The following is a 144179-nucleotide window of genomic DNA, read 5'->3' as shown; positions in this document are numbered from 1 at the left end:
AAGGTAGGCTGATTTCAAGCAAAAATGGGTTATAAAGTGCCTTGGATTGCAGGAGGCAGAAGTTTCACTCCTTCCTCTGCCACTTACCCCCTAGAAAACCCTGGTCAATTCACTTAAAGGATATTTATCTACCCTAAGTTTAGGCTTTGGCTGAAATGAGTTTCCCAGGCAATGGAAAGCAGCAGCTTTCTCCAAGGAGTGGTTCAGCTGATGCTAAAATGGGAGGGAGAAGAATTAATCACCCACTGGAAGAGTCTCTCTGCCTCTAATTAGCACTCACAACAAATAAAAGAAATAAGACAACCGAGCTGGGTGAGGCAGAACAGGTGGCAGAGCTGCCACTTCACTTGCTCTTCACTTCCAGAGAATTTCAGATGAGTCACAGAGTTATGAGTGAAAACCAGATTTGGTCAAGTTTTAACCATGAATTATCCTCATTCTGGGGTTTGGTTTGAACCTACTGATAACTTAGGAAAGGCAAAACCAAAAACAAACCTGAAAAAAACTCTCCAGTGTAAACTTGCTCCCAAACATCTTTGTTCCCAGCCAGATCCAGTTACAGGCTCTGAAAATAAATCTCACTGTTAGGGGATGCATGAAGGAAAATTCGGCTACACAAGCTCTGCACAAACAAATAAAGAGAAAAGATGAGATGGGAGGGAAAAGACCTTTTCAGAAAGGTTTAACAGGAAAATGTGGGAATGTGCAGCCCTGTTAAACCCTCAGTTTGGCACCTATTGTAACCTCAGGCCCTGTGGGCCCTGCCCAGCCTCAGGAGCCTCTGCTGCTTCTCCCAAATCTTGTCACCTCTCTGGTGACACCACAGGTCCCCATGGGGGGCAGAGCCACCAGATGCCTCCATTCAGGCAACCAAATCAAGCCCTGGAGTGCCCTGGAGATCACAGAATTCCACTCCTTGAGTTACACAGGGATTATTTAAGGACTGCCTGAGCATGCTGGGATATCCAGATTTCACCCAACTTCGAGCAAGTTGCAAGAGTCTGTGGGAACATGGGAAGTATTTTAAGCAGAGAAGGAATTCATGGTGCCAAAGGCAGAGGGGAAGCATCTGGGCCCCGGAGCAGATTGTGAATTTTCACTGAATCGAGGCTGAGAGTTGTGCAAATCTCACAGCATTTTGCTCCAAAACGCTGGAAATAGGCATTGCAAAGCTCTCTCTAATTGGCACGCTGATAAATTGTTAAATCTTTCCCTGAGCTCGAACGCATGCAAGTGCAGTCCAGGTGGAATAGACCAAATTAGGTCAGAGCCCTGAATTCTCTGCATCTCTCTGGCACATTTAAGACACTGATCAGACTAAGCCCAGATAAGCCTATCAGCACTAACAGAACTTGGCTAGACTTCAGCGTTTATCATATTCTCCACAGAGTGACTAATAAAATCAGATTATTCCATTATGCCATTCAAATACTGTCGTATTCACCAGGTAAACAGAGATTTTTTCTATGTAGGGCTTGCTGCAACATTCTAATTTTCATTCAGGTTATCATTAGAAAAATGAATGAGGTCGCTGAATATTAGGATTTTTTATCCTAAGGAAAACATTTTTAAATTCCTTTTCAGGCTGCACTGGTGCCAGCTCTGTCACTCTGACAAAACTGAATGTTATTGTTTGGATTTTGCTATTAGCAAGCAGGAAATGTCAGTGTCAAAGAAAAGCTACTAATTTATTTTTGGAGTGCTTCATCCGAAGAGATACATTTCTGCTGGGTACCAGAATCCACTGAATCAACATGTTTAACTAAACTGATATTGTCTCAGGTTTAAAACACACAAATTATGGGTAAGAAGGCACCTTCAGCAGAGTGAGCACACTCATCATCACCTCCTGACATCAGCCCATTAACTGTGGGCTTGCAAACAGCTGGGGTGCATTTAAATTGGGGATTTAAACTGCAGCAAGCATTCTCTTTGGTGTCACTTTGCCTTGGATCTGAATTTGGAGCTGGCAGCAAACGTTTCCTCCCGAGACAGGTGAAATTCAGCTGTTTTTTCTGAGTGGAACCAAAGCCAAATTTGCACACCGTGGCACGGGGCAGGGCAGCCCAGGTGCAGGGTGGGTTCATGGCACCTCCTTTAGGACCAAACATGGGGTATTCCTGGTAAGAACCTTATTAGAGAGAGGGTTGAGCATCTCTGGAAAGGTCATGGAGGATGACAGAGTGCAGAGATCTCCTGTGCCAGTGCCAGGTTCTCGAGGAGGAACAACCAGTGCCACTCAAAATAGCCTCAATGGCTCTCAGGACAGTGATGGTCATCATCTGCTCCTGGGCAGAACTGGGCTCTAGGAATTCTCTGCTCATCACCACCTTTGTTTTGTCCAGCTGGATGAAGCTTTTTGGGCACAGCAAGGTGTGGAGCTTGCCTTGAACTCCTCTGTTTTGGTTTGGGACAGCCCTGGAGCACCTGTGAGCACTGCCAGCACAGGGATGGCCTGACAAGGCCTCTGTGACAAACACAACAAATCCCCAAAGGACTTAGAATTTAGTAGTTTGTATCAGCATCCATAGTAAATTCATAATTCCAACAAAACCAGATTTTGATTTCTTACCCTTCTTTCCCACTCCAACACATTTGTGTTCCTAAACCAGGCGACATTCTAGACAGGGAGAAGGGGAGTCAGCTTTACTTGTATTTACAGATATATCCCAACTTTAATATTAACCACAGCAATTTCAGTTTTGATAGACTTCCTTCCAGTTCTGTCCAAGTTCCATCATTATGTATTTGTTGAGTGATTTCCTCATTGAAAGTACTTTGAGACAGAACTCACCCACATTTGTAACAAATTTGGGGTTTTTCTGTTACCAGAATCACCATGAGGCATTTTGTTCAAGCACTTTGATCTTGTGCTGGGTTTCACATCTATAAAATATGATTGTAATAAATTGACTGAAAGATGCATGTGCAAAGCACAGAACTTCAGAGAGGTCATAAAGTGAGAAAGGACCCATATGGCATCTTTTTATGCCTCTACAAGGCACAGATTTCAGGCATAATGGGTGCTGGATTAAATTAGTACTTTTTTAGTTCTTGGTCAATTCAGTGGAATAATAAGAAGAATAAGAGCAAACTGGTTCAAGTCACCACTTGGGTGTTCATTCCAGAAAGCCACAGTGGGAGGATCAGAGTGCTTGGATGCTCTAATTCCTCAAGACAATATCTTTAATTTTAGGTGCAAAGCCTTCTTTCTCTGGCATCCAATTCACAATTAACTTGTACTTACCCAGATAGGAAATTCACTTGCCATCAGCTCCCTGAAAACAACCTGACTTTTTTCTCCCAAATGTGTCTTGCAGGAAAATAAAATTTATACTCATAGATTTATCTTCATGAGCCACAGCTGAATTTCTTTTGGATTTTTTTTTTTTTTTGGCAGGACATGCCACCATCATAAGTCTATTGTGAAAACAAAGAGTGCTATTAAAAAAGGTCTGTTTCTTGGGGAGTTACTAGTGATCCAGCTTGTGTAGTGTTTTCTTATTCCTGCCTATATCCCAAAGGAGTGTTGCCCTGAGATTCCTTAACATCTGTCATATCTAAAATTGCTGGGATTAACAGAAATACCAGATCCTGATACGAGTCTCTCTCCCCATTAATGTTGTATCCATAGAGAAAAACTTCCATTCTTTCCTTTCAAGGGAAACTGACTTTCTCCTGGTTCTGTACAAACATCTCTTTCCTACAGAGTCTCACTTTAGCAAAGCTCTGGGTGTGAGGCTGATTTGCAATTTGCCTTCTTCTCCTTGCAAGGGCTGTCAGCTGCAGTGACAAACTCCTGCCAGGCTGTGGGATGATGTGACACCATTATCAGATACAATAAACTATTAAATGCCACAGGAAAACATGCAATGAGGAAAAGTCACAGGGCAAGCCCTAGGGAAATGCATAAACATGACAGCAAAAGGCATTTGTCTCTCTTGGGAAGCTGCTGACCCAAAAGAGACCTACAGATTTCAGGACTTAATTTCGGAGACCTCAACTTCCCCAATTACATCTCAATTACAAGGATTGTATTATACATTCCAATAGTATTTCTACTGCTGCTGGAATAACAAGAAACCACCAGAAACATGCAAAAGGAAGAGAATCTAAGGGAGAAAGAGCTTTTAGAGCACAAACAAAACACTGCCCAGCCCCAGCACAGCTGCAGCTGGGGACAAACCCAGAATTAGGACAGGTGGCCATTAAACAGCACGGCAAGGGGTGTTAGAGGGCTCTGCTCAGCTCCTTCCTACAGCCAGTGATTTCCCAGAGTTTTGGCACAGCAGGCAAGAGAGAGCAGAGCATCAATCTTTGTGTGCAGCGAGAGCTCAGGGAATTCAGGAGCGGCAGTGCAGACAGGAGCAAAAATCAATCCCAGAATCGAAGGCAGCTCAGCTCAGTTGCTGTTCAGATCCTTAGGTTTTCACTTGGATGAGCACAGAACTGCCTCATCCTCATCCTCCCTGTCCCCCACGAAGTGGGAGGTGATGCATGCAAATGGAAACTTGGATGAGAGCTGCACCAGAAGCACCAAGTGAGTTCAGACCTTAATTCACCAGGTGTTGACCTGCTAAGAGGGATGTGTTGAACTGCTAAAAGGCACCCTGACCCTCAAGAGGTCCTTATTCAGTCATCTGAAATCCCTGAAGGAGGTTTACTTCAGGATTAAAAGGTATTAGGAATGTAGATTAGAGAGAGGTGTTGGATCCATTTCCCCTTTATCTCCTCTCCACTCCTGAGGATCTTTCAGTGCCAGTCAGGCTGCCCTAACTTATATTTGAGCTCTGGTTGTACTAACTGTAATGGAATTGATCTCACTGCAACCTGCAGCCCTGTTCAGCTCATCCTAAACCAGATCTTTAAATCTCATCAGCTGAGCTGCCAAACCCTGGCAGGGGGGTTGGAGCTGGATGATCTTTAAGGTCCTTTCTGACCCCAAACATTCCACGGTCCTCTGCTTCTGTGACATCCTTCCCAGAGCTATTCTGGGCTCTGGAACTTCTGCTGAGTGTTCCTGGGATGGGGAAAGGCTCTGCTGCAGCCTCGAGGCTGCTGAGATCCCAGTGCAGCACTCCTGCAAGAGCCAGGGACACAGCAAAGCCCTGAGATGCTGCTGGCTTTGCTGGTGAGAAGTCAAGCACTGCACTTCTCTGCCTGCCAACCTCCAGCACTGCCTGCAGACAGGAGAGAGGACTGTGAGCCAGAGGACAAGGCTGCTGCCTCTGCCTCTGAGAGCTGAACTTGCACCTCGGAGGGAGAACAGCCAGAGCTAGGCAAGGAGCTGTTTAAAAACACAGCACAAAAGCAATTAAGGAGAAGAGTCCCAGGTGATCAGTCCTTGAAGTACCTCAGCCCTGAGAGTGCTCTGACAGCTTCGAGTGCTTTGAATTGCAGCATCCCCTGGCAATGGCTGGTGAAGCAGCAGGGAAGAGGCAGAGATGAGATGCTGAATGTGGCTGCTGTTGCCCCACCAGTGACCCCCTGGGACAGCTTGACGCCTTTGCTTCAGCAAACAAGGACACTCAAGGTTTGATGGGGCTCTGATCAAGCCCAGGTTTTGCTGGAGATGCTCTGAATTTCTTCCTGGGCTTTTTGACTGAATGGAGTGTGAGGCTTTACCACAGCTGTGGATTTGCTGATGCTCAGCTCAACCAGAAATGTTGGATCTGCCTACACCAGGTGAGAATTCAGCCCAATCCTTCCTGAAAATGTCAAACTTCCCACATTATACCCAGGAAGAACAGACCCACATGCTGGCCTGCCTACAAACACTCCAGCTGCCAGCAACCCAGGGCATTTAACACACCAGACTGGGAATTAACTCCTAAACCTAACACTGATTTTCCTGTGAAACCCTGTGAGACTTCATCTCCGTGTGCCCTCTGTCTCGACAGAGGAAATGCCACATCTGGTGCCTTGAACCATCTGGAAATAGTTGTCAGCTCTCTGTGCTGCCCAGAATATAATTTTCTTGTACTGTTAAACACATGATACTGTAGTGGGTTCATAAATAATATTGTGTAATAGTCAGAGTTCACTAGAAACTTTGGATCCCAAAGTTAAAAGCGGGAAGTCTGGAATATATAAGTTATAGTTATACTCACCTGGTTTTGGTGTTGCCGTTTTCTTTGATTTTTAGCACCAAAAAATCCCCCTATGATTTCCTTTAGAGATAGGTTTCAAAAAAGTAATGTTAATAAGAATCATGAACTTTCTGCTGAGTGGAGCTCCAGTTTCTTGCAAACCTGTTGAACAAGTCCAGGTCTGCTACAAATTGGATGCAGCTTTCTCAGGAAAGGTCATGAACCTTGGTAATACCTTTATAACCATCCCAGCTTTAGAAAGATTTCTGAGGAAAATTAAGTGCCTAAAGGCTAAACTGTATCCTGTTTCAGAGCTCCCACGTTAAGGTCATATTTATAGGGTATAAATTAGCTGTGTCTGTTAGTAGCTCTCTGACCTTAAGCCTTCAATGTAAAATCCTGTCGTTTTTGGCTTACAGTGAATTAGAAAAACACAAAGCAGGTAGTTAAGTGGATAAAATGATAGACCAGCAACGGCACACAGATGCTGTTATCTTCCTGCAAAGACTGTCCTTTGCAACCTCCAAGCTGTCTTTTCTACTCATTCTCCAAAATATGCATTATATTTAACATTAAAATGAGAGCTTGCAGCGCCGGGTATCTTTGCCCATCTGTTTCTCCTCTGAAGTGCTCAGTATTTTAGGAAACTAATAAAAATAACAGAGCGGTAAGAGCCAAGTTTTTGCTGAGGGGACTCGCTTGTTTTGGAGCTGTTCTGGGGGAACTGGCCTCTTCCCAACAAGGTGCACATAAAAGTCCACCCTGGGCTGGGTTGTAACAATACCCAGCCTTGCCTGTGAGCCTGTGGAGGCAATAAAGCTGCTGGATCACCCTGCAGAGAGCTGAGGGCCAAGGATGTGTACAGTGTGCATCTCCTAAACGCTGCTTTTGAAGCCTTTGCAGCTGATGTGTCCCCAAAGCTGCCTTTGGGAATGATCCACTGAAATCACTGAGCTTTTTCCATTTCCTCCATCCTCTTTTTTAAGCTGCAAACACACCCCAGTGTCTCCTTGGGGGATGGAGGGAAGGGTTTGGACTTTTCTGGGCTTGTAGTGTTCTCTTACCTCCACACTCAAAGGTGCCTGTGAGACAGTTCAGCTGCTGGTTGAAGTTGTTTCTTCTCCAGGGTGAAACTCTGGATCTTCCCAGCAGTGCTTCTCCTCTCTAGCTCCTCCCTGAACTCCTGATCCTGGCCCTGCTGCTCTCTTCTCACCTCCTCTCCACCCAAGTCTGTGGTGTCACCTCACTGACTTCTTGCCAACCTTTGCAAACTTGTCCTCTAAGTGTCAGGAGGGGGAGATGGGGAAGATGGAGGTGATGACAGGATGGCACCAGCTGACTCCCTGGATGCCCCTGAGGAGCATCAAGCATCATCAAGGATGTCCTGCTCACTGTCCTCTTGCAAATCTCTCCAAACCCATGTTTAAGACCTTGACCCTCACCCCTGCCTGTGATTTCCTCCTGAGGGGAAGTGCAGGGGCAGGCAGTGATCTCTTCTTTCTGGTGATGGTGACAGGAGCCAAGGAAGGGCTGGAGCTGTGCCAGGGGAGGTTTAGGCTGGATTTAAGGAAAAGGTTCTTCCCCCAGAGCATGGTGGGACACTGAACAGGGAATGGGCAGAGCCCCAAGGCTGCCAGAGCTCCAGGAGGGTTTGGAAAACACTCCAAGGGATGCACAGGGTGGGATATTGGGGTGTCTGTGCAGGGACAGGGGTTGACTCAACCTTGTGGGCCTCTTCCACCTCAGATTTCATGATTCTGTGTCATTTCCAGGATAAAGGAGCACATCCATTACCCTCCATGGCCTGGAGTGGGTGATGTTTGGGAGGTGGAATTGTTCCCAGTGCTCCTTCAGGGGAGCAGCCATGCCCTTGATGCTCTACATACCTGATTTACCTGCAGGGAAGTAGGACTCAACCTCAGCCCAAGAAAAGACCACCAGAGCCACTGAAAACTCTGATCTCAACCACAACTGTGGCAGCTTTGCCAAAAGCCAGAGCCGTGCAGCAAATAATCTCTTATGCTGATTCCTGCCATTCCCATCTCGCTGCTTCCATTACCACTATTCCCTCCCCTCCTTTCCCCGCTCCTTCCTCTCTTTTTTCAGCCCAAAAACGAGCCTGCCAGACAATGCATTCACAAGTTAACACAGTGCAACAGACTGCACTGCATTAAGAGCAGCTCACAGGCAGGTTTTACAGCCAGGCTCTGGGGAACGAGCAATGAAATAGAAGGATGGAGCTTGGCACTGCTGCGAAGCTGAGCAGCTTCAGCTATAAAAAGAAGCCTTTTGCAGGGATTTATAAAATGAAATAGCATCTGAAAGCCTCTCTGCTGCTGGAGAGTAGCATTAAGCAGCAGCACATGAGAACCAAGCTGGTGGAGGAGCACCTGGATTGGACATGTGCAGGAGAAAGGTGTCCACAGGCCAGGGCTGCAGTGTTCCTCCTCTAACCAGCCTTGCAAAGGCTGTATTCAGGCTTGATGGTGATTTATCTGAGCTGGAAGGGTCCCAGGCCAGGCCTGCTCCCTGGGGACAGCTGCTTCACCCATGGCTTTGCCCCTCTGTGGGTGTGGAAGGTGTTTTAGGATGAAATGAGATCATACAACTGTTTACTGCACTCCTCTAAGCAAATTTAATGAACAGTGGAAACTCTTCATACAGACTACAGCTACAGCAGTGGTGACATTGCCCAAAACACTCAGTTTGTCTTAGGATCCTGGGCCAGGACTTCAAGTGGAGAAGTGTGAAGAGCAGACAGGGCTTGTCACCCATCACACATCACCCATCACTCTGAGCATCTGTCAGCTCACTGTACCCTGGGTCACAGCCCAGCAACTCCTGGGAACAGCATTTCTCACACAGAGTATCTGGAGGCTGTTTTGAGGCTTCAAGGGTTCAGTCCCTCAGCTCCTTGGTTGCTTTGATAATTTCTTCTTCTGGGGTAAAAAATCAGGGGCTTTGCTGCCTGAGTTTTTCTCTGCCATCCAACACTGGTTCTTGCTGTTTTGCTGTTAGTTTAAATAATTTCCTAAATACTTTGCCCTTTCTTTGGGAACTTGTAGTTCTGGGTTGCAATCAGGTCACCTCTCAATCATCTTCCTGACAAACTGAAGAGACTGAGCTCATTAAATCACTTACCAAAAGTGCTTTCCCCAGCCCTCTAATAATTTTATGTATTGCTTCTCCTCCCTGATTAGTTTATCCACGTGCTGACACCAAAAGATAGCACGTGGGTCTGACCAGTGCTCCCAATTAAGGTGTTTTTTTCACCCAAAACACCTGAAAGGTCAATCAGACACCTCCAAACCACCTCCCTTTAAACCCCACAAACAACTCCCAGCCTGTGACTACCAGGGCAGACTGAACTGCTCAGATTTATACTCACAAGATTGTCTTCAGACTCAGTGTTTTCCAAACACTCAATCTATTCTCCAAGAATTACCTGCGTTCTTAGAGGCAGCAGATTGCATTTGTGTGCAATAAAAAGACCATTTGCACAAGGCCTGCCGACAAGCAGTCAAAATTGCCCTCTCTAAATGTCTTGTCTTCATTATTATTTATAGGTGCTCCATCATTTTGACACCCACAAATTTTATCAGCTGTGATTGCATATTTACTTTGGGATCATTAATGACACTGTTGATGGTGCTGGGCTCAGAGCCAATCTTGTAAAATGCCAGTAAAGCCTCTCAAAAAGTAATTTCATTAACTACAGGAATGCTGTCGCCCTTGTTCTTAATCACTTGGAAATGTTCCTACAGATAGGAATATCTATTCATATGATCTATTGCTCATTATTGTCCAAACTATTGCTCAATATTAATTAAAAGCGTTTGAAAGATGCTTTGGAGTATTTATGCACAAAGCCTTGATCAAGTGTCCAACAGATCTGTGTTCAATAAAGCCACGCTGGCACACTGGATAATTGCATTGTGCCTTCACTAATCAAATCCCATATCAGCTTTTCCATAATTCTGCCCAGGGCTGGAAATCCAATAAACTGGCATGTAGTTAACCGGATTATTTGATACTTAAACTTCTAAAATTAGTTCCTTGCTGAGTTCTCAAAAATGCTGCTACACATCCCATTGAATCCCCCAAAAATGAAACATTTCCAGCTGCTTGGGCTTAATCCACTCTCAGAGATGCTCTGGCACGAGGCTCTGGCAGGTTGAGCTGCTGAGATTGAATAAAAGATGCTCTCAGCTCCTCAGCCACTTGAACACCTTAACACAAACCTAACTTTGTTTATCTACCTATATAATTCCATAATCTGCTCGTCACCATAGTAACCCAAACACGAAACCCTCAGCACACGACAAGTAACTGCATTTGGAAGGAATCTTTCATCTATAAATGCCCCTGCTTAGCTTTGCATTAATCCCCACAGCCACTCACTTCACACTAATGCTGCAAGCTCAAGGAAGCACAAATGTGTGAACTCACAGTCACCAAAGAGGTTTCAAGAAATATCTGATGATTACCACTTGAATTTATGGATGAGTTAGCCTGCTTCTCTCACTGTGAACAGTTTTGTCTCACAGCTTTAGGGAGCTCTGCTCACAGCTCAGGACTTACACACTCCCTCTCAGGAGAGCAGAAACACATCTTGGGAAATTAAAAGTATTTGTGACCTCCTTTCTTGGTTGGTTTTTTGTTGATTTTTTTTTTTTAACCAGAAATAGTTTCAGGTCTGTAGATGAAGTCCAGATCTAGAGACAGTATAAAAAAAGAGTTTTACCACTATAATTGAATTGCACTCTCCATAAATCCAGGGTTTGTAGTGTCCTCCTCTTGGGGTCCTGGACTCTACTGTTTCATAGCCATTATTGCCAAAACTGTCACAGAATAGTTTGGGTTTGAAGAGACCTTAAATCTCATCCAGTTCCAACTCCCTGCCATGGGCAGGGACACCTTCCACTGTCCCAGGTTGCTCCAAGCCCTCTCCAGCCTGGCCTTGGACACTTCCAGGGATCCAGGAGCAGCCTGTGCCAGAGCCTCACCATTCTCTGGGTAATGAATTTCTTCCCAAAATCTAATTTAAACCTCTCCTCTCTTAGTATAAAACTGACCCTCCTCATCCTATCATTATCTGCCTGTGTAAAAAGCTGCTCTTCTTGGGTTTTATGAGTAATTTTTTAGTGGAAAGCCCCAGTAATCTCTCCCCAGAGCCTTCTCTTCTCCAGGCTGAACAACCCCAACTCTCTCAACCTTTCCCCAGAGCAGAGGTGCTCCAGCCCTCAGGGCATCATAAGGACTGAACATCTCCAAAAGTCATTACCCCCAAAAACCCAGGTGAAAGAGAAGGCTTAGGAAAAAGAGAAAGGGGAAAAAAAATCTTTGGAACTTTGAAAGTTTCTATACTTTCTGATTCAAACTGAAGCCAGTGGAGTTTTTAATGTGGCCTCTGGCTAATTAGAGGGAAAGTGGCAAAAATCAGCAGATAACCTTTCAGGGACTCTGAAGGGAGGCAAACAGCACACACATCACTGGAGTCACAGCAAGGATGAGAATCCAGGAAAGGCTCATTTGGGTCCTACATTCCTCTATATCAAACATTAAGAAATGCATTTTCTCCTACATAAAGAGGCAAAACTCAAAGTCATCCTCTCATCCTCCTCCAGTCTAGACACAGCTGGCACAGCCACATCCACCACGAGGAGAAGACAAATCCTCAGCTAAGCCAAAACACTGCACCAGGAGCTCTCAGTCAAGGTATTTCACGGTAGGATTTCAATTCCTGACGCCTGTAAAATATGCATAAAGAGCCTTACACAATGTGTAACAAAGCAGTGAGGATTAGGCAAGCCCTGAGCCATGCCCTTGCTCCAGAGCTCATTGTACCTAGCCTTTGATCCTGCTTTTAGTGCCTCTCCAGCAAGCAGTTATATAAATAAATGTCAGGCTACGTGACTGTATAATTATACAGAGCAGGAAGAAGGCACAAAAACTCTCAGTAAAAGGAACAGGCACTTTAAATAATTTGTATTAGCCAGAGTGCAGTGAAATATTAAACTGAAGGAAATGGCCTTCAGAAGTTTTAATCTTGCCCTTTGTGGCAGTCCCTGTGGACAAGGACATGCTGTACCTTGGTCTGGATTGTGACTTGTGGGCAAACTGCTGGTTCTTTAACCCAGCCCAGGCCATGACCTTCTCTGAAAGGTGCTACTGGAAACAGCAGGTCTTGGAAAAAGGCAGAGCTCTCTGCAGCTCAGAAATCCAGATTTATAGCTTGCTTAAATCTTGGCTCATAGAATCACAGAATAGTTTGGGTTGGAAGAGTCCTTAAAGATCATCTCCTTCCAACCCCACAAGCTGAACATGTGGAACCAACATTGGTTTGTATGTTCTGAACCACTGTAAACATGAATCAGAATTCTGAACACTGTAACCATGACATAACATCACCAAAATGAGACATCCAGTCCATCTGCCATCATTTGGTCAGATTTGGTCAGGATGGATCCTCCAGTTCCTCATTCCTGAGCTTGGAAAGAGAATTCCACACCTGCCATACTGTGATTCCCTTCTTCCAGTGTGTTTTTCCTCAACAACATCTATGATCACTCATTGGTACAACAGTCCTGCTAAAAACTAAAAAGAGCACTGCAGAGGGAAATGTGAAAATAAGAGAAGTTTAGGGAATAAAGGATTTTTAAAAGGCTTTTAAAGGACACAGGCATATCACAGGAATAATTCCAAATGAAATACGCAGAGGAAACATAGGGATAAGGTGAGGGCAGGAGGTCAGAGTGGCTGTGGGGAGAGGACACTGCCACAAGACTGACATGTGTCAGCATTAACAACCTCTTTGCAGAACAACCACCAAAGCGCATCTCCAGGGTTTTGCCCTGTTCAATCCCATCAGCAGGGCACTACTCATGTCAGTATTTCTGCCCATAATGGCCAAACCCTCCTGCTTAATTAGCTCCATGTAGCACCACCATGGACAGAGCCATCTGCCCCAGCTGGGTGTGAGCTCATTTCACTGCAGGCACATTTCCATGCCAGCACTGACATCCTCCTCCCCACACCATTTCCACCCAGCTTCTCCTGCCAGTGGCCATTCCCACCACCCTCAGCCACAAGCTGATGGCATTTTTGCTCCCTTGGGACAGAAGGTTCCATCAGAGCAGCTTGCAACCCCAAAATAAACATGGATGGAGATGCCAGGAGGTTGGCACAGAAGTTTGGTGGCTGTTCTTCAAAGCTGACAGCAACTGTCCACTGCCCCAAAGCTGTCCCTTCACACAGACACCCAGCCCAGCCTGAAGCAGCTCGGGGCTCTGTCCCCAGCAGTGTCACACAGAGCTGGGGTGGCTGAGCACCTCTTCCCCCTGTGGCAACAGCAGGGTCTATTTTGCGTTTATTTCCTGCCTCAAATCTTTCTGTTTGTGAGGTTTGGCTCGATGCCATACATAGCTGAAGAGCCAGAAAGCCAAGGGCAGAGGGCTGCTGTTTCACCTCTGATGGATGGGAGCTGAAGTTACCCTTGGCAGCTGACTTGAGGCTCTGTGAAGGAGAAACTGGGGCTTGGTCACCACAGGGCAGTGCTCTGCAGGCTCTGATAATGAGGTTAATTTGGATTACCTGAGCTGGGCTTTCAGCAGCACCAGGAACATATTGTTTTCAGGATTATTTTGCTGAAGGGTATTTAGAAATATCATGGTGGGTTTGGATTATGGTCAGAACAACTACAGCTTCCATAAATGAATAAAAAAAAAGCCAAACAACATTTAAACGATCCCTCATTTGATCTATTCAATATCATCTCAAATTAACACTGGAAGTACAGAACTACACCAAATACAGTCTGTTATGAGAAGAGTCCAACAAAGTCAGAGATATTTTAAATCTTTTGGATTTTTTGTAATTACAAAAGCTCTAGTCCCTAAAGTTGCTCAGTCTTCTGTTAGCTTTAGTACAAACTTTGGAAACACAGCAAGTGTGTAAGGTACACATATATCATTCACCAAGAGCACCGTGCTGTTTTGTAGGTGTTCACATGCTATGAGAAATAAATGATAATGCCATTTATTTTTTAATAAGCTGTCTTTTTATCAGGGCACCTCAAAGACAGCCCTCAAGCAGAGGGCATCATCTTTTGATTTGCACAGATCAGAAACTGCAGCACCATTGCTTTGGGCAGCATCTCCCACCTTGCCCTTGGAAGAGCCATGACCACCATGGGTGATTGTGGGGTTGAATTTACTGCTTTAACCATCAACCAATGGGGCCTTTCAGACACCTCCTGGCTACAAAACCTGTACCTGATTTGGATCTTAGCTGATGGAAGCAGCTCCCCAAACCCAACAGAGCCATATCTAGGTTTGCCAGCTGAATATCAGGTCCTCTATATTTCATGTTAATGTATCCCTGCAATTCACTACGCCTGTTCTAAGTGTTTCTTAATCTTTTATTATTTCTACATCAAGGACTGTAGACTTTTCTGGCTTTATATAATTTAGACGTCTGAGAACACCAAAAAACCATTCCATTTTCATTCCTCTTTCTAATGGATAAGTATTTAAAACCATTCTTAATCAGCTAGCCTTACTTTGAGGGCCAATCTCTGAACAGGAAGACTGTGACAGAAACGAGCTCCGCAATCTAAGTGCCACAGATGCCTCTGGGCAAATTTAGACTTTAATGACAGATGAACCCAGCTCCAGCCAAATCCATGGCAGCCTGTTTTCATCCCAGCAGTCAGCAGGAATGAAACCCCATTGGAATCTGGGGGGGTTTGGGACTGGATTTTTTCACTCTTGAAGAAGACTGAAGTCACTTGGGAGTCAAGGTCTACCTTTCAGCAGGTACCTTTGATGATCTTTACCCCACAAGTTTTGGGTCTAAAACTGTTGCATGGAGGTGGCAGATCTGGAACAGGTGGGAGGGATTTGTGTGAGTATGTGGAGAGATGTGGGGGGAGAATAAATGATCTGTGTTCCTCTAGCTACCTTGTTAATCCCCAACTCCACATTAATGTTGGAAATGGACTTTAAGCAGGCCCTTACATGTTAGAAAATCCTTGTGTGAACCCAAGAGCCTGAACCACCCAGGAATTCCCTTCCAGGAATCTGCTTGCCCACAGTTCCAGACTGTCCATAATTCAGGGGTTTTGTTTTCTGTATCTTCTGCAACGGTATTCAGGTATATTGGCCCAGAGGGCTGAGCTAGCATCTCCCCCATGGATACCCAGAAGGAAGCACAGTCCCGAGGGAACAGATGCAGAAAAAAGGCTTATCAATGTTATTTTCTGTGTTGGGAAGAGCCTTCAGTTTTCCCAGCAGGCATGAAGTCCCTGCATATGCTAAGTTATGCAATATTGCAGGCATTATTTACACTTCAAAATTCAAAGAATTCAATGACTTTTGAAACTGTCGACCTTCTCCTCAGAGCTTTGATTTATGATTAATGGCTTTAAAGCCCATGGTATGGGGGTTGGAACTAGATCCACCCTGGCTAATGAAAGTGTTCCATGATCCACTGGGTTTTAGCATCCTGATTTCTCTTCAGGTTGGTTTGATCACTCCACAAATTCTGTGTTCAAGTCAAAGCTCTGGGCAGCACTTTGCCAGAGGAAGCCTGTGCTTGCTGCCTCACTCCTCCAGGAGCTCAGCAGCTATTCTTTCCAGCTGGAAAAATCGGAATTGTTTTCAAACATTTTCCTTCCTGAAATACCAGAAGTGATATAAAGAGTTTACTTTGCTGGGCAAGTTTGGCTTTCTCTATCCATTTCCCTTCTGCAGGTCTTTCCTCTCTCACAGGACAAGAAAGCTTAACCCAGACAGCAGATTCACCTCAGGCAAAGTGGGCTGTGGGAGCAACTGTGAGGTGTAGTTAAAAATAATGAGTGGTTCAGGTGAGCAGAGTAACAATGAGCATTCTGACACAACCAAATAAATAACAGTAAAAGCAGAAACAACAACAACAACGAACTAACTCAATAAATTACTTTTCCTTCTCCCACAGATGTTTCCCAAATGACCTTGCCTGTAACTGGAAGCAATTTCCCTCTATCTGCAAGTCCCTGTTGGCTCCCTATGCCAACATTATATCCAAGTTTTCCGGATATATCAGATTTTTTACCAGCTGTCACAGGACAGCATCAGGATTTTGCCTTGGGCTGCACATGTGTTTTAGGTAAATCCTGCACATCCAGAGATGCCAAAGTGATTGAGGAGAAACTGGACCCAGCCCAGCATCAATTATTCCTTTGGAGATGGAGATGGAGATTAATGTCACAAGATTTGACAGATATGATGGCAGCAAGTGCCTGCTTTTGGAAGGCTGTAGAAAGTTATGACTCCTTTCCATGTGGCACAAAATATCTGGAATGTTGTGTGGCTCCTCCTGCACAAGTAAGATGCTGACAAATTTGAGTGAGGGCCATGAAGGTGGTTTGGGGACTACCAGCCTGGGGGATGTGATGCATGAGGAGAACCTGGAAGGGTTTTTTCAGCCTGGAGAAAGCCAAGGGGGATCTAAATGACTTATTTTAACTCTCACATAGGGGGAGATAGAGATGAGGAGCCAGACTGCTGAGCAGGACAGCAGATGGACATGAAACTGCAGTTACAGGGTGAAGGGATGGAAATTCCCCCCTGAAAATGAAAACTGGTTTGGCATGGCAGTGGTGGAGAATGGGAACAGAGCCTCTGAGAGGGACTTGTCAAGATTTTCTAGGCCAACCCCTTTTTTTAAGCAGCCTCAGTGACAACAGGCTGCCCAGGACCATGTCCAGATGGATTTGGAATATTTCTAAAGACAGAGAATCCGCAACTTCTCGTGGCAACTTGTTTCAACTTTCAACCACAATATTCAACCAACAACCCATGGCTGGAGATTTTCAGAACTGCACTAAAACCTTGAGCTGCCTGGTCTGGGATAGAAGCCAGCCCTGCTCAGGGCAAGATTTGGGAACAGACACTCCAAGGGTCACTTCCAACCCGAGCAGTTTCATGATTTTCCAAATGATAACCAGAGACGTGTCACGGCTCCAGCTTTATGAATGCAAAAGCCCATTAGACTCCAGCTAAAAGAAAATCTGTGCCATTTTTATTGCTCTGAAAAGCCACGGAATGCAGTTAGGGGATTCCTGCTCACTCATTCCGGGCAGCAACAGATCAAGAATTCGCTCTGTTTCCCAAATTTCACTCCAGCAACTTCCCCATCGTCACCTTGATTCCCAACTTGCCGTCCCACTTTTTGTATCAGTTTAAGTTCACGAACTCCAACTTCCCACGTGCCTTTTAGCTGTGAGTGCACAGTATTATTTTTTAAAAGCAGAAATGGATGAGAAACATGTGCAAAGTGAAAGAATAATGCAGAGCAGGCAGCTGGGGTGCTGTTTTGGAGGGGAGCATGGGTTTAAATTTGTGCACAAAATGAGGGCAAGGTTGAGTGAACACTGGATATGGACTCACTCACTCTCCTCTTTGACTTTAAAACCATTCCCTCTTGTCCCATCACTCCATCCCTTGTCCAGAATCCCTCCCCAGCTCTCTTGGAGCCCCTTTAGGCACTGGAAAGAGCTTTAAAGTCTCCCTGGAACCTTCTCTCCTCCAGGCTGAAAAACCCCAGCTCTCTCAGCCTGTCGTTGCACAAAGAAGGAGCTAATATTCCATTTTTCTGAGTAATTTTTAAATAAGGACAAGAAATTATACTGACCCCACACGTTAGAGCCACGAATGCGTTCACTCCTAAAGAATAAGCAATTTAAAAATATATATATTTAGGTACCTGCCTGGGAGAGAAAAGAAATGAAATTCAGAGAAGCTCATTATCAACAAGTCTATTGACACCAAGGCAGAATTATACACATCTCCTGCAGACAAAGCCACGGCATTGATTCTTTTTCCATTTTCTAGGTATTTAGCAGCTATTTAACCTCCCTTGCTGAGAGGATGATACCTGGAATTTGCATCATTTCTGTGTCTCTCCAGTACGGTTTGTGGTAAAAGGAGTGATTTATCAGCACCAAGAGCACTGAGGTAACACTGGTCCTTCAAAAAGTGCTTCAGCAACTGCTCTTAGAGCTACTTAGAAATGCCTGTGCGATAAATAGCACATTTTCCCTGAAAGCAAAAGCCTCCCCATTTCCATGCTCATTTAGCCTGAAGGTTTTTTACCCACGCTGGTCAGTTTTTACACCCAGCACTGCTGCCCTGAGGTACTTGGCAAAACCACTTTTGAAGTGAAAAAGTTGGTAACAACTGAAACAATTAACAAAAAAAGAACCATCACCACCACTGCCCCTTCCAAAGTGTGCTGCAAAATTAAACACTTCCAGGGAAGGATGAAAATATCCATTAATTCTCTTAATGATGTCAGCATCAGGGGTCTTGCTGAGATGGGGCTTTGTTGCTAGAGTTGCTTGTCGCTGTTGAGCCGCTAGCAGAGAAAGAAGACCCGGATTCTCAGTGTAGCATAAAAAAGAGAGCTTTTATTATTTAATTCCAATTTATATAGATTTTTCAGAGGTCACTCAGATTGGTCAGTCAGAAACCTCCCCCTAGGCCTGATTGGCCAGGCCTGAACTGTCCAAATCTCAAGACACTGTTTTTAATAACATCCAAACTTATCTTTGTTTATAAAACACAGGAAAAAATTCTCATGGGAAAGACCTGTGCTAGCCACAGTTGCTGGAGCATCCTTTGGAGAAAAGCCTGGTGCCGAAAGCTTGAAAGCTGAGGAGAAAAGAGTGAAGGAGAGCAAGACAGGGAGAGTTATTCTTGTTTGATACTGGGAGATATGAGGGGAAAAATTATTAAAAGGCTTCTGCCAAGAGTCACCAAAAAATCTTTCAGGCTGAGAACAGAGTCCAGCCTGTCTTCCATATTGGATCAGAAATAATTGGCCAGCAATTCATCCTTGCAAAAATTACTGAGTTTCGCCCCCCCCTTTTTTTTTTCTTTTAATGCAACCTGAGAGCTACCTCATCTCACAGCAGTAAAATTGTTCTGAAATTTGAATTGTAACAACATATTTCCTCAGAGCTGTACTAAAAATCTGATTATTTTCTCCCTTATCAGAATGGTTAAAGCAATGACATTCAGGGTGTCCCCAGGAAAATACCTAATGTATTTTATTCCATTCCTTGATGGAAATCCAGTCAGTCATTTCCTACATCCACTCACAAGTGACACACCAGCCCTAGAGCAGTTTTTCAGTCACTTCCACCTATTCCCAATCAGATTTTCACCAACACTTGTGTTCACTCTGCTGATGAGACATGTCAAGGAGCCTAACCCCCCCAAAAAATCAATTTTTAAAAAAGTCGTTCTTCCCTTTGGAAACACTGCTGTGACTAAATAGTATTGTCAGAAAAATGTTACGACCAAAGAAAATTGCCAGGAGGGTGATGAAGCCTGATGTTTGAAAACATTAAAAAATGTGATTTCAATAACTCCTAAGTTCCGAGGAACAGATTTTTTACATTTATGACAGCATTGGTGGGGTAGTTATGCCTCATACAAAAGAAGTCATTGAGAGGATGAAATGGTTCTACTCCAAGTGGCTGCTTGAAAACGGAACGAGATCCATCGAGACAAAACAACAAAATTATGATGCTGTGGCAAAAGTGCATCCAAGTGGTTGTTTGCTGTTAAAAAACTCTCTGCTGATAATGGAATGAAAACAGGACATTCTCAGTGAGAGGTTTTCCACACTCCACGGCAGCATAACCCAGAGGGACAATTCTCCAGCCAGGAAGCCACCCAAGCCCCACAGCCACGGGTGACAAAGCAGGGCAGAGGTGGCTAATCCTGAGCACACAGAGCTCAGGTGGCTGATTTTTCTCGCCCTCTCCCCTGCTCACTGCAGCATTCACACTCCAGCTGGTGTGAAAAACAACCTCACGCTGCCCCTCGAGGGGAACAGCTCTTTTGTGAAGCCTCCCATGGTCTGCCCAGGCTCCCAGAGACTGCAGAGTGCAGGAGACTGAGGGGTTGGGGACATGGGGACACCCACATTTCCTTCCCAAGGGTGCCAGGCTGAGAGCAGAGCAGGGTGCAAGGGGTCAGAAAATCCCTGTGCCAGGGCAGGATGGCAAACAGAGAGACAAAGAGGCCAGCAGGCTGTGCTGGGACAGCCTGTGATCCTAGCAGCTCCTCCACAGGGCTGATCTTCCTGCATCCTGCCCGAGCTCCAGGGAATGGAATGGGGCAGTGTCCATTCCAGCCAAGCTGCACCTTAGCAGAAACTTCATCTAATCGATTTCTCTTTCTGCACCTGCCTCTCCCTCTTTGTTCTCACTGAGAAGTTATCAGAAGGGCAAGGGAAGGTAATCCACAGAATGATGATCTCCTGCAGCCCTGAGAACTGCTCCAGCAGGGAACCCAAATCTCACAATTTCTAGTCCACTGTGCCATGTCACAGCTTGAGAGGGTGATAAAGAAGTGCCCATCTCAAGGAGAGAGATTTTGTATTTAGCTTAGTGCATCTGAGGCTGGTTTATCTTTGCTTTTACTTTTTTCTTTTCAATTGACTCACTTTCCACCTCATCCAGCTCCCCTTGTGCTCACCCTGCTCAGCTGCCAGCTCCACGGGGCAGGCACTCCCAGCCTGGGCAGTTTTCACACCAAATAACCACACATCAAGAATGAGAACACAGTTCCTGGGGCAGAGACTGTTTTCTGTGTCAAGCAGCTCCTGCAGCTTCTCACCAGGGCACAGATTGGAAATTCTCCATCGTCCCAGTCTCAATTATTATAAAAAAGTAGCAAAGAGAAAAAGGCAAATTCTAATAACGGAGCCAGGAGAGCAGAAAAATTAGCTGTTCTGAGTGATTTGTCATTTCAGACCACTGATGTAATCCTCCCCAAATTCAATTACAGCTAATTAAAAACAATTCTCTCATCTGAGTTGATCACTTGTGGCTCCAAGTTCCAGTTAAATCCTGCTGTAGCAGCGACCATAAAATCGAACACTCCGAGGGAACCTGCAAGCTCTGCTCCTGATGTGACCTGGGTTAGACCACAATACACTGAGCTGGCAGCCTGCTGGCACACGGGGTGCAGGAAAGCAAGATGGAATTACAGTCCTGAGTATCCCAGAGCCTTTCCTTTTGCCCTCCCTGTGCCTCCAGCCAAGGTCAGATTGCCTGGGAGAAGCAGCAGTGCAGAAACTGCTGCTGCACTTCACACACAGCTTCATGTGGAATTGCATTATCTCATTTGTAAATGAGTGCTGTTCTGGCTCCTGACCACATTTCCCTGCTGTCCAGCACCAGCAGACAGATGAATATTTTATTATTCGTCCATAGTTAATCTGAGGTCAAGTTCTGGTGGTCAGCTCCAGCATTTGGTCTGGATAAAAATGCCCTGGCCACTCAGCAATCTTCCTCTGGCACTTGGGATGCAGAAAAAGATAAAGATGGTGATAATAATAATAGTAGGAGAAGTAGTAACTTAGAGCCATAAGCTTAATTCTGGAAAGGGTTTTAAAAGCCAAGCATTCCTCTTCCCTGCATTCAATAGGAATAGATCTCACCCAGCTGTAGGAGTTAGACATCCATATTCTGCCATAATTCACTGTAAAACAGCTCAGGAAGGAGCTACAAGCCATCAAGCACCTTCCTCTGCTACCTGCCCCATGGCCATGAGTGTCTCTATTAGCAATCCTTTGAGTGTGTTATCTGGATAATAAACCAACTGCTTACACGGATTTACTGACAAGGCCAACCACAGGACTTGCAGCAGCAAAACAAAGCTGCTGTTTGCTTTCAATCTGCCAAGAGCAGCACAAGCCAGAACGGCAGTCACAGGAAATATATCATGGAAGGACATGGCTCAGGAGGGAAAACAATATTCTGGTGTTTTCACCCTCAACCGGAGCGAGACTCGCTAATGACTGACCTCGTTAAAGTATTGGAAAATGGATGTTTCATCCCCTGGGCTTCAGGACAGAGGCCAGTGATTGTTTTCTGGGTGGATCAGGGCACAGAAATGCTTCTCAAAAATGTGGTTTTCCCAAGAGGAGTCATTGCTCTCTGACACATCCCTTCTCGAAGGGATCAGAGTGTGATAGTTAGAATAACAACAGACAGGAGCTCCAGTCCATGGAAACAACACTTCACGGGGGAAATTTCCTCTGGCTCTGGCAGACAACAATTAAGCCATGTTGCACATGATGTAATTATCCACATTTTTACTACCTTTTGTGTCTTAATTACTATTACAGTATGCTTGGCAAGGCGTCACTCAGCAGCTCACAATCGCAGCCTTTGACTACATTATTTCATTCATTAGATTACAAAAGCAGCCAAAGAAAGCTGCAAACACAGGCTCTGGTTTCTGGCCAGCCACAGCCCTCCAAGCACACCCAGCTGACTGTAGGGCAGGACTATTTACTCATTTTAAATGAATTGCCCTCAATTAGGCTGCACAGCATCTTTTTGGCACATTTTGACAACAGCTGAGGAACTGCAAGTATCAGTCCCTGGGTAGATGATGCTGTCCTCATTTTTATGGGTTTTTGGGGTTTTTTTTGGTGTTTCGAGATGGGAAGAGAAAGTTCCTTCACACTCTCAACATGCTGTGAGAGTGTTGTTTTTATCCCAAAAGAGAAACAGAATTAGTTTTCAAGGTTATAAAAAAATTAAATAAAAATAGTCATTTTGGTGTTTACAGCTTCCGTCCATGCTGTCCTGCTGTAAGAAAGGCTCAGCTCTGAGCCTCTCTCAGCTCTGGCAAAGCTCTGTTGTCAGGACATCCATGGTGTTCCTCTCCCACTCAGGATCTCCTGAAGCTGGAAATGGAGCTGCTCTTCTGCACCCACACTGGGGACAGCACTTTTCACAGATTTTCACTGAACTTGTAGGAATGCTAAAGATTTCAGGTCTCTTTCCTGCATCATGTTCGAAATCATGTCATCCTAATAAGGATATTAAGGATTAACAGACAGGGAACAGAAAAAAAAAACCACCAAAAAATATCAACAAGACAGATGGAGAGGGACTTTTAACAAGGGCATGGAGAAATGGCTTTAAACTGACAGATTTTAGATTTTAGGAAGAAATTTTTCCCTGTGAGGGTGGGGAGTCCCTGGAACAGGGTGCCCAGAGAAGTTGTGGCTGCCCCTGGATCCCTGGAAGTGTCCAAGGCCAGGTTGGACAGGGCTTGGAGCAACCTGGGACAGTGGAAGATGTCCCTGTCATGGCAGGGGGTGGAACTGGATGATCTTTCAGGTCCCTTCCAACCTAAACCTTTCTGTGATTAAGAAAACATAACCACTACCAAATTACATTGAAGATATTGTTGTATAAATTATAGAGTAGAGTAGAGTAGAGTAGAATAGAATACAACAGAATAGAATAGAATAGAATAGAATAGAAAAGAATAGAATAATTTAATGGAGGTGCTTTACAATAATCACTTAATCCAAGTGCCTCTCCAATTCAGGGCTGACCCAAGGTCATGTTAAGGGCATTGTCCAAATGCTTCCTAAACCCTGACAGTCTTGGAGCATCAACCACCTCTCCAGGAAGGCTCTTTCAGTGTTTGACAATCCTCCCAGTTAAGAAATGCTTCCTCCTGTTCCATCCAAGCCTTCCCTGGCACAGCTTGGAAGGAGAAATTGTTACTTTTTCACGGAAGGAATCATAATTCTCTCAAGCACTTGACAGTCCCTGGCACACTTGGCCAGATCAGCTTTTCTCCTGGAATCAGACTCGTTCCTCCATCTTCACTTTGCTGTCAATTTATTGTGGTGGTGAAAAAAAAGGCAATGGAAAGAAATGCAGTCAATGCCAGTGTGATGCAAAAAGCATCCAAAAAATGGGTTTGAGCCAGAAATATTTTAGCTGTGGAGCACAGTGAAAGGGCAGGTGGCACCTGGCTGCATCTTGCCTGCAAAGAAGATACAACAGTCTTACCAAGAGCCCTGGCAGCAGTAGTGAGGTTAGAGCAGATAGGACCAGAATTTGGCAACATATTAAGATTTTACGGCTAAACCTTTCACCAGGTTGGTGATAATCCAAATATCAAAAAAAATCAAAATCACAGGTTTTCATGTTTTAGGGAGCAACCTCAGCTGACACCTGGTTTGTGATCAAGGAAACAGGAATTAAAATAGAGCCCACACTTTCTGTCATCATTTTTTACACCTTTCCACTGTCTTGCTCATTCAGTAGTTTCACTTTTCCCTCTTTTTGCATATTCAACCAGGTAAAAAAAAAAGGAAAGTGCAGGTCCTGTAATTTTATATTGCACCCCAAAACTGTGCAATATAAAATCGATTTCATGGAAAGATTCCTCTGCTCCTCCCAGAAGATATTTTCATAGCAGAAAATCGAATCATAAAATTATTCCCCTCTTGGTTCCAAAGTGTGTTTGAGTTTGGTTTAATTTCACTTCCCAGTAAACATAGAGGGCACCATCACTGATCTGTGACTGCAAACTACAAACGTTTACACTCAGATTAATTTCTCAGACTGATTGTCAAAACAGAGAGATGGTTGTAAATAAGGGAATTTAACAAATGCTTCTTAATAAATAGTTGGGGGAAAAAAATCTGCAGTTACTGGTCTGTTCACACTCTACAAGTGATTGATTATGGACTTATGATAATGGTAGTTCATTTTAAGAGCTTCCCCAGGGATGTAAATCAGCTTTAATTAAAAGATGATATGAAAAATAACTTATTGAAATATGAGTTTGTGCATGAAATTCAGTGATAAATTACATGGTTGATTTAATTGGAAAGAAAGCGCTCTACTGCACTTAATTCAGCTCTATTTATTTTCACATAAATGTAGGCACTGAAAGCATTTAAAGGATAACTCTGGTGTGATTTAGGGAAGGAGAAGCCTCAGTCTGTGGTTCATTGGTGGCAGTCAGACAATATGGGGTGATTTACAGGATTTAAAGCAGTGCTGAGGAAGCACATCTGAAATACAGCAGCAAGTTTGGAAGGATTCTCATTTTAGCAATGGCACAGAATTTCTACAAGGCAACTGTTCTGTTTTGACATTTGGGCTTTAGGAAGTCTGAAAACACCAAAAGGTGGCTTTGATGGGTTTTTATTGGGCTTTTTATCCCTTAATCCTACTTCTGTGCTAAATGCAGGCACAGCAGGGAGCAACCCCAGGCTCTCAGAGAAGCTCCTGGTGAATGGGCAGCTGAAAACCCTCTCAGTAAAGAAATGCTTCCTCCTGTTCCATCCAAGCCTCCCCTGGCACAGCTTGGAAGGAGAAATTGTTACTTTTTCATGGAAGGAATCATAATTCTCTCAAGCACTTGACAGTCCCTGGCACACATGGCCAGGTTAGCTTTTCTCCTGGAATTATTTTGAGATGTAAATTGGAGCACACATGATCCAGAGGCTTTTCCCTGCTGATCACAGAAATCCTGGAATGAGCCAAACCCAGGCTTCACTCCCTAAGGAGCTTATTGTACCTCCTGTGAAGGGCCTGGGAATTAATCAGCATGGTCAGTTACAGATCACAGAAAGCAGGGAGCCAAGCTGGTTAACAGGGTGGACTTGTCCCTCATTAGTGTGGTGGACTCTGGAGGGATTTGTTCCCCAAAAAAGTAACTTTTTTTCCCCCAAAAATCAGCCCATCAGGGATTGAGTGCTCTGTTGTCCCAGGAAGGACTCCTGTTTTTCTGAAATATGTAGAATACCTATTTTCTGCAAGTCAACCCTCCTGGGATAACTGGGCATCCAGGACCTGTCATTTTGTTATCCATATATTTCATAGTAAACACAAGTTTTCAGTTCGTTCTGTTCTGGGACGGATACCCCAAAAATATTCCTGAGAAAGTATGCAGTCCAATAATGTGGGTAAATAAACCCTTACATGCTTGGGCAGGACTGTTTTTGTGCTTGATTTCCTATTGCCATAGCAATTTGCAGTGGGATGCTTGGGACTGAAAACACACTGCCTCAGCAGAGGAGCCACCGCAGGAAATGGCAAGGAAAGAGCTGCAATGTCAGGATCTAAAAGGAAAAACAAATCACCTTCTGTGCTGATTTCCACCATCAAAGTGGTCACAGCAGCCTGACAGAGTTCAAGGTGTGTTTGGACAATGCTGCCAGGCACAGGGTGGGGTTTTTGGGTGTCTCTGCAGGGCCAGGAGCTGCACTGGATGACCCTAATGGATCCCTTCCAACTCAGCCTATTCTGTGATTCCATGATTCTTACTTCTGCAACAAACTTAGGTTCTTCCTTTAGGTTGCCCAGAGAAGCTGTGGCTGCCCCTGGATCCCTGGAAGTGTCCAAGGCCAGGCTGGACAGGGCTTGGAGCAACCTGGGATAGTGGAAGATGTCCCTGCCATGGCAGGGGGTGGAATGATGATCTTTCAAGTCCCTTCCAACCCAAACCATTCCAGGATTCTATGATTTATTTACTTTCTGTGGAAATATCTGCATATAGGCATTTATGCTCAAAAAGCAGAAAAAGCTGCTTGGAGTTCAACTTTTGGAGGTAAAGCCACCATCTGGAGCATCAAGAGGATAAAATCCTCTATGATTCCTTTAACTTTCAGTGGAATATCCTGTTTAGTTGGTTAACTGTTTGTGCTGACCAAAGATGCCTAAGAAAACTAAAATGTGAGCCAAGAAAGAGGAATTTCATTGATTTTAACTCCTCTTAAGGTGGACAATGAGCTCCAGCTGCTCTGCTGGCACAGTGTATGTGGCCATTGGATCCCAGCTATTCTCCCAGGCTTCCCTTCCCAGGAAATGGGGACACTGGTACCTCCAGGAGGTGACTTATCCCACCTATCTGAGGCACAACTCTTGAACAGATGGCACAAATCACTCACCCAATGCCACCTTCCTCATGCACTGCAAGGCAGCCCAGCTCAGCAACACAGAAATTCAGCCCCGAAATTCACAAGTCAGGTGTTCCATCCCAGCTCCCTGATGAATTGTGATGTCTTCAACCTATTGGATTCACTTTGCAGGGGAAATGAAGAGCTTGCACTGCTTTTACAAAATTTTGCCTTCAGGGTAAAAACTCTCAGCACAAAAGCCCTCTTGATTTGAAGGCAGGTTGGTTTTGGTGCAGATGTCATCGATATGCAGAAAAGCCCATTATTAATTCTCCCAGCATGTCCATGAAGAGGAGGTTCTGAAGTGATTGAACACAATAAAATTATAACTCTGACTCGAAGCTGAACCCACCTGGCTCCAGAACCCTTTTTGAGGTGTTGAAAGCAATACTGGAGACAGTAACAAATTTAGCTGGGGGTTGATTCCATTGCTAGGGGACAAAATGCCACATGGAGGGAGCAACTGGGACCCCTGACTTGCACATCAGGAAGGGACAGAGAAGCCAAAACCCCTGCTGTTTGATTTACAATAGTAGTTTTGACATTTTACAGTTGTGAGGAGAGTCAGAAAAATGCTTGAGCAGAGTGTAATAGTGGCAAGAGACAGATTTCCCATAATTTCGTATTTTACTATTTTGTTTTCCGATATAGACACTTATTCTAGAATATCCTACTGTTCTGAGAGCCCAAAAATGCTGCCAGTCAAAATGAAAGAGGACAGAATGGATCAAATTCAACCCTGGGTCGATATTGCTGGAACAAGCAGTTGTTTTGAATGGCTAGAAGTGGAGAGAAAAACAGAAGGAAACAAGAAGTTTGCTGGAAATTGAACTCAGCTTGCTGACAAAGGTTCATCAAGGTCTTTAAATCATTATTGTGGATCTCCTTACTTGTGTCCTCCTTCACTTCCTTTCCTGCTCTGTGTTCTGAGGGATTTGATGTTCTAAGCATCTCCAGTCCCCTGTGCTGCTTCCCAGGGGTTGTCTGGGCCAAAATCTGAACTGGTTCTTGCCCAGTGACCAGCAGAACTTTAGGGACTCTAATTCCCAGGCATTATTCAAACACTTCCAGCGAGACTTTCCTTTTCAAGACCCGATTTAAATCAAGTAATCTTTGTTTTTGGTGGTGTTGCATCATAAAATTAGGCAATTACTCTTGTAAATCTGTCAGGGCTCTAAGTAATTATCTAATTCAGAACAGCTAAAATAAAAAAGGCAGGAAAAATTCTGCTCTCTGGAGCAAGTTGCTTGGAGGAATCAACCTGAGGGATAGGGATGTGGTGATGAAATTTATTCCATGGGGTGAGTTGGGTCAGCAGTGCCCATGAATATATGGCCAACTCCAAATGAGTGCTCCTTTGGCTGCAGTCACCCTCCTTTCCTGCTCCAATTGCACCAAATTGGGAAGGTTATTGCAAGGAATCCAATTCCTGCCTTCAGCTGTCTAGACAAAGGTTATGGGGAAGACAAAACCAGACGGAAAGGACAAGGTTGGACACAAACTGCACCAAGGGGAATTTGGGGAAGACACAAGTGACAACTTTTTTCAATATGAGGCTGCTGCAGCCCTGGGACAGGTGCCTGGAATGTCTGTGGAATCTCCATCCTTGGGGATTTTCAGCACTCAGCTAATAAAACCCTCAAGCCACACGATCTGACTTGGAAACGCATCCTGCTTGAAACCAAGGTTGGACCAGAGAGCTCCAGAGATCCTTTCCAACCTACATGGCTTTGTAATTTTAACCTGCAGAGACACAGCTCTGTGATTCTGTGATTCTGTAATTAACTCTGTAATTCTGTACTTCTCACAACCTTGAGAAGCAGCAGTAAGGGTTGACCCAAGAAGATCCTTCCCCCTGTCAAGCTGAAACCACAAGAACCACAGGCTTTGTCGTGCTGGGACCATGGAAATCCTGCAGAATCAGGTGGGTGTAACTGAGATGAAGAAAACTTTGAAGCAGAATTTATCAAAACCCTGGGCAGGGCAGGTATGCAGCGACATTTTCATAGAATCACGGAATAGTTTGAGTAGGAAAAGACCTGAAAGATCATCTCATTCCAACCATGGGCAGGGACACCTTCCACTGTCCCAGGCTGCTCCAACCTGGCCTTGGACACTTCCACGGATTCAGGAGCAGCCACAGCTTCTCTGAGTAACCTTTTCCAGGGCTTTCCCACCCTCACAGACAAGAATTCCTTCCCAATATCCCATCTAACTCATCCCTCCTACAGCTTAAGGCCATTCCCCTTCATCCTGTCACTTCATTCCCTTGTGAAATTTTAGGCTAAAAGGTATCACACTTTCAGATAACTAGAAAACAAAGAAAAATAACTAAAACCATTTTAGAGCAATTTGCACACGCAAACCCCCTCCTCCTTATTTCCCCCTCTGTGGGGTGTTCTGTCACCCTGAGACAACAACTCCTGGGCTCCAATCTTGCTGCAAAAACAGCATCTGACATCAGTGAGAGTTTGTCTTTGCCAGCAAAGCCTTCCCCCCCATCCATGAGGGCAGCACCATCCCTGCAGCTCCACGCTGGCAGCCTCACAGATCACAAAGTGTCTATTTTTCACGAGGCAGATGCATGGTTTGCCAGCCAGTTCTACTTGAGAGAGTCCCTATACCTCCCTCCATCTGCTCCCCAGGCCTACACAGGCAACAAACTGTGCAACCTCGTAATGAGGAGCTTGGCTTGGTGCCTCTACTAGAAAAAAAAAAAGAAAAAAAGGAAAAAAAAAAAAGTCCTCCACTTCAGCTACTTTTAGTATCTATAATTAGCTTCCCTCAAAAAACATGAACATAAGACCGTAGATATTTTTGATAACGTTTGAGTGATGATCCTAAAGAGAGCACAGGAATATCTTAGAGCCACAAATGTTTCAAAGCTCCCTTCTGGACGTTTGTGATTTATAACAAGCTTCTAATATGGAAGGCATGCCTTCAGTACGGAGGGAAACAGGATGAGAAATGCTTGCTAGGGCTGCTGGAAAGGCAGGACACAATTTCCATTGGAATTTTACCTTTCCATCCCCCCAGTGAAAAATTGTAATGTTTCTCCAGAAGAGCAAATTCCAATACCTTTGATGGCTGGGCAGACCTGAAGGTCTTCATTCAAATGAGATGAATATGTGAAGAAGGAACAGCCCTCAGGCACAAGACATTTTAAATCCAAATTTTAAATACCTCTGAATTTTGACAGAGATTCAAGGTTCAGGGACAGTCTGTTACAGGAGGGAAAAACAAAACTGACGCTGGAGACAAAACACAAGCTTGATATCACGGAAGATGAACAACCAAACATTTTAATTGTAGGTTAACTGTGAATCAGAGACTGTCTGAAGGGGAAGATTTGGCCTTACTTCTTCTCCAGAATCTCAATTTAAAATAATTTTTCCTTTCTGTAATTTCACTGTACCTAATTTCAATTGGATGCTGCTGTTGCAATCAACCCTTTTCCACTTCCCAAACCAACACCACTCCTGTGAATATTTCCCTGAACAATCCTGCACCACAGACAAAACCTCCCCACCCATCTGGAAGGGGGAAGCAGAGGCTCTAACAATTAGACATTATCATTAAACAACACCACGCTAACGAGAGCAGATGTTCAAAAAAAGGAGCAGCATTGTGAGAGGGGAATAAACACAGAGCAATCAAAAGAACTGGAGCTCACGTTAGCAACAACTGCGACCTCCCAGTCATGCTGGAGCAAACAGATATTTGCTCATGGATAAACAGGAGGGAAATAAGTCTCAATAAATAAAGGATTAAAGTTTGAGAACACCCCCAAACAAGAGGAGAAAACAAAGAGGCCACAGACACCTCTTTGGGAGCATCACAGTGTTGTTCCCTGACCTCCTCACTCACAGCCCACACCTGGGAAGCCACTGGAAGCTTCAGCTCCAGGAGGATTTCTGCCAGTTAAAACGAGGGGAAAGTGGTTAGTGAAATGGTGACATCCAAACCAGGCATCTCTTCTCGAGGCTCACCTGTGCAGCAAAACTGGTGAGAGGCAGGCTGGTGCAGGAGACATGGGGATGAGCTGTGAATTCTGCTCCAGCTCAAACCACGAGCCCTGCATGGGTCTCACTAAAGCCATCCCTTACTCCAATTCCCTCAATCATTTTTTTTTAAGGCCTGGATGGAGGTCCTCAGCACCAGAACTGCTGTTAGGAAGTGAGAATCCAATGGAAATGAGGTCTTCTGGGTGCCATCAGAATTTTAGAGTAGATGCAAAGCTCAGCCAGACCGGTGCACTGCAGATTTTCTTGCACCTTCTTTTGAAATATCCAATATCATGGAAACGCAGAATCCCAGAATGGCTGGAAGGGACCTCAAAGATTATCTAGTTCCAATCCCCCTGTCATGGGAATTCCTTCCTCTAGGCCAGATCTGGGTAGATCTAGTACAAAAACCATCAAGGTGTTATCCTGTTGGTACTCCAAATCATGAATTAACCTCCAAAGCTTGAACTCCAAACCTTGCAGCAAGGCTTGGCTCAGTTAATTTAATTCTGAGCCAAATATATTTTCAAAGACCACATGGGAAATTGCCATTCTCCAGGGCTGGGGTGCAAATATACAGTAAAATTACCTTGGTTTTGATGGCAGCAATGCTGAGGGCTGAAGAAGTGGCCAGGACAGCAACCACAACATGTTTTCTCTTAACATACACAAATACACAACCACATACACAAGGCCTGCAAACTTCTGTCTGACTTCAGCCTTATTTCTCAATCCAAACATTATCAATTCTCATTTATTGTGCAGCTTCTGCAGCTCTCAATAACCCGGATTTGTCACACAGCCTGGAGCGTGTGACTGCAAACAACTCCAAACCCAAACAAGTTTGTAAACTGCTGGCCTGGAAATCATCCAAATGACTGTGTAACAAAAGGTTTGGATTCCTGCAGGAGCCTGGGACAGACAGACTTCAGCTTGGCTCCCAGCAAATAGCCAAGCATTCCTTTTTTTAGCAGCAGCACTCATAGGAAATCAGTTTGGAGATCTCAGGGGTGCATATTTGAGGCTCCAGAGAGTATCTGTGCAAACACAGGAATGTGATTCATGCCAGAGCTGCTCATCCAATCAAGGAACGGAAATGCTGCTACTGCTTGTGGTTCGTTTATGCAAATGCTCCCAAATACCACAAAGGAAATTTAGAATAGTTGGGACCACTGTGACAGTGAAGATATTCCAAAAATGCATGATCAGAATTCTAATGTTGCACTAAAACTCCTGTTTTTGTACTGAAACTCTGCTGCTCTCAGAGGGGAATAAAAGGAGAAAGTTGTGTTAAATGGGTTCCCTACACCTGGAACTGTTATTGGTAAGAAAATATAATAATATTTTAGATAAGCAGCAGATTAGGATCTGTGACATCAGCATTTTGTTAATTCATTATTGAGAGAATTATTTAAGTATTGTATTAAAGTACATTTCTACTTTAATTAGCCACAAATTGGCTGTGATGCAGAGCAAAAGACAATATTTTATTGAAATTTTCTCTTCAGTCTACAGTTCGGAGAACATGAGGAGGTTCAGCTCTCCAAACAAGCCTCTGGAAAAACGAAACCATGAATCACGAGCTCTCCCTAGTGTTTCAACATCAGACTGCAGCGAGGAGCTAAAAAATCCTTCATGTTTTACTTGGCACTTTTACAAATCATTTTAGTGATGACCTTGTCCATACGAAAGCCAAAAAATTCCTTGCCTGAACTCTGATTTCTTTCTATTAGTTTTTAACAAATGCTTACTCACTTGGCTCTCCCATTTTACAACAAAGCAAACATCCTTCAAAGATTTGATGTACATTTTGGTGTCAATTAATTAATATAAAATTAGTAAATTACCATTTATTTTGCAGGCTCCAAGGATAGCAGAATTTAGCATGGACAGCATTTAGCATTTAGCATCCATAGCAAATCAGTGAGGATTTTACTCTATAGCTTGAGACACAAAAAAAAAGGAGAGGGGAAGAAAAGCAATAGCTAAAAATCTGAAGCATTTCATGTGGGATTTATAAGAAATTCTCAATTCATTCATGACCTGATTTTTAGAGATGAGTCCATTTACATAAATACAGCCTGCATGCAGCTGTCTTTCTAATTTTTCTCCCTCCTCCTGCCATATTAATTTTAATTCCCAATAAATTAACACATTTTTGGCAGGCAGGTCATTGCCAGGGCATGTAGGGACTGGAAAAGGGGGAATGGCTTTAAACTGAAGGAGGTCCAGCCTAGAGGAAAAAAAAAAATAAATAAACCCATGGTTTTTACACAGCCTGTCCCTTGCAAATTGGCAAAATGACCATTTTCAGGAAGAGGACAGAAAAAGTACCAGGAGGAGTGGGACAGCAAATTCTTTAATTCCAAGAGAAGTGAGCAGTGGGCTGAAAATTATGGGAGAAAAGGCAAAGAAGGAAATGTCAAGCCTTTAAAAACTACAAAAAGAGCCTTTGAAAAGTACAGTAGGGAAAGCTTTTTAAGGACAGATGTAAAATCTTCTGCAGTTTGCTCATTGCTGAGAGAAAATAAAAAAAGCATTGGGCACATTGTCCACAGCAGGCGAATTCCTTAATAATCAGAAAGTGGTTGGACGTTTTAGGGGAAGAAAAGAGTGCTTTGCAGCATGCAGAGCACTGAACAGCCACCCTGCAGAGATGGTGGGGAGAACGTTGGTATTTACCTGAGACAAAACTGCTCCAGAAGTGCAGGTAATTTGTTATTTTCCCTTCCAAAAGGGACAAGAGGGTGGCACCAGGGAGAAAAGAGCTCGAGTGTGACAATGCCTTGGTGTGACTGTGTGTAAACCAAAGAGAGCAGCAACAATCTGGCATGAGATGATGGTGATTCACACCTGAATTCCAAGCCCACAGGGGGGAGGAAAAGCTTGAGATGGACTGAGAAATTTGAGGGCAAAACTTTGGGAAGTAGAGGCCTTTGGTTCATTCTTCACAACTTCACAGGTGTCTGAAAGGACACTAAGGCAAAGCCTTCTGGCTGTTCCATCTTGAACCCTTCTTAAAATCCCCTCTCAAAGGCAAAAAAGGGAAAAGGAAAGTGATCTCGAATCAAAATCTCTTATTTCTATCTCAGTCAGAACAATTGGATACTCCAAGAAGTGATGCTCAAGGATAAAAGGTTTACGGAGGAGATGAAAAATCAAGGCTAGTCCAGAGTGGGAGGCTGACAGACTCCATCAAAGCCAGCAAAACATGATGGGGACAAGGAAACATCTTATTTTGCTGACAATATATGCACAGAAAAAGAAAACATCCCCTGCATCCTTCTGATTCATATTCTTGTAATAAACATGTGTTGTATCTTAAGGGGAAAAAATCTTCTAAAAGGATGTTTGAAATGTGACTTGACAGCCAGAGCTTGTGTTTTGTCCCTCTAATTTATTCTGCATTTTGTTTGTTTCTCAGTCTATGTGCCAAAAGGCATTATTGTTCACTACTGGATTGGAGTTAATTATTTTCCTGACAACAGTGCCAGTTCCCCATTTAAATACCAAAATATATTCTTGATTTTCCACACAGCCAGACTGCTGGTCCTGGAGATCATTCAGGAGCAGTGAAATCTTCCCACAGAGTTTCTGTGGATCTTTGAGGGGCAGAATGTTGTAGAGAAAGAAAGCTAGGTGAGCCACCAAATTGATGTACTTCTGTTGAGGTCTGTGAGGAGATGTCTGGAAACTGGGATGGGGCTCAGACAGCTGAACAGACCATGAAAAACTGCTGGACACAACATTAGAAACTGATTAATGTAAATAACAGTGGAAAAGATGGAGAAATAGCACTGTGAGGGATTGCTGGATTTCTGTAAGAACCTCGGCAGACATCAGGACAGTTATCCAGTATGACAGGATGGAATAAACACAGGGAGAATACAAGAAAAACAGAAAAACAGCTACCATGGAAGGGCTGCACAAAGAAAGAGCAGCAAATCCTGCTGTTCCCAGATGCTGAGGGAATGCTCCAAGCACAGCCCTGCTGTGCAGCTGCATTGATTCCACATTTCCAGCAGGATAATGGCCAACATTTGCTCATCACTGTTTTCCAAGCATTAAGGTGAGACAATGGTCTCTGACTCTGCTCCCCTAACACCTTGCACTAGCAAACAGTCCCAGAGATTTGGACTAAATTAGCTTTTAACTATTTAAAACGCCATGTTCACAGGAATATGACAACCTGATATTAGGAAAAAAATAACAGCACTGTGCCCAAAAGACACACATGTCATTATGTCATTACTCACAGGCTATAGTTACCAGTGATTCAGGATTCCAGCAGTTCCTTACCAACAGGGCTCAGGAAGAACAAGGCATCCATCATATTCCTACATGAAATGCTACAACAATGTCATAAATTACACAGCTGCTTCCTCTCAAGGCCTTGGATGCAATTATAAAACTCAGTGGTGGGCAAGTACATATTGCTGGCTTTCATTTCTTCTGAGAAATTTAATTCTTACCTGTGTTTTTGTAACAGAAAGCTGAGGTTCCCATTAAAGCAGTCCTCCTTCTCCAGAGGAATGAGACTAAAAGATGGATGAAGCTCCAGATTGAAACAATGCCACAGCTCAGTTTTTGAGTTATACAAAGGGTTGTGGTGCTGTATTTCAAACTGTGTCTGGCAGTTCTGTGATTATTTGCACTCTTTTTGTTACTCTGAAATACTCAGAACTGCACAGAGAAACAGCCAAGGCTAGCAGGCAGTGTAAAAATGAAGGGTTTTTGAAGGCCTGTCCTTTGTTCCCAATCCTTCTTAAATTGATGGGGAGTGAAGAATGATGAAAAAAAAGCCTGGTGCTATGCTTTTTTTTTTTTTTTTTTTTTTTTTAACAAAATGAAACAGCTTTTTAATCCAGCATCAAAACAGTTCTTAAGGAAATATCAACCAAACCTCCTTTGAGGACTCCAAACCAGTGTGACAGTTATCAAAGCAAGTCTTTTGATTTGTTTAAACAAGAAGGTCTAAAATAACAGGGGCTATAATAATAATGAGTGCTTTAAACTGAAGTTGCAGGGAGATGGGAACCTCAATCCATCTCATTCCTAAAATCCAGCACAAGATGTTGAGTGTCTGGTGAGGGATTGCAGCCAGCAGGGAAGCACCTGAGGGGCAGGAGAAAGGAATTCCAGACTTAAGGCTTTATCAGGGGTCCTGCTGAGCTGTGGCTGCCCCATCCCTGGCAGGGCTCAAGGCTTGGGACAGTGGGAGGTGTCCCTGCCCAGGGCATGGGGTTGGAATGAGATGATTCTGTAATTCACCCATTCTGTGATTCTGTGGTTTAACACTGATTATTCAACAATACACAACCAGATAAACAGAATCCACTTGTGGCTCAGGCAGGTCCTGGTTTCAGTCAGCACAGCAGCAGAAAGTTACCTTGATATTGCAGTGTTCAAAGGGTGGGTGGTATTTTAGTATTTTTTTCCCTAAGAGTGCATTCTTTATGTCTCATCGTGACAAGCTAATTTTTGCAGCACTGATTTACAGCAGGAAAGCAGTGTAACAGCTTTCAAGCATCAGCTTAACATCTCACCCTTGAAAAGCCTGATGAAATTTCTTGCCATTATTGTTTTACTCCTCCAGTCACTTCTACTTATGATTTCCAACAGTTAAATGAAGGTAGATCTGAACACAGGCATCAAGGTGATATTTGGAAAATCTCCTCTTTAAAATACAGATTCTCTGGAGGGAAATGACACAGCAGGCTCCCAGGGCTGGGATTGCAGCAAACTCAAACAGGCAAATTGTACTCTGGTTGAATTACTAGACAATTATATGTGTTTGTAGTGTAACAGCATGAAGATTTTAGAGGAAAAGAGAAGTGTGGAAGAATTCGTAAGGCCAGGAATCCCAATAATCAAATTCCAATAATCAAATTCCAATAATCAAATTCCAATGTAGCACTGGAACTGGATCCCCACCAGGGCTATGACAGTGACCATGAAATGCTGAGCACAGAAAGTGCAAATTTTGGACTGAGAGCAGTTAAATCACCAACACACAGAATGGGTCTGAAATTCTTCAGGATGAGATGCAAACCCAAAACTTCTCGAAGAATCTGTGCAGAAATCCACATGAATGATGCTGTTTTGGATTTAGACTCAAGTGGTGCTCGGAAAAGTTCAAGTGGAACCACTGAAAAAGCTGGTTTTTTTAAGTGGTGTTCACCACAAAATTAAGTTGCTGAAGAAAAGAGCTGGTGAGCAAAACAATCACTAGATAAAAAATGCGACGAAATGGAACAATGGAGCAACAAGGCTATTAGACAGGAAAATGATGAAAAGAACAGCCCCAAAAGCAGGAACTATTACATCTACAAACAGTCTAAAGACTACACAGAATACTGAGTTAGAAGGCTGGATAAAACACAGACCAAAGGGAAAAAAAAAGAAGAAAGAAAATCCAATTAATTTTTGCTTGGCTCAACAGGGACTATAGGCGTCTGAAAGAAAAGATCAGAATTTAAAGAAGTGGAAAGCTTGCCCACATCTAGAGAGCAGAAAAGCATAAAACATGGCAGGTCAAAGCTAAAGGAGAAATTAAGAGGATGGAAATTAATTTGAACAGCACCTTGCAGTGGATACTCAACTTCATAGTAAGAAGTCCTTGAAAAGCATTAAAGGCAGAAGCCTAGCTTTTAATACTTTTTTTTTGGTATATCAACGGTAATTTCCTGTATTTCTATTCACAGTTGACATAAACTACTGTACATTTTAAAATAAAATGTACAATTGCAGAATTGAAATGGATTTTTTTCTAATCAATACACACACTAATGAGCCAAATTCATGTTAAATGGATCATTTTGCTAAAACCCAAATCCTATAAATTGAAGGGGGTGTTACAGCCTTCAAGAGCTTAAGCACCACTTTAAAAGACTGTCAATTATTTAATAGAGAATCTTCCCTAGCACAATGTTGTCAATCTGTGTCTCACATTCAAGGTTAATTTAAGGCTTAAAATGGAGCTTTTCAAGTACTGCTGCATGAAATAGTTTATCTTGGGGAAAAAAATGTAAAGAACAAGGAGAAAATTATTCTTGTGAATAAAAGAACATGAATCACAGAGAAGAGAAAATTATATATATAGAATGCAGACATGCAAAGATCAATCCTTTATATGATGTGACACAAAAGAGATTTAAATTCTAGGGTAAAACTATAGCTACATACAGTAATTTAATTTTTTTTAAGTGGAAAAGAAGGTGCTTCACCACAGATTCAGGTCCAATCAGTCAAGGTACTACCACACCATCCAGAAAACTTTTTAAAATCCATTTAGGTGAATCTTCACTGTCAATACACACTCTTAGAATCACAGAATCCCCTGAGCTGGAAGGGACCCACGAAGACCATCACAGTCCAGCTCCCAATCCTTCCTTCCACAGATCTCAAATGACCAAGAACACACAAACACCTCAAGTTCCACAGGAGAACTCACCTCTGGGACATTTGGACAAAGCAAGGTCAGTCCCAAGGCAATTCCAGGGAAAACAATCATCACAGAATCATGGAATGGTTTGGGTTGGAAGGAACCCTGAAAGCTCATTTTGTCCAAACTCCCTGTCATGATGAGGGACAACTTCATCCAGATCAGGCTGATCTTGTCCAGGCTGACCTTGAATGTTTCCAGGGATGGAGCATCCTGGGCAGGATGTTCCAGCTTCTCTCAAGGAAGCTTCAAAGGGCAGATTTCTGCTCTTTCCAAAGACACTTCAGTAAGTGGCCAAGAATCAAACCACTTATCTGCCCACATTAGTGGTGATCAGGACCCCAAATAATTTCAGAGCTCCTACCTTGAGGTCTGGCACCTGGTTGTGGTGCCAGAGCCAGATGACAAAGCAGAGTACAACGAAGGAATTTAGAAATGCTGCCAAGGCGCGTGGAGATGGTGTCAGAAATTCAGAGCTCGCCCACAGTTCATGTCTGGAGAATATTTTGAGGCCTACAAGAAGTGCTGCTTCTCTCACACATGACTGGGATCACAGCAAGGCTGCTGTCCATCATCTCTGAGCAGCTGTGGACATCCAGGGAGGTCCTCAGCCACTGATGAATGACAAATGTTGCATCTGCTTCAAAAAGAAGCCAAAAGTCCCACAAGCTGGTTAGATTCCCTTCACCTTGAGGGGAAATGATGAAATGAGTCATCCCAAAACAGATTTCTGAGTGCTTGAAGGAGATGGTGGTAGTTTGGAATAGTTTGGAGAAGGACATGGAGGTCTTGGTAGTCAGCAAATGATGCGTCCTGGTAGCAAAAGCAGCTCACAGCACCTGAAGGAGCATGGCCTGTTCATGGAGGAAAAATGCCTGAGGGGAATTGTTCCCCCCTAGGCTCTGGGGGTTTAGATCACACCAGGTCACATCCCTGTGATCTGTGCATGGGAAATGTCACACACATTTTTGGTACCCCTGGCACAAGGAAAAGATGAGACACTGAAAATAGAAAGGTGAGGAGTTACAAAGGGCTGGGGCTGTGCTGTCTGTGTGCCCATGGTCAGTGCAGCCTGTCCTGTGTCCTCACTAAACTTTATTTCCAATTACTGTCCCAGGTAGGATATTCTCTATTCTGTGGCTCTGTGTGTACTCAGAGGTTTGGCTCTTCTGTTTCTTTCTCTTTCTCTTTGCTCTTCTGTTTAACTTATTTCTGCCCCAACTCCTCTGAGTGAGCTAAGGGCCGAAAAACAGAGGCAAGCAATAGAAAAAGAAACAACTGTGGACCAAAAAATAAGCTTTGGCAAAAAGGAGATCAAACAACTTTCTTGTTCATCACAACAAATACCAGCCAAGTCCTTTCATGTACAAATCAGCCACTCTTCAACCCCAGTATTTACAAAAAAGCCTTTTGTTCACAAAAAGTTGCTGGATTTCACTTTTCAATTTCTTTTAATACATTTCACTTTCTGCTGTTACATACAATGAACTGTTCTGCATTTCTACAAAAAACCACAGGAACATTAGCCAGACAAATAAAGATCTCCCTAAACAGAGTATAAAACATCAAATTTAAGTGCAATTATGTTCTCCAAAGCACAGAGCAGAGAACAAAGGGAGTGAACAAACTGCAGCACACACATAGCTGGGTGCAATTATACAAGCTATATGTAATCACTTCTGTTCTAATTACTTTGCATTGGTATCAGACTTTATTGCATCCCAATTTTTCTAGAAAAAAGTTGTCAGCCAACTGCAGGTGCCTCTTAAAAGCCAGAGCTATTACACTCACCTGGAAAAAAATGTGGAGCATCTTGCTGCCAGACTGGGCTTGCTGGGCTGGAAGGGCTGTCACTGATGGGAAGGAGAAAAATCAACTTTTGGGACCACAGGGATGAGGTGGGCAGGAACCCCTGTGCCTCAAAGGCATCACACCTTGGCCATTACACCATTCAAGGCAACCAAAAATCATTCTGAAGGCCTTGGAGAAAGGGAATCTCAGAGAATGTGAGTCTCATCTGCAAAAAGTCGTGCAGGTGGTTAACACAAGGCCTGTAGCACCACAGCAGCTCTGCAGAATATGGAACATCTCAGACTCAGCCTGTTCTGGTGACAGTCATCACAATTTGGCCTCCAGAAGGTCTTTCATAGGGGCAGGGATGGAGCCTGCAGGGCTGGAGGCTGTAAGAAGGACATCACCAACTTGGGCAAAATCACTTCCAGGGTGCCCTGAGATGAATGAAAAAACACTGGGAACACTTCTGTATTCCCAAATTGAATTAAGTCAGAGAATTGAGCTTAAAAAAACCCCTGGAATTGTTTATGGAGCTCTGAAGGGGAAAGCACATGGCATGCCAGGTCAGGCACACTGCAGTGAGAGCTCCAGCCTGGACATGACAGAGTGCTGCAGCAGGAACCAAACTGTGACTGACCAGCAGCTCATCAGAGGGATTTTGATGGAGTCCATTTTGTGAAAATAATGGAATACAAGATTTGGAAAGGCTTTATATGCTGTACACAACTACTGAATGTGGGTGAAGTAAAACACAGAGCCAGAGTCACCTCAGAGGGTGCAGCTAAAGGGGTGAGACAGAACAGCCTGGGGTGTAGCAAGGGGAATTTGAGACAGACTGGGAAAATTACCCACAGAAGAGCAGCCAGATTCTGGAAGAGGCAGGCCAGGCTGTGGAATCTCAGTAAGCAGGGGCACAGGGTGCCTTAATCAGATCCCCAAGCTGAAAAGTGTCCCCATAATCCCGGTCTTGATCCCATTATATTATTGGGTGATGGAGGTGTAACTTGAAAGGAAAGGCTGATCAATCTCCCACCCCAGACACTGCCAGAGTGACAGACTCAGCTCATTTGAGTGGCTGCATTTTTTTTGTGTGCACGTGCTTGTTTCATACAGTTTTGGGGCAGAAAGTGCAATTTTACTGAAGGCACAGCCATGGTGAAAAAGTTGCATTAGCGAAGAAGTATTCAACCACAGGTAACTGTCTACCGTTATTAAAAAGAGAGAAATAATCAAAAATCCGTTTCCTCTCTCAGAGGTGAACTTTCCTTTATTAAATATATATATTTTTACATATTATAATATATATTATATTAAAGATATTATATAACATATAGATTGTATATAATACATAACACATATACATATATTGTATGGTATATTATATATATCATACATTATATACTATATACATTACACATAATATGCTATATATTATATATTGTATTATATTGTATTATATTGTATTATATTGTATTATATTATATTATATTATATTATATTATGTTATGTTATGTTATATTATATTATATTATATTATATACAATCTATATGTATATAATGAGTATTTTTTTTTAAATTTTTTTTTTTTTAATAATTCCAAGCAACCACCCAGCCTCTCAATCCAACCTCCCTCAATCCCAAGTGTCTGCCCCGCTTCCTCCCTCCCTCCCTCCCATCCCAGGGGGAGGAGTTGTCCCCGCTTCCGATGACATGGTACCCACAGCAACATCCCTGCGGGATCCATCCCGCTCCGGCCACCCCGGGCAGCGGCGATGCCTCCGGGCTGCCATGGACTGAACAGCACCCTCCCCACCCCTGAACCCCTTGTTCGGGGCTGAACAATGGACCACGCCTTCGTGCAAGAAGTGGCCGCATCACTGGTGAGAGAGTTTCTCAGTAGAAAGGTAACTCGCCTGATTTTCTGCCGGCCGAGCCCGGGCGGGATGGCGGCGGGAGGAGGGGAAGGGCTGGAAATCGAGGGGTGCTGGGGGTTTAGTGCAGCCTGGAATGGGCTGGAAGGGAAGGAGGGAAGGCTCTGGGGTGAGCAGCTGGACTACATCTCCCACAGTGCCCTTTTATTGCCGGCGGGGAAACCTCTTCCTCCCGCCCCAGCTTTACCCGTGCCTGCCAGACCTGAAATTAAATCCAGAATCGCACTTTCAGCTTGGTTTTTGTTGTTGTTGTCAGTTTCACTTTGGTTTTGGACTTTTTTTTTTCCTTGAGTTACCTATTTTGATGTTGTCCTTCTGTTTGCAGCCTATTTTTTTTTTTTTTTTTAAGGCAAAAGGTGACAGTTCTGGAGAAACTGTTAACGTGTATTTTCCCCCCCAGTTTTCAAAAACAACTCAGCAGAAAACCCGTTTATTACGGGGGGAGGGAATTGAGATAAGGGGAGGAAAGAGGCCATTGTAGCTGTCACAAAATACTATAATTAATTTATAGCAATTAATTATACCACGCAGGGATGTGGGGAGTGTGGGATTGATCAGACTGAAAACCACCTTCCTGTTCAATCCTAAGGAAATACTGCTGATGTCAGACCCCCAGAGTCAGGAATGAGCTGCCTTATATCAAAAATTAAACAGCCTCACTGTCTCATTAAGTGATGCACAAACCTCAGTCTCATTTTTACATCCCGTCTCCAAATTCACATTTTCAAAACACTGATAATCCTTTGTGCTTCTGCTTCCCCTGAATCTTTCATACACATCAGAGCCTGCAGTGCTAATGATCTTTTATTTACCACAGCTTGGCCTTAATTTCCTAAATCTGAGCCAGACACTCTGTCAGCAGAAAAATAAATCCTTTGTTGTGACAATAACCCTTCACAGAAGGAATCAGGGCTTTCTACCTCAAAATAGTAGTCTTGTGTTGTACCACTTGAATTAGTCTGGGATCCAGCTCACAGTGAATCAGTCTCTCCCTTCAGAAGGGAAGATGCCCATAGATTTTGTCTCTGAGTTGTCTATGGATGATGATCACAGACTGAAATTTGAGGAAGTTTAAAGACCCCAAACTGTCTGATGCCATGGAGATCTGACTGATTTCCAGCTTGGGGCTGGTTGGATTAACTTCAGCTCAGGGCCTTTCATACAAACCATCAATCTCACGAGGCTGTTTGGCAGCTGAAGTCACCTGCATGGAGGTTTTCGTTTTTCTGTGTTCAGTAACTTCCATCTCACAAAGCCACCTGAATTATTTTCACATCATAATGCAAGATTATACCATAACCACAAGTTCTGAGCGTTACAAATTGCTGCCATCCACAAGTTTTGTGTCACACCCAATAAAACCAAGAGTAAAACATTTAGGTTGTTTTTTTTTTCCTTTTCCTTCTCAGGGTTTGAAGAAAACCATCACCACCATGGACCGGGAGCTTCCCCGCTCTGAGCTGAGCATCAACAACAGGAATGAGCTGCGGAATGTGCTGCACCTGCACTCCCTGTACAGACAGAACAAGGTGAGGGAACACCTGGCACAGTGTGGAGTGTTCTTACATGCCCACTTCTATTTGCAGCTTTAGATATGGCACAGCAGGTAAACATTACACTTCCAGCATTTATTAGCCTTTAAAATGCAATTTAAACAGTTCACCATGATGCTTTTGGTCAGCAGCATGAGGTATCTTTGTATAAGTCTAGAAATGTCACTTCAAAAAACCCTCTTGCTGGGTAGAAAAGGTGCATTCTGACACAGTTACCACACTTTGTAATATTTAGCTAAAATGAGAGTCAGAAATCACTGTAACAGGGTTTTTGTTTTTTTTTTGTATCATGCTTCCTTCATTTAATACAGCAGCCCCTTCGAGCTCCTGACATTCTTTAGTTCACATCTTCCCCTTCACCTTCTCTAGCTGACATCTTCCAATTCCCTGGATTGTTTGTTCAGTCACACCTAGGAGACACACACAGGTAATTCCAGGAAACAGTTAAAATGTTCAGTTGCTGTACAGTGTCAAAATAATGTCCTGCAGGCAAGACTAACACAGCATTTCAATAGTCACCAAAAACTTGATTTCTCTTTTTGGCCAGGCAAAAGAAAACCCACTGAAAACACTGCTTGAAATTATTACAAATTACTTCCTGGAGCACCGTGGGACTTCCAGGAGCAGTGGTTCCAGCTCTGCCCTGCCAGCTGCTCAGAGTAAGAGCTCAGCATCTCACCCACCCAACCTGGAGGGGGATCATGGGAATGCCAATGCACTGGATGAAAGCAAAACTCAGGTCTCCAGGTGCAGTCAGATTTATTTCTCTTTTCTCTGTGTATTCACTTTCTTTTAAATTAAGAAAAATAGTGTTAGATGTTTTATCTCTTTTTCAGCTCTGTTACGTTTTATTAGTTATCCTTATAACACAAAACTTAACTTTCCAGATTATTAAAATCTCCTGTGCAAGCCACCCTTCAAAAATTATTTTTTATGTTCCCTAACAATTAGGAAGATTGATAACAATTACATCTTTCAGTCACCGAAGCACATAGAAATAGGAAGTTTTATGCCTTTTAAATTGAAAATACTCAAAGTGGAGCAGGTTTGGATGGGAAACAAACCACCTGTGCTCAAACTACAGGTGTATAAATGCCTTATAAGCAAAAGCAAGATTTAGTGTCTTAAATCCAGTGTTGTTACATATGGTGTAGGTTCAGCTCTTGCAGAACACCTGAAAATAGTGTGTAATCAAGTTTTTCATTTGTTAGTGCCTCAAAGAGAATTAACAGCCCTGTGCTTCCACAGAAAGCTTTTAAAATGGGCACAGGAGTGTAATTCACCTTCCCAGCCTCCACTCTCAGGGAGTTAATCAGGTTTTATTCATCATAAACACAACAAGCCCAAAGGAGTCAAGTCTGAGCATTAGTGCTTGAAAAAAAATAAACCATGAAGTCAGAGGACTTCAGTTCTTACAGGGGAAGAAAGCCAAAATGTTTTAAGTTGAGCTCAAAAGCAGCCCTTGAAAAGGAGGCAGGGCAAAGGTTTTTTTGCAAAGGCTTTTTTTTTCTTTTCTTTTCCCCCCCTCTTTCTTTTCCTTTTATGGATCTCTCCCACAGAGGAGTCCCTGACACTGCTCTGGGAGGGCACAGCAGTGCTCAGTGGTGTTAACATGGGAAAGGACCTTAAAGATCATCTCATTCCACACCTTCCACTGTCCCAGGTTGCTCCAAGCCCTGTCCAGCCTGGCCTTGGACACTGCCAGGGATCCAGGGGCAGCCACAGCTTCTCTGGGCACCCTGTGCCAGGGCCTCCCCACCCTCACAGGGAACAATTCCTTCCCAATATCCCATCTAACCCTGCCCTCGTTCAGTTTAAAGCCATCAGCCTTGTCCTGTGGCTGCACAGTTGCCACAACAAGGAGTATTGTGGGCAGGTTGAAAGGTTTTTTTCCATTTTTTTTTTCAGCCCACAAACAGAACCAGTCAGGGAAACACCACAGCAAAGCACAGCTCTGGGTCATCCTTGCCATCATTATCCCCTCTGGGCAAGGGAGAATCAGGGATTGCTAAGGTCAACCAGCCGGTGCCTGAAATTCGCTTAAATTTCAACTGCCTGGATAATTTTTAATGATGCTTTCAGGGGTGGAGAGTATAATCAGACAGGACTCTGCACTGGTTCCTTATTAACAAATCTTTCCTTGTAACTTTCCTTTTGGAGGTTGGTTTGAGTGTCTGTGGCTGTTCTGTCTCTAAGCCAGCACACTCAGTTCACACACTGTGTCCTCACAACACGAGGCACACTGCTTGAAAAATGGATAAATCAAAGGAATAAGTTTGTGGGATAAGTTGTTTCAGCTTATGGAGTTGCTTTACAATAAATGTGGATGGAGGTAAACATCCCAGAGTGAAAAACAAGTTGAGGGACAGCTGTATGAAGGAAGGCAAGCATTTTTGGGTTATATGGAATATAAGTTTATAAATGGACGCAAAAGAGGTCTCACAGAACTGGCAAGTACTCAATAAAATAACTTCCATTACTGAAGTGTCTCTCTTTGAGCTACAGCTGAACAAAGAGTGGGACAGGTCAGCACAGTTCAGTCTAAGATACATGAGAACAGAGGATGTGAGCAAAAGTGTTACCAAATTTTCAAACAGATGGAGAAGGATCGAGAACTGCTAGTTGAGGCTTAGGACCTGTCTGGTCATATATAAAATGCATTTTCTGCTGTGATACGCAGTCATGCAATCACAGAATGGGTTGGGTTGGAAAGGACCTGAAAGATTATTTATTTCCAACCCCCTGCCATGGGCAAGGACACCTTCCACTATCCCAGGTTGCTCCAAGCCCTGTCCAGCCTGGCCTTGGACACTGCCAGGGATCCAGGGGCAGCCACAGCTTCTCTGGGAAATCTGTTCCAGGGCCTCCCCACCCTCACAAGGAAGAGTTTCTTCCTAGTATCTAATGTAAATTTCCTGTTTCAGTTTGAACCCATTTTACATCAAAATAAAGCATGAGATTAAAGTGCTACACATCTTCTAATCAATTATCTGACACATAATAATGACCCTGAAATAATGTCGTGAAGTCCTGCATGCAGATGTTTAAGTGAAAAGTATTAGATTACCATTCCAAGATAAAATGTTACTTAATTTGACAGCAGTGCTTTAATTAGCTGCTTTTACCAATTTAATTGTGCATTACCTTGCTGTTTGAAGCTTTTCCTTTTCCTTCCTTGCAGATACGATGCTGAGAATCTCCCAGATAAAAACCTTCCACCCAGAAAACATCAGCACAGAGGTGACAAGTGCCACCCAGGGACAACACACAGCAGCACCTTACCCTGTGCTTGGGACAAGAAGTTCAAAGACAGTGGAGAAGATCTGAAAGCAGCTCTGATTTCTGAGGAGCTGAAATCCACAGGGAAGGAGAAGTCAAAGCCCAGGGCTGGGCTGGTTGCCAGGGGAATGATGGCTGGACCAGTGGCAAGTCTAGCAGAGGTGATTCCCAGCACTTACCAAAATATTTGGCTTGCCAAGTAGTGGATTTTATATCCAACCTGCTGGGATAAAAATCATTGGCAAATAATGTTAAAATGGCTTCTGGATGTTAATCCATTAAATCTGCAGGCTGAAAAGATGTGGTAAATTAGGAGGATTGTTCTGCTTAATTCAGAGTTTCAGATGTAACCACTGCAGACAACTACCCCCTGCATGTCTGTGATCTCAGGTCACCAAATTCTTTTATGAATCTTTCCCATTCTTGGTATCTCTTGGCAGATTTTCCTATGAAAATTGCTTTTTTACCTTCACAGAGTCTGTTTTACTCTGTTTTTCACAAGACCCCACATGTAATCAGTGGCAGTTTGGAGCCAAAGATTGTTTTCAGTTCAAAATAAGTTTCTGAATTGATCAGGTCAGACCATATTGCATCAATAAGTGCTTTCAAAACCCAGTTAAAAATTCTTGCCTATTTTTTTTTCCTTTATGCTGCTTTTATATAGCCAGGGACTTTTCCAGTATAAAATTAAGCTTGTAATAAAGGGAAATTAAAGTATTTTAATTATATAATTTAGATAGTGCTGAAGAGCATATGGAAGTTAAATGAATTAGTTTGGGTTTTTTAAATATCTCTGATTTAGAAGTGAAGACTAGATACCTGCACTGGTAGATACCAGTAAATTCCTTATATGTCTTGATTTCCTGAGTTGGATAGAACCCCAAGATAAGCTTATAGGAGGTATTTTGTCGATGTTCTTAGGTAAAGGAAAGCATATTTTAATGGAATGGAGCATTTTTAATACTGGTCAAATTTTAAATAAAAGTGTTTACCTTATTTATTACTGATTTTTTTTTAAAAAAACCTGATTTACTCCTATTGTGATAATGGCTGCAAGTTCCCCACACCCCTTTCTTAACGACTGTACCTGTCACCTATTGTCCCTGCCTTCCCTACTCCACACAGTCCTAGCCATGCCCCCAGTTTTCCCTATTGGTTCCTATACTCTAACCCCACGTGGCCCGGGCCACTCCCTCGGGTTTCCCCTATTGGTTCCTGTACTCCTAACTCTGCCCCTGTACCTCCCCTGTGCCCAGAGGTCACTGGGCCAGTGTGCTGTCCCTGCCCCTCTCTGTTTCCCTATAAAACCCCTGACCCTCCGCCATCTTGCTGTCTATGCTCCACGTGTGTCTATGCTCCACATGTGGCTGTGCATGTGAGGCCTTCGCCCTCGAGGCATCTCTGCCTCGGGGAGGTCGTTGGCGTCTGCTGCACCATGGGAATAAACATCTTCCATGGACACACTGCATAGACCCTCCTCGCCTCCTTTATCACTGCCGGTTGTAGAAGCAGACGGACCAGAGCTAGCCTTATGGCTCCCCGGCCGGTGAGAGCGCAGTGTCTGCCCTGGGACAGAGGGTTTGGAGCACTGAGGCGCTGAACTGGGCTGGGTAGAGAAGCTCTAGGGTAAAGTCTGCTGTAACATCCTCTAAACCGCAACATACTCCTTAAGCTGATTCCTAAAAATAAACAAATGTTTAGCGCAGAAATCAGTGCTTGAGCTTTCCTTTATTTTTCGTGTTTATTTTAAACTATACAATTTTAACCTGTGGCTTTCATGGCACTTTATTTCCAGGATCCCAAAAAAAGGAGGCTTTCCAAACGATCCATGATCAGCAGCACAGCTCAGCTCAGGGGTGAGGAGCACGAAGAACAAGACCTGAGTGTCCCAAACACTGATTTTCAGGAAAGCAAAGCATCTCCAGCAAAATCCAACATGGAATTTGCATCAAAGACTGTGCCCAGCTCACACACCAGTTCTGCCTCTGAAAAACCAAGGAACAGCCCCAAAGATGGAGATGATTTTTTTTCCAAGCTGCTGTCTGAGAGAGAGAGGACCAAGGCAGAAGAAAGAAAATCTCTTCCGAGCTTTTGTGCAGACAGCAGTGAAAAAAGCCTTAAAGTGAGTGCTGCTCACAGACATGCAGGGGCTGGGAGAGAGAAGAAGGAAAGATCCCTCAAGAAAAGTGAGAGTCGCTTGTCAGGCCACAGGTGAGAGTCTTTGTAGGAATATTATGCTAAAATAGGGTTTTTTTGTCTTCCTGCACTACTTCACATTGATCTAAAAGTTTTAGAAGTGTCTCCTTCTGTGAGCTCCAAATACATGTTTTTGACTTTTCTTTCTCTTATATTATTAGTTGATCTTTTTAGATTTTTTATCTTTTTCTGGGTAAAATTTAAGAGTTGCAGGCATGGCATTGTCTTTATTTATACACTAAAACCGTGGCCAGATTTCCTAAAATTACTGTTGCTATTTTGTTTTCCAGTTTAATTTCTTGTAAACCTGAGATACCCTTTGTTGAGGCCCTTTCTAGGAGGAAGCAATTATGTATTGGGTCTCTCTGTGTTTATGTTAGGGGCTGTGGGAATTATCAAACTGGGGATCTGCTGGAGCTGGAGTGGCCAGGAGTGGCATTTGCTTCTTGTCTGGAGCCAAAAATCAGCAGAAAATAGTTGCCAGCATTCTACAGGGTGTTGGCTCACTTAATTTGGAAAAGATTACTGTGTAATAGGCCAAAGTACTGCAGTCAAAAATCTTAAAACTGTGGTTTGGTACAGCTTGGCTGAGCCTGTAGGGTGGTGCTGCCCCATCACCCCATCCTTCCCAGGCCCAGGATGGTTTATTGCCTCACACTGGGCAATAATTGGGATGAGCAGAGCTCTGGCAGCTCCCCAGCAAAGCTGAGAATATCCTGTGTATTCCTGGTGTTTGATAATCAATGAATGCAGGGTTCATCGTGGATGCGCTCCAGAGGCACAGTGGGCTGGATGGAATTCTTTGGGAAGGCTGTGTCTGACCAGGAAAACTCTGTACCAACTCCACTTGCTGAGTGCCACACTTGGGTCACAACAATCCCATCCAGGGTTAAACGCTTGGGCAGAGTGGCTGCAAAGCTGCTCGGGGGAAAAGGCCCTGGGGGTGCTGGGGACAGTGGTGGACGTGAGCCAGGAGTGCCCAGAGGGGCAGGAGGAGCAAGGCAGGGATTGTCCCCATAGGCTGGACACTGCTGAGGTCACACTTCCAGTCCTGGGGTCAGTTTGGGCCTCTCATGACAAGAAGGACGTGGAGGGGCTGGAGAGTGTCCAGGGAAGGGAACAGAGCTGGGAAGGGTCTGGAGCACCAGGAGAGGCTGAGGGAGCTGGGAAAGGAGCTGAGCCTGGAGCAAAGGAGGCTCAGGGGGACCTTGTGGCTCTGCACAACTCCTGACAGGAGGGGACAGCCAGGGGGTCAGGCTGTGCTCCAGGGAACAGGGACAGAAGGAGAGGGAATGGCCTCAGGCTGGGCCAGGGGAGGTTTAGTTTGGATATCAGGGAAAATTTCTTCACAGAAAGGGTGGTCAGGCATTCAAACAGGCTGCCCAGGGCAGTGGTGGAGTCACTGGAAGTGTTGAAAACCCATGAGGACGTGGCACTTGGGGACAGGATTTAGTGGTGAACATGGCAATGCTGGGGTAATGGTTGGACTCCTTGACCTCAGAGATCTTTTCCAACCTAAACAATTCCATAATTCCATGGTTCCCTCAGGTGCCTTTGGCCACACTGCACTTCCCAACCTTTGGCAGCAAAAGCTGGGCTGGCAGGGAGATGTCCCTGTGCTCCCCCTGTGCCATGTGCTGCCATCCTGTGCTCCATCCTGCAGAGGGATGGAAACAATTCCCTTCCTGCAGAAGGCTGGTTTGGTCTCAGCAGGAGCAGGAGAGGGAGCTCTTTCCTAAGCAGAGCCTCTTTCCAGAGGAACACAGCTTCATTCCTGCCAGGCTGTGTGAGTTTAAAGAGGGTTTGAATCCATTCTGAGCTCCTGAGAGCACCAACAGAATCCAGCAGGGCTGCTGATCCTCCTGGAGTGAAGTGGGAGGAACAGACACACCAAATAAACATCCACAATATAAGCCCTGCAAGATTTTTATTTCCCTTCAGCCAAATCCTGCAGTGTTTGGGAACCCTGCAAGTTTTTGCCAAAGTGATAGAGCATTTTAAAGAATGAAAAGTTACAGTGTGGGAGCAGATACTTGTCTGGATCCTCTTCCCTTCTCTGTTACCTGCCTTAAATGTTAATCTAAATATTTGGATGAGTAGCTGAAAATCTCTATAGGATTAACCACAGGTAGTTCATTCACAGCATCTGCAATTCTGGTTTTGTTTCCCGTATAAACTAAAGAGAAATCTTATTTTTCCTTCCATTTTACTTTTTACTTCCATTTACTTTTTCATTCTTTCCCCCCCATGCCAAAAGTGCTGTTACATCCCACAGGCTGCAGGCATAGATGTGAGAAAAAATTGGACGTAAAACCACTGCCATGCTTTAAAAGAATGAAAGGCTATCAAAATAGCCCAGGGAAATGCAAAAGCACAACATTTTGACTCACACCTTTTAATGAAAGAAATTACAGAGATCAGTGATGGTTCTTTATATCATGATTGTATTTTTTGCCATGTCATGAGGGATTATTTCACAAGCAAAGTATAACATGCTGTAGAGTTTGCATATCTATCCAGATTCTACAGGTTTGGTTTGTTATTAGGATTTTTATTTTTAATTAAGCCAGGACAAAAGCAATGTATAGGTGGCAGCAAATCTTCATTTATGCTCAGCTGTGAGTAGACAGCAGCCAATTCAATTTCTCATTTCACAGAACCACAGAACACCAGGTTGGAAGGAACCTCAAGGATCACCTGGTCCAACCTTTCTTGGCAAAAGCACAGTCCAGACAAGGTGACCCAGCACCCTGTCCAGCCAAATCTTAAAAGTACCCAGTATTTGGGAATTCAACACTTTGCCCTGGGGGGATTGTTCCAACTGGTGATTGTTCTCGTGAAAAATTTTCTTCTTGTGGCCAGTTGGAATATCCCCAGGAGTGATTTTTACCCCTGACTCCTTGTCTTTTCCATGTTACTCCTTGTAAAAAGGGAATCTCCATCTTACTTGTAGCCAAGCTTTAAAGGCTGGGATGTGGTGATGTTGCACAAGCAGTGCACACATGTTATACAGAAATATGTCAGTAATGCCTCCATGCTCCTTCACAGCAATTGTATTATATTGAACAAATTATAAATGACATTTATGTCTCAGTGCCACTTCAGTGGAGAATTTGAAACCCTTTGCAGGTCATTTTGATGCTGTTTATGGTTCATTTTCAAAGGAGTATTCCCCTTTTTTTGTTGAGTCCCTGTTCCTCCCAGTTATGTACAAGTAAAATGTGAATTATTCACTACTTTTTTTTTTTTCCAAATTTAGAGATTTTTAAGGGAATAAAAGCTTAAATTCAAAAGTACCCAGTTCCAGACTCCACCTAAAAATTGCTGTATTTGTAGTTTCTTAAGATCTGTAGGAACTTGGTAGAGATGATGCTGAGGGAACAAACTCAGGTCACAGGTAGCAAGCTAATAAAGACTTTCCTAAGTCTTTTATCCTGGGCAGAGCCTTGAATTGGCAGCAAGGAAAAGTTCTCTGCCTCCTTTAATATCTTGAACTGAACTCCAGAGGTCCTTGCCCACCTGAATCATTCTGTGATTCCCCTTAGTGCTGAATCCTCTGCAGGAGTGGAATATTTCTCACTAACCTGAACACACAGAGTAAAATGGAATTCATGATATTTAGAATTTTTTTTAAAGGGTGTTGAAGTTGATGCCCATCCTTCCATTAAAGACTTTCTATTGCTTTTCCAGGAAAAAAAAACCCATTATGAATAATGATTTTTCTGGGTAGGTTGCATGGGGTTAGAAGGTCAAGATTTCCCCATTTCTCAGCTTGTGCAAACAGAATTGGGGAAAAGTGAGAAAAACCCACTTCAGAATTGAGAAACAATTGAGAAACAGTTCTTTTGTCTTGACTAGAGAGACGTGTTGCTCCTGCAGCCCCTGGAGCTGAAGTGCTCTCCTAATTTTCCATATTCCATTAAGTCTATCAGTGCAAAGTGTGGCAAACCCTCCAGCTGGGAGCTAAATACATCATTTCTAGATGAGTAAATCGGAGCTGACAGCTCTGCAGTGGGGTGGAACCACCTTTTGCTGAGTTAGATGGGCAGATTTGGTCTGTGCAGCTCCATTTCACTTCTAGTTCAGAAGAAGAGAAGATGTGATGCTTGAAATTCTAGTTTTGACATACAAAGCCAACCAACTTCCCTCCCCTGGTTGCAAGAAAACCAGCACACAGTCAGAGCAGTGAAATCAGAAAAAAAAGGGTAAAACTGGACCCAGGGAACAAAAGGGCTTTGCAGTCAGAGCCTGAAGTAAAGGATATTTCCTAGGAACTCAAAGGGAATGGCTCAAAGTCAGCAAGGCACAGAGAGCTGGGGGTGTTGTGATGTCAGAGCAGAAATTTCCTGCTGCCATGAGTGAGCAGAGGGATGCAGCAGTGAATCCCATTCTGCAGAGCAGTGATGTGTGCAGCTCCAGGAGGAGAATTGATTCTGCACTCATCCTTCCACTGTGAGCAATCACCTGATTTACCCACCCTGGCTGCTCCTGTGCCCTTTCCAGCCTGGCTGGGAGCTTTCCTGCCACCATCCTGCCACTGCTCAGGGATATTTCAGGTTTATGGCTCTGGAATTTGGCTCCAGGTGCCTTTTCCACCCAAAAGCTGAGTCTCTCTGATGTGTTTTGTCTCCACCACCAGGAAAGTGCCAGTGAGCTCAGAGCCAGCATTTCCCTTCCTGCTGTAGAGTTCACCTCAGCTGGGCACTCTTTAGTGCTTCCCATTCCCAAAATATCCCTCAGTAGTTTGTAACAATCCTTTTTCTAGCAGTGCCCTGCATTCTGACACGGGTGGGGTTGGGTTAGGGAATTGCCATAGATGCCAAAGTGGAACATTACTCATATTTCATAAAATCTTAGAAATTACAGATGGAAAAGACCTTTTAAGGTCATTTCTTTCTGTGGCAGATTAATCATTGCTATATATATTTATATTTGCTGTAATACTTTTCCCAGGTTTTGTTTGGTCAAGTCTTAAATGACTCAAGTGACACCTCTCCCCTGATTTTACATTCCTGTTTCTAGCAGTCCTTATTATAAGGAATTTTTTTGTTATATTCACCTTGCATTTGCTATTTTTTTTCCCTGTTATCCATAGCTGAAGTTTATTTTCAAGTGGTGTTTCTCTTCCTGGCTACATATTCACCTCTGTTAAAATACTCCAAATATTTTTCATGTTCCTTTAGGCATTTTTTGTCTAAAGCATGTACTGTCTCCTAAGTATTTTTATCTTTTCCTGCTCTGAACTTTTGCTGTTGTTTTTCTGTTAGGTTTTATTGATTTGTTTTATATTTCCTTATGAATTTAAGGACTTCTCCAGCTTGGTCAGACTGTGACTCTCACAAATAACAGAATTGTCACCTTCTGCTCCTGGCCTGGTCCTTCAGCATTATAAAATCACAGTACAGGTGAACCCATTGTGGTACTGAAAATTCTGCTTTTTCTCTTTCACATGTTCTAAAAAAAGGCCCTGAAAACTTTTTTTATAGAAATAGAAAATCCCTAGAGGAAAAAAATACAAATCTTCAAAGAAATCCCTTAAGTCCTTTAAAAACATATTAAGGGTTGTGTAGCGGTTTTGGTTTTTTATTCTTTTAGATACGACTCTCTCAAAATATTATTGTATAAATATTATAAGGACCATAGAGCTTTAAAAATAATATTTTAAAAGTGTTATGGTCCATAAAGGATGAGTATTTGTGCTCTGTGTTATTAACAGGGATAAAAAAGCTTCTTTTCCATGTGAGCACCAAGCCAATACCTGTCAGTTATAGGTGGTTGAGTGCCTAGAACTGCCAAGATCTTCTCCTGTTTTTTTATCCTGCATCATCCCCCAATCCCATCAGCCAAGGTCTGGGCTGATCTGCATCAGGAGGTTGGCACAGAACATTGGCATTGAGTTTCTGAGAAAATCCTGAGCAGGATTTGATGTTCCCTCAGTCAAATCAAGCAACAAAGCAAAGCACAAGCAGCCCAGGAGGTTTCTGGACTGCACTGGTGATAATTTCTTGACACACTGAAACAGGAATTTTCAATGCCTGTTGAAGGTTAATATGTGAATGTCTCATTTCGTAAGGAATACTAATCAACATCTCAGTTTTAATACTATTTTTTGTAAATAAAATTGAATTTCCAACTCAAAGGAAAAATAGCTCCAGTAAAATTATGTAATGTATATTATTTAGCCAGCAGTTTTGGTTGGCTCCAGTCTTTCCTACTGTGCATTTTGGTGCAAAAGCAGGTTTTCTAGGAATATTCTGTATTATTTGCCTGGTGGGCTGCAATATTGCAGTCCAAAGTCGGTGTGCAGGACGGGGTGGCTTTGTCTCAAATCATACCTGGCAATTTGGTGAGTAACAAAGTTTGCTCTGGGAGGTGCTGAGCAGTTTCTCATGCCCTGGATAGCCTGTCCTGTGGGATGAGGTCTGAGCTCACATCTCTGTGTCATTACAGACTTAATCTTGGTTAAAACCAGCCAGGTTATTCCAGGATTCTCAGCCTGTGCGTGAGCAATGCCTGAGGAATTAATTCAGTTTTTCCCACTGTGAGAGGAAGAGGATGCACTGGGCTGGGGTGGCTCTTCCAGGAAGCAGGAGTTTAGTCAGAGGGCAGTATTTTGGGTGAAAGGACAGAAAGGAATGCAAGGCTGGAGCAGCCCAGGAGTAAATTACATTGGCACATTTCCTTCCACCTTTGTCTGGGATCTGTGTGTTGTCCTTCAACCACACTGTGCATCATCTCCAGTGCTTTGGAGTGCTTTGGAGGCAGGAAAAATGAAATTAGTGAAGCCACACCTTCCTGGAGAGAGTAACCAAACCCTCCTGAGGAGTTCTAATCTCTTACTCCAGAGAGTAAATCCTGATTTGACTCCTACAACTGAGGAACGTCAGTAGAGGAATGTCTGTCCAACAAAGTGGGCTCATCCTTGGGGAATATGGATTTAACTCACCCATGGATGAGAAAAAGAGAGAGATTGTGGCTGCCAAATCAGGGGTGAAAACCTTCAAGTGCTTGGAGTTGCGTAACACCTTTTCTAACATAATGCTTGGACCGGAAAAAAGGGCTTAAAATAAAAGTTGTGAGCTATTGTGACTTTTGTGTGGTGCCAATGGATTTATGGCACCAGAGCCCGTGGTGTAACATCTGTGGGGCTGCTGTTTGCCCTTTTAGTATTTTTCCAGCACTCCATAGGAAGAGGCACTTTGCAATTACTGGAAATGACAAATGGCTGCTGTATCATTTCTTTTATTTTTGGAAAGGAGGTGAATCTGGAGAGGTTCAGCCCATTGCCTGGAATGCAGTCAGAAAATTGAGAATTTGCATTAGGTGATCACTGTGAATAACTCAATATTAGGTGAATAACTCAAGCTATTCCATGATTCTGTGGAATTACTTGCTCCTTAAAAAAAAAAAGCAGTTGTGTGCAGGTAGCACAAGGAATTTTTTTACTCCCATTTATCCCTAAGATTACCAGGAGGTAAAATCTCTTCAATACTTGGGCTCACCAGTAGCCTGTTTTTTGAATTCACCTTTTTTTATTATGAGGTAAGAGAATACCCCATCCTCAGTGTGAGCTTTTCATGTCCAATTTAACAGCTGATATTAGCTTTCAGGGAGATAATTTACATTGCTAATACCTGCCAGGTTACAGTGGTTTGAACAGTTGAAAATCTGAGGTTTCTGACAGGAAATTGAAGGCCACAAATCTTCTACATCCTTAAAAAATTAAATAAAACTTTGATTGAGTGTCAAAATCTGGGAACCCTTCTCGGTGAATTCTGTAGTGTCTTTTAGCTGCTGTGCATTTTTATTTAATGGAATTTTATCTCCCTTCTTAAAATTTTCCTGATTCGTGTTTATTTTGCCTGCAGCAGTTTGGAGTTGCTGAGCACAATGGTGATTTCACACAGGTGGTACTGAGCTCTTTAAAAATTCCAGTCTGAGGGTGTCACACTCCAAAATCTCTGCTAGAGATCAGTAGGAACAAAGCAGCTCTACTTTTGTTATAATTCTGATTTTGTAGCTGGAGATAAATATTCATTCACAGCCTATGGATGAGCTTTGTGTTCAGGTGAGCCCAACTCATCAGGCACTTCAAACCACCTCACAGCTCAGCCTGTGGTTGTAATAGTTCTTTTTTTATATAAAAACCTTCTCAACAAAGATTTCCCACTGTCACTACAGTTAATAACATTCAGCAGGATAAATGCATATCCATGTGTGAGAGAATCTATTTCTATTAGAAGTGACCATTTCTATTAGAAATGACCCTTTCCAAGAGAAGTTTTTCATTTACCTGTTTAATATCTGTCAGTGTTCACAAACATATCCATCATGGTCTGTCTCGGGTTAATGATAAGATTCTCTCTCTTCTGAGAGAGAAGGGCTTTGATATTTTTTTTTTTACTTTTAATAGAACTTTTTAGATGGAAGTGAAGAAAAAACTATTTATTTAATAAAACTATGCAGAGTGCCTTACAAGGCACAGGGGAAGGGGAAAAAAATAAGGTGAAAGGTAGTTATTTAACTTGATTAAAAAGTTTTTTTTCAGACGCAGCTTTTTTCTTTTTCGCCCCCCACCCGGGGCCGGGTGGAGCTCCCTGGAGAGCTCTGCTGTCCTCTGGCCCTCCTGGGTCTCCGGGTGGCAAAGCAGATCGAAGAGAAGGGGTTTAAACGAGGAAAAAGAAGAAGAATGGAAAAAATGGGAATAGAGCTCATTCTGACTCTTGTCTAGTATGCAGTTTTTGCTGGGCGACGAATTTTTTTCTGGAGCAAGGTTTGGAGAAAATGTTTTTAAAACAACTTGCCTTTCTCTTTGCGGCTGGGTGCAGTTAAAGAGACAGGATTACACATTTTTACACATTTTTTTTTTTTCTTGGGCATATAAGCCAACGATAGGGGATAAAGGATTATTATATTATCAATCTAAGACATGGTCACAAGTTAATTTTTTATATTGTAAATGTGCAAATCAAATTAGATGCAGGTCTCACCGAAAAGGAAAATTGGAGAAATTAAGTGTGTGAGCCTCTGTTACCTTTGTCAACCAGCCTTGCCAGCATGGCAGAATTTATATTAAATCCTCGTGACAAGGCCTTTTTCCCAAAGAAAAATATTGCCTGGCATTGATTGTGATTGTGTCCTTTGCATCTTTACAATTGCTTTCAATAATTCTGGTTTTATAATTGTGCCCCAAAGCAGTGACAAGCTGCATCACACAGAATGTCCTTTTTTACCCTTTTGCAAATAATGATAGAGGTTAATTTTTAATTACCTCCTCAGCAGGTTTCACTCACTGTACCAAGAATATTTGGTATGTCTGTATATTTTAAATCCAGTAGAAAAGCTGTAGTATTCAGGCAGGGAGAATGAGTTTTACCACCACAGTCACCTTAAAGCCACTGATGTTTAAATTTTAAGCCCTTTTGTTTGTTTGACCTTTGGGAGTGTTGGTGTAAATAGGAAACAGTGGAATGCACATCCATTATTGTGCCAAGGAGCTCAGCTCCTCTGTGTAAATCCATTTTTCTACAATGCTTGGAGGCCAGACAGGAATGTTCAAATATTTAGAGAAAGTGCTGTATAGTATGTTTAGAATGAAACCTATTTTCTTCCTGTCCCATTTTCCTGCTGTGATGGATGACTTCCCCCTGCCCTGAGTATTCCAACCCAATGGTTTTATTCCTACAATAAATTTTCCTGGAACAGCAACCCTCTGCTGAAATGGAAACTGCAGTAAATGTCCTGGCTGTTCTGAGAAACACAAGTTCCCCTCAAGGAGGGGAACCTCCACCTGCAAAAATACCCCACTTCAGCAGAAAACACCCAACATTAATCTGGGATGTCAGTGCTTTCCTCTGCCTGATGGGAATTCTCAGCCTGGAGGATTCAGAGCACTTTGCATCCCAGGCTTGGTTCTTCCTGCAATGGGTGTGGAACCAACATCTTTGAGACTTTTCCAGGGAGAATTAGCACTACAAAAACCGATGCCAGGGCAGCTATATGTAATTATATCACAGGTGGCTGTATTTTCATTTGTAAAAGGAAACTGCAGTGCTGCATTAAGTGTCAGAATCACAGAATCACAGAAGGGTTTTGTTGGAAAGGACCTTAAGGATCATCCTGCTGTGGGCAGAGACACCTTCACTAGCCCAGGTTGCTCCAAACTGGCCTTGGAAGGTGTTAAAAACTCCTGCAAAGTTAGGTAGAAATGGGTTGACAGGGAAGAAATAGTAGGAGAGAAGAGAGAACAGTGTGCAATCTCAGACTAAACAAAAATGTGGCTCTTGGTTGTGCCTAAGTGACATGGGTTGGCTGAAAAGTATTTTATTGGCAAATTTATTGTCATTAAGACCCTTTCAGTGACCAGCAGAGATGACAATAGCAGCAGGTAGCTATGGGAAGGGAATCTCAGCTGAAATTCAGTGTGGGGAAACAGCAAGGGGAGATCTGATGTTGTAAAATACTCCACAATCAACTCTATTGAATTCTATATCACATAAAAATGCAGTTATGACCAGTGGGAGCTCAGTGCTGCTTATGCCACTTCACAAATTTGCTCTCAGTCCTCTTATTTTTATAACTTGCTGGGCCTCCCATTTATTTTTACCTGAAGTTCCTAGAACATGGGTGATTCATTTCCATTCTGTCTGTCCTGAACTGGGGCCACCCACATTTCATTGCCTCAGCCCTTTAACTTATTTATAGACAAAAAAGAAAACTCTTTCTGTTCTTGTGGTATCAAATACTATCAGTGAGAAAGCTGCCAAAATGCCTTTAGACTGGGCAAATCCTGAGTGTGATACGTCTGTGTTCTGGTTTTATGAGTCTTTCATAGTCTGAAGAGGAAATTAAGCTCATGGAAAGTATGTGACATGACAGCAGTTGTTGCTGTAATATCGTGCATACAAAGAATGTTGCTGAGGAAATTATTCCATACTATTTTTGAAGGGATTGTCAGTGCAATACCTTTTTTCCACAGCAAAGGCCAATCGTACAGTATTGCTTTTCTGGGGGGGAAAAAAAGTCAATTTTTGCTGTTTTTAGAAATAGTTGTTCATTTTTAGAAATAGTTGTTCAGAACTTTTCCTTGATTCTGAATTTGTTTTGGTGGGAATTCAACAGGAAGAATAAAACCATCTCATCTCCAAAAATCTAATATTCTCTTTCCAGCTCTAACTTCACAGCCAAGTTTAAATGCTTAGTCCTTTTAGTAGTTATTCATATAAATTTTTACCTTTAAATTGTGTAATATGCAATTAAATCACAAGAGCAGTTGAACAATTAAAAATTACCCTGGTAAAGAAACCAGTCTAAGATCTGTTCCTACTTCTATCATCTGGGTATTACAAGCAGTTTAATGACTAATTTGAATCTTATCCTGATCCCTGTCAGGGATGTAGATTTTATTTTGTGACCTGACCTGTCGTATCACACAAATGAAATTAAATTAATGTTGGAACAGGACTGAAATCCCAAATCAAACAGAGGGTATTGCTCTGTGCTGGCTGCTTTTGCTGATGAACTCCTGGAGTTCAGCTTTCTTCCACTGAAAAAGATTTTGCTTTAAGGCCATTTATTTCTTAGACCATATAAATACATACAAATACATATAAAATATATATATATACATATAAAAGTTGTATCCTTGTGTGGGAATGCTCCATATTTCTTATTGGTTGTTCAAACAAGTTTTCTCACTAAAACCAAACACTTGGTCATTCATTCTTGATTAATTTTCTTGTAGGAAGTCCCCAACATCCACTGGCTGTAAGGAAGACCAGATGAAAGAAGTCCTAGAATTGGGTAAGTTCTGTCAAGTTTTAGTTTGGCTTTTGCCATATTTTGTGTTGTTAGGGCAGCTGTGGCCAAATAAATATGTAGAAGTTGCTTCTTTGGTAACTCTTAGTTATTCCAGAGCAATTGCATTTGCTATGAACTTCTAGGTAAGGCAAAGAAATCATTAAGAAGTAATCAAACAAAAGCTGGTTTTCACATTTTTATCTGTGCTTTCTGGCTAAAACGGTATTTGCCTTTTAATAAAGCCACTAAGTGTTAATTTTCAGGTTGATGACCCCCTGGCACTGAGTGTGCTGTGGGAAACAATTCTTTCCATCCAACACAAATCTGTGATTTTCTCTTCTTTCAGCTGATGTTGAGGATGAAGAGACAACTGGCGAAGTGAATAAGACCTCAGATCTTTCAGCACTCTACATGCTTCAAATAGTGTCAAAGGCAATTGATATTTCTCTTGCAAAAGTAAGACTAATTGGGGTAAATTCAAATAGATGTGTGAGGTTGTTCTTTGAATTTCTTGAGCCAAAGCTGCTGTGAGTTGCTCTGTGTTGTAATTTTGAACTCCTGCTGTATTCCTGAGGATATTCCTTATCTAGTTGACACAATAATTTGGGGATTCAGAAGATTCAGAATTTTATGAAAAATTCAGAGAAATAATTCGTAAATTCAGAAAATACCATCACGGATCATCCCAGTTGAAGCACTGATAACAGCCTTAATTAAAGAAATTGTATACTTATTTCCTCATGTCTGTTATTCATGTGCTTATTCTCCAGTGCTTTCAACTGGTAGTGGTTCAGAATAAATTTATTATTCCCTACCACTGTTTCTCCCTTGCTTGTTTCCCCTATTTTGAGCAGAGATGAAATTATTAAATACTTTTCCTTCCCATTCAGACAGAGGAGAATAAAACCAGAGCAAGTAACGAGGATGTCTTTCAATTTAATTTCTAGATCAAAAAGGTTGGAGTAACTGTACTCAGCCCTGAGTAGACTTTTTTTATTTCCTGAGCTCTGCTTTAGCATGAATGCAATTTATTCAGTGTGGCTGTTGCTGAATGGTTGTGGTCTGCAGTTGTTCAGGGCCAAGGTCTGGGGTTGTGCCACCTGAAAGACAGAAATCAAACATTTAATTAACATTTATCTCCTACCAGCAACTTTTGAGAGGCAAAACAATCTTCCTTTCTCCACGCTGTCCCCCACAAGGTCCTTTTCTGCCCCATGGCACCATTGCTCTTCCAGCTGTTAAATTTCGGGCAATGTTCTGTGACTCTTTCATGGGAAACTCTGCCCCAGACGTTAGACATAAATATTTTCCAGTGCTGAGCAGCTCCCAGCATTATGAGTGGAAGGAATATGGCAGGAAAAGGAAAATATTGCTCCTTTTCATTGGGCTGTTGCTATTTACAGTATGGATAAAACAGGAGAGGGTGGTTATACAAAGTTAGTCATCACCCTTCCACTCTCCTTTCTTTTCTACAGATTACTGTGTTTTGCAGTCATTTTCAAAATAAGAATTATTTTTTTTTCCCTTTCTTTTACAGGAATTAAAAAATCTTCTGTTTGGCTCCAGTCTTTGTTGCTTCAGCAGAGAATGGAAAATCCAGAGTTTTACATTTAACAACATCCCACAGCTAAAATATGGCATTGTGCAGAAAAAGGTACTGTAAATTCCTTCCTAAGAGCAATCTTTGCTTTTTACACTGAGTTCACAAAGGCTGTGTGTTTCAGCAGTGAAAAAAAAAAAATCAAGTTTTCCAAAGGCTTTCCTCCTTCTTTAAATTCTCTGTTTACCAGTGGATGATTCCACCTTGTCAAGTCGTGGTGGGAGATTTGAGGTGGATGGAGGAAAACTTGAAGAAGCTGCAGAAATTGTGCAAATTCGTGTGTGTGATGGGAAATTATTCACTGGGAGGAAGAGGAGCAAGGGTGGAGTTTGAGACAAAAGTATGTTAAGACAGAAAATCTTTATCTGGCCTGAGAGAAGCAGAACCATTGTACAGAAATGAGAGGAAGAGAAGCTTCGAGACAAGGACAATGGCTAATAAACATTTCATTAAGCTGTTTAATTAACTCACCTCGGATAGTTGAATATTTCATTAGGCTGATGAGCTCAGGAGAAAGCTGCTTATCTTAAAAAACCGAGCGGAAAAAGAAGATATGAAATGTTAATTTAGCTCCAGAAGGAACGTGGCAGTGCTGTTCACTGGCCCACAGTAAATGTCACTGTGGTCTTGCCACAGTGAGCATATCTCATCACTTCCAGCCACTCACTGACCAGTAAATTCCCCACCATAAATTCCACCACAGGAATGGCTTTTTGCTTGGATTGTGCCTCTCTCAGCTCATTAATACATTTCCTTCTCACTTGAAAAATTCATTTCAGTGGAACAATTGTTTGGTTCTCCCTTACCTTACGTTTCTGTGGTGCTATAAAAAGCATTTAGAATAGAACTTAAAATTTCTCTTTAGGCTGGGAGGCTTTCCCTGATGGACTGAAGTAAACCTTGCTGTTTTCCTTAATATATTCCAGACAATTCACCCACCAGTTGTGTAATTAATTCCAGAGAGGCTGTGTGTGTATAATATAAATGAGAAAGGGGAAGGTGCCAATGTCTAAGCTATTTGCAGGACCTTTGTTTTGTAGGTTCTGTAGTGTCCACCCTGCATTTATCTGCATGTCTTATTTCCCTGGTGCTGCACTTAGGACAACCTGAGAACTAAAATGATCCGTTTAATCACATTTCTGTGTGAAAACAGCAGGGCTGGCTGCCTTTTCCCTTCTTCTCCAGGGTTTGGAGAGGAGTTTGTTGGGTGGCATTGTGGTGTCTGTGATGTTATCCTAGTGTCCTGCAAACAGCCCAAACCAGCTATAACATCTATTTTCCATAAAGTTTAAAGTTTATATGGCATTTCTTGGTATTGTGATTTTCTCCCCCAATGTTAATAATTTCAAAGATTCAGACTTTTTTTGTTTTCTTTCTGTTCCCCAGTGAGGGAGAGAGAGAGGGGGAGTATGCAACCTGAAATCTTTGTTTAATTATGCAGGTTGGAGCTCGAGGTGCTGAGAGGAGGTCCAAGAGCAAGGCTTGTTTGCACTCCTTGGAAAAACACTCAGATTTGATTTCTCTCTGAAAATTAAACTGTGGCTCAACAGTGCTCAGGAGATTTTTAGTTTGCATATCACAGATAGAAAAAAAACCCCAAAAACAACAAAACACTTTGCTTTTGGCATTCTAGATGTCTTGGTCTTTTCAGGAAAAATAGGAACCACAGAAACACTCAAAACCTCTGATTTTCATTGGCTTGCACAAAACCCAGAGCCCCAGAGAGCCCTGTAAAGGCATGGCTGGAGAGAGAGGGGTGAAAGAATGGCTTTGGGCTGGATGGGAGCACACAGAGGTTTTCCCCATATCCATCCAGCTTTTTCCTCATGGAATGTCCATTTCTCCCCAGGGTGGCCCATGTGGAGTTCTGGCTGCAGTCCAAGCCTGTGTCCTGCAGCAGCTGATCTTTGCAGACAGCAACAGGAACAGAGACCCTCGGTAAGTCAGGGGCTGACACCACCAACAGTAACCCTACAGAAGTGAAAAAAATATATTTTATTTTATTTTATTTTATTTAGGAGAGAGTTGGCACTTACTGAACTGCTTTTTGTCTCAGAGGGAAGGGAAGCAGCATCTAATTTCCTCGTGTTTGCTTCCCATTGCACTGTAGGAATGTAGAAGTTGTTGTCTTGTTTGTTTAATTGCTTGTGATTAACCCAAGAGCTCTGCAAAAATCCAACAGCTTGAATTGAGGCCAGGGAGAATTATTTAACCTCGAGGTCCTCATGGAAATTTGATTTCAAATAAAAAGGTTATCAAGGTTTGAAAGACCGTGAAGTTTATCCAGTGTTTGATGCTAAGAATCTTAACAGGGTTTTTTGTTTTTTGTTCTTGCAGCTCTATTTGATCATTCACATTTAAAGTCCTTAATGGAATTTGAACTTATATTCTGTGTATTTTCTGCTTGCTTTAAAGGAATTTTGTTAAGTGTTGCTACTGACAAAGAAATTGCTTGGGCTGCTGTAATATTACTGTACTTGTCACACTGCTAAAGGAACAGGGATTGTGAAATTCTGGAAAATAATGCCTCAAAAATTACTTTTTTGCCAGTTTTCATGTATTTGCCTTTTGTTTTCAATGACAAATTAAGCCCATTACAAAAGAAAAATCCCACAAAGTTCTCTGTGCCTTACAGGAACAGAGTGGGAAATTATTTTACTGGTTCATGCTGCCACCACCTTGTCTTATTTGTGACCTCAATTAGTCTGACCTCGATTTAGTCCAAAGAGAAGCTTTCATGCTGAGATCTTTCTTGAACTTCATTAAATTACAATATAAAAACGTTCCTCTTGTATTACATTTTGGCCTTAAATAGCCATTTTTCTGCTTGGAATTGTTTAGGAAAATGCTGTGGTCTGTGGTGATTTTCCTTAGTGTTGTCTGGCTTACACTTAATGTAAATTCATTATTTGGGGTTTTTTTCATCAATATTGGGAAAAAACAGGCACCTGTTGGAAATCATTCTTTGTCTTCAGCACCCAGGATGGGAATTGACAGAAATTATCCAGCAACACTGTGGGATTCTAATTCAGATTTATAATGAGGGCAAACTTTTCAAGGCAGAATGAGGCTCTTGGCTGCAAAAAATGAAAACCTCAGAAGCTTCCTTGTAAGAAGCTCAGTGCACACTTAGGTTTTATGACCAGGAATCTCCACAGAAGAGTTATTTGTGGTCATGAAAACCAAGAATTTCTCTCAGTTCTGAGGACAGCCTTTGATCATCTGCTCCTTGGTCCCTTTGTGTCTCAGGTCATCCTTAGTAAAAATAGAGCTGTTCATTTGCCTCCTGCAGCATGGCTGGGAGATCATAAATGCAATAAAATGATGTGGCACCCAGATAAGTTTAAACTGTGTGTCCCAACTCCTGCCAGCTCCAACCTATCCTGTTCACTTGGCAGTATTTGCCTCCCCTGTTTTTCCCCTCTTATTATTCCCGCGGTTTTAAAAGATTTTTGGTTTTTATTCAGGAGACAATTACACTTTTCTTATGCTGTGTTTGCCATGGGCAGAAAGGTTCAGCAGGGAAAAGGAAAGGGAAGGCTCAGAGCTTAAAATGAGAGGATGAATATCCTAATTGTAACCTGGATTTGCAAATTACCAGCCACTTCACATGTAGTGATTGATTTCAGGCTTCTTGGACATTCAAAAAATAATTATTATGTCTCCTTCCTCTGCTGCCTCTCTCAGACACATCAGTTAGTTCTGATCCCCATAAATTTCTGGGTGTCTGCATTAGAGCACAGATAAGAGAAAGTTGTGATTTTTTTTTTTTTTTTTTTTTGCTTGAAAACTCTCACCCGTTATTTCCCATATCTCACATCCTTCAGAGAGGGAAACATGCTCTAAATGAACATTATATTCAAGCCAGAGATTGAACTTGAAAGTCTGTTTTAACTTTTTTGATGTTTGGTGTTTCTTGTTTAGTCTTTGGAATTATTAGATCTTTTACTCAAACACTGGGAAAAGGTTTTGTCATCATCTCCCATTCTGGTAACACTCTGAAACGGATAAAATCTGAATTTCAAAGACTGCAATTCTTGAAGCCACTGGAGAAAGCTCTGGTTAGGTTCTTCCCAGGGGTGTGGTATCTTTCTGCCACTTCTTCAGGCTTCTGGATGTTGGGTTTTATTCTCAAATCTGCCAGTTTTCCCATTTTGTGGCTTTTAGCCTCCTGGTCCTGTAATGTGTTAGGTCCTGACTTTGGACCTAAACCTTATTTAAAAATATGCAAGTCCACTGTTTATTGTAGATGGTACTTTGGAGAAAATGTAGTAGTGGGCAAAAAACAGTGCCATGTAAATTTGTTTAAAAGGGTTAAAAAGTAAAAACTTCAGAAGGAAATTAGGTATGAATGCCTTGAGAAACGAAAAATTATATTTTAAACACGAAACAATCCTGTTGGAGAGTACTGAAAGTTTCATTACAGATTTGAACATGAAGTAGCTTCTCTTGTCCATTATTTGCCAATATGGTATTGTTCCCTGAAACATTTATGTGTTTTTTGGTCCAAGCAATTAAAAATATGTATTTTGAGAGAGCAGCTCTTTCTTTTGGAAGATCAGGGTATGATTACAGATCTGTGAAAAATCAGTTCCTGTTGTTGATCACACCTTGTTTAGTTTTGTTTTTCATCCACTGCTGTTAATGATAATAATAGTTTTATTTTAATCATTCCTTATACATCAGACGCAGTTTAAGTATTGATTTTCTAGAAGCAGAGGCTGTGAATTTCATCTCTTAAATTCACCTGTATGACCAGAGCGGTGTCATAGAACATCTATTAAATTTACAATTGCTTCAGTGCCCACAGCAGCAGTTCAACCATCATTAGGAACAATCCAAATCCCCCAAAAAGCAGCACAGAGCTGTTAACACTTGGATCTTGGTGAATTCATTTCCTTCCAATGCCTGTTTTCCTTCTGACTTCAGAAAAACCCACCCAGTTTGTTCTGCAGCAATCTGAGGACAGAGTTGTTCTCCCTACAGCTCCATTCCCTGGATCTGATTACCTTCAGGGTCCAAGGTCCCTTCTTAAATGCCTAAAATGAGATTTCTCCTCAGAGAATGGTTCCAAAAAGCCCAGTGGTGACTTCAGTTGCATCTCCCTCTCGAGGACTCTTTGGGTGCTGAGAAATCTCAGTACAGAGTGTGCAGGGAGTGCTCTGGTGGTCTCTCATTCAGCTGCTAGATTCCCAGAGAAAGGTGGGATTCAGCTGGACCTTTGCACCTGGAATGTCTCCCCAGTGGCAATACCAGCTCCCTCCTCAGCTCACAGGATTTTTGGCTGTCCAGCTTGTCTCTTTCTCAGCTGTAGAAGACCTGAGATACCTAAAAGTTGATTTCCTGAGTCAGCCTGCTGGAGCTTTGTTATCAATCGTTACAACACCTGAATGGTCTCTAAAGACGCTTCTGCTCTTTTAGGGACAGCACCTGCCATGAGCCTGTTTAATCTGACATTTTGCTGCTTGTTTCTCTCCTTTTTGCCTGGCCTGCAGTTGTCTCCAGCCCTCAGAAGCTCACAGGACCAAGTGCCTCTGCTCAGCCCTGGCTGACATCCTGTGGCGCGCGGGAGGACACGAGAAAGCCATCGTGGCTCTGTGAGTGGGAAAAGCACTTCTGATGATTGCTCACTGCTCTCACACCTGTCTGTGCCAAATGGACAGAATTTATCACATAAATATTTTAAAGCTGTGTTTATGCCACCTAAAATGGCCTAAGGAGAAATGCAAAGTTCAGTTTTTGCTGCTCCAGTAGCTGAGATAGAGTAGATAAAACCTTTCGAAGTTGCTGTGAAAGTTTTAACTGAATGTAGGAATCCTCCAAAAACTTTTCACCAAGAGTTGTTGCAGCATTCTGCTGCTGTATTGCAGGATATTCTGTTATGGCTGGAATTAAGCTCCTTTTGCTGTATTTGCCTGCTTAGTTTATGCAGTGCAGTTAGGCTGCTTGTACCCAAAACATCCAACTTTTAGATCCCTGAATTTTGCTGCTCTGGAACCTAAAGAATATTTTTAAGTGAGTCAGGTTTTTTGGGCATAATTAATTTCTTTTAAATAACTAATATAGCTGGAAAATAACAGAGAGGCTTTGGGACACAGAAATCCTTAAACCTGAAATAGAAGCAGCAAATTCAAAGACATTTCAAATGATATTTTACATCTCAAAAACTGCTTCCTCTGTGATATTTTGCATATGTTCTTCTGCTTGTTTGAACGTCATTGCTCCAAAAATATTTTTCAATAAAAACTGTCATTGACATCTTAAACCTATGTTTATCCACTTTCTGTATGGAGAAACTTTTAATTCATGCTAAACAGACTGAGAGCACAGCACAAATAAAATATTTGCTGCATTGATAGAAATTTGATTTGCGATATGAACTTATTTACGAGAAATCTGTTTTTTAAAAAAGTCATTAAAAATAATAACAGTGCAAATCTTTGGCTCATCATTCATTTCATATAACATGTTGATTCCTCTTTAATGCCATCTTCATCCTTTTAATGTGAGTTTTGTCTGAATATCCTCCTCAGGCCATCAGGAAGACAGCAGTTCACTCCCACAGGAGAATACAAGGCAGATGGAATCCTAGAAACTGTAAGGCTCTCTGTGACTCCCATTCTCCATTTCCTCTTGCTTTCCCTATGTTAGTTCAATCACTCTGATTTCCACTGCTCTCCTCATGTTTTAAAATCTGTTATACCAGATCAGTTATGATCCAAAACCCAAAAGGAAATCAAACCCCATAGTCTGTCTGGCTCTGAGTTGCCCCAGTGGCTCTTGGGCTCTCTGAAGTCCTTTTTTTGTTCCATTTACCTTCCAAACCTAAAAACTGTGCCTGTTTTTAATGATGCCCAATAAAAATTAACATGAGGCCTTACAATGGTCCATGGGCATGAAGAGACACTATTTTTTGTGTCACACAGAATTCTTTGCCTTTTTTTCCCCCTCCAGAAGCTGCAAATGGCAGAACACTTTTCATTTCAGCCTTATTTCCATCTGAGGCTCTCAGATGGCTTTGCAGGCAGTGCTGCTATCAGCCAGGCTTTAGTGGCTGCAGGAAATGTTTTTGGCCTCCTAAAAGGAGGAGTGGATGTGTCCAAAGCTCAAGGTGGAAAAACAAGCAAAGAATATTGAAGTAAAGGCTTGGATCTGTGAGCTCTCCTGGATTTCATGTTAAATAGGAATACTCATGTCCTCCATCCTGTGTCTTCTACAGCTGCAGTACTCCTCTGTTCTAGGAGTTTTTTTTCATTGCATAAACAATGCTTAGAATGGAATCAAAAGGTCTGTTCAACAAACTTAGAAAACATCAAGAAGCAGCATTGAAAAATTCAGAATATATGACCTGCAATTAAATGCCAAATGACGACAGTAAGACCTAAACTTCATTAGATCTTTCCAGTCAGTTTGAAAGTTTTGGCTACTTCACTTCAGCTTTCAGTTTATAAAAATGATAGATAATATGATGATATAGTCATCAAATGAGATAAATCAAATAATCAAATGATATAAAATGATGATATAAAAATGTAAGACCTAAACTTCATTAGATCTTTATTTTCTTATTTCAAAGCTTTCCAGTCGGTTTGAAAGTTTTGGCTACTTCACTTCAGCTTTCAGGTTATGAAAATGAGTTGCAATTTTTTAAGTGACTTAAGACAGTTTTTCTTTCTTCTTGCATTTCTTCCCAGCTAATACTTCATACTGCCACGAGATACGAAGATCTGATTGTGTTTCTTCAGCAGAATATTCACCAGGTACTGTGCTTAGAGGCCAATTAAACAAATGGTGATCCAGCTGCCAGACTTGCTGTGCCTTATCAGTCTCACACAAAGTCTTCTGAGCAGTTTCAAACATTATATGGACTTGTCTTGCATTTTGACAAACAAATTCAGTTTTAGCATAAATCACAAAAATTCTTTCTGCCTTCAGTTCCATTTGAATTTCTTTAGGGTTGGGGAAAAAAAATGTATACAACAAACAAAATAACTCCAGCCCTTTTCTTTTGCAGTTTGAAATTGGTCCCTATGGGTGCATCCTGCTGACGGTGTCTGTCATCTTATCAAGATCCATCAACCTGTGAGTGCCTCTCTAGCCTTGTTCCATAAGCTGCCAAGCAAAGTGAGCTGGGAAAAGTGAGGGAAAATCCGTGGTGTGTTCAATTCTCTGGCCTTTTTAATCTGTCATGGTGTTTACTCTGATAAATAGGGGGGAATTACACAGATTTACTCACTAATCTTGGCTTTTCTTGTTGTATACACACGCTTGTGTGTGTGAACATGTATATATATCTTTATGTATCCATTTTAGTGCTCAGTCCACCACATCTGATATCAAATACTCCATTAGGTATCATGTCTGAGGTGCTTTTCTGTGCTCCCTACCTTGGCAGTTTGGGCAAGACTCGTTTAGAGGGTTATTTATTTCACATATATAAATAAATAATACTTGAGGCATCTGTCTCACATAGGGGGAACTAACTTCCCTTTGATGCCCCAGTCTCTCTGTCAGTGATAATGATAAGGAAAAACCAGAATGAAATGGATTAGGCAGCTCATTTTTAGGTGGTTGTAAGTAGTGTGTAACTAATGTGGTCTCAGTTTATTGCTGTAATGAATATTCTGAGCTCTAACTCACAGAAAATCATCATAACCTCTTTAAAAACTCACCGAGGCTTGCCCAGGCACAGTGGTGTTCAATTGTGCTTTTACACAGATGGAAGGTGTTTTTGTGAAGCTGTGAGTGTCAGTGGGTCAGAATACAAAGGCTTCCTTGGTTCAGTCAAATTCCACTTGTGTGAAAACCCCTGGGAGTTATCTGCCAGGGAGAGCTGCTCCCTGCCAGCTTGCAATAACCAGAGACACAGAGAGAGCAGCTGCACTTGAAAGCAGCACGAGGCTGATTTATGTAAGCTTTTCTTTCTTACAGCTCAGCATTGTCTTTTGAAGAGAAACAGCAACTTAGTCTAAATTGGAGACACACAATCAGTTGCTCACCTGCTGGGATCCCAGCAAGTGTTTGCAGATTGGGGTTTTTGGCTTTATTGTGATTTCTTCCTTTCTTTTGCTTATAGTAACACTGCAGCCCTTGGCTTGACTCCACTTTTGTACTCTTAACACAAATGATGTGATAATTTCAGGGCATGTGCCATTTATTCTTATTTTTCTGAGCTGGTTACAACAGAGAGGTTCAGATTAGTAAAGGTATTTGTGCTGGTAATGATCTGCTTGGCATTTGGTAGGTTCATGATTGCTGCTGTCTGCACTGCTTTGCTTGCTGTAAAATGATAAATATTCTTTAATAATAAAGCAAGGGTATATTCTCCCTCATCACCTCCCAGTTCTTAACAGATGGATTATGACAAGACCAGTCAATCAGCTGAGTTTGCATTTGGGGGAGTTGTGGCTGAAGTGAACATGACAATTCCTTATGGTGCCTCTTTGTGTTGTAAAGAATCTAAATATTTTTACAGTTCTGGTCAGGAATGTCAGACCAGTTGATGAAGTGCAGTTCTATTTTGAAAAATTCTCGTGATTTTCTAACACAACTTTATTTTAAAGCACTGCTACTCCTCTGGCTTATACTGTGTAAGACACTGCATTGGTACCTATAGTTTGTTTACAAGAAACAGGAATTTTTCTGTCTTTAAACACAATGGAAAGTGATTTTAGACCTTTGCATAGGTGTTTTTTTTTTTTTTTTTGAATGTTGTTTATGTAATCTTCAGCAGTCGACTTAACTGCTTATGTCATAGTGCTTCTCTTAGGATATTAAAAATATCAACACAAATATCTCAGTGCTGATATCCTCAAGAAATATGTACCATTCAGGGAGTGTTACCAGCATGGTAAGCAATTATTTACATAACTGGCATAGTTCTGGATGAACAGCTGAAGACAAATAAGAGTTGGTTTAGATCATGGAATTTTCAGCCAGTAATGGATCTCCCTGGGATTGTTCCCTCCCAGTTTTTGTAACAGAAAATCAGCAGGTTTTTTACAAAAGAAAACTCCATGGAGATTTCAGTTGTCCTGATTTTTGTGTGCATATTGCACTGAAAAAGACATTATTTAATTTTAGTTGAAGAGTTGGCAGCACTTAGATTTTTGCTATTTTGACTGTAATTATCTATCTTAATTATCTTTTTTGCCCAAAGAAGCTGTGGCATCCCTGGAAGTGTCCAAGGCCAGGTTGGACAGGGCTTGGAGCAACCTGGATAGTGGAAGGTGTCCCTGCCCATGGCAGGAGGTGGAATGAGATGATCTTTAATGTCCCTTCCAACCCAAACCACTCTAAGATTCTATGATTTATTTACTTTCTAGGAAGTATTTGCATCTAAGCCTTTATACTCAAAAAAAAACCAGAAAAAAAAAAAGATTAATTTGACTTATGTTGGGTGTCTTAGAGTGACATAAATCATCTCCTGAAGTGCTTAGTTATCTCCCCTATAAAGCAAGAAAATCTAAATAACCTACTCATGAAGAAATTTTACACTATAAACATCAAGTTGTGAAATGAAATCTGTTTTATAGTGACAGGTCAATGAAAAGTGGGAGGTTAAATCTTAGTAATGCAGAGCATTCTATATGATGAAAACATTCTCAACTATACTCACCTAGTGATGGGCTTTAAATAGGCTGTAATTAAAAAAAGGAGAGAAATTCTGGCACCACCACTACAAATTTAATTCTCTGAACACATCACTTCAATTTTCTGTGATAGACAAAAGATAAATCATGTGTTGAGAGTTGAGAACAGAATAAAATCACATTAATGGCTTTATTTAAAGACATGATCTCCCATATTTTATCTTGCATGTAGTCTTGTCTCCACAGGCCAGTAAAGGCACTTTAGTACTGGAACAGATTGGAAGACAAAAACAAAGTTTCCCTTTAATTTGAACAGATAAAAAAAACTTTTTACCTCACCACTGAAGAGGAATAACCTGGAAGTAATAAAAATTCAGGCACCCATGATAAGCTTGAATGCATTATTCCTCAGACTCCAAAAACTTGGGTGCTCTCAGGGAAACACTCAGGTTTGATGTTAAACAAGCCACAATTCTGTTTTTTTCCAGCATAAGTAACTTCCAGTGCTGGGAGATGAGGAGGCCAAAAGTACATTGAGGAGGTTCAAGTAAATTCAGACCAATTACTGAAAGGTGAACCCCCTGGCCTGGATTTTATCTCCATTTACCCCATTTTTGTGCTCTGCCTTGATTTTTGCTGCTGCTTTATTGGTCCAGCTCCGTCATTTTCACCTTGTTAGAGATTTTCCCTTGCAAATGGGAATTTGCAATCCCAGCTTTCAGCCAGCTCTGTTGGGCAGTTGTTCCTGATCACTGGCAACCTTCAGGAGTTTTATTTCGTGGGGACGCATGCCAGGAAATGCAGGAGTTTGCACTGCTTTGTAGATTTGGGGTAATGAGTTTTTCATGCTCCCAGGGCTAATGATCATCACTGCCTGAGCTGATAACAAATGGCCAGAGAGGAGTGAGAATTCCTGAGGAAGTTGCTGAGAACGCGTTGTTGCTTCTGGGACAGGAAGGAATGTTGGTCCCTAACAATTGTGACCTGTTTTTATATTTTTTTTTTGGTTTGCTTTGTTAAACAACCAGTGAAAAATTTGAAAAATAGTGATATTACAGCAGCTCAGGGGACTAATCTTTCTGAGTGTGCAAGGTGTGTGCTGAGATCTTCATGCTGGTGAGAGCTGCAGGATATTTTCTGTGCATGTGGGAGAGAATGAGCTTCAAGTTGAGTCCTACCATTGAGTGTAGGAAAGCTGTGAATATCCAGGAGTGGTTTTAGTGACAATTTGAGTGATCCCCACAGTGTGACTGAAGTTGCAACCTGCAGTGGAGCTGCAGCACAGCTTTTCCCTGCCTCATCCTCTCCCCACACTCAGCATCTTCCTCACTGTGCTCATCCAAAGCCATTACCACAGTGGGATGAGGCTGCTTTGGATCCACGCATTGGATCCTCACAAATATTCCAATTCCAGCTCCTCACCAGCCCTGGGATCCTCACAAATACTCAAATTCCAGCTCCTCACCAGCCCTCTGTAGCCACAGCCACCTTTTCCCCAATCAGTGCCATAACTTCATTGCATAAAGTCATCACTGCTAGAACCCATTGGAGCAGAGAATTCGTGGAATGAGAAAACTCCTTAGGGGGAATCCCTTGGTGGAAAAACAGTGTATTGCCATTTTCAGGCTACCTGGGGACAATGCACAGAGCCTGATCTGAAACACAGGCTCATTGTGTTGCTCTCAAATCAAAAGGTTTGTTGTGTTTGCATCACTTTCGTTGACTTGGGGATGCTTTGGGAGTTACTGATATCAGCTCACGTGGCACTCTGCTCTCAGCATTGGTGTCTTTTCCATTTTTTTCTCTGAGGTGTTGCTGTGAGAATAAGTAAAACAATGGTTTTAGCTGTGGGAAAAAATGGAAAAAAGAGAGATTGATTTTGCAAGTCAAGAGGCTGTGTACTTCATTAAGGCTGGCTGCATGTAAACCTTGGAAAATACACGTCAACATGGTTTTCCTTGTTGTGATCCCACAACTCTGTTAACTGCAATTCTCTAGTCCTTGACTGCTCCAGAAAAGGCTGTTCAGACCTGTGTCAAAATTATCTGTGCTGTTCCCATTTTGGTGTGGGGGAATTTTGGTTGTTTGGAGTTGGTTGTTTCATATTGTTTTAAAATTTAAATTATGTATTTCAAAAGCCAGTGTGTTTTTATGAAATGGAATAAATCACATTATGACTCCTTCTCAGTCTAGGATTTCTCACACCAAATAACTCTGCCCTTGGTTATCACCAATTCACCTCATCCTCTGAAATCTTCTATTAATGAACAATTTTTCACTTGAGGGAATCATATGATTAAAATTATGGTGTTCTGTGCACTTGAGCACTCATTCTTCATTCCTGTGGTAGTATTTTCCCAAATTGAGGAAGTGAAATCTCCTTAATCTGCCATTCTAATCCATACTTGAAGTAGACACACAGAAGCACCAAATCATGTTAAATACTGCCTGTTATTATGCCCTTTACCATGGTCAAATATATCTGTTTATCATCTTGGCTTTACTTCTGTAATCATTTGTCTGGTTGCAGGCAATATTCCAAGAATCTTCCTCATTTAGTCCATTGGCAAACTATTTTTACTTTTTTTTTTTTGTTGTTTAACAGTTCTGTCTGCTTTACTCAGCAAGACAAGTTTTTTTGATTTCTGTCACAGGTGATAATCATCATTGCAGTAATCTGGATCAAACCAATTTTTGGGTATTATTTCCTATATCATTTCTTTATCATTTACTGTAAAATAACCCAAATTCTGACGCTCTACTTGCCCTTAAATCTCTTTCAGTCACGCAGGGCTTTGAGAAGGAAAGTGATGCTCTGCTGGCTCATGGGTGGAACAAAACTCCTCCACCCTCAATCCTCCTTCCTTTGCTGACACCTTTTCCTGTCCCAGAGCCAATCTCTAATTTGGAGTTCCCCTGCAGTGCACCTGCTCTGCTCCTGCTGCTTGGCTGCTGAAGAAAGACTTTCTGTGAAATATCCCTTTGCCTGGGCCAGGGGTAAAATTCCAATTCCAGCTTCATGTGAAAGCTCCAATCACATGGGGAACTCTCACCCCTTGATGGAAGGATGTTTTCCTTTGAGCCAGTTTTCTGGGAAAACCTTTCCAGAGGTAGTTTCCCCTCCACTTGGGAGACCAACAGCAGGGGGAAGTTGTGTCTGTGAGCAGTTTTCACTCAGTGTTTGCAGTTAGGGGATATAAATAGATGCCATCGTGGTTTTTACAGCGTTTGGTGTTTGAAAAAGATAGGGAAGCTGCTTTTTTTGTGGGGGAACAGCTGTCAGGTATGTTACAGTGCTGAAAAACAAGGAGCTGGACTCAATTGAAAAAAAAAAAAAATAAAAACATGTTTGAGAATCTCAGAGCTCTCCAAGAGCCATTTGGGATTTTACATTTTGAAGGAAGCATGAGGTTAGATTTACCAGGAAGAGGGAGGAGCAAACAGAGGAGATTTTGTGGGATCCAGACCTTGGTAGGGAAGAATTGAGCCCTTGTTTGTTGGGGTAAGTGAAATTCTGTGCTTTCCACTCAATGGGTTCCATGCAATTCCTAATTTTCAGGATCTTCCCTGTCTTTGAGGTTCTGTTGTGGGAACTGGACAGAAGCCCCTGGAGCCAAAGTGCTCACTGGGCAAGAGCTGCTTGCAAATTTGTAAGTTAATAAATGGAGAATCTTGATGAAGCACAGCTTGCAGCTGCTGAAAGGTAATAAAGAAGGGAGTTTGCTTGAAAGAATTAAATGTTTTTTCCTTCAAAGAAAGGCAAGAATACTGGGACAGTCAGTGACACAGCCTCAGCAATATTTGTGGGAGGATATGAGACCAAGATTTGAACCTCTGAGATTTATGTGCTTTCAAAAGTGGATGTGCAATAGAATATATTGGTGTGTGAAATGTCACCTTCTAGTGGTTGAGAAAGAGGGAACTCAGGGACAAAAGGTGGTGGGAAAAGAGGGTTTTGAAGGCAAGATACAGGAAAGGAGAGAAGGGTTTCACACAAGAGAAATGGGGAGGCATCTGCCAAATAAAATCTGAATATAAGGAAGCTATTTAGCCTTCTAGATAAGGAATGTGAGCCAGGTGGAAAGATGACCAGAAAGGCAAGGAAGAGGAAAGGTTGAATAAGGTTTGAGGATGTTTGCTGCTAGAGGACAAGGAACAAAGGTTAGTGGTAAAGAAGAATTTAAAAAAAATGAGACTCAACTCAGAAAAGAAATAGAAGACTCAAGAAGACAAAGAGGTTGTTATGCTGGTTTTGTTTATTTTGATAGGTAAGAGATTGGTGGATTGGGAAGCAATGCCAAAAAAAATAAATGGGGGCAAAAGTGGAGTTTGCAGAGATCATTGAGATGTGTGACTCTTGTCCCCTGGTAAGGAAATTCAGGAGGTGTCACCAGCTGGGTTCACAAACAGAAGAGGACTAGAAAATGAGTGACAGCAAATTTGGTGTGGATGTGCTGCAGAAAGGCCACTTGTGGGAATCAATACAGATTGCTCCCCTGACACCTCCAGCTCCTCGTAGAACAGGTCAGGATAAATCACAAACCTGAGGAACAATACTGAAGAAAGGGAAGATTATTGGCTCATTTCTGGGGGATTTTCTGGGTTCTTAAAATAGTGCAGAGGAATGAGAAAGTGTGGTGAGCAAAGCCTTCCCTGTCATCAGTCTGAGTCCTGGTGTTGGAAAATGGAGAAAAAATGTGGTTCAGGTGAGGTCAGACCTGAGGAAATTAAATAAGTGATTTCCTTATCATATTAATACAGAGATATCAGGAAAAGATGTGAGGTTTCTGTGTGGAGTGGAGGTGGCTGATAATAGGAATAATGTAAAGAATGCTCCAAGTCTAAATTAATAGTTTGCCTTTCAGTAAGGAGAACAACATGGTGCAAAGTCAGCATAGTTAATTTGAATTGAATTAGGTTTGTGGAAGGTAGAATTTAACCTGAAAAAGTGAAGGTGGCTACACAACAGGAAGCAAAAAATAAAAGAGATATCTTTGCAGCAATACCTAATTTTAAATTTATTCAACACTTGAGCTCTCTGTTGCTTTGCCAGACTTATGAATGGAGCTGATCCTAGAAACTCACCTTTGTCCTGCTTCATTTAAATATAGAGTAACTTGACTTGCAATTTTAGTATCAAATGGAGAATTGTTAATTAAACTAAAAAGAAAAATATAGTTAATTGAGACCTAATAGATTTTTTATTTGATATGCCAAATGAAAACAATTGTTTGCTAATGTGAAAATAACAGATCTTTTAAGAATTGTGAAGGTGATAAAGGAAGAAGGCTCAGGAAAATATTGTTAGCATGGGGAAGGTGACTGATGGAGCTTTTCAATGATCAGTCTGGGATTAAACAGATTTTATTCCCTACAATAATGCTGGAAAAAGGGAGTGGTTTGCTAATGAAGTGACCTGATGACTGAAAAACTGAAAGATCCTGTCAATACAGAGAACAAATCATGCTGTGAAGAAGACTTGGCTCAGCCTGGGGATGAGGGCAATAAAAAAAGAATTTATTTTCACTGCAGAAACTGCAAGGTCTTGTAAACAGAGGCTGCTCACTACTGTACTGGGGGTTCACCAGCTGGAAATGGCAGGATGGGGACTGGAGAGCAGCAGAGCACACAGTGACTCTGAGCCAGCATCAGAAAATAGCCTTGGATCTGCTCTCAGGGTGTATCAGCAGAAATAGTTGTGGGAGGTGAAGAAATGTGAATAGATTGTGCAATGCTCTGATGTGTCTGTCCTCAGAGAAACACCATGTCAGGCTGGGTTCACACTGTAAAGCTGGGAGAAATGTAGGAAAAGCACTGACCAGGGGAAGGAGAAATCTGTTTTGTCAAAGGAGAGTTAAAAAAGAACAAAAGGTTTTTGTGTTTTCTAGCCTAAACCCCCCAAATTTTGAGATGGGGCATAACTATTTTCTAAAAATTGGGATGGTAGTGGTTGTAAACAAACAGGAAAGACAGAGAAAAGTTACTTGATTTGGAGATCAGTGTTAGTGCAGAGTGAAAGTGCTTCAGTGAACAGCCTGTGGAGTCAATGAACCTCATCCAAGCACGAGCAGATTGCAGGTTCCAGAGCTACCTCTGGGAAAAGTCTGGAAAGCAAGGAAAGCAGCTAAGAGATGGGGATTTCTGTGAAAGAGGTTTTACCTGCCTGATGCAGAGAGCACCGTTTTCCCTTCCTCCCCATCTCCACAACTCTGCTTTATCCCAGTGTGGGATGTGTTCTGTACTCCACACCACAGTTAATACAAACATGGAATATTGTTCTGGGCAGAACCTGAGCTCTGTTGGTTTAATTGCCCCTTGGTGCCTTAAGTGTGTCCCTGTAGGATCAAGGAAAGGTTCTTCAAGCCTGTTAGGCTGTGTTTGGTGGGGGAAAGGTAGGAAGAGATGGGAAACTCTCTAGGAAATGCAGTGAACAGTTATTCTGCTGGAATATTCTCCGTATTTCCAGCAGTAATTCCAGGATTTCCTAAGCTGGTGGCTGTAACCAGGTCACTGAGTTTATTAGCCTTTGATGAAACCTGTCCTAGATGAGTTGTACTAAACCTTTAATCCTTTTGGCCTCCACAGCTCCCTGTGGCAATGAGCTGCAGTAGTGTGTTTTGTGAAACAGTTTTTCCTTCTTTTTTCCTGAATTGCTTAATAAATCTAAGGAGTGTTGTGGAGTTCACATTATGAAAAGTGGTGAGGAAATGTTCCTTAATCATCTCCTTACCGTTTGAGCATCTCTGGCAGTCCATCCATTGTGTCCTGTTGTAGTGAGATGATTCTGGTCCCTCTGTAGTCTCTTCCTGCAGAAAAGGAAACTGTGCTTTCTTCTGACCATCAGAAATTCCTCTGATTCTGGGATTTCTAATAGCTCAGATTCTGAGCTAAAAGTTGTAACAAATTGACTGTATAAAATGGAGTTTTCATGCTTTGCTTTTAATGGGTGTCCAATTAACTCCTTGTCCAATCAAGGAGTCTTTTTCAAAGGGTGCTTTTATTTCTGCACCAACTTTATTTCTCACTTCTCAGCTTTTAATCTAAAAAAACCCAAATAGACTCAGCCTGTCTGCAGTGCCAGAAATTTTATGATTTATCCCTCCAGTCCTTGGTATTTAGCAATTTGATGGTCATGTCCAGGTCATAGAAAGCTCCTTTTGCTGTGTGTTCATCAGATGGAGAAAAGGCATTTTCCTGGAGTTTCTTCCTCTGCTCTGCAAATTACCTAAGCAAGGTCACCTAAATTGCCTTCAGGATACACCAGTTTCTCTCCATGTACACAAATTTAAAGAATTCCACACCTATTTATGTGTCCACATTTAGATATAAAAGTGAGTTGAATCCTGTCCTGAAGTGATTGATCAGCTTTTTTACCTTTATTTTCCTTCAGCTAATCAAAGCATTTCAGAAATTAAATTATTTTGATTTTAGGGAAATAAAGTGTATTTATTAAAAGACTGCAAAGATCTTTAGTAGTATTCCACTATAAAATGTAGCAGTAACAAATAAATTGCCAGATTTTGGCCAAGTTTTAGCAGGTTACTCTCATAAATTGAGATTATTCAGCTGTTTGCTGAAGGGTCAATATGGTGAGATAGATCCAGGTTTAGTATCTTTGCTTGATCTGTTGCACTCAAGAAGATGCTGCATTCTGTGAGAAAGATAATTTCTTTTAAAAAATCAAATAGCAGGTTGAATGTGCCAATAGATTAATCATTTTCCCCATCAGATCTATCCCTGTGAAATACAAATATTGCCTATAATGTGTCTGCAGCCTGGAGCAGCAGAGCTGATGGATTAACCTCCCTCAGTACCTCAGTACATTTTAAGATCTTTGTGAAATTAGGAGGCAAAAGTGGCAAAGTGATAAATAAAGAATGAAGCCACTTCCTTGCTTTCACTGGTCTGAATCCCAAACAATTTTTTTTTTTTTTTGGAGAGGCTCTTCCCTTCTTCTTTGAACATTCATTTGAAGCCTTTGCCATGTGCCAATATTAAAAAAAAAAATACTCTGGAACATTTGCACAATAAGGCAGTCACCCATCCTGTCATTTTCCACATCCCCATTGTAATTATTTGAAATCCTTATGCTTGAAGATGAGTTTTTTCTCCCTCCCAGCCCCAAATCTATTTTGGGAGCAGACTTGTAATTGTGTGTTTGTTAATGGGACTGTCTGTTGCCATCAACAAAGTGAGGTCACCAATTTTCTGTGGCAGCTTTGCCTCCGAGTTAAGGACAGTAAAGCAGCAAGCATTTACCCAAATGCACTGTTTTTTCTTTTATATTATTTTATTTTGTTCTGTTATCAAGCCAAACCATACTATTTCATGAATTAACTCATATTGTGGCAGTCTGGAATTATTCCTGCAATTATTAGTTTATATGTGACTTGTGCATTCAGTATTTAATTATTCTCCATTCCAGACTTGTCAGGAATTTTCCTGGAAGTAAATTGAGAATAAATGTGCACAAAGCATTTTAAAACTATTTATTGTATTTAGTTTTTGTTAAGGAAAAGTTCGTCTAATTGCAGATTATGTTGTGTTGGACATTCCAGTGCTGAAAATATTTATATTTTGGACTTGTATTTATGCCCTTTAAAACTTTATTGAGTCTATATAGATAATTGAAGTTTATTTTATCAGTGCACCATCAGTGCTAAGGTCTATAATGTCATTTATAGTTTCTTCTATCTAATTGTGTTTTTGTCCATCTGTCTTAAACTCTTTATTTTTAATTATTTGTGTATCCTGGAATGGATTTGTTTCTAGGCAGATTTCTAATAACTGTCTGGAAGTCAATAAATTGTGTCAGTATGGCTGTGATAATTCAGGGCAGCCAAAAGTTTGGCTCAGAACATCTGTCCAATTTCAATACTTCATATCCTTTATAAACACATTATTTATAACTTGAAAAAATCACAGTTTCAACCAGGCTGAAGATAAACAAAGATTCACCAACAGGAGCATGGAGAGAAAATGAATTTGTAATATATAAAGATATTTTTGGAAGCACTTTCAGGCATTTCAGCCCTAAACTCAGCTGCATTAAAAAACATGAAAATATATGTATAATTCACACCAGCTGTATTTTGATGATTTCTGTCACAAGGAGGTTTCTCCAGTTGCTATAAATTAGGTTTTTTTCTCTGAAGCCACCTTACACATCTTTCGGTTTCACCACATAATGATATTCTTTTTGTGTGATAGTAATGTGAGAAAAAAAATGTTTGCTTGCATGAGGAATGAAAGGACAGCCAAGCCCAGGATAAAAACTCACAATTACTCTTTTGGGGGGGAAAAAAACTTTATTAGAAATATTTTTTAAAGAAGAGTACAGAGTGAATAAACCATGTGGAGCTGAGTTTTTGCCATGTTATTTAAGTTCTGTGACCATATTAAAACACATTCACATTCTGTCAATATATCAGAATCCAAACTCTCTCTTCCCTAGTTTCTTACAGGCACCAATCACATAACACACATTACAATGAAAACTAAAAATGAAGCTGAGAGATCTTAATGAGTAACCTGAAATTTAGCAAAGTTTGGTTGTCAGCTTTTTGATTTGTATCAGCACTGGGAATATTTGTGCTGAAAATTGCACATTGAGCACATGCTTGGTTTAAAATCTTTATCTGGGAGATTAAAAAAAATCCTTATCTTTCTTTCTGCCTGAATAGTTTATTTTAACAGACTTTATATTGTTATCAGGAGAGGCAAACACTGCAGCCAACGTGCTCCTGCCCCACTCTCCAGCCGGGATCATGAACTATCTCAACACTGAAAAATAGTGATAATGCAGCACAAGAAAGGCATATTTACCATCAACACTATTGCTTTTTAATGTCTCTTTAGTGATCTGTGATTCTTCATAGCTCTGCATGGAGTGTTGGGTTGTAAATTGAAAAGAAGGGATTTGTGGAGTCAGTCGTTGTGTGATAGTCACTGGGATAACTTAGAAGATTCCTGGCTTAAAATGTAATGGTTTTTGTTCTTTTCTAAAGTGATTTAAGTTATAAATAGAAGATTCCTTGCTGGACAAAGCAGTATGAGCAGTAGTGATTTATTCATTTCATCTGTTTTGACATCTGACTGCCAGGACAGCAGAATAACCAAACCCTCCAGCTTTGCTTCTCACCAGTAAATATCTCCACACTGGCAGAAAACAAACCCCATAATTACCACTCTCTGACATTTCCACAATGCATGGAGTGCACTTGCACTAAGAGCACCACAGCACACCTGCAGAGGAGCTGGAGAGCCCTTGGCAGGTAGGAATAACACCCCAAACGCTCGGCAGAGGCGCAAACGCTGCGCCTGACGTCGATTTCCTCAGCAGCAGCGCTGATCGCAAAGGCAGATGTTGTCCTCCCCGTGGAAGATCCCAGATCCACCTCCAGCCTCCCAGATTGTTTGTGCCTACAGGAGGAATTAGCACTTCCTGCCATTGTGTGTGGCGTTTGTCCCCCTGTCCCTGACTGACGCATGTTGGAGATTCTGCCCACGGCGCTGGCGAGGCGAAAGCGTTGCTAAAAACTGAGAAATGGCCGAAATCCAGAGATGTTTATCATCCCATCCATGCCTTGCCGTGGTGCACGGGAGTTTTCCGTGTCACAGGCACACTTTCCCCATCCTTTTTTGAAATCTGTCGATGTCACAGCGTCGAGAGACGTCAGCGGCGCTTTGTTGTGTCTGACGCTGACTTGGAAATTGTCTTTGAAAGGAGTTTTTTTGAAAGGGATGAAATATGTTATTGTAAAAGGGATAAAATGCATTTTTCAGAACAGGAATCGTGATTCCATAGCTATGGCTTTAGTTGAATTATTTTAAATACTTTCAGGGCTGTAAATCTCAGAATTATGTCACATTCTGATTTTGGCATTCAGAGAAATCCTACAAGAAAATAATTACCTGAAGTTTGGGAATTGTGCTTCCATGACTATAATTTTTTTAAATTATTTTAAATACTTTTAGGGCTGTAAACCTCAAAATTCTGATTTTGGCATTCAGAGAAATCCTCTGAGAAAATTATCGGAAGTTTGGGAATTGTGATTCCATGACTGTGACTTTATTTGAATTATTTTAATTGATCTTTAGGGCTGTAAACCTTGAAAATTATATGTTACATTCTGATTTTGGCATTCAGAAAAATCCTCTGAGAAAACAATTATTGAAAGTTTGGGAATTGTGATTCCATGACTTTGACTCTTTTTGAATAATTTTAAATACTTTAGGGCTGTAAACCTTGAAATTACACATTACGTTCTGATTTTGGCATTCAGAGAAACCCCAGGAGAAAATAATTACCTGAGTTTTGGGATGGAGACAGGAAACATCCTTGGTTTTTACTTAATAAATAAATTTTTAAAGGAGCATGTATAGCAGTGTTAAGGGGAAATTTCCAGCTACCTTTACCCTGACCTCATCAATTCAACTCCTGCTTTGTCACAAACAGAATACTCTCTTTTTAAAACAGAAGTAATTATGCCAATTGTCAAGAAGCATGAATATTTGTATGCACAGAAGATTTCCCAAGTCAAATGAGAATGAGGAGCCTGTAAAAATGTAGAATAACAACTTTTAACTTATGATCATTCAGGCATTCTCTCCACCTCAGTAGCAATATCAAAATAAGGATGGAGTCAAAACAACTGAGATCAGCATATTTTGTGCTGAGGGAAAATAGCTTTTTTATGACCCCCAGAATTAATCTGTGGGTTTTATTGCCACAACTCTCCCAGAATGTAGTACATTGTTTTTTCTCAAACCTAGATTAAACATTTATTCATGTATGAAATAACGGTTGCAATTCCATTATATCTGCAGGATAAAAAATGATCACAGTTACAACCTTTATTGCTCATTGGCCATCAACCAATCACTAATTCAATAATTCCAGGAGTTAGGAGAGAGTGAACTTAGTCTGGGGAGACATTACTCCATAATTATGGATAATGCTGTTTCACAGATTTTTCTCTTTAATGTCACAGCATAGAATTAGGTGCCACACAGCACCATTATAAATGTGTACACCTGGAGGGTTTTTTTTCTTCTTTTCATGGACAATGTAGTGTATAGATTGTACGGATATATTACAAGTATTTATGATAGGAATAGCAAACAGCAAATCTTACCTGACTACTGGAGTATGTTGCCCAGGTTCATTGTGGAGTTTCCCTCCTTTGAGGTATTCAGAAACCATCCAGATGTGGACCTGGGGAGCTCTGGAGGTACCAGAAGTGAGGTGGACAAAGGACCTCCAGAAGTTCCTTCCAACCTCACCCATTCTGTGATTCTATCAGACAAATAGCTCAGTAATTCTAATTTCTAGAGTTCCAACTAGTGGTGATGCCTTAGGATTTTTAGCTTCTATATTTTTGTGTGTCTGTAATTTTAGTGTACAGCTCTGGACTACATAGAGGGTGCTAAAGCTGCTGTTCTCAGCATTTTAGGCAAAACAGTTCCTCTCAGTTGGAAAACCCAGGGACACTTTGCTGCCTCAGAGCCCCAAAATATGTAAACAGCAGTGAATTGGGGGAGCAAACTTGGGGTGATTGACATCATCATCTGAAGGTGTAATTGGAGAATTAAGGCTTGATATCTTAATGGACAGAACTTTTAAAATGTGGAGAACTCGTGGCTCAGAGTCCATTTTGGGTGTAGCCTCTGCAGTAGGCTTTGTCTGCCCTGAATGCACCTTAAAGGCCTTTAATAAATTAATCTGCTTTTTATTCTCCTAACTTTGTCTGGCCTCTGTTTCAGGTAAGCCTGTTCAGGCAGCAGTGGTGACAGTGACTTCTTTTCTCCTCCACAGCTATTTCCTTCAAGCTTAGCTCTACCAAACTTTTCCTTGCCACAGGTTTAGTTGATGTATTGACTTTTTTTTTTTGCCATGCAAAAAATCACTTTGAAAGGACTCAGAAATCACAGAGCTATATTTATGGCTGGGAAACAGTTTGATTTTGTTTTCCCCCCAAGATTTAGAGATGTTAGGTCTAGTGGAACGAAGCGATTATGCTTCAATTTAATTGTATTTAAACAGAATTGTGTTTTAATTTGTGTTTTCCCGCTCAGGGTGCGCAATGACTTCGATGTGCTCACAAACCGCCTGATTGGCAGCCATGGCTACTGCACTCAGGTGAGTTCAGGGAGCAGTTCTGGGATGTCCTGTGCCTCTGCTGGGAGCTCACCTCTGGGAACAGGTGGCATTTCTTATTTTGGAGTCACAGACTCATGGAATCACAAAGTGGCTTGGGAAAGGACCATAAAGCTCAGCAGGTTCCAAGCCTTCCAACCTCCCCCTAGTCCAGGTTGCTCCAAGCCCCATCCAGCCTGTTCTTGAGCATTTCCAGGGATGGGGAATCCACATCCTCTCAGGGCAAACTGCTCCAGGCCCTCACCACCCTCACAGTGAAGAATTTCTTCCTAATACCATCTAAACCTACACTCCTTCAGCTTAAGACCATTTCCCCTTTTCCTGTCACTCCATGCCTTGTGAAAAGTCCATCTCCAGCTCTTTTGGAGCCCTTTTAGGTATGGGGAAGCTGCTATAAGTTCTCCACAAACTTTATGTTTTTTCCTTTATCCCCATAACATGAAGCACATCCATCCTTTATTGTTTTTCCTTGTGTTTTGGCACATTGTTGCCTTTGCTTTCAGAGATTCTCTGCTTTCCAGGCTGGTTTTGTGGCCTGTTTCTGTGTGTCCATGTCCTTACACTCCTCTCCTCTGCCTCTTTTGGGCTCCTGGCTTGGTTTTAGTGCTGAGATGTTGCTGTTCTCCCTCCCTGCCCTTTCAGAAAGGTGCCTGGGCTTCCCTGTCTGATCCTACAGCTCCTCAGGGATTCCATGATTCTCTCTAATGCCCTTCTGGCTGCAAAAGACTTCATGAAAGACTTCATGAGAGGCTTCATGTTCTTCTCCTGTTGCTAGAGGACTTTTGTGCTGTGGCTGCACAATGGTTCCTCAAGAAGGTGGTGGAACATGAGTGATGGTGAATAAAAAGTGCTAAAAATATCAGTAAAAACCTCTAAGTTATGAGAAGTCCTTCAGGAGAAACACAGAGCTGTGTTTGTGTGCAGTATTTTTAAGACCAATTCCAAACTGGCCATACCAGAGCTATTCATGTCTTTGGGCATGGTAATTTGCAGTATTTTTTCTGGAAACTTTTTCTTTGTTATTTCCCCTCCCGTTTCTAGCCATATGCTATTTATTAGAATTGAGCTGGTTCACTGCTGCAGCACAGCCTGCTCTTAGCTCTGGTTTCATGCTGGTGCACCCCAGCTGGCCCTGCTGGGATGTTAGATAAGAAAATTATCCCATGTCTCTGTTCCTTGAATTTTAGGCACTCTCACATGTGCAAATGCCATCCTCTCACATGTATTTAGCCTCTGACACACCCCTACCTCAACTGGAGAGAAAATAACCAAAATCACCTATAGGAAATATGAATATCTTAGTGATCTGGGTCCTTGTGGGTAAATGGCTTACTGAATGAGATTTCATCCAGAAATAATAATAATTTAAGTAATCTAGTCCAACGTACAAAATACAGAACATACAGAAATGTCATATAGTACAGCCCAGGCTTTGGATTTAAATCATTCATGCTGTACTTTTCATTGTAGAGAAGAAGGGACACCAACATGTTTTCATTAAAAAAAACCACCAAAACAACACTAATATGAGAAGGTTGAGGGTTGGATGTGAGAGTAAAATTGTTTAGCAGCAGTTTGCCTCGGGAAGGATGAACATTGAAAACTCCTCTAATATTTGGAGTTCAGCAAAGCTTTTGATGCTGTCTCTCACAGCATCCTTTTGGACAAAACCTCCAGCCACAGCTGGAAAAAGTTTTTTCCCCCAGAGAGTGTTGGGCACTGCCCAGGGTTCCAGGGAATGGTGACATCCCCAAGGCTGCCAGAGCTCCAGAAGTGTTTGGACAATGATCCCAGGGATGCACAGGGTGGGATTGTTGAGATGTCTGGGCAGGGCCAGGGTTGGAATTGATGATCCTTGTGGGTCCCTTCCAACACAGAATATTCTATGATTTTTTGATTTCCTCATTTTACTTTAGGACACTTTGACCAGAATATCTGGAATCCTTTTATAAGCCATTCTAATCCCAACCATAAACCTGAAGCCACCACATAAATTAGGGCTCAGTTAACTTTATCAACCCTGAATCAGTGTTGTGCTGATGTTTAACTACTGTTTGATTTATTTTTTTTGTTTGGTTTTCTTTATCATGTCCCAAACAGGAATTGGTGAACTTGCTTTTGACTGGCAAAGCTGTGTCCAATGTTTTCAACAACGTGATCGAGCTGGACTCTGGGAATGGCAATATCACCATTTTGAAAGGCATCACGAGTCGCAGTGACATCGGTTTGCTGTCCCTCTTTGAGCACTATGATGTCTGTCAGGTATGATGTCTTTCCATTCTCCTGGCTTGAATTAAAAAGAAAACAATTAATTTTGAAAATCAGCTTGAAGTGGGTAAAGCAGCAAAGAAATCACTGGCTTGGTTCAGTTTATCTCCTCTGTGCTGTAGTGGTATTTGTATTGTATTAGCAGTTAAAACATTGCAGACAATTAAAATAATTGTTAATGCAACGGAATTGTTCCCTTTAATTGCTTTTGATAGTCATATTTCAATTGTAGGCATCATGAAAATTAAAAGGTAGATTCAAACATTCAAAGGAGTGACAGGTATTAATTTACCTCAGGAAAAACTTGAGTAAGGATTTCCCTAGTTCTGCATCAACAGGAGATGGAGGATGTCAGGATGGACATCTTTCCTAAGGAAATGTTCTATCCCAAACAGCCAATCTTGTGTTTGATCCAAGAATATTATTTGAAATTCTCTTGCTTTTATTATAATTATCTAATTATAATTATCTAATGCTAAATTAGATGTGTAGCAGTCCCATCTGCATTTGCAGCAGCAGCACCTCTATTAAAGTTTGAAAGTGATTACCAGAGGATTTGTTTGTACTGTTTTAATATAAATGTGTGACTGGAAACAAAGCTTGATTTTAACTCCTCCCCATGTGGCTAAAGTCAGCTACATTCTCCTGCTACTGACAGATTATAATTTTTGTGATTTTTAATTAACACAAACTTTTACATGATTCACAAAATTATAAAAGGCTTGAATTCAGTCAAGACTTATCAGTGTACCCAAATCAGATTAATTCTGAAAGGAGTGGACTATAAATAAATAAGCTTCCGTTTCCAGTTCACACTTCTTTTCTATAAACAGTGTAACGTTTAAAACCTCAAAAAATGGTTATACATCACTCCAGCATTTTTTCCATTCTCTGGTGAGGAAAATGACTGGGGACTCACAAAATGGTAAATGAGGTCAGGGCAGGTAAGAGCTATTTCTTTCCTACCTGCCCTCTAAAAATAAAAGAAGTTACCCAGAGATTCAGACACCATTTTCCACTTATTCTGCAAATTACATGGTAGAGGGGATCTGTTTCTACTGCTGTGCTCTTGCTGGACTTGTGAGCAGGGATCTGTTTTTCCAGGCCAGTGGCTTAATCAGTTACAGAAACTCCAGCAGACGTAGTTGTTTCCCTTTTTTTTTTTTTTTAAAGAGTCTACACTAGCTGGGCATCTGCTGCAAATTGTCCTGGTTTTTATTAAGAACATCTGGGTGTTCTCTGCATTTCAGATCAGAAGCAATGTCTGCTCAGGACTGGGACAAAAGTCAGATTCTCGTGGACTTTGGCCCCAAATCAAGGAGCCTCTGCTGTGGCTTCAGCATGAGGGGCCAAATTCTGCTTCCTGTGACAAAATTTAGAGCAGTTTAGGAAAAAGAAATGTCAGTGGCAGTTTGGAGTGGTGGAACTGAGAATAGAATTTGTCTTTCAGAGTGGCTTTTATTCCTCTCAGCATCCAATTACAGTGTGGCTCTGAGGCTGGTGACTGAAACCAGCCATGGAAAAGGACTGTCATTTTTGGTTGGGTTTGTTTTTTGTTTCCAGGGGTAAGAAAATCCTGAGCGTGCTATATGGTGAATCATAGGCACTGGAGTCAGAAAACTCCCTTTAGGTCATATCCAGCCAATCTCTCGGGGGATAATTCAGGATATTTTTATGTCCTGTTGTATAGCAGGGTTTCTTTTAAAAATCCATATTCCTGAAGTTCCTTTTTGTTCAGATCACCATTTTTTCAGTTGTTTTTTTGTGCATATAACTGTGATCTTAGGGTTTCTCTAAAATCTGAGTAAGTGCAAATAGGGATTTGCAGGCACTTGAGAATTTGGAGATTTTAACATGTACTAGTCAGCCTGTTTGGAAATACTATTAATAAATCAGACTCTTCATTTGCTTGGCTTCCTCTGATTATAATTTTACTCCTAATCCAACCTGCCCCCTAAACAATTCATCCCCATCCGCTGGGCATTAGCAGCTGATGTAACAGTTCCTCCCTTTTTCATCAGCACATCCTGTCCAAAGCTTGTTTTTATTGCCCTGCTCCAGACTTGTTCCAACTTCCCAACACAGGGATATTCAAGATTCCAGGCTAGATGCAGCAAAATCCACATGGTGAGAGACTTCTGTACCATTTTATTTCCCTTTTCTAACATTGGTGTGTAATCCACAATCCCCTCGGTGTGGCTTCTGAGTTGCAGGTATTGTGAACTGAATTAATCCTCCTGTCAAACTCCCAGCAGTGGCAAATCAAAACAAAATGATCCCAAATGATTGCCTGGAGAATCCCTCTGTTCCCCATCCATCCATCCATCTCTGCCAGTGGGTCACATGTTATCTCTGCTGATGGGAAAAACGTGTGCTTCGAGTAATTTGTCTGGAGTTGTTAATGTTCAGTCATCTCCCTCAGTCCTGACATATCACCAAACCCAGTTTTTGCAGTGTAATTACTTGTTGCAAATTGTTTCCCAATGGCAGATGGGTCCATTCCATCTGTTTCATGTGCAAACGTTTAGTTTCACAGCAAGATTCCGTATTTTAATGGGGAAAAAAGCTAAAAATCCAATTCTGCTACTTTCCAGTAGGCAAGTTACACATCTTTGGGTTTCTTTCCTTTGTGCTAAGACCATATTTAAGCAACATCAGTTCCACGTGATCTTACGCATTTAACTTAGGAGCCTAAATGGAGATTTTAGGTTTCCTGGGATTTATTTAGAGCACTTCAAGCAATGGAAACATTTCCCCATGAAATGGGTGGGGATTCCCTCTGTTTGCTGAGCTGCAGGAGGAGCAGCTCAGTCCCAGGGAAGCTGAGTGGTTTCTCATCAAGGACAAGAGCTCAGAGAAGGGGATGAGGCATAGGACCAATTTTAGCACTCGTGGGTGAGAATATCCCTGCCTTTGGCCTAAATGTCACATTAAAACTGCAGGTGAAAAGGCTTCAAATGATGAAATTCTTTCTTGCAAAGTGTTTTGTGACATTAAAAGTAGGAAGGGGTGGAAACAGAGGCTCCTCGTGTTTAAGCTAATTTAATAATAGTGAAAAAGGGAAAAATAATCTGCATTCTCAGGTAATAAACTTAACAGATACTATTACTATCATTATTATTAATAACTTGCTAATTATTTAATAATATAAATAACCCATTGATATCACTGTACAAATTAACATTAATAATGATTACAACGACAATAATATTAGCAATAATATAGCATTTATATGTCATTTCCTATTAGCAGATCTGTGCTTTGCAAGAGTGGCAAATGTCATTTCCATTTTACAGAGAGGGATAACATGAATAAAAGTTGAAGTGCTTATCCCAGCTGGGATGAGTACAGTCTGAATCTCTCATTTTAAAGGCTCATGAATTTCACCATCCTTCTGAAATGTTTTCTGAATCCACTTTAGATCTGTGATGCTGTATGTGAAAGAATGGAAATATTCAAGTTTATTTGTTTCTTTTGAACCTTCCCTCTGATTATTCTTTGTTTTCACCAATTCTCTCCTGCTTTAAGCTGTCCTGTCAGTCAAAGCTCCTGTTGTCTGACCTCTCAAATTCACTTTACTCTGATTCCTGAGCTGTCAGCATTTCAAGGCTCTGGTGCTTTTTAGTTTTTGCTTCTCTGAGAACGGAGAGGGCATTGAGAAAGAAATTACACACATTTTTCCTATTTCTCTTCAAAAAGAGAGAGTGAAGTAACAGAAATAAACAGAGTTTATTCATTAAAATTCCACAGATGGGAAATATTATCTTTGGTCCTTTTGAAGAAAGCACTCTGTGCTGTGACAAGGACTACTTGAATGATTAAATTCAGCACACTTCTGGCCCCTCACCTGCTTTTTTGCCCCGTGGAATGTCCCTGCTGTAACCTCCTTCCCTGGGAATTGTGTCTCCTGAACAATCTCTTTCCTCCATCAGATGAAGCCTAAATTGAGATTTTAGGTTTCCTAATTCCTAAAAAAGGGGTTTATTGGTGGGGTTGTGGAGGGGAAAGATGAGAAAGAGGGTTTTAACCACCTCGTTTGAGAAGCCAACCATGAAGATACACAAGTGCAAGATGGAAACTGACGGTTGGCTTCAAATTTCCATTTATTTTTCAGGAATAGAGGTAAATATTGTGCCCTGTAGATGCAGCAAAGGAAGCTGCTGTTTATGTAAGACTTTTGTGAGCATTACTGTGGGCAAAAGCATGTGATCCATTCGAATTTGACTGAGTCAAGGCTGGCAGAGCATTGGCCTTTGAAAAGGTCTGTTCTTCATTCCTTGTTTTTACATCTCCCTTTCTAGCCTGCAACTGAAATTTTCTTTAATGAAGTCCTATTGTCCTGTGAGTTATGGTCAGTTATTTTCCCACTGTTTGTGGGGTATTAGCATTGCCTCCTTGTCAACATCCTTCCAAATAAAATAGGAATCACAGAGTTTTTATTTAAGACAATAAGGATAACAAACCCCACATGTTCAGAAGAGCTCTGCAATGCTTTGCAAACAGATAAAGCAGAAAATGGTTAGTCAGATATTTTCCATGTGTCTCCCTAGATTCTAAACACCTGCATTTGGATCTGGATTTAAAAAGCACCACTTTAGGTGCCATTTAGGCTGAAAATGCTTCAGGTAAGAGTCCAGCCAACTCCCTGCATCACTGCTGAGTGGGAAGGGTCTAAATTGCTGACAATTCCCATCTGTTCCTTATTTGATTTTACAGACAAAGCCTAGAAATAGATGCAGAAGAGTTTAGTGGCTGAATCCTGCCCTGTCCTTATCCTTGCAGTGGTGTAACTCCCTGAGGTGAACCAAAAACTCCTTTGTGTAGTGAGGAAATGGCAAAATGCTGAAGTCTGGATATCTCTCAAAATGTCTTCCTTTTTTGGGACATTCCAGAAGAGCAGCAGAGTGGGACAAGGATAAAGAAAAGATCTTGGGGCTGCCTGGCACCCTGAGGTCTGTTTTCCTTGCCACATCTGCTGCCTTTTATACCATAGCTGCATAAGGGAACTTTAGTCAAAAGGCAGTGCTTTCCAGGAGCCTCTTCTTTGCCTTGGGAGTCCTAGGATTTAACACATCTCTTTCTATTCTTCTTCAGTAATATCACCTTTTTTTTTTTTCTGCCTCTTCTTCAGTAATATCACCTTTTTTTTTTTCTGCCAGTTCATTATCAGAAAGAATTCCTTTTCTAAAAAAAAAAAAAAAAAAAAAAAAAAAAAAAATCCAAAGCTGCAGAGAAATTTTCTAAGGCTCCAGTGTAGCAGTAGTGTTTGCTAGTACTTTATAAATATATGGCTTAAAATTTTTCAATTCCTGTCTCACTTGGCATAGTCATGACACAGTGCATACTCTGAATACGAGATCTCATAAGCATTAATCTTATTTTTTTCAATCTGATTGAAATCAAGTACTTAGCAATGGGAATAACCTTACCCTTACAAAGTCCCTTAATTGTGGGGAATAAAACCCTGACAGGACAAACAACAGTCTGCTGCCTGTAACTCTGAAAGCTTTGTGTAATTATCCTTTTGTCTGTCAATCCTGCTGGATTCAGAACTACCAGGAATTACTCAGTTTGACAGAACCCAGCCCTTTGTGGAAGCTCTACATGCTATGATTCCTTGGCAAAGAAACATCTCTAGCAGCTGTAGTCAGGGAGAGAAACATAAGGCAAGAAATGATTGATTGTAACTAGGAGATGAAAAGTCCCACAAGCAAGGAGGTGAAATTATATTAAGTGATAAAACTCCTGGAGAAAAATGCCATCAGATTGGCCATGTCCAGTTATCCTGCCTGGTTTTGATCTCACATTCTCTTGTTTCTTTTGGGATACACATGGCAAAGGGTGGCCTTGTGCAAGGAGCAAATCAAAGCTGAATGGTGATGTACCATCCACTCATTCTGGCAGAATTATTGCAATAATTCTGCAGCAATAAACACTTGTCTGTAGGTTGAATTTCACCACTGTGTGAACACACACCAAAGTCCGATGTCACATGGGGAAAGAGGCAGCCCTTGGTGGTGGAAATGAGCCCTTTGAAGGTGCTGGCTTTTGAAAAGTTGGCACTTCCCAAAGATCAGAACTGTGTCCCTGAAATTTATGAGTATTCTTAGGGGCTTTGGAACGGAGAGGATCAGGGTTAGGGAAAAGTCTCCCTAGGAATTGAAAACATGCAGCACCAAAGGACACCTCATTCATTCCTCCCTTACTTTGCTTTTGCCTGAAGGTGATAATTGAGCCTGCTTGAAAACCAATACCTGAATGGGAATAAAAGTACAGCCATTGAGCCCTTAGCAAAAATAATATTTTGTAAAAAGGATGCAAATCACATATCCCTGATTTGCCTTTGGAATTCAGCCTCAGTGCCATTGGGAGTATCCTAGAAAGAAGGGCCTTGATCTCTGCTGCTGAGGGAGCTAGGGGTGCTTAGCCTGGAGAAAAGGAGGCTTGGGAGGGACCTTATTGCCCTCCACAAGTCCCTGAATGAGGATTTAGTGAGGTGAAGGTTGGCCTCTTCTCCCAGGAAACAAGGCACAGGACAAGAGCAAACAGCCTCAGGCTGCACCAAGGGAGGAGCAGGTTGGACACCAGGAGGAATTTCTTCCCTGGAAGTGTGGCCAGGTGTTGGAATGGGCTGCCCAGGAAGGTGATGGAGTCCCTTTTACTGGGAGTATCCAGAACACCACTGGATGTGGCACTCAGTTCTCTGCTCTGGTTGTCAAGTAGGTGTTCAGTCAAAGGTTGGACTCGATGGCCCTGCAGGTCTTTTCTAACCTTCATGACTCAGTGATTCTTCTCCACTCAACAGCTGAGGCTGGAAGAAGCAGGCAAAGGAATCCTCACAGTGAGGATTGTCCTTACTTTGTCATTATTTGTGGCTAGCACAGATCTTTCCTGTGAGAATCCTTCTCTCTCTTCTCCCTGTGTTTTATAAACAAAGATAAAGTTTGGATGTTATTAAAAACAGTTTCTCGAGATGTGGACAGTTCAGGCCTGGCCAATCAGGCCTAGGGGGAGGCTTCGAACTGACCAATCCAGGTGACCTTTGAAAAGACTATATAAGATGGAATTAAATAATAAAATCTTCTTCTTGATGCCACTTTGAACCTGGGTTTTCTTACTCTGCTAGCGGCTCAACAGTGACAATTACTGTGGTTCCATCCTGTGTTTTGTACAAAATATCTGCACACGTTTTGCCTCTTGTTGTCAAAGGCAGCAGCTAATCCTCAGCTGCTCGGTTGATGTGACCAAAATGAAGACTTCTCCCTTCTGATGGGAGAGGAGGATTTGAGCTGCAATATTTTTAGACTCTGCTCATTGTCTCAAAGTTCACGGCCTCGCTGCTTTCTGTGAAGATTGTAATTGAAAACTGCACATTTTTGGAGACTGTTCCTGCAGCCCTCAGTCATCTGAACAGTTTGTCCAGACTTCAGTGGGATGGTTCATGTGGGTGAGAGCTGCAGTGGACGTGGCTTTGAAAGTTCTGTATCTCTCTAATCTCTCTCAAATGTTGTTTGATGGAGCTGGGAAGTTGCTTTTGCAGACAAACGTAGGAAGAGCACATTTTTAGGAGGAGACTGGCTGTTCTTTTTGGCTTTGACTTATCTGCATATTAAAATATGCGTGTTTGTGAGACAGAATCTTTTCATCTGCGTCCCTCTAATTTGCCATCTTTTGTTGGAACTGCGTATTTTCTTTTTTGATAACTCCTGTTATGAGTATTATTGTAAGCTTGTAAAAAAAATCTCTTTACTTCTAAGCCAAGAATTTACTTAAAAAGCAAAACTGTTGCATAAAAGGCTGTTTTAAATAGATATTAGCAGAGTAATGAGTCAGGGAACAGTTACTTAATTAGCTGGAGACTTGTTATCTAACACCAGAAATTCTCACTGGGGATGGCAGCTGAATTTGCACTCACAACACTTCGGATATAAATTCTAAATATCAATCAAGATGAAAGCAGAACTCCTTATCACTTAGGGTGCTGGTTGGAGTTTTAATTACAGCAGAATAAATGTTGGGTTCTGCCTTTTGGTGTTTGCCATTTGCCATTTTCCCAGGGTGAAGAACTGAGGGCTGCACTGTGGGAGCTTTATCCAAAATTTATATCTAGAAATCATGTGTAGGAATTTTTCTGTTAAATGTCCCTCAGTTTCTACCAGGATTTCACTGAAAATGAATTTCAGATTTCAGTTTCCCTATGCAATTTCTCAAAGGAGCAAAACCCACCTGCTGTGCTGTTGGTATCCCCTTTTCCCATCCATTACAGATTAAATCTCTTAAGTTATTCTAGTTTAAAACATCCAGGAATGAGTATGAAAGTTGTTTTTATGTAGTTTCATACAGAATATTGAGGATATTTATAAATACACTTTCAATGCTGTAAGGGCACTACAGCTGCATTTCATTACCTGCCATAACTCAAGGCCTAATATTTGCTTGATAATGCTCCATGATCTACCAGAGCTGTCCTGGTCTGCTTCATCAACAGTCTCCAATGAGCCTTCATTCGTGTTTGGAGACTACAATAAATAAATGATCTTATAAATTTAATGTTTTCCACAATGAACTGTTTCTCCCCACAACCCTCATGATGTTCTAATATTTTGTATTTTTCCTCTAGGTTGGCTGTTACTTGAAGACCCCCAAGTACCCAATTTGGCTGGTCTGCAGTGAAAGCCACTTCAGTGTGCTTTTTTGTCTGGAAAAGGATTTGCTCAGTGACTGGAAAACAGGAAGGAGGTTTGATCTCTATTACTACGATGGTTTGGCCAACCAGGACGAAGAAATAAGGTTGACAGTGGGTATGTGCAGCTCCCTGACTCTGCATTTCACCTTTGGGGGGCAGGAAGAAGGATCCAGTAATACAAACAGTGATGGTCACAGGCACTGAATGGTTATTTGAGTGCCCTTCCCTAATTTCCATAATTAGTTTTGGGGATTAATTAGTTTTGCAAGGAAGTTTTGAGGATAAACTCTTGAAAGGGTTAAAAGTGAGCATTTGTCATTTCATACACACTGGGAAATCTTTCAGTGGCACTCATTGCCAAGGAGCAGGTTGTGATCTCTGGCTTATTCATACTCCGAGGACCATAAAATATATTTTACTGCTGTCATTTTCCTTCCCATCATCTCACATTGTTTCTACAGGCAGAAAGTGCCAGTCTCTGGTTCTGGAACCCTAAATGCCTGTAGGAAAATGAGCAGAGAGGGTGAGGAAACATGAAATCCTTGCCTCCAAGGCAAGAAGATGCCAATAATCTGTTAAAAAACTTTAGTCTCTTACCTGCCTGGAAGCACAAGGCTGCAAAAGATCTTCCAGCTTGTTGCACTCCTTCTTTCAGGAAACCATGCCAAATTATACAGCTGCCTTTACAGTAACTACATACTTCTCCAACTGGAAGGCATTTGGATGAGTATTCTGATCCTTAGAAAGCACTTACTTCAATACATTCTCCACCACTAAATTCTATTTGCTAATAATATCCCACTTGCCTTTTGTTTGCTTCCCTTTGATATATTTATACAATCTTTTCTATGATTCTTTGATAACCAAATTCCTTCTCAATCTTAAGGAGCCACTCTGCTGTGGTCTGCTCTTTAGAAATAAGTTGTCTCCATTCCTTACTTGCCCCAACATCCAGGTTTTTGGGCAGGATGGGTGTTGTGTGTTCTGCTCGAGTCCATGTGGCAAAGCTGGGAGTGCTGGAGGCTTGAGCACCTCGTGAGATTTGGTAGGGAATTCAATCACCTTTCTGCCAGCTATTTACCTTCTTGTTTCAAAGAAAATCCCTGTCATTCTGTTACATATTATCTCAAAACCAGATCAGTTTTTACAGGGCTGTGGCTGCCAGCTGGTTCCACATCTCAGATAAAAGTGACATGGATGATAGAGTTCAGCACAGGACTACAGACACACTTTTTTATGTGTTGTACCATACAACATCTGGTTCAAACTAGGTATCCTGATCTGTCTTTCCATCACCAGGAATGTTTCTAAAATCAAAAGCTGCCAAGCCCTCTAAGATCCCTGGGTGAGAAATTCCCCAGAGCACATATAAATTTTTCCCTTTTCTGTCCAACCTGTCATGGAATTTCTTTGTGTTTCTCCTCAAAGCCTAACTGTGCATGGAGTTGTAGATATCTCTTTGTTGTAGCCAACATCCTTCCAGGGTTGTGTCCAGTAAATCCTTTGTTATCTGTGACATTCTGCAAAAGGCAGTAAAATGCAAATATTTTCATCATTCCACAAAATCGTTCTCCTGGGTCTGGCTGTGCAGTAATCCCTTGCTAGGTCTGGAGAAAACTGTAATTACTTTACATCCAGAAGGTAACACTGGCCAAACATCTGAGTCCAGCACACAGGAGCAGATGGAAATGTCAGAATGCTAAATATTGTGATTTTTTTTAGGCAGCTTTACCTGGAGATGCAGCACGAGGTGCTGGGTGTTGCTCCAGCCACATCCCCCTGATGCTGGAGAACAAACTTGTTTATTTTAGCAGGAAGGTGAATTCCTTGAAATGGGAATCTTGATTACAATCAGGTAAAATTACCGTCAAGGTCACATTTCAGGAAATATTGAAGAAATTGCAATGGGCTAGAAAGGCAAAAAAGACAGATAGAAGAGCAGAATTATATTTTGGGAGTAATAGCGATTGCTGCTTTATTTTGAGAATTTGCCCTTCTTCTCTTTCCCTACCATTTGCCAAAATGCAGACAAGAAATGCAAAGTTCCTTCCTAAAAGCAGGTGATGTGACATCAGCACACCATCATGAAAAGAGGAGAGTTCTTCAATTTTTCCATTGGGCTAGGAATTTCAGATAGGCAGAGAAGAGCTGTAACAGTGCTGGCACTCAGTTTCTCACTACACAAGGGTATAATATACTTACTCCTTGCTTGTTTCTCTAAGATGCACCTTTATGATACTTTTTTCCTATTTCTTTGTATGGAAACTCTCCATTCAAACCTTTTGGTTGGAAGAATTCAAGTCTAAAAATGACTAAACTTATCAAAGTTGGCAATGACTGGGAAAGACAGTCACACCATGTGCCTGGACCATGGTCAGGACAGTGGCTTAAGTTGCACCAGGAGAGGTTTAGATTGGATATTGAGAAAAATTTCTTCATAGAAAGGGTTGTCAAGCATTAGAACAGGCTGCCCAGGGCAGTGTTGGAGTCATAATCCCTGGAAGTGTTCAAAAACCATGGATGTGGCACTTGGGGACACATGGTTTAATAGTGAACCTGGTGGTGCTGGGTTGATGGTTGGACTTGATGATCTTAGAGGTTCCAACCTTTATAATTCTAAAATTCTGTGCTATAAACTCTTCGATGTTATGATATAAAAGTCTCTTTTAAACTTAAAAGATTGCTGTGTGCCTCTGAGTTCCTGAGGATGCAGAGGAAAACCACCAGTACTTCATGTACTTTGAAATATTTTCCATTTCCTTCTACTCCAACCCTTGCAGTCATCCAGAGTTTTCTGCATGTGTTTGTGCCCATCAGATCAACTCACAAAGGGGAGCCAGGTCCTTTCTGTGACATGAGACAGATATATTTGAGACTGGCAGCTGTGAATGTCAGGACAATCCCCTCCCATCCTGTCCACATTGCCCTCACTGAAGCAAACCCAAATCCTACACCTTCTCTTGGCATGTTGCTTTATTCACAACTAATTCGTTGGCTGGGTGACACACAGAAAAGGAGAAAGAGAGAAAGGAAGAGAAAGAAAGAGAGAGAGACAAAGAAAGAGAGAAAGAAAAAGAAACAAAGGAAGAAAAGAAGAGAAAGAGTGAGAAAGAGAGAGAAAGACAGAAGAGAAAGAGAGAAAGGAAAGAGAGAGAAAGAGAAAGGGAAAGATAGAGAGAGCAAGAGAAGGAAAGAGAGAGAAAGAGAGAGAAAGAGAGAGAGAGAAGGAAAGAGAGAAAAAGAGAGATAGAAAGAGAGAAAGAAAGAGAGAGAGAAAGAGAGAGAAGGAGAGAGAAATAGAAAGGGAGAAAGAGAGAGAAAGAAAAAGAAAGAAAAGAACGAGAAAAAGAAAGAGAAAAAGAAGAAAGAGAAAAAGAAAGAAAGATAGAAAGAAAGATAAGAAAGAAAGAAAGAAAGATAGAGAGAAAGAAAGAGAGAAAGAAAGAAAGAAAGAGAGAAAGAGAGAAAGAGAGAAAGAGAGAAAGATAGAGAGAAAGAGAGAAAGAAAGAGAGAAAGAGAGAAAGAAAGAGAGAAAGAGAGAGAGAAAGAGAGAAAGAAAGAGAGAAAGAAAGAGAGAAAGAAAGAGAGAAAGAAAGAGAGAAAGAGAGAAAGAAAGAGAGAAAGAAAGAGAGAAAGAAAGAGAGAAAGAAAGAGAGAAAGAGAGAAAGAAAGAGAGAAAGAGAGAAAGAAAGAGAGAAAGAAAGAGAGAAAGAAAGAAAGAAATCAATCAATCAATCAATCAATCAGTCCCGGTCTGCTGCAGTTTAAATGTCTGACTCCAAAACAGGAAACAGCTGAGCAGCCTGACATCTGAGCTGGGAGCAGGATGTTGTGTCCCTGGGAAGCTCAGCTCTACTTTCACTGTTGACTGATGCCGTGGCTGAGACAGTGACCTCTCTGTTTTCCCTGAACACTGCAATTGCCTCTCTGTCCCCAGGGAATGCTCACAGCCTGGGGAAGCTCTCTGACATCCCACAAAGCATCATCTTCTCCATTGCTTGCTGAACTGTCTGGGGACAATCTTCATTTCCAGGGTGAAAGAGTCCTAACCCAGTTCAGACTGGACTTGGGGTTTCCTATTCAGATGTTGCACCACCACAGTCCTTTTCATTCGAGTAACAAAAATTACTCAATCATTACAGCATCAGTTGCAAAATAAAAGCCTCATGACAGCCCTCCAGCATATTATTTCATCCTCTGATCTGTGGTTTTCCTTGAAACCATCTCTGTGGGAGCAATCTAACCTGCCTCAGGCACAGTGATCAGTGGTTGGACTCAGTGATCTGAGAGGGTTTTTTTTTGGGGTTCTGTGTGAATAGAAATTTCCCCAGCCACTAACAATGTCTGTTATGTCCCTGCAGATACAACTCAGGTGTGCCCTGAAAATAAAAAAAATGATCTCATTCCTCCACTTGAGCACTGCATTAGGACAAAGTAAGTGAAATTAATATTTTTTAAAATTAATATTGTTTTCATACAGATACATTCAACTGATACAATATGTGTAAGGCTGGAGTGTCTAAAAAGTATTTCAGCAAGTAAAGCTGAGAATTCTTGCCTTAAAATTAGAAGGGATCTGAAGGCTGTGGTGAGTGTTACACATTTAATTGTGTGTTGTTGTAATTTAACATTGAACTGTCCAAGGTGTTCATTCTTAGAGGAACCTTCACTGCATCACCGAGAACCAGCTGAGCCAAATTCAGCCTGAGAGCACAGCTTGGTGGCAGTGGATCCAAATTTAGATTCCCAAAAGTGATTGATGCCTGTTGGAGAGAAAAGGAGCAAATTTATTCCATTTTCATCAGTCTTTTCTGAGGAACAAAAGGGGAGGACCTGGGTGTGATTTTCAATGCATGAAGCCCCATTGAACAGTCTCAGTTTTCTCCAACTGTCTGAGGACAGCACAGAGTTTTTCAGGACCACAAAACACTATATTTTGTGCAGTCATTCCTACCAGTTCTTAGTTCATATTCTCTCCTTAAATACAAGGCCAATTCCTGTTGTGTTGGGATTTTCATGGCCATTTTGAGGCCTATATGGTATTAAACGCTGGACTTTTAAGGAATTTATCCTTAAAAGTCATACTGAAGTTAATGGGAACATTTTCAGCTTAGTGAGACATGAAAGAAGCAAAATGGAGAAAGTTAACTGGGTAGAAAATTCAGCTTTTTATCAATTCCAGCCCAGCTTTGAAAGTTACTATCTGAATATCTCTGGAGCAAGAAGTAAAAGCCTCATTGTCAGAGACCATAACATCTGTTAAATCAGCAAGCCAGGCAGCTTCAGGTTTCTCTTGCACTTTCCCTCCTGTCCTTGCTACAGTTTGCTCTGAAAAAGAAAACCAAAGCAGCAGAAGATAAATAAATAAGGAGAGTGTTGTTGCCAGTGTGTTGATCAGAAAGTCACAGAAAGGTGGAGAGGCATCCTGCAAGGTGACAGCAGTGACATCAGCCCAGCCTTCCTGCACATACAGATTTTATTGATTCTTCCTTTACAATGACAGTAAAGCATAACTGCAAGCTGAAATAAATAATGTATAACCTCAGAAAGCCCCGCGGGGAGAATAATGCATGCAACTCCTTAAAGTTGCTCGTAGAATATCTTCCATTCCTGGCATTGTGTCAGAGTTATACAGTGCTGGTAGTGCTGCTGTTTGTTGATTTTAGGTTCCTTGCTTTAATCTACCGGAGAAGTAAATTACCAGCAAATTCCATTTTGTCCATTTATTTTGTTTGTAGCATTCTCAGCGCTGTCTGATTTACCCTGGGCAGTCTGGCTCCTTGTTTTCAGTGTTCTCCCTGTGCTTTGAGGGTGTTTGTTTAAGTGTGGCCTTGCTGCAGAAGGTTTTTCATGTCAAATTTTTCCTTTTTGTTTTAAGAACTTTTTCTTCCAGCTACGGAACAGCATATAAGGAAAAGTAAAAACTGACCCAACTAACCAAAGTTTTAACAATTTGACAGGTAAAAAAAGGGGATGTTTTCTATAATAGAACTGTGGAAAATACTCCTAAACTAATTTTTAGTTAAGTCAGTGAGCCAGGAGCTCTAATTTATGTTGATGAAGAGTTCATGATGAAGCTCCTTATCAAACTTTTCTCTCGGCCAGAGTGGAGAATTTCATAACCTGAACAACCAGACATGAAATGATTAACTATCACTAATTGGTTTCATTGTTAATTGGGCGTTTTCCTTTCATTCACATGCCTCAGTTCTGCTCTAATCCATGACAAGCCCATAGTTTACCCCCAATACCTGAGCACCAGCATCCTGTAACACCCTGAGTTCTGTGCCTCACATCTGCCTGCTCTTTGTTCTCTTATCCTCTCCTAAAGGGGAAACTCCACAGGTAATAGGCTGTTTCTGCATTTAGCTTTTAATAAGGATAATAATAATAATAATAGTAGTAGTAGTAATAATGATGGTAATGATAATAATAATAGAACACTGTTAATATTACTATTATCAGAAGAGAAGGGTTGTTTTGCTTCTGCAGCAGGAGGAGGAGGCTCATGTTTTCAGTCCCTGTTGTGTAAAACACCAGCAGGGTTTAGTTCAGAGTTTAAAGCAGGTGAGCCTTCAGCTGGCTCTGCAATGGTCAGTCACCACCAGGTATCACTGTAACCTGCAGGCCCCCAAAAAGGACAAGCACAAGTGCTTCCCTGGTGGCTGTGAGCTGAACATCTGTGGCAGCAGTCGGGTTCTGGCCCAGGGATGTCTGGAATGTGCATCCCTGGGTTGTTTTGGAGATGCCGTGCAGACAACTTATCCTGTTCTTCCCTGAGGAATATTCTTATATCACAGTCCTGATCCTCAGCATTGGAGGAAATAATATGTTAGCTCTGCCTGAGGGGAGCCAAGCTGTGATCTGCTGTTATAACCTGAATTTAGCAGTATTTTCTGTTAGCCCTTAGTGGTAATGAGGCTGTGGGTACATTAGTTCACCTGTTTGGCTTTGCAATGAGACATCCAGGGACATTCAGTGGCTAGGAGAAGAGCAGAGCATGGACATTTCACCCTGAATTATTGATGTTCTCTAAAACAATACCAAATTATCAGCACAGGAGATGCTCACTGAGTGCTATTCCAGACTGAGCATTGTTCAGGGCCTGACCTGTTCCTCCTCAGTTCCCGTTAACTCCCTGACCCTGGGCCTGAAGCAGGTGGGTCAAATGCAGTTTTCCTTTCGCTAATCTGATAAATTGTAATTGCATCAGCAGCCAGAAAATGCCTCATTTTGAATTACACTGGGACAGGATAGTTTGGGGGAGTGATTACCTGCATTTTCCGGGAAATTTCGTGTCTTGTCTGTAAATAAAAGATTTGTTCAGCATCTGTCAGTGAGATTCCTCACTCTCTGACACTTTTTCTCATGCAGATGCAACAGGCGAAAAAAGTTTTGAACCTGTCTCATAGCAGCAGCCAAAAGCAGATTTTCAGTCTAAAATACAGTTTGAAAAAAAAATCCCAGGAGATAAGACTTATTCTGAAAGGTACCTTCAGTGCGGCTTCAAAACTATATTCTATTTAAGCTTTTTATGGAAAGCTTGTTTTAAAAAAGGCCAGTTCCTCACAGCACAGTGATTAACAACATCTTTACCAAAACAAAAATGCTGTCAGCAATGCAGTAATTCCAGAGGGTACAGTGCAGGCTCAGGGCAGATTTCTTACGGTGTATTTTGGCCTCTGTGGATCCCTTTCAAAGCTTGAACCATCCTGGTGTAACCTTCCCTTGCACCTTGGAAAGGCTGTAGGCAAAGATAAGGGATGATTTGGTGGCATTACCTGAAAAATCCAGTGGGGACAGAAGGTGGCAATTGTACTTCCCATTCCCATTTGGTTGTTTAAGGGGTGACATTCTGAACCTCTGGCAGGGACAGCTCTCACCTCTGGCAAATGCCACACTAGGTTGAATATCCCCAGATGGAACAAATTCTGCTTTTACCTGAAGATGTGGGGCATCTCTGTTGTGTATTCCTGCTAAGTCCTGGGATGGGGACAACCTTCCTGCATTTTTTTTCAATTTTTATTTCCTCAGCAAAGTGAAAAAACAGAAGGAAAATTCTCACAACAGCCCTCAGAGGGTCAGTTCCTTTGAGACATTGCCCTGAAGGCTGCATGAATTCAGCTTTTGGTTTTGTTTTACACTGAATTGACTTGCTCAGCCCAAGGACAGAGCTGCCATACCCTTGCTGACACATCCTGTCCTCAGTGGCAGAAGGAATGTGGCACTGGCAACTCACTGTGCCCTCCCCAATGTCTTGCTGCTCTGAGACAGATTTTCAGAACAGATATAAGGACTCAGCAGCAGGAATGCAACAGTTTAGTTGCCAGAAAATGTGGAGCATGACCTTGCAGATGAGGAATGCCACAGACAAGGGTGAATTCCTGGTGTGAGGGCTCTGACTGTGCAGGAGGTGATGGAGAGCATCATCCTGCTTCAACCAAGTCCTGGGTCAGAGCTTTGTCTTCTGCCATGGTTTGAGGCCATATTTTGTGGCAAATTCAGGTTTGATACCTCCTTTACATTAGTCACATTCCTGAAATGGGCAGCTGAGCTTTGGCAGATAATGCAGAGCCAGGAATTAAAGATGTGGAAGGTTCCAGACTCAGCTGGCAACACTGTTCTCAGTGTGCACCTTCATTCTGAAGCAGGAATAAGGGCAGAGAAAAGCAAAACCTCAGCGCAGGAAAAGCAAAAATCACCATTAAAATGGGATGCTTGGAGGAGGCAGGGCCAGGAGCAAAGAGAGGTGCTCAGTGAGGGGATCCAGGCTCAGATTCTCAGAGAGTTCCTGTCTAGAGTTCCTCCTGAACAGGAGGGTGCCAATTGCCTACTGACAGCTGAGACTGAGTATTCTGGTTATTTGGGGTTAAGTTTTGTACCCATCCTGGGTGTTCCCTAACTAGTCTGTGCAACATGATGTGATGAGTTACCCCAAACAAGTCCATCCCAGTCTCTGAGGTTGCCTGGGTGGTTCAGGGGTGTGGATTTGCCTTCCCAGGGACGAGCTGATGGATGCCAAATGCTTGCTGTCATTTCCAGGTGGCAAGGAGCTGTCATCGACTGGAACGGCACGGAGCCCATCTTGTGACTGATGTGAGCTGCACTTGATTGGGGAAAACCTGCAGGAAATGACTGGATCAGCACAGCCCTATTCCCACCAGGGCAGGAAATAGGACAGTCTGAGACGAGGAAGAACGACATGGTTTACAGGCTGGCAGAGTTTCACCTCAGTCACCTCGTGCTTCAGATATTTTGCTCATAATCTAAACAGCACTGACGTAAATTCCTCGTCTCTGCCTTCAGCAGAAAGCTCCTGAGGGCAGGCTGGGTTCCCACCACCAAATCAAGGTTACAGATGAAGCAGTGAAGTCGTCAAAGTCCCCTTGAGGTCTCTTTCTGGATCCACTTTGCATCCTGCAATTGTTTGGAAGCATCTGATGGAAGATGCTGAACCCAGATTTCTCTCCCTTTACAGCCTTCTCTGCCCTGCCTTGTTCTTCCTTGACAAAACTCCAGTGCCACTATAAAGCATCACCCAAGGAGTATATATTCACCTCCTTACCTGATATTAGCAAGCCTCATTTTGCACTAAATAGGTTGGTGACCATCTGGGCTTTCCAGGGAAAGCCTGGCCTGTACCAAGTTCTTGTTGTGTCATAAATTTGCTCTAAGGATTGTGGTTCTGTGTTACCAAAATAATCCCATTAGTACCTTCCTAGTTCTGGGTGCAGTTGGTGTGTAACAGTGCCTCGTGCTGATATAGCTCATTTTTCTTTCTGGTAAGAGGCAGCTGTATCAGTACCTTTACATTTATATTGTTATTTCTACTTCAGACTTTATTTACACCCAGAGGACAGATTAGATCTGTGGTTTGCTGCTTTGTAACTACAAGAAAAGAGAAGAGTTAGTTTTGAAACCAAAACGGTGCCTATCTGTGATAGATGCCATTTTCCATGGTTAAATAAAGTGCATGTACTGGCATGAGGTACTGAGGGGGATCCTGAGGTACTGAAGCCACAGTTTGTATTCTGATTAATTATGTTTTAGCAACACTTTACCAAAAATGGAACAAGTTACTGTACGGAGGGTTGGAAAAAATGCCTTGGGGAAAAAAGGCAGATAAATGGTGTTTCTAGAGTTGTTCCTCTCTCTTGTTCATGAGAGTTCAATAAAGGACTTTTGCTTTCTGATGTTTATTGTAGCACCTTCTTCCTAGGGAGTATGGAAACTCCTCTGGGTCCTGATAAATGAGTACAAAATCAATTTCCAGCAAAAATTCAATATTGTTCTGGGTGTAGGGTGGAGATCCCAAACTGTGCAAATGGAGGTCTCAGGGAATTAGCACTGGAGTGAGGTTTGAAAACAAATCTGAATATAAATTCTAATGGGGTACCAGAAAGGTTTAGCCCTTAGGGCTTTGGATGAAGATCTGCCTTTGCTTCCCATTCACATGAAACTGTCTGCCACAGAATCACAGAATGGTTTGGGTTGGAAAGGACCTTAAAGCTCATCCAGTTCCATCCCCTGCCATGTGCAGGGACACCTTCCACTATCCCAGGTTGCTCCAAGCCCTGTCCAGCCTGGCCTTGGACAATTCCAGGGATCCAGGGGCAGCCACAGCTTCTCTGGGGCAGCCTCACCACCCTCACAGGGGAGAATTCCTTTCTAATACCTAATCTAAACCATTGTATGCAGTAAAGCATCTCAGGGTGCCAGTTATTTTAATTTTCTTTATTTCAGTGTAATAAAACTGGTTTGGTTCCAATCAGATAGACAAACTTCTTAGCACTTTGTGAGATCCCAAAGATCTCCCAAAGAGATTCAGCCTCTGAGACATCATCAGCACCAGATCCCTGCTCGTTCCTGACTCTGCTGCAGGGATGTTGGGTGGCCTTTGGCAAACCCTGTCCTCCCTGTGTATTCAGGGATGTGATTGTGCTGTCAGCTGCAGGTGGATTCAATAATGCCTTTTAGGTACCTCAGTTGGAGCTTCAGTGTTTCTGGGAAGTCCCCAGACAGCCAAAGATCCCAGATGTGAAACCTTTTTCCCTCTTGAAATGTCTATATTCTGTAGTCCACACTTTGCTTCATGAAACAAATATAGTTTGATTTTCCCACCTGCCTCACAGGGCACCTATGATACAAAATTTTAAAGGGTGCATCTGGACAGAAAATACTGCAGAGATGACAAATATTAGAAGACTTTTGGAACCAAAAAATTCCTTTTTGGTTTTTTTTTCCCCAGCCTGGTTAACCCACACCATTTATTTCCAAGCACAGCTTTAAAGTATGTCAGATGGGAGATAACCTCCCATTCCCTGACAGCAGAGCAGCTCTGCTCAGTGCTCATCTGGGGCAGCAGGGAGCTGCTCTGGGACACACCAGGATTTATCTGGCTGCAGTCTGGGTGTCTGCAGTGCAGAGCTGCTCAGGGCATCTGCTCTGCTCTGCCAGGGTGTGGTGTGTCTTTGCTTCGGAATGAGAACTGTTCCTGTAAAGGAATTCAAGGAGGGTTGTCTCCAGCTGATTGCATCCATGAAGATGTAAGGATTTTTGGGTGTGAGAAAGAGGATAGATTGGCTGGAAATTGTGGTTTGTGGATTGTCTTTGAGGGTAAATGAAGATGAGGAGAGGCCCTGAACTCTGTCCCTCTTTTAAACAGACTCCAAAGAATTTTGAGGCTCCTTCATCACTGGTTATGGAGAGTATTTTTGTTCAAACAGACCTATTATCTGTCGTTGTGTCCTTGTAGGTTTGTTTGCAAAGTCCACTGCCCACCTGACAGGGAATTAACTCCACGTTCACCCATTCCCTCACTCACACAGGTGGAGAAAAAGAACCTGGGGCACCTCCTGAAACATGCCCTGGGCAGGACACCCCAGCTCCTCGCACTATCCTTGCTCCTGGGATGGGAAAGCAGCAGCTTCCTTCAGCAGGGCTCAGTGCCAGTGTCCTTAGCAGGCAAAAGGAATGGCTTTGGGGAGCAAATCTGCAACCAGGATATTCATTTAGATCTAAGTATTCTCGAAAAATAATGCCAGAGCATTACATGGTAACTCCCTGCATCACGAAGAAGACTTGCAGATTTTTATTCAGTGTAAAACACCAAAAATTAATTCCCTCAAGACATTTCAGGGCTTTTTGGGTCAATCACAGAAGGCAATACACAATGTTATGTGGCAGTGCAAAAACCTTTGCACAAATCTGTGCAGAAACACATCCTCTTCTGGCAGCATGCGTCCAATTTTTTTTAAATTATATTTTCCTCCTCATTGTTTCTCTTCTTTTTTTTTCACTTCCCAAATGATGTGCCTTCCTGAACTGAGCAAAACAGTGACCATTTGTTAATGAAGCATTAAAAGACACCAGTGATGCTGGCACTTGGTCTGCATGATGTCTTCATTGCATTCTCTTCTGTGGCATAAAAAATTGCACTTTGTGCTGCAAATGGAGATCTTAATAACAAACATGGCTTATTGTGTATGGAGATGAAGATGGAAGCAGAGTTACTATTTTGGTAAGGTGTCATATACACAGCCTCTGTATGAAATGTTTATTTGACTTTGTCTTGGACAGAATGTCCTGTACAATTTAAATGTTTAAAGCAATGGTCAGGCAAAACCCCAGATTTCCTCCTCATTTTTTAATAATTGATTTGCTGGTGGAAATTAATCTGGGAGATTGAGTTGTGAGTGTTTCATGGGCCTCATCAGGTCAGTGGAATAATCATGGCAAGAGCAAAGAGTGAAAAAATGGTTGTTGTGGGTAAAATTCACAGTTTTATAAACCTTCTGATGTTTGTTTTTTACATACCTGTCCTTACACTGGTTAAATCTGGGAAATACTTTAAGATGTGATGATTGATACCATGAATGAATCCCTGCAATCACTGTGTGTTTGATTCCCAACTTGAGTCTCTTGCTTTCAAATTTTCCCTTTCCTGGGGCAGATTTCTCTTTGTTTGCAATGTACCTAATGGGCTAATGTGACATGGCAGGAAATGGTCACTTGAGTAATCAAGGAAAGCTGAAGAGCTTGGGAGAATGACACCACCATAAGCCAAGTTTTCCATCAGGAGTAAGTGGTTTAGGGACTCTGAGGATTCAATTGCTTGAAGTGACATACTTAGAGAAGGCAGGATTTTCTGGTGGTGATTGGGAGCTGCCTTAAAAAAACCCCAAGACATCAAATCACTGATTTTTTTCTGAAAATACTGGCACCAATGCTTTGAAGGAGTAAAATCGTTCTTCAGAGTGCCTGCATGACTTGGGGTATGATTGCAAAAACATAATGGGGTAAAAAATACAGATTTCAATTCTTTTGGGAACTCTGCTTTGTTTTCCCATCCCAGGGTAAGTTTACTATGAAGGAAACTGCCCTGAATTTCACACTGACCATTCCTGGGGTACACACAGTTATTGTTTAGGTGATAAAGACTTAAACTTCACCAAAATTTGTCTTGTGATAATTTGTCTCCTCAGCCAATGTTTGCAGAAACGTCAAAATCAAGAACCAAACACCAAAGCCTTATCGTGCATAGTTTTATTTCATTTTTCATAAAAAGATCAAGGAGGAAACAGATTTTTTTATGGAATTGAAATGGTTGCTCCTGCATCTCCATATGATCCCATCTGCTGCATCACCCAAGGAAAAGTCACTCCATTCAGGACACTTCGTTTACACTTACACTCTTCACTTGTTTGTTTTCCTTGGCTGTAAAATAATAAATCCAACATCAGCTCTGAAATAAGGAAGCAGTTCCTCCTCAGCAGCCTTGTTTATAAAACTAGAAATGGGAAAAGGCTTAATCAGGTACTTTATCTGTCATTTTGAACAGGGTGGGGAAGGGTTGTTGGTAAGGTGAAAAACAACCTGATTTTGTCATATCTGTCACTGATACATTGTTGATTATATCAGCAAGGAACCAAATATAGATATTACAAAGAAAGGGTTTTTTTGGGGTTTTTTTTCTAAGATGAATAATTATGAGTATTTCAACATGTCGAGTTTCATCTGCTGTGGGGTTTTTAAATTAATTTTCTTTCTTTTTTCTGAAGGCATTATGGATAACTGCAACTGTTGGTACTTCAGGAAGTTGTGCTTAAAGGCACAACTCAGCTATCCCTGAGAAAGATAGCACTGAGATTTTTCCAGGCCCTCAAATTAAAGCACTTTCTCTGATCTCTGGCTGCTGGCCTCACAGTGAGTTTTGGGTGTTTTGGTGTTTTTCATGGCACTCAGCACATCCCACACAATCCACATCCTTGCACAACACACATTAAAATGTCTTACAGCAACTCATGGATCTGGGAGCCTCGATTTTCAAGGCCAATTTATGAAAAAATAGAGTACAGTGAGTTGGCTGTGGACAACTTGGGTTGAGGTGATCTCATGCAGAGGTATCAGAGGTTATAAATCTGCAGGATGACTTTAATCTGGCTCTGGAGCTGAGTTCCAGCAGAGCTAGACCGAGTCCAGAGCAGGTCCAAGAAGATGATTAGAGGGATGGAACGCCTTTCCTTTGAGGAAAAGCTGGAAGGTTTGGGGTTTAGCAGCCTGGAGAAGATTTAGAGAAGGGGAGAATTTAGAGTCACTTCCAGAGAGCTGGAGAGGGACTTTGGACTAGGGCATGGAATGACAGGGCAAGGGGAAATGCCTTCCTGCTGCCAGAGGGCAGGGATAGGTGGGATATTAGGAAGAAATTGTTCCCTGTGAGGGTGATGAGGCTCTGCCACAGGGTGCCCAGAGAAGTTGTGGCTGCTCCTGGATCCCTGAGAGTGTCACTGTCATCATCATCAAAACTCCATCTCCTCACAGGTCTTTACAGGGTCAGTTTCTCCATGTAAACCAGAGACCCAGGAATATCTTTAAAGCCACTGGTGAGAACCAGGCACTGGAAGCCTTCAGCCACCTAGTCTGGTTTAGGTCCTACAAAATAAATTGCATTTTTCACTTCCCTTCCTGCTGCTCTCTGGATCTCCACAGATTATCCTGACGATTTGAGGAGTCCAGGATGACTGATTCAATGAATCAGTGTGTGAATGGTAAAGCCTGAAAAGAAGAAAGTTGTGGAGCATGACAGAACAAGTGAATGAGATGATGGGTTGGAGATTCCTTCTGCCTCCTGCACCATCCTCACCTCTTTCTTCCACTTCACAGTTCTACCTGTGAGACAGAGAAACACCTCTGTGGAAGAAAGCACGGGGCTGAGTAGCAGGAATTTGCCAGCTTTTGGAAAAGGAGCTGCTGATAAATCAGATTACGTGGGCATGCAGGAGGCAGATCAGAGGTGGGACCTGGAAGATGTTCTGGACGTGAGATTTTGTAAGCACAGATTTCTCATCTAACAGCACTAGGGCTGTGTCACAACCCTAAACCCTGATAAAACACCCAAGATATCTGTACTTTGAGTGGGTGTTCTGCTTACTTCCTTATCACCATCTTATCGCTTGGCAAGGCTTTCAGAATTAATCTAAGAAATATTCTGGGCATTCGTAAAAATACTCTGTGCACTGGAATTCAGCAAATATTTATTAATTGACAAAACACGAGCGAAGAATGTGTAACCAAAAAAAGAACAGAAGTGTTCAGCTCCTCTCTGTAAAACACACAAAGGATAGGAGGTTAAAAGTTACATTCCACAAACATACCTTCAGCTGAGATGTACTTGGTTTGGTGAGTGGTGTGGATGGGAGCCAAGATCTCCAGACCTTGAGTTCTGAATCACTGCTGCAGGGAGAGTGGAAAAATATCCCTGTGGCAGAGGGGAAGGAGCAATCCAGAGTGTCCCCCTGTGCAGGGCTGTGGGGGACAAATCCCCTGAGGATGGATGGGTCTCTGCAAGGTTTTATCCCAAGAGCTCTGAAAATCCAAACTGAAGATCACAGCCACCCAGCTGGGGATGAGCTGTGAGCATGACTTGGGTCACATTAGTAAAATTTTAGTAGGGATTAAATCCTAAACATTCTAAAAGTATTGCCATGGGGTGGTGGGTGGAAGGTGCAGCAGTAAATTAATTGTAGTATCCCAAGTAAGAGAGAAAAATCCATCTTAAACATTGAACATGAGAGATGATAAAAATTGTTTCACTCTGAGGTGTATCACCAATCACTGACTGCTGTGTTACTCAGGTTATTTTTAATTGGTGATGCACTTTTAGGCCTGTACTTCATTTGCCTCATTGACCATTAAAGTCAGCGAAAAACATACTGAGGGCCAAGCTCATTCCAAGTGCAAATCTGGAGATATTCCAGAACCATCCGGGCACAATCCTGTGCCATGAGCTCTGGGACGACCCTGCTGGAGCAAGAGGTGACCCACAGTTTTCCCTTCCAATCTCACCCATTTCTGCCAAAAGCAGCCAAACACAGTGGGCTCCACATTTTTATCATCACTCCCTTGCAAGCTGTTAAATCCTGGCTGAGAAAAACCTCCATGGTTTGTGTCCTTATCTTGTATTGTCAGTGATCCATGGCCGTATTCCTGTTTTGAAGTGGCTGCAGCACGCTGCTGATGGGATCTCAGATCTGCTGTCACTCCTTGTTTACATTTGGTCAATAGAAGCAGGAGGGGGGAAAAAACATCACAATGGCAAATTGCAGCTGGCAAATGTCACTCCCGGCCAGGGTGACAAATGAGTAATGAGTGCTCTGCCGTGGCGTGTGAAGAAAGTCGCTGTTTTACGAGCACTTCAATGCAGAGCAGTTTTATTATGACTGACATCCTTCTCAGGGCTGAATTCCTATCACCATATCCTTCCTGAGCTGCTCCTGCTCAGCTCAGTCCTGTGGAACAATCCAGCATTTCTCAGGTTGTTATTCCAGTTTGCAAACCTGTCAAATGCAGCACAGGCGTTAGAATCTGCTCTGGGTTTGTTAGGGTTGGGTTTTGGTCGATAGCAGATGAACATAATGGGTAAAAATCTGAAAATTAGGCTGTTTTATTTTTTTTCAGTATGAAATATGGCTCTGGATACCCAACTGTTGAGTCATCTGAGAGAGAAAATAGATGTTTAATGGCTGTATGTCATGTATTTTGAGAAATACATAAAATCACAGAATCACAGGATATTCCAAGCTGGAAGGGACATGCAAAGATGGAGTCCAACTCCTGGCCCTGCCCAGGACACCCCTAAAATCACACCACATGTCTGTCTGTGTGTATGAGTAGCTGAGGGCACAGAAAGAGGAATTAGATTGATAATTTTTTTTATATTTAATTTTGAGTAGAATCTATATAAGCATCCAATAATGTAATAATGCTATGCAATCCACTAATTTTTAACAGAACAGTAAGTTAAAAACTCAGAGAAATTCCATGATGATTGAGAGGCAATACTAAGAGCTATGTGTAAAGGCTAGAAGAATTGGGATTATTCAGCCTGGAGAAGTGAGTGACTTAATTGCAGCCTTCAAGTACCTGAGGGGAGCCTGCAAAACAAAAGAAAAAATTGGAGAGAGACTGTTTAGAAAGGCCTGGAGTGACAAGACAAGGGGGAATGGCTTTAACCTGAAAGAGGGCAGATTTCAACTGGGTATTAGGAAGGAATTGTTCCCTGTGAGGATGGTGAGGCCCTGAAAAAGGTTTCCCAGAGAAGCTGTGGCTGCCCCTGGATCCCTGGCAGTGTCCAAGGCCAGGCTGGACAGGGTTTAGGGCAACCTGGGATAGTGAGAAGTGTCCCTGAATCCTCCTCTAATAGCACCAGCCTGGGTTTAAATTCTTTTCACAACAGCTGCTCTCCAAATACACATTTACTCCTTCTTTCAAGATTTCTCAGCTGCTAAGAGCAAGGAAAGGCGGTTTTTATCTCAAGGTACAAAACCAGCATTAATTTTGACTATCTCCTTGTTTTTTCCACTTGACATATGCTCTGTTTGATGTGTAACTGGATTAAGAAGCTTCTGTATTTTGTGGACTCTGACAGCAAAATGTCAGCATGGTGTGAGAGGAGAAAGGTGATTTATGAGGTTTCCAGGATGCAGGGAACAGGTGACTTTTGCTTAAAGGAAAGAAAAATAATCATGTTCTTGGCTTAAACAAAATAATCAAGTAAAAGTAAAGCCATACAGAGAATATATGTTATCTACAATCGTTCCAGAAAGCGTTTCCTACAGAACAACAATTACAAGTCATTGTGAGTCCCTCGGGAACAGCAGTCAAAAACATCAGCAGTTAATTACTAGAACTTCCTAAATCAACCTTCTTTGGCATGACATGAAGTGAATGAGAGCAATAAAAGCAAGGAAGTGCATTGTGCTTTGTCCTGTCCAACTCCTGTTCGGACAGGCGTAGGTCACAAGCACAAATGTAACCAGGCATGAATTGTTGTGTTTTTTTAATATTTTAATTCTTGGCCTTGGGTTAAATTAAACCAGAGTGCTGGAAAGGCCAAGGTAACATGCAGGGCCAGGGCTTGAGGCCGCGTAAATCCTCTGAGTTGTGCCACTCCTTCAGAGCAGAGTCCCTGCTCCAGTAAAGCAGCAGAGGACAGAAAAAATATGTGCTGGAATGGCTGGTAGAAAAAAGGGAAAATCTAACAATCTGTGCTTATTGGGGTTTTTTAAGGCTGTATGTTGGGGTGCTGCTAAATTTTCTGATGTGCAGCTCAGGGAGGAGGAGCTTTTTCTTTGCCTTTCCCCAGCTGTGGTCAGTCCTGAGGTGTTGTGCAGATGTTGTGGCTGCTGGGGTGAGTCTGGAAGGAAGAGATACCCTCAGGTTTCTTACCAGGGATGGGAAAGGGAAAATATTTCATGTGGACCTTGTTTCAAAATTGATTTCTTTGCTTTAAAACCAATCTCCAAGATGTAGAATATCTCTTTGATAAAGCAGTTGCTGCTGGTTTTCACCAATCTCCTCATTCCTGCCCTTTTATCTCACAGTGGGGTGGAGAAGACATTTTATCAGCTGATTTGGTGAGTCTTCCCAGGGAAAGCAGCTTTGAGTAGGGATGTGAATGGGGCAGAGCTGTCAGCATCACACATCTTTGGCTCTGAGTGAATGAGATGGAAACTCAGAGGAAAAACTCGTGGCTTAATTGGAGGGAGGGAAGTTCAGGGAAAGGCACACCAACAAATGGGACAGAAGCTGTTCCTCAGGAAGAGGTTTATAGGTTCTCAGCTCTTCACAGATGTGGGTGAGGAGAGGCTGGTGATTGATCCAGGGTGGCTGAAAGGAAGAGAGCACAGGTGTTGGCCAGGCAGGACTCCCCAGACCTTGGGAGATTATTTTTGGGTTAGCAGTTGTGCAAGTCACGCTTGGTGCCATGGGAGGGCTGGCCAGAAAGAGAAATAAACCAGGCAGAATGTTTCCCTAAGCCATTAGCATAGCTGATTAACAGCTAATCACCATGATCCCCAAGGCTCATCAAGGAATTGAACTACAATTAGGTGGAGGAAACCCAATAGTGTACTTAGTGCCAATGGAATTCTCTGTCTCAGTGACTCTTGGGCTGGTGAGGAGCTGAGACCCACTGAGATGTCTTGGCTTGGCCAAAGAAATGCTTCCCAAGGGGATCCTGAGAGCTCTGGGGTTTTACTGCCCTGACAGGAACAGGGATGCAAGGGAGGAGCACTTGAAGATTACATAAAACTCACCATGGGATGATTTTACAGGAGCTGGGAGAGTGTGTGAAAGTTATTATAGGATATTTGGAGAAAGACCAATCAGGGTGGCTTGGGGAGGAGCAAGTGTGGGAAACCAGAGAGATAAAGGGATAAAAGGTGTTGAGCATGTAAAACCTGGGCTGGCCATGCTCTGCTCTTGCTCAGTCTGCTCTGTCTCCTTATTAAACTCCATTTCTAGGTATTCTCCTGGGCAAGGGGCTCCCTAAGGTTTGGGGGAGGCCTTGGAGAAGGGGCTGTGGCTCACAGGGCTTGTGCCTGTGGGTCCAGGAGCTGCAGAGAGCAGGCTGTGAGTGTTTCCCTAAGGAACTGCAGTCCTGCACACATGGATGATTTGTTAGGAGAACTTCAGAGCAGCTGGAGAGAAGGGGAAAGGTCTGTGAGCCCAGCATGGGAGAGACCATGGCCCTGGGGCAGACACTGCAGGGGTGGCAAGTTGTCTGCTGGAGGATCTGAAGGTCTCAGGTCTCAGCCTGGGGAGGCTGTGGGGTTTGTGCACAGCTGTGGGGACACACTGAACCTCACAGGGCTGAGGGATGTGGAGCTCTGGCTGCCTCACATCCACTGGGATTTCAGATCCCACTGCCTCTGGCATCCATCATCCTGACCCATGGTCCCCCAAAGCCATCCCTCTGATTCTCACTGAACCTTGTTGCCTGTGGTGATGGGTTTTCAGTCATGGTGGGAGTCCCCAGGGGAGACACCAAGCTTTTGGGTACCTATTTTAAGCTATTTTCAAAACAGGAAATGAATTTCACATTAATACTTTTGAAGGGTTTTAACACCACTACTGGGCAACTGCCACCCCTTGTGCTCTGAATTTTTGGGATGAGAACTTGTTGCTCCATCAACAAACATGCCTGGAAGGAGTTAGTAGGACATTGTGTGTTGACTTCAGCAGCTCAGAAATCTCCTTTGCTCCTTCATTCCACTGCAGATATGTCAGAGGCACATCACCACCACTCTTGGTCTGGGGAGGCTTCATATTTCCCCTTCCATGAGATCAGCTCTCTGTCTTTTGGCTTGCTAAACAACCCAGACTTTTTTTTCCCCCATGTCTCTATGGATTCCTGGCAGTGTCCAAGGCCAGGCTGGACAGGGCTTGGAGCAATCTGGGATAGTAGATGTCCCTGCCCATGGCAGGGGTGGAACTGGATGATTTTAAGGTCCTTTCCAACCCCAACCATTCTGGGATTCTCTGTGATTCTGTGGCCAGTGGGTTTCTGATTTAATATTTCCTATCATCTTTTCTACTATAAAGGTGAACAGTTATGAAAAGCCAAAGCAGTGTGTTGTGCCTCACACCCAATATTAACCACAAATGCAAGATTAAATGTCAGGTGCCTGATCTAGAGCTTTATTACTGATTTTTAACTCCACAGCACCCCAGTGAAACTCTAATATGAGCTTCTGGTTTGCTGGGAGTTTTAATGGCAATTAATATAAAAAATATTCTCATTACAAGAAAATATTCAACATCTAGATGGATATAAGCAAAGAGAATTTATATTGTGAATAACTTTGATCTGTGATCAAAATCCAAAGGCAAGCTCCAGACCATTGCAGCAAATACAGATCTACCTTCTTCTTCTGTTCTTTATCTTCAGAAATATTTTATGCTTTAGTGTCCTTACCTGCTGTTTACCAGTACATGACCTTTATTTTCATCTGTGGTTTTCTGTGCTTTTCAGTTTGTTGCCAAGGATTTTGAAAATAAAAGACTTTTAAATGAGTGAGCTAATTAACATGTCTCGATCATGGTTTCCTGGGAAAACTCAGGGCTAGTTGTGCTTGTTGTGCTTTCTAAGTCTGCAAATCACACACAACTGTGAAAACAGAGAACTGGAGCAACAAACTGCAGATCAGGAAAGTGATAGTTAGTCAGGAGATTTTATCTGGTTTTATGTTGAAATCATAGCTAACATGTTTCTTGTAATCACTTTTATGTCCAAACACATGTGTCCCTTCCAACTGAAGCAAAGCTGCTTTTTGATTACTGCAGCACAGGTCTGCTTCCCATTTTACACCAAAAATGGAGCAAAATGAGGGGAGAAGCTTAACTTTTCCATCTTCTGTGAGAGACAGATGGGACTTTTTGGATTGTCAGGATTTGTATGAAGTGCTGCTCTGCTCTGAGCACCCCTGACACAGCCTGACACCTGAATGTCAGAATTGTGTGAAATGCTGCTTTCCTTTTGAGGTCAAACCTGTCAATTCTAATGTTACCTTGAAATTTCCCCTCTGATCTCATCACCTGACCCAACTTTTCAGGTCAGATGAGCAGATGCCCCATCCTGACCCACCTTTTACCATTGCCTTGGGAATACACAAATCCACCTCTCGGGGGGGAGCACAGCACTCAGGATGGATTGTGCTTCAGAGGCGTTTTCTCCGTGCTCTTTCTGAGCTTGCAGAGTCTGTAACTACTCATCCCAGCATAGGATGAATGTCATTTACGCACGAGGAGCCCTTTAGGATCTCAGGGCTCTTTTCCAGAGGAGATTTTTGAGCAATCCCAGTGCTGTGTGTAGGAAACAACCTCTGGTGACATTTTTCTGCTCTCGGTGCCAGTGCCAGCCTGTGCCAAGATGATTGCTGGTGTAGCAATGAGCTCAGCCACGCTGCAGTTGCCCTTTGGGTAAATTAGGAGTGAGAAGGGGGAATGCTCTGATATCCTCCAGAGCTGGAGTGTAAAACTGCTGCTCTGTCCAAAATTAGCATGTGGCAGCCCAATTCAGCCTGCACAGCCTTCTGAAAGCACCCATGTTGTAAATGATGTCACAAATTGTTATTAAATTGAAAAATGAGTGGCTAAAATGTCCTATCTGCCCTCCTGTAATTTGAAAATGAAAGAAAGAATTTAATGGCAGCAGTAACACATGATTGCAATAAGGGGATGGGAAATTGAGATCAGAAAGAAAATAACTTCAAATCAAGCATGTTTAAAGTGCCCCCATCCAACTGTTTTTTGTTTACTTCTGTCCTAATATACTTAAGAATATTCAGGGAAATCTTAGTTGACTGAGTTTAATTTTTCAGTTCCTGTTTCTTAACAGCATGGAGTTTGAGAGGGATGCTGGCACCTTCACACTCTAACATGCAAAACAAAAAACGAAATTCCCCTGTGAATTTGAGTGGATATTGTAAAATTAGAAATGGAGCTGTTCAAGACCAGGATGGATGGGGCTTGGAGCAACCTGGGATAGTGGAAGGTGTCCCTGCCCATGGCAGGGGTTGGAACTGGATGAGCTTCAAGATCCCTTCCAATGCAAAACATTTTGGAATTCTCTGAGAATTAATCAGGGAACTTCTTGCTTGCCTTTAATACTTTTCAGTATCCATCCGTATCGTGTCTAAAGTACCTTCTGTCGTTATTGGCATAAGATGTGTAGAGTAATTCACAGCAGAGCCTGACAGGGCTGCACATTCCTAATTCCCAGCTAACAAGTCTGACTGATCTCCACCCATCACTTCTGTGAGCAGAAAACAGTTTTGGCATTCGAATGAAGGAAACTCAGTGTAAAAGATCATATATCCCATTAAAAGGCCTTAGAGGTGAAACTCCATTCCTGTTGAGATCAATATGATTGGATTTCAAAATGAAGAGGATTTCACTAAAAATCAGCTTTGAGGTATCGGGAATCAAACAAAAATTCATAATTGAGAATGGGCTCTTAATTTGCAAGCTCCCAAAGTCGAAAATAAATAAATATAATGGTCTTAAACCAACTGGAGTCAAAGGTCTGTGTGTTGTTCCATTGGGCCTATTTCAGCTGGAGTTTTGTAGCCATGGTGCACTTCCAGTGCTAAGTCAGTGATGGATGGTTCCTCACCAAAATACTCACATGGTATTTTAAATATTAATTAATTGGGTGAGCAATAACAGATTCCCAGAAGAAATGTAGCCTTGACTTAAACAGAAAAATTCTGTTCTTCTCATGGAAAAAGGAAAAAAAAAAAACCCCAACCATTTGGCTACACAAAGTAGTTTCTTATCAGTTAATTTGAGTTTCCTATCAGGGTATAATTTTCTACATCCATGAAGTTTTTACCAAAGAAGGAAAAATGCAGAGTCATTAGCCAGGTGAAAATAATCAGTCAGGACCTGACAACTGAAGGACTATTCACCAAGGTTAGCAGGAAAAGAAGCAAACATTAAGAAAACTTGGAACTGGAACAACCAAATCACTGATTTCACAGAAAATGGGGATGTAAAAAACAGCAGTGCTGCTAGCAAGGGAAAGGTGCTGAAAGAGCAGCCTGGGCCAGAGCAAACAGGACCTTGCCCTGCCCGAGGAGGCACTGGAGGCTCATTAGTGCCTGATCACTCCTTAACGTTCCCTGGGAAGCACTTTGGAGAGAGCATCGCATGCTCTCCTCTTCTCCTTTTTAGGGAAGCGGTGTGCAGTGGATGATCCCAGAGCCTTCTCTGGCCAAGGAGCCAAAAGAATAATTCCTCACTATTTAATCAAACTCCTTAGGCTTATTCTGTGAGGATAAGAACGGAGAAGAGGCAGAAATTGGTCACACGTGGATCACTTTAATACTGGAATCTCCAAGACATGTCAGCTCTCTGCTTTTTAAAGATATTTCTGAAAAATTTAATTAATTAATTAATTAAGTTGAAATTCATTCCAGATTTAAAAAAAAAAAAAAATCTGGAAACTAAGGGAACAGCAACCCCAGAAGATGCTTTAAAATGCTTCCTTTTCTATGTCTCTCTGCTGATTTTATGTGATAACCAAAACTCAGTAATCACAATCTAAACTACATCGTAGTATCTGGCACAGATCTTTCTCATCCCTTACTGGCTCCACAACAGTTTGGAAATGGAATAAAAATAATATTCCCCTTTCTCTTCCCATAAATCAATAGTAAGTTCTCATTAGGTTTTATTTTACATGTCAGAATAAAACTGAATGAGGCTCCAGGGTGCACAGAGTCCCAGGCAAGAGTTTCATTTTATTAAAAGTATTTGCATCTGTTAAGATGCATATGAAGATTACTTGATTTTTTTTCCTTTCCAAAATATTTGGCTCTCAACCAGAGTGATGGAATTTAAGAGTTCTGACCCTTAGGACTCCTGTCAGCAGGCTGAGGATGTAATTTGCTTTGGGGTTATCATAGCTCTGAAAAGACTGATTTAGATTTAACCTGATACTTTTTGAATCAGTTTGCAGTCAAATACAAAACCAAAAATAGAATAATGGCTCATATTTTTTAATGTAGGCATCTGAGATTTTTTTCTTTTAATATCAGAATATATATCACCACTGTTGGAACATTGGAGTGCTTTATAGATTATTTTTTTTTCATTTACCTGACAGGTTTGGTCAGAAGTGTTGAAGATTTTTGCTCGATACTTTTGAAAAGATATAGTTTGGCACTTACAGAATATCTTACAGGGAGGCCTGAATCCAAACAGAACTCTGTGTGGAGAGAAGATCTGTCTGTTCTCAAGGGGTAATTCTTGTCAAGGACCTGGAGGTTCAGCTCAGATGATCCCTCAGAAGCTGATTATTCAGGTTTGAAACTTAAATGTTCTGGAAATCAGCCCGGAACTCGCATAGTTTGAGGACAAAACAAAACAAAACAGAACAAAACAAAACTTTCTGGAAGTTACTTCTAAGGTGATCGCCATGTTCTGTGAAATTAAAATAGAACAAAGCTGGCTTAATTGTGTTGACTGGGTCTGAAATACCACAAATCCTACGCCTTCCGCACAATCCTGGCAGGTTGGTGTTCTGTCCTGGCCAAATCTCAGCTGTACCAAAGAAGGAAAACATGTAAGAAAATGTTATTTCACGGAATTAGTCAATTTTTCACTTGTCAGGAAAGCTGCAGATGAAAACTGAAGTGGGCTTTCATTTGTTCAAAAGTAGATTATCATCAAAAGAATGGAGCAGAAAGAAAAGACTGTTTTTCTCCAGAGCTGAGTCTATAACTTGTGAATAAACCTTTGACAACATTTCAGTTGGTGTTGAACTGCTTCAAATTCTATGCTCAAATTTTATGCAGTATTTGGCTTCCAGAAAAAGAGAGAACATAAAAGTGGGAGATAAATTGACAGACAAACCACAGACTCTGCCTAGAAGGGCAGAATATGCCTTGTGATTTCTGTCAAAGGTGTTTATGACACCATGTTACGTGCAGCTAATTGGAAGAATCTGCCACTAAATTCACTAAATGACTAAATTAAGAATTCTGAGCATTTCATCTGGGTTTGGGGAAAAGTGCTCTTTTCGATAGATTAGAAAGAATATTTAAAGGAAACAAAGCAGCAAAAGCAAGAGCAGATTGAGAATGAGAAATGTAGCCCAACAGAGCTCCAGCGAAGAGCGCTACAAGCAAACCTTCAGCCAAAATGCCTCTGACAAAACACTTTCCCAACTGCTCACAACTATGTGCTTTTCTGCCAAGGCACATGAAGCAGTTCATTAGGGAGAAATGCCTTTATCTATTGGCACAGCTGTTGGGAATGTAGGTGGGGTTACAGCCCTGTGTGCCACAGCAGGGGCCAAGACCCCATGAGAGGTGAGGTTTAGGTTGTGTGGTTGCCCCTTCTTGCTCCTCGTTGAGCCTTTCATGGTCAAATCTGCCACCTTGACCTCTCCTTGTCTTTTTCCTTTTGGAAGTCACCTCCAGCTACATCTCTCCTGCAACCCAATCTGCTCTCCTGGTTCTGCGCCTCGCGCTGCATAACAACATTTCATCAAAACACATTTCTAATTAATACGTGCTGGATTTGGTCCCACCTTGGAGAAAAAGTCCAACTGATTTGGGTGGGAGGAGGATCAATCTTTTGTTGTGTTCTTTTCGGTTAGGAATGTACCAAGATCCTGTGAAGCCTAACCAAATAAAGGGATTTGCCTCTGACAGCCTCTCTGTCTCTCCTGAGTCTTTAGGAGGCTGCTCAGCTCATTAAAATCACCTTGGAAAATGTTGCTCTTGGAGACGGCGAAAGGCGCAAACATGATTAGCTGCAGATGAGCAATTTCTTTTTAAAGATCAGGAAATTAGAATCCAAGCTTTGGAAGCCTTTTCTGCTCTGTGGCACCAGCGGTTCCTTCTCAGTGCGCTCGGGAAGGATTATCTGAGGGATGATTCTTTCCTCGCCGCGCGTTTCGAAGTGCAGCACAGCCAACACAAGCACTGCTCTGTCAAGAGAGTCATGTTCTTTAATGGCATTTCCCTCTCACGAACTGGTGTGAAATATTCTGCTGGAAACACATATTTCCAGGGCTGGAAAACCAAGCAAAGAATGGCTGGGAGTGCACCAGAGCATGTGCTGCCTTCGAGTCAGGATTTTCCTTCAGGAAGATGACCACAACCAGTGATTTGAGTTAACAGAAACCAAACAAAAAAGAAAATTGGAAAAATCCTGGTTTTTTTTTTCTTTTCTAGTAATACCTACAGGTCCAAATCAACCTTGTGTCTTTTTAAACCCAGCACTGTAAAGCTGGGTTTTTGCTGTTACAGACAACAAGGGCTGGACCTGCAATCTTCCATAGTGATCTACTCCCTGAAACATTTTTGGTCCATGCCATTTTTCTCTTTCCCAGAAAATGCTCAGAGATGGTTCAAATACTATCACGGGTCAGAGACTGTTCCCAGGAGGAGGTGTGGGTGAGGCCATTCTATTTTTTTTTTTCACATGGACAAAAGTTTAGCCATATGGCCATAAGATGAATCACACCACTTTCCTTCAGGGCCAAGGAACAGGTCCTGGACTGTTTGTCCTGCTTGTGTTGATGTATCCTTTTGTAACCAGAGAAAGGGCTTGCCTTTTAATACTTGCATTCTCAACAGAAAAGAAAATCAAAAGAGAAAAATAAAATAAATATTATTTTTCCAGATGGTACAGAGAGATTAAAGACGTGTTTGCTTTGTGCAACAGAGCATTGTACAGATGTCCCCGAGCTAGGGCTGACCTGTGGTTGATACACGCTCACCACAATGATGAATAGAATATCTTTGTTGGCCCAACAAACTTCAGAAGTCGGCTCAAATTCCATATAAACCAAAGACCACTGAGAAAACAGGCAGTAAAGTAGCACAAAAACAGTTTGAAAGGAGACATTAAAGGAGGGGACTTTATTATAATCCTTGCATTAAATCTGGAGTGTGACCCCAGCAGGTTTGGTTCCATGCAAAACCTCAGCTGCTGAGCAGTCTCCAGTGTCATTTTCTGATGGCATTTCCCTGCCTCAGAGCTGGTTTTTCAGAGAAGGATAATCAGATCACAGCAGTGCCTGTGATGTTCATTCATCACCTTCCTTTTTTATCTCATGGAATTATAAGTTTTTTCACCCTTTTGGAGATCTGAAAGTGTCTGAGTCTTGATAGAATGTCAATGTGAACTTTTTAATGTGAAAATTACATATTTGTGCTCATCATGGGCCAGTCTATCCTTTTTAGAGAAGGACATCTCCAATCAAAGTATGTTGAAACATCCTAATTCAGCTTCCCTTTTCTGTGGGTGGATGAACTGGTGGTTTATGACCTTGTCCTACAGTAATTTTAATGCCAAACATATTACCTTGATTTTTGCCCCTTTGCCTTAACCACTGGTAATTTTCCCTAAAAATCTTCTGGCTGAAGAAGAAGAACCTTCTGTTCTATATCTTGGTTGTCCACCCAGTGAAATACTTGTGACTAAATTTATCTGCCTTTTAAGTTGTTTTTAATTTGCGTTTAGCGTGTGATGTTTCCTTATCTTGGACAAGAGAAAGGAAAAAGGAAGGAGGCTATTTCTGCCATCTCTTTCCTCTTGCAAGAAACCTTCCTCCCCCTTCCCTTCTCCCTGCCTCCCAAAGCTTTTGTTGATTTAAAATTAGCCCTTTGAGGTGTTCTTGGGAAAATCAGGCTGAGCAAATCCCCGTGGGGAGGTTTGTTGCAGTAAACAGGGGGCAGAACCTCAGTGAGTCACCTGGCTGGCATTCCCCCTCTACAGAAGGGACAGGGCAGTAGGAAACCCATAAAGAAACACGCCAAGACCACCAGGGATACTTCAGTAAAACCATTTCCCATCCCATTCCTACCAGCAATTCCCTGTAAGCGTCAGGCCACTTAGTAATTAGTGGGCACTGGATGCCTGGCTCTGATCTCATTGCCATTGTTTGACCAAAGGAAGGATTCAAAACAAGGCTTGGGGCCAAAAATAAGGGCTGGAATGCTTTTAATATTCAGGTTATCTTGCCCCCATACTTTTTTTCTTTTTTTCCTAATTTCTCTTGCAGCTTAATTTTAGTGACACCCACTGGCCAAGGCTCAACTGTGATGAATCCCTGGTAGCCCTGGTTGGCTTGGAGAGGAGGTGTTGACCAGAGCAGTCTGATCTTTCTGTCTGCCCACACCTGCAGTTCAGCTCAGCCACCCAGAAATGCTTGGGAGCACTGCAGCTTCCAAAAATGCCTCTGCTGCAGCTTTTCCCCATAAAGGCATTGCAGGAGGGATGCAGCAGAGGAATTATCCTCTGTCAGCCTTTGATGGAGAAAAGAAAGCACGTGGGATGCTTTATTCAAACCACCTGTCAGGATTTTTCACAGAAGCTGTGTGGAACAGCTTCTGTGAAACAGGAAGAAGAAGAAATACCGAAAATGACCTTTCTTGGCATCTCCATTCTCTGTTTTGTTGCTCTGCAGTGGAACACATGGATGGAGGGCTTGCTTTGCAAGAGAGGGAGGATGACAAATGACAACAGCCTGTTTCAGGGGCTCTGCTGGGTAAAAGGTTCATAGCAGCTTCTGGCAGCTTTGAGGACAGAGGGAAAGGGCTTTTTTTGATATTTAAGTGGTACCTTAAGTGGCCAGCTTGGATGATAAACTTCTTTCCCGTTTTCTTGCTTTTCTCTACATGTAGATCAAACTTCAGGTTCTGGGAATCCCAAACCTCACCTTTCTAATGCAGCAGTTCAGTAGATCTTCAGTGTTTGCCTTGAAGCACCGATGTCTTAAAGCTTCCTTACATTAATAAAACCCTGTTTTCATCGAGTAAATGGGAATTGAACTCTCAAGTCTTGCTGTGCACTGTAAATAAGACACATCTGGAGTCACAGTTTATCACCTGTTTTCAAGTCATACCTTCAACCAAGCCAGCTCTTGTTTGGAGGGGGAGCAGCAGGGTGACAGAGATGTCAGCATGGGGGAGTTGTTGTGCCCAGGGCTGTTTTGGTCTGCTCCATCAGACACCAACCCCACAGGGCTGAGTTCAGGACATCAGCAAACAAGGGCTGGAACAGGACATGGCTTTGATGGGCTGGGATAAATGGGGGGACTGTTCCTGAGCAAGTGCCCATTCCTGGGACTTTGGAAGTTTACAGCTCAGGGTGGAAATAGATCTGTTTGCTGCTCCTCCCTGCCCCAGACAGAGAGCCTTTCTTCAGCTAAAACTGGGTGTTTTGTTGAGCTTTTAGAATGTTGTGTTTTTACGGCATGGTCATGGTTATCAGGAAGGTAAAGAAACACAGAATCAATGGTAGGTCTGATATTTCATCCAGAGTAGAGCAGCAGCACAGAACCAGGACATTTCATATTACAGCTTTTAAATTTACGTGTTAAAAGTCTCTATGAGCTAATTAAAAAAAAAAAGCCAACAAACAAACAAAGCAGGCATCATCTGTCAGAACTATAATAATGAATACTGGTTTTAAATCAAATATTTTACAAAATTGAATAAATATCAGAGCTCAGAAGTGATGCATATGTACAGCAAGAGGAAAGTATTTCCTGATTTATTTTTTTTTATAATACGTTCATTTCTAAAGAATTTTTCATGAAAAAAAGTGAATTTTTCAACTTTAGGATTTCAGAACTTGATCAAATATGATAAACAGAAACAAACAGAAAGTCATGCCTGAGTGAAAAAATAATGAAGAAATAAAGGAGGGCAAATTGTTGCCTTGAAGTAAAACAAACAAACAAACAAACAGGTGGATGGACATGGAAAAGAAAAACTTCAGCTTCATAGGCTGAGAGCTTGCAGTGGTGAGGATGAACTAATTTGTGACTCTTGCTTGGGTCTGAGTGACGTTTATTGAGTGATATTTATAGGGTTCTATATTTATATGGACAAAGGGCTCCAATTCAGGCAGAGTAAAGAAATGTGAAACTCAACTGTCTATGGCTGATTTACACCAGATTTCCATTGTGACTAATAGAATGTAGACTTTTGTCCAAAAGAAAATTTCATCTACCTTTAAAGAATTCTCTTTCTCCTTCCCATATCTGGTGGGAGGAGGAGAAGTCATATGTCACTGATGTATGCCAAAAGATTTTACATGGAAAAGCTGTTTGTGGCTTTTATTCTGACGATCTTGATGTCGTGCATGATAAATGTTAAGACTGTTTAGGAATTTTTAAAGGGAAGTTTTCTCAGCCTTTGAAACATTTGCCTTCCTGCACACTGAAATTTAATGTCTATTGCTTTTGCTGTCCAGAACTGTGCAGCTCTGTGAAAGGTAATGGGGAATTCCCTTCAATAAAGCAAAAAATAAGTTTTCCCTCTTCTCACATTTTGCTTAGGATATCTTTTCCATAACCTTTTCCTTTCAGGAACAGACCAGTAAATAAAACTTTTTCCATAAAATCCCCAATTTCCTGTTGTATTCTGGTCTCTCTGGAGCCATGGCCCTGCACTGACTAATTGAACAGGATGAACATTGTGCCTTTGAGGTTCAACACAACACTCAGACAGGTTGCTGTTGTTATCCACATGGGAAAGATAAAGTTGTGGGTTTTCACTGGATTCCCAATGACATCACCAAACACTGGCAGAAGTCCTTGGAGGGATTGGAAGTTGCTGTTCAGAGTTGGTCTCTGGTGTGATCTTGTTGACCTCAACATGAAGACCTTTTCCTGGTCCTTCTCTTTCCTGGGTCCTGACCAGCCCTTCTGAGCTCTTTGTCACCTCCTTGCTCCATCCTGCTTGCTGCTTTGTGTATTTTGGGAATGTTTCCAGGCTGAGCAGTGAATGTGTGATAGTTCAATGAACTGTAAGCCACCCACTTAGATCACCTTCAGTATGCCCTGAAATGAATTCAGCACTTGTCTTTAACAACCTCAGTGTTTTTTTCTGAGGAGGGTGAAGAATTTAACCAGGTTATGGAGGATGACACCTTATCCAGCAATGTGCAGCACACACTTGAAGTTAAGTAAATACAGGTGCATGTGGAGTTGGTTGCAAAAACACATTATCACAGAAATATAAAATATGCTGAGTTGGAAGAGACCCCCCAGGATCATCAAATCCAGGTCTTGGCCCTGCACAGGACGCCCCAACAATCCCAGGTTGTGCCTGAAAGTGTTTTCCAAATGCTTCCTGAACCCAGGCAGCCTTGGGGCTGTGCCCATTCCCTGGGGAGCCTGTTGAGTGCCCAACCACCCTCTGGGGGAAAAACCTTGTCCTGATATCAACCTAAACCAAAAATTCCATTTGTCTCCATCCAAAAAGGACACTTGGGCAAGAGGAACTCAGTGTTTTAGAGGAGCCCTAGGTCTGCCTAGGGCACACCTGGGATGCTGGGAACACTTTGTTTAAATGAACAAGCAGGTGGCAAACCCCATTCCCTCTGCCATAAATCCCCAGGACTCTTTGCTATACATGAAGGAAGGGGTGGGAGAAATAGAATAAAACAGAAAAAAGTCCAGAGCATTCCCAGGAGCATCTTGAGGACTGTCAGGAAAAATCAGATGGGACACGAACTCAAGCCCTCTAGCTACAAAAAATACTTCTTGCTTTTCTTTTTGGAAAATCATTACAGATGTTCAAGCAAATTGAAGAAAACTTAGTAAAAGCTTGGGAAATGAAATCATGTCTTCCGTTACGAAGTTTGTTTGCTTTTTTTCCTGAGCCCCAGAGAGGATTTTAAAATGCTTTAAATTGTTTATTTTGCCTTAAGTCAAGATTAATTAAGTTTTCCTTGGAAACGACTGGGCATGTCCAGAAACAGTTGGATGAGCATGAGATAGAAGTGTACATGGTAGGTAAGAACTCTAACTTTTCATATAATTCTTAAATCCTTAGGCAGATGATTCCCAATTTCAATACTGACTTGAGAATTATTAAAGGAATAGGAAACCTTTTGTTCTCTTGATGCTTTTTAAGCCTTTCTTTGCAAATAATTTTCTGGAAAAAATGGTAGAAACTGATATTGTCTCGTGAATTCCAGAGAAGTTAGCAAGTTCAATAGCTGCAAGGATAGGTGGATTTTAAAGCTAAAAGAGACTGTTTTAATCATATGCCTTGAGCATTTCCTAACCCAGGCCAGCACATCTAAGCCAGTCATTCCTGTGGTGAGTTTAATAACATCTGGTTGAGATAACCCAACCTTCACTGGGTTTCATAAGACACCTCTTCATCTCAGCCCTCACCTCTTATCAGTATGTGTTATTCTATGAAATGTTCCTGTTTTATCAATGGAATAATGGAAGGAATTTTCAGGGGTGTCTCAGAGAGGGAAATCCTTGAATTTCAGCCGACAGAGACTTGAGCAACATGAAGGACTTCAGTGTAGGTTTAAAAAGGGCGTCTCCACAATCCTGGGGGTGAGGAGGTGGATAATGACAAAAATCTCCTCTTAAGCCTTTCTAATTTGCCCAGGGTGCTCATTTTCCATCCCTTGGAAAACCTAATATGTAGTAAGAATATCCTGCAAAGCAGGAACAGATCGTCCTGAGCTGTTCATCACTTTTCTCTCTGTTTTCTCCACATTATCAGCACACTGGCTTCGGTTTCAAACCCAAATTAGTCATTTTTCAGGCTGGCTCTAAAGGTTTGCAGTGTTTTCTTCAGAGGGTGGGTTTATTTTGGAGGTCAAGGGAAGAGTTGCCAAGCAGCTGCCAGAGCTGATGGATAGAAGGCAATTGAAAGAATGTCCAGAAATGTTTCATTGTTCTTTAGTTTTTAAACAAACAGATGCAGGATGAACTCCAGGTTGTGCTGGGTGTGGGCATTGGCCAAAAGAGAGGAGTTTGAAAATGCATATGCAGTTTTTGGGGGATTTTTTAAAGGAATTTTGTCGTTATTTCCACTGCTCCTGCACTGCTCGAGAATGACAGGAATATAATAACTTTACTTTTTTGTTGTTGTTGTTTTTGTTGAAACAAATTACTTAAATTCAGAGATTGGTTTGAGAAACGATTTGGAAGAAGTTGGGACCTAATGGGTTTAAATGACTTCACTCTGTTATGGTGATTGCTGAAAGTGCAGCTGACACCACTGAAAAACCCTGACTATTTTTTATCAGAAAACAGTAACTCCACAAGTAGTGGTGTCTTTTATATTAGAAGATTAAATGGGGCAACACATCAGCACAGACCATGAGAGCACTTCATGTTTTGGGTTGAAGAAATTTCATCCCAAACTGTTTCCTGGAAAAAAGAAAATGGCCCTTCCAGGAGTTGGATTGAAATGGAAAAGAAGGGAAAGGACAGCTTGTAAACCTGGGGTTTCTCACATGCATAAACAGAATATTGAGCACAAGTGGTTTATCCCTCCACTGTGCCCTGGGATAGATTAATTAATTAATTAATTAACTCAGGGATATTAATTTCTAGAATGAAGAAAAATAATGCTGACTGGGTCAGAGCATGTTCAGGTGCCTAGAAATGGCAACTGGATTATGATTTAGCTCTAAATTATTGATCAAAAATTCCTTTACCCCACTGAGGCAGCAGCAGGCCTTTAGGCAGATTGATTAAATGTTGACAGTGGTGCTGGCAGATTAAGGAATAATTTACCTATAGAGTATTTGCTGCTAGTAATGGAAGCTGTTAGCAGTTATTAGGTTTTATAGGGTGAGTATTGCCCAAGTAGGAGAGTCAGGCTCTCTGTAAGTGGACTTGTTCCTTGCTATCTTCAAAGGCATTTGCAAACTTTCTCATGTGGTTTTGGTGCTGTTGAAAAGGAATGCAATGACTCTGCAACCTGCAGGATGAATTATTATTCATCATTCTGACCTTTTGAGAAGGTTTTGGGTTTTAGGATGGTGTTTTTTTGGTTTTTTGTGGGTTTTCTTTTTGGTCTGGCTTATTCTGTGGAAAAAATGGAGATTAAAAAATCAGAGGAGGAAACAGTGAAGTGAAAAATGATGTTTTCTGAAACATTTGCTGTGTTAGAGACAAGAGTTTCTTCTCCACCTCATATTTTGTGCTTCGGGGCCGCCCTGTTTTCTTGCATTGACTTGTTCTGAGAGCATTTTGGTCACATGAAGCAGGCATGGAAAAATCAACGAAATAACTCAGAATCATGGGGAATAAGCTCCTTGGAGTGTCTCACTTCCCAGTTTTCATGTTTGCAGGACTATGTGCATCCCTCTATAAGCTCCAAAATTCAGGGAAGAGACGTTGTGGGGAGGGAGAAGTTCCTGGCACCTCACTTGGAGAATCAAAGTTTGACACAAAAGTCAGCAGTTTGGGCTCCATGCAGTAATTCAAAGGAGAGGGAAATGTTTGGTGACAGCTCTGGAGAAGCCTCTCTTTCAGTCTAGGAGACAAATCACATAACTGTGATCCTCCTCCCATAATAATCAGTCCTGAGGGACCATGGCACAGGGATTTACAGGCCAGAAAAGGCAAAACATGGAGAAAATGTTGAGTCTTTGCAAAGATCACAGCTTCCCACGAGGACCATTTGTCCTGCTGGCACTGGACTCTGCCCAGTCTCCCTGAAGCAAACATTTGCCAGGTCAGGGAATTGTAGCTCAGGGATGCTTTTGAAAGGCACAGAGAGAATCAAATCCCTACAGAGTGGATTTAAGGCCTGTCAAGGCTTTCACTCCTTGCAAGGGCTGAGTGAAGAAATGCCGTGTCTGAATTAAGTCCTTGTAGTTGATACAGCAGGTGTGGTTATTGAGGTTGTGCACTGGGAAACCTGGATATTGGGTTTGTGGAGTGAAAGAGGTTTTGCTGGGCAAAATCTTTCCTTCCTCTGGTGTGTTCTGAATGCAACTGATCCCATGCCTGCCATGTCCCAAGAGCCTCAAGGCTTTCCCTTCTTTTTTCTTCCTCTGACAAAAATATTTTGCCTCTCAAATAACTCATCTGTCTTTAGTTATCAAGTAGGAGTGGCTTCCTTTGAGATTTATTGCCCTGTTTGAGGCTGATCCCCCTCCATATCAGTGACCACTGCATTCCCACCTGCTCAGGGTTTCACTTCCAGCGAAGCCAACAGGATCCTTTCCATGGCCAGCTTTGATTATCCTCTGAAGGCCAAAAGACAAACATCAATAAAAATGTTGATCTATCCCATCAGCAGCAGCGCAGAGCGAAACATCAGGAAGGCATTTGTTTCACATTAAGGATAGAACTGTCAGAGAAGCCAGAATCATTAAATCTGACAGGACATTAACAGACAGAAACGATTTGGAGGAGGCTGTCAGGGAAATCCCAAGACTGAAATATAAATTATGTTGAAGCAGTGCCTGTTCAGTGATAAGTTAATGCTCAGAAACACATCTGCATGGTTTTCTCAGACCGATAAGTCCCGAAGCAATTCCATATGACATTACAGCTCCTTCTATCAAGACATCTTTCATCCCATATCCATCCCACTCTTGGAATGGTTTAAACACACGCACAGAAAATATCTGGAATGACACCAGAAGGTGATTCACAGGCAAAACCCACGTGCAGAGAGTACACAAGTTTGTTTTTTGGGCAAAGGCACTGCCCTTGGAGATAGGTGGGTCTGAAGGTAGGTGGGTCAGCAGGGATGCACTGGAAAGAAGCTTGGAAAATTAGAAAAAAAATGTTGTTTCTCTGCCTCATCAGTCTTGATTATCTTCATCCTTGTTTTTCTGTGCTTTTCTCATGAAGTTAATAAGGAATTACAGTAATAAGGAAATGACAATGTCCTAGTTAATGACAGGGCATTAGAGCAGAGCAGTGTGGGTGGCACAGCCAGATGTTCCGTGGAATTAGCCACTTCCACTCCTGGATCCATCATGTTCCAGGGTGACAGCCTGATTGGAATGATCTGCTTTGGGAATTTGCATGAGCTGCTCTAGCAGCTCTCCAGCTGTTTCTTCCCTTTGGACTGACAGCAAACTACTGGAAAACATTGCCAAAATCTCTGTGGCTCCTTCAGTCCTTAGAGATCCTCACAACCAGTGATGGGAGATGACTATTAAATGCTCCAGTTCCTGGCCAGCACAGGTTTTCTCTCCAGTGCACACTTGTTGGTTTGGAAAACCTCATGTTTAGGATTTCAAGAAACTTTGTGCTCATCACTTCCTCAGGGGAGTTATTGTACAATAGATCTTGTTGGGAACATTCCTCCTTCACCTCAGTAATTTATTCTAGATTCTCTCTACCTAAGGGTGCATATAAAGTATATATATAAATGTGAATGATATATGATTTTATATATATATATATATATATATATATATATATATGATTCTAAGAATTCCTGATTCTCTTCTTTTAACACATCATTAAGTGGTGTGATACCCCAAAGCCCTGCATGTCCTGCAGCTTGGATAAACCATTCACTCTCACGAGCCTTTTGTTAACATTCACTATTTTTTCCAGCTTGCTTTTAGGTAGTCAGCAGAGCCCCATGGCTGCAGGTCTGGGAAGACCTAAATTCAGTTTCTTGCTCTGCCATATTCTTTCCATCAGACTCTGAGTATTCATCATTAGTTCTTTTCGTTCCTCGTCAGAGCAAATATTTTGGTTGCTTTTCTTTTTTTGCAGCTGTCTCAGCTTTATGAAGATTGAATCTCACTCTGTTACTCTGTTATTTTCCTGTCTCTTTTCTTGTCCCTTTTTAGAGTACGTAAGTTTGTTGGCTTTTTGTTGATTTTTTGTTGTTTGTTTGTTTTTGTTTTTTTCCTTCTTTTGGGTTTTTTAGGGGTTTTTTTTGTTGTTGTTTGGTTTTTTGTTTGTTTTATGGTTGGTTTTTTCTGGGTTTTTTTTGGTCTGTTTTCTTTTCTTTTTTTAAAATTTTTTAAATTTTTTTGTGTTGGTAGCCTACCCCAGATTAATCTCCTCCATACCTACAATGACATTTAAAGGCTCTTATTTGCTTTTGCCTCCCTGGCTCTCTGGACTAAACTTTTCGCTCAGAAACATCGACAATTCTGGCCAACAAGTGCTGCTCTAGAGAGGAACGAAATTTCTCGTCTTTCTTTGCGGCGTGTTTTTGGTACAGGAAATACCCCACTCCCTCGCCTCTCATCTGATTCATCCAGTGATTTCAAAGCAAATAACAGCAGATCATTTGAAAGGAATTACGGCAATTTGTGCCTGGTGGGCTTGAGAAATTCTGCGGTACCTTTGCTTTAGTTCTGACGAGAACCCGAAAGGTTTCTGTGTGGGGAGAGATTGGCAGGTTGTTTTTGTTGTTCAGCTGAGGCAGCAATGTGTGGGTGGAAGAAGGTTTTGTTTGATGCAGTGCTGGGAAATGGGGGGACTTAATTTGCCTCCAATATCCTGCTTCTCTGCTCTGTGGAAAACACTTGCCTGAGTGAAAAAGTCTCTGAGAGCAGCAAAATTCTGGACAGTCTTGGTCAGCAGCCAAGGACAATGCCCAGAGCACAGCTAAAATTGAGTTTCGTGTCTGAAAGCCAAGGAGGAAAGGGGTTTGAAGGCTGCAGTTATAACATTTGCATTGCTGTGATTGAGCTATCTAAGCCTCGTGTAAATTGGGATAATTTAACCAGGGGAGCCTTAAAGGGTCACAAATTTCCTCTTTATCCTGTCCAGTGCCTGAACTGTGCAGATCCCAAATCCAAAACGAGCCAAGGGGAATCTGTTCCACGACTTGCTCATATTACACACATGGAAGTGAGTGGAATTCTTCATCTCAATGAGCAGTACAAGGTTAGATCTGAAACAGGTTGCCTGATTTTTTTAGTTAGGGGCCAGAAAAGACATTGGTAAAAATTTAATTCAAGTCCTTAAAAAACAAAGACAAAGAAATACCATTTGCATCTGCCAGCAAAGAAGAGCTTGGCTGGACCTGGTGCTCCCCTAATGTAAAGGAAGGAAGTGCTTTCTGGGAAGCTTAAGAACCAAAGAAAGAATTACATTTTTTTTCCCCAAGAATGATTTTATTTCATATAAAGTGTCATTTAAACTGCATGAGGACTTTATCAGGCTCTTCACACGATACCAAAGGATGCTCCATAAGGAAGTAGTCTGGATTAGCCTGAGAACCAGGCTGGCTACTCAAGTTCTGTGCTGGAATCATTGATAACTGTGAGACTTCTAGACATTATAGACAGTTTAAAAGGGTATCTGAAGAGATAGGATAAACTTTAGATAAAATACAATTTCATTTGAGCCAAAGCTCACCTTTATAAATTTTTCAATCTTTCATATGTAGAGGACTCCTCTCTGGTGTTTATCTATGTGTGTTTTAAATTGGTTCTCTTGGCTTCTTGGCTTCAAAGCAGAAGGTATAAAAACTTGGCTAAAAGAAAAGCTTTGGCTGTTTGGGGTTTTTTTTTTTGTTGTTTTTTGGGGTTTTTTTGTTTGTTTGTGTGTTTGGTTGGAGTTTTTTGTTTGGTTTGGTTTGGTTTTTTGGTAATAACTTTGCAGAAAGATGGAGGAGTAAAAAAGAAGTGTTTAAGGTAAAGCATGGCACAGGAATAGTGGGGATTATCTGAAGAGTAACATATATGAATTTTGAAATTAAATGTTCCTGGCCATGGTTGCACTGAAGTTTGGAAACAGCTTTGTGATGGGAGAAACAGAGGAAGGAGGGGAAGAGCTAACTGTGAGATGGAGCTTTATGTATTTACTGAAGTAAAAATATGATATGGATTCTTTTTAACAGCAGTGAATTGAATTTAATTATGGAAGAGGTCATGCAACTCAGTTCACTGCCGAGAAACAGATGCTGGCAAAACCACATGGGCCAGCAGAGAGATTGTGAATGCCATTCACATCCACGCCGAGGAAGCACATGGAATGAAAATGTATCTCCCTGTTTTTCTCTAATATTTGTGCCCCAGGGTTGAGATGGTTTAAGAGATTAAGGGCAGGATATGGAAGGTTTCAGCAGAGGAAAGCTTTTGAAATCAGCCTGTGGTTCTCGGCAAACGGAGAGGCTGCTTTATGTCCAATAAAACTGTGTGGTTATCTCAGCCTAATTTATGGGGATGCACATGTGAGGCTGCTCCTTCATGGCCCAGTTTATTGCATTCAGCAAGATCAGAGCCCCTTTCTCAGTCAGCTCATGACTTTGAAATAGTGGAGTCAAAACTCGAACCAGGCTGTAATTCATGCCATTGGAAAATCACACTCCTTCTCCCTCTACTAGACACTACTGTCCTGTGCCAATTATGGTGGCTTTTAAGTCAAATTTAATCCAGCTGTTCCTCTTCGGGTGCTTTGTTTGGTGTGCCCCAGGGATTTCAAGCTGCATTAGACTTCATTGGCTTTCATGGTCAGAAAAGACTCCAAATTCCTTTATTCCTACCTCCTGTACTGTATAAACCAATTCTTGTCATCATGGGAATTTTCCCACTTCTTCCTGATTATATTTCTACTGTTTACTAGTAGAAAACTGCTAGTATATTGCTAGTAAACTATTACTGCTTTATTGGTCCAGGGTTAGGGAAAATTCAAAAGGAGAGAAAAGCAGAGAAACTTTGCATTTTGCAGACTCTGGCATCTGTTGCTTTTGAACTCTGGACACAATAGGAAGAGAAAGAATCTGGAACTCATCTCTCATGCCCATCCTGCCCCCCTCTCTGCCCATCTCCCTCGAATGCCCCACACTGACTCTCTGAGTTATTAAACCCAGGTGATGCATCAGCCAGACATGAAACCACTCCATCTTTACTACCTGATAGTCATGTTACATAAAAGAAAAAGAAAAAATGCAAAAGCCCTGCGGCCAAGCCAGCGAGAGGAAATGGAAAACCACAGCAGCCTGCTAGGGAAGAGGGGAGATTATTGCAGTGCAGTGGGGCAGAGCTTCTCCCCTGGAGTTTGAGGAACAAGCCTTTGGGGCAGGAGCTGTGTAATCTGCCCTCCACTGCAGGAGGAACAGGAATCCTCCCAATCAAGTGTCTGCCCTCAAGATGTTCATCCATAATTTCTTTTGCTGCTGATGCCATCTCGATCTTCTTGCTGTGGCACAGAGGCTGAAATGGGGAATATTCCATGTCATGCTGATGCCTGAAGAAAAAACAGTCCTGCTGAAAGTCCACAGAGGAATTCCAGCTACAGATCCACAGACCTCACCACCTCATCCTCCTTGTGGATCTGGGTGACTGAAATTGCCTGTGTTTGAAAGAGAAAACAGAGCATGTTCAGGGCTGGGGTTTGTCTCCAGCAAACAACCATTTGTACCATGAAGTCTGTGCCATCCATCACCTCTAACTTGGTGTGGTTTTGTCTCCACAAACTCTTCTCTGGGAAAGGTAGGCTGACAACTCTTCAGAAACACCAGAGAAGGATTTGAACCCACCAAACTCCTTGGCTGAAGCACTGAGCTGAGAACCTGGTTGTTACTTGTTGGGATGCTGGAATTCACTGGCTTCTCACCTGAGCTGGAGGAAGGCATCCAGCTTCTTTTCTACTGATGTTTTGGCTTTGGTTTCCCCACTGAATTTGTAGAGAAGCTGAGCCTCTGTGGGCTGATTCATGTATTATTCCCTGGAATCACACTCTGGAAGTGCTGTGGATACTTTCACAGGCACTTGATTTTAACAGGGCCATGTAGTCTCAGAGTAATTTCTGAATATGGAGGAGAATGCAGAAAGATTGGGGGCAGAAAATTAAAAATTTATTTTCTGTTGTCGCATGGGGTAATGCTCAGCTGGACACTCACTACTACTGGTATGTAGTTCAGCCCCAATGATCCTTATTTTCCATCAGCACTGGCTGAAAAATAATAGAAAATAGCAATAGATTATTGATCATATTTTTCTCAGCATGTTGGCAATCAGTGTATTAAAAGCTGATTTCTGTGGTTATTCCCATGAGTCACTGCATGCCATCTGTCTCTTGGCACTGATAACTCAGCCAAATCAATAGCTACATCATCCTACTTTCATGTCTTTCTTTTAAAAATTGTTTTAAATTGCTCTGAATGATTTTCTTTTTAAGAACTTTCCTATCTCAAATCTCCCTATGGAATAATGTATTTATAAATCCTAGAAAACAGCATTGGAATTCTTCCTCACTTAAGCATGTCTGCCTTATGCATTTGTTACTTACCACGCTCAAAATGCAAACAGAATTTTGGAATTTGCAGAACCAGTGGGTGTGCAGAGCAGTGGACACCACGCCAGGACTCTTGGATCACCCAGGAAAGGCTCTGAGAGCTCTCTGCCCCCCCAGATTTGTTTTTACAAGAAATCCTTGACCCCAGCCAAGGACTGGTGCACTCTAACATCCCATCCAGATGAGAGTCAGGAATGTGCCTCTGTCAGCCCCCCCCACACCTCTTTTCCTTGGCTGCACAAATTCCCAGTGGTTTGTCAAGCCATTTGTATTTTATTTTAAAGCACAAGGCTCAATCAGTCTGTGACCACTGGAAGTCCTCCAAATACCAGTTAAACCCCAGCCTGAAGTAAGCTATTTTCTCCTTATTGGAAACCTTCAAAACAATGCAAGCAATCTGCTCTCACTCTGGATCATCCACAAGGCCATGGACCACTGATTAATTTCTGTTTCTCATCTTCCAGGACTCTTTTTTGTCTCTTATCTCATCTTTTATTGCCACGTACTGCCATCATAGAAATTGCTATTGAGGCTATTTTGCTGTAACTTAAATTTTATAGGTAGTTCACCAGAAGTGCAGCAAAATTAGAGTGTTTTTCACCCTGTGCCAGTTGTTATAATAATAATAATTTTTAAAAAATGGTGTGGCTCTTGAAAATCAAAGTTTTTTCTTAAGCTTGTTTTCCTGTGCCCCTGCACAAGAGATCTGCAGTGCTAATGTGGATTTGCCACATAGCAAGGAAGGCCTACAGTATATTTTGCATGGTGTGGTGTTGCTCTAAAGAAATTTTATATGTTATTTATCCTCTCTGAATACAGGCTTTGCTGTAGGCCATGGCCTGTTGCGGTCTGGGGCAGAAAAACCAAACATAAATCTGCAATTTCAGCCCACAGCAGAAGTGCCCTGGGCAGGAGCATCACTGGAGAGCAATTCTAGCCTTGAAACAAAAGCCCAGGGCCAACCTCTTCACACCACAGGCAGGGTGAAGCTGACAATCCCTTGGAACAGAACCAGGCTTTGGAACAAGTTGCTGTGTAATGCCCCATTCATCGTTATTCTGTTTTTTAGAGGATTGATTACAGCAGCACAAATGTACCATGAGAAGGGCAGTCTCATGGCTCCAGCTGCTTTCAGCACCAAAAATGCTTTTTCTCCATTTTTCCTTCACAGTGCACCACCATTGTTGTCTCCTTCTGGAGCTTTTCCATTTATTGTCCTGGGAAACTCTGTGCTGGAAAATAATATCCCAGAAGGGTCCTGGTTTGCTGTCCCCACATTCTGTAAGTTCTCCATTGCCACAGGATTCTTGCTTGTTCACATTTTGGTAAAAAAGGTTCAGAACTAGACCCAGGAGAGCTGAACTTCACATTTTCAGGTGGTGAAGGAAAAATGCAACTGGAAACTGTAAGTTCACCAAGTTTATATCTAGCCGATTATTTATTCTAATTTTAACCTGTGGTAAGAAGGGGGGGAAAAAAAAGAAGAGTGGATATTTTGAGTTCACTGTGTTTTTGTTCTCATGAATAACTGGGATATTACTTTGCCAAATGGCACTGTAGACCCACGATGGAAAAGGTTGTGCAGGACCCTCATTTCTCTTCAGAATAGATACAGCTCCTCACAGAAGAGAACACTTGATTTAAAAAGAGAACACTTGATTTAAAAACGATGCAAGGCAGACCTTAGGCGCTGAGACTTATCACATTTGTCAGATTATGAAAGATGCTAAGTGTGCAAGAAAGAACAACACCATAATCCTAAAATACAGACAGGAAATTCATACAAAGATGTTTTTTAATGCTTGATAGTTAAATCTGATGTATCATGGCAAGAAAATATTGTTGTGAACCACATTGTTGTAGGTTTAAAACTTCTACATGGAGACAGACAGGAATGAGCCCAGAGAAGGAGCAAAGGCTATGAAAAGGCTAAAATTGATGAAGAGAAAGGTTTTATAAATAACCTGATCCAACAATGGTTGTGCGGCCTAAAGGAAATCTTAAAATAATGAGGGAGACAAGTGGAATAGAGAAAAAGGGACTCAATGCTGTTAATGCAGAGGAGTTGGAACTGGATGATCTTTAATGTTCCTTCCAGCCCAAACCATTCTAAGATTCTATGAGTATAACCAGGAGGATAGAACAACGTGAAAGAAAAAAAGCAATTTATGCTTAATGCAATAAACAGCTTTATAATCATGAGATCTGTCAGATTTTGGACCAGTTTTCCAAGGGTAGTACATAACTCATAGCAATTAAGAGATCTAAATTCAGGTTGGATAGAGGAGTATAAAAGTATTGTAGTAAGCAAGTGTAAGATAGATATATGAATATTGCAATTAAAAGACAATCAACACATAAACACTGCGATTAAAAGACACTGATAATGGTTTGTACTGAATATATTTCCTTTCTCAATGTCTGCATCCACCTATAATTTTAGAGAAGTTTCTTGGAATGAGAAATAAACTAGCCCTTTCAATATGCCTCTTTCAGTTTGGTATATAATTGGAATTGTCTGCAGCACTTGGCTGTTGAACAAATCCTCATATATATTGATTTCACGTTCCTTGGAAGCTCTCCAAGCCTTCTGCTTAAAAAGCCTGACCAAAAGACCTGGAAATATTTGGTATTTTTCTTCTACATGTGTTTTTGCCAGCTGTTCCATGAAACTCTGCCTTGTCAGGAGATAGAATGGGTTGGAAGTGATGTAATATGGGACAGGTGGTCTAGAAATACTTGATGGGTTTCACCTAAGAGATTAAGACACTTATATTTAGGTGTTTCTACATGGAATTGTGTTCCATTTCCCACTGCACTCTGTGGATGTTCAGCCATGTAATCAAACGAGTCTAGAGAATAATTAAGCTGATCAAAAATGCACATTTTGCTCAATGTAATATTCAAAACTCCCTAAGCTCCAGCAGTTTTACCCCTTGACTGAGTTGTCTAAAGATGGGATTTAGTGCCATTTGGGATGAACCTGCATGGAAAAGGTGACCATTATAGAAAACCAACAAATTTATGGCCGTGCAACTGCTTATCAGGTGGGAAATGGAATCCCAAATGCCCTTGACAGAGAAATATGATGCCTTGATACCTGTGCTACTGCAATTAAATTAAAATTAAATCCCAGATCTCAACTCAGTATAAAGGGATCACAGGCACTTAGTTTGCATGTCAATATAAACACTGAGACTTCTGGTTTTTTTTGAGCTGAATGCCACCAGAAACCATCATTAATAAAAAAAAGGAACATATAAATCATGATGCTCCTAACAAGTTCATACACTTCCACATAGATAAAAAGCTTTTCAGTGTACAAGTTTGTTTCTTTTGCCAGATTTTATGGGTTATTTAGTTTATTATGTGAATATCCTATGATTTCTTAGCTGGTCTTGGAAAAGAGATTATAGAGCTACCAATAACAGGACAATGCAATCCCTCAGGAAAACACCCCAAAAACATAGAGGCATATTTCAATCACTATACTGCACTGTCAGGTTTTTCCCCAAAATATTAACTTGTGTGATATCTGAGGGTGTATAACATGCAATGAGACGGTGAGAGATCAAATTATCTGAGCTTCTGGAAGTTACTGACCTTTGAAATGTGTAGCCAAAGAAAATACTGAGGTATTGATCAGTTGGTATTAATACTGAGGTATTAATCAGATGGTTGACATCTCTGTGACAATAAAATCTTGTTGGTTTTATTGTCACAGAGAAGTGAACCACTGCTCAGAGATTTGAGCATCATCCCTCATGGAGCAGGGATGGAGCAGATGACCTCCAGAGGTTCCTTCCAGCATCAACCACTCTGGGAATGAGCAGAGTATGGAACAACAAAATTGCTCAGAACATTTAAACAAATAATTTTTGGTTGTATAAAACATAACCTGGGATAAAATCTAAGATGAGATAATGAAAAAATGAAAGAAAATAGTGAGCACATTTGTCCTTACTGCCTGCTCAGAGTTTTCTCTCAGCTCATGAATACTGACTGAAAAGAAGATAATGGAAGTCCCTGAAATTGCAAACTAGGTTTTTAATTAATAGGATAGGAAAGGAATGATGCAAGGGATCAGAGGAGGAAGATGACAGATCAGTAACTCCCGGTTAAGGAAACATGGAAGATTTTGGACTTGGATATTCCTAAAGCAAGGTAACCCAGATAACGAGGCAAGGTTGTGTAGCTTAAGACCTGAGGCAAAAGAGAACAGATGATAAAGCCCAAATGGGATTTGCCCTTCTGTGAATGGACAGGAAAAGTGATATTAAATAATACATTAAGTGGAGTAAGGTGAAATGGCTCATGACATGACAGTCTTTCCCAATAACATGGAAATTCTGAAAATGATGGAATTTTGCAGCTCATCTCTAGTTCTTGGAAGGGAGGTGAAGAGAAGAAGCCACACTGAGCAGGGTGACAACCCTATGTGGACAGGTCTGTGTGCCACCTGCATGGGGGGGCAGCTGGAAAATGAGAAAGAGCTGAGATGTGGAAGGGGAAACATGAGGTAAGAGATGCTGTGAGTCATTCTGGCACACCATTAATTATGTTTCCAACCTTGGAGTGAGGCTGTGTCAGTCCCACATGTTTGTCAAGGTGGGAAGTGCTGGGACAAGCCTGTGTGTGCCAAAGAGGCTTCCAAAGGGAGTTAGGTGAGGGTGAAGGGATTCCTTATGGATGAGTTACATTCTGTCCTCTCCTGGGAAAAGAAGCAATGCTAGAAAAATGTGCACTGAGCCTGATGTAAAGCTCAGGATGCACCTTTAGCCACATGAAGATGCAGGAGCAGTTCTTCTCTGGGGAGGAGTTGGTACTTCCAGGGAATGGCTTTCATCACCTCTTTGGGATACTGCACTGGGACAGGATGCATTTCCATCCTTCAGTACCTTCAGGCCACAAAAATATCATCCTTCCACTCTCCAGGATGAATGACCCCAGTTGTCTCAGTCTCAGCCCCTAGAGGGATTCTTTATTTTATTTTATAACACCATTACAATGAGAATTGCGTTTAATATTCTGCTTCACCCCTAACCTGCAGAATCATTTCATGCTCAGAGATCACGAGGATGGGAAGTGGTGCTAAAGCATCTAAAATCTTGCTGAGGCCTCATGGCCTTTAACACCCACACAAATGTAAAGGAACATGGGGCAGACCAGAAAGTTTTCAAGCCAGACTCCAAGATGGTGT

The 144179-nt window shown here is 41.9% G+C and overlaps 1 protein-coding gene across 2 annotated transcripts; it reads left to right on the top strand.

Moving 5' to 3' along the window:
- Positions 1 to 41779: 41779 nt before the first annotated feature.
- Positions 41780 to 107375, top strand: MINDY4 (MINDY lysine 48 deubiquitinase 4). 2 transcript variants are annotated; one of them, XM_085050157.1, is made up of 18 exons: positions 41780 to 41992; positions 43453 to 43572; positions 44144 to 44343; positions 46778 to 47036; positions 48671 to 49086; positions 60815 to 60873; positions 61217 to 61326; positions 62408 to 62524; positions 64320 to 64408; positions 67966 to 68067; positions 69004 to 69067; positions 70165 to 70230; positions 70485 to 70552; positions 86140 to 86203; positions 88322 to 88483; positions 97110 to 97290; positions 101538 to 101610; positions 106219 to 107375. In XM_085050157.1, exons 1-18 carry the CDS (start codon positions 41954 to 41956, stop codon positions 106265 to 106267), a joined length of 2238 nt encoding a protein of 745 aa, XP_084906283.1. In that variant the 5' UTR covers positions 41780 to 41953; the 3' UTR covers positions 106268 to 107375. The 2 variants fall into 2 exon arrangements, with proteins under 2 accessions (XP_084906283.1, XP_084906282.1); XM_085050156.1 differs by having other exon boundaries at positions 41780 to 42016.
- The last annotated feature ends 36804 nt before the right edge of the window (positions 107376 to 144179 follow it).

The sequence above is a fragment of the Lichenostomus cassidix genome, chromosome 2 (assembly GCF_008360975.1).
Source record: "Lichenostomus cassidix isolate B80296 chromosome 2, HeHo_3.0, whole genome shotgun sequence".
Classification (NCBI taxonomy): Eukaryota; Metazoa; Chordata; class Aves; order Passeriformes; family Meliphagidae; genus Lichenostomus; species Lichenostomus cassidix.
This window is presented reverse-complemented; position numbering and strand designations above follow the sequence as displayed.

Bases quoted from the DNA above. Each gene is read 5' to 3' on its own strand.
- MINDY4 (XM_085050156.1), top strand. From the start codon at position 41,954: ATGGACCACGCCTTCGTGCAAGAAGTGGCCGCATCACTGGTGAGAGAG. The intron at 42,017-43,452 runs GTAACTCGCCTG...TTTCCTTCTCAG, and splicing joins GAGAGTTTCTCAGTAGAAAG to GGTTTGAAGAAAACCATCAC. The intron at 70,231-70,484 runs GTACTGTGCTTA...TTTCTTTTGCAG, and splicing joins TTCAGCAGAATATTCACCAG to TTTGAAATTGGTCCCTATGG.